The following is a 123579-nucleotide window of genomic DNA, read 5'->3' as shown; positions in this document are numbered from 1 at the left end:
GTGAGTGTGAGTGGTGGATGCTGGGATGCTAGAGATTAGGCCCAGTACCACATTTACATTAGGTATGACTCCTATTACTATGTGACTTTATCTGCTCCTCTCTCTATCTCTCTTTTTTTTTTTTTTTTATTAAGGCTGCTCCTCTCTGCTTGTTTTTTATTAAGGAGTACAAATTACAAAGAGTAGAGTTTTCTAGATAAAGGGCTAATACAATAAGAAAACACAAGGAATATTGGCAATAAGAGTTAAAAAACACAGGTAATTTTTCATAAACTTGTTAGAACTGAGTTATTCTCATTTCAAATGTTTTCTAGCCAATTATTATTTTAGATTTATCTAATATTCATGAATATGAGTTTTTGCTTGCATGTTTATCTGTATACTACATGTGTGCCTGCCTAGATCAAAAGAGGGTATTGGGTACCCTGGAACCAGAATTGTAGGTGGTTGGGAGCTGCTGTGTGGATGCTGGGAGTCGAACCCCTCAGTCTACAAAAAGTATTCTTAACCACTGAGTTAAGAACATCTCTCAGCCCTCTAGTCAATTAAAATTTTAAAAAGTTATCTAGGACTAAGTTGGTTGTTGTTGCTTTATTTTGTTTAGGGGCATGTTGTTGGGACAGGACCTCCTGTGTAGCCCAGACTGGCCTCTGTTTGCCATCCTCCTGCCTGATGAGCCTTTAGAATGAGGTGATTACAGACATTTGCCACATGTCTAGCTCAGAGTTCTTGGCATTGCCTTAGAAGTCACAAGCATGTGGTCATAAAGGTGAGCAAGTCTAGAGAGATAAAAAATTAGTAGTTTATAGTTGTAATCAAACTCCCTGCAAAGTTAACCAAACACATAACAGTGACACACATGTGGAGCTGTCTAGTTCGCACCACACTTTCCCACATTTTTTCATTGCCATTTAATGATACATATAATTTGTGCTACATGCTAATTAAGCTTAATTAGTAGGTCTTGTGAATGGCTGTAAAAAGTAGGAATGGTTTGCTGCCAAAGCAAATTTTCAGGTTTTAAAAAATTAGTTACCTGTTTGTTTTGGGTTTTTTTCCTGAGACTTGGTTCCTCTGTGTAGCCCTGGCTATCCTGGACCTTGCTCTGTAGACCAGGCTGGCCTCGAACTCAGAAATCTGCTTGCCATTGCCCCCAGAGTGCTGAAATTAAAAGTCTGTGCCAATGGCTGGGCACATCTTTAATCTCAACACTCAGGAGGTAGAGGCAGGAGGATCTCTGTGAGTTTGAGGCCAGCCTGGTCTACATAAGCAAGTCCAGGACAGCCAGGGTTACACAGAGAGACTTTGTCTCAAAAGCAAAAATAAAAAACAAAAAAATTGCCGGGCGTGGTAGCATATGCCTTTAATCCCAGCACTTGGGAGGCAGAGGCAGGTGGATCTTAGTGAGTTCGAGGCCAGCCTGGTCCACAGGTAAGTCCAGGACAGCCGAGGCTATACAGAGAAACCCTGTCTTGAAAAACCAAGGAAAATAGAAAAAGAAAAAACAAGAAGATTGCGTGTGCCACCACAGCCCAATTTAGTTACTTGATATTTATAGTATATGTTTTAATCATATGGTCTTACTATATACATGTTGACAGTTAAGTGATGTCAGAAATGAACTGCATGGCTGAGACTATGACTCAGTGGAGGAGCACTGCCCTAGACTGTTCACTCCCTGAGTTCAACCCCAAGTGCTGCCAAAAAAAAAAAAAAAAAAAAAAAAAAGACCTTGCACCTGGCAGCTAAGCCTCCCTCACTCCATTCCCTTCCTTGTTACCAACTCTTTCTCTTTTTTCTATTTTTTATTTGGTTTTTGAGACAGGGTTTCTCTGTGTACCCTTGGCTGTCCTGGATTCGCTTTGTAGACCAGGCTAGCCTCAAACTCACAGAGATCCACCTGCCTCTGCCTCCCAAGTGCTGGGATTAAAGGCGTGCACCACCACTGACCGGCCATGTGGGACTTTTGAGTTCCTCCTGGTCCCCTCTCTTCTTCTCATCTCTTCCAGTAGTACCAGTATTCACACCCTAGGAACTTGTGTATAGTATTCCACATTCATTCACCAACGCACATTATTTATTGAGCTCCGTGCGAGACATTGAACAAGGCACTGGGGATACAGTAGTAGGCAAGACCGCCCTGGTGCTTACACCTAGGGAACAGACAGCTTGTATTTGGTTGTGTGGAGGGGTATGAACAAGAAGTTGGCAGGCCTATTTTACCTCTAATAAAGATGATGCATGAAGCTCCATTTGCCTTTTTGTTTTGTACCCATTCAGGTTCAGCTGTTTGGGGTTGGGCTCTGCCTACCCTCCAGCAGAGGGTGATGCTATAGCAGAGTCCCTAGTGCTCATAGCCTGGGATTGGATACATAGAGGGGAGCGGAGGTCAGGCAGGAATTGGGAAGATGGTATAAACAGAAGAATGCTTCTTCTGTTAATGGCTTTATGGTTCACTCATGCTGTAGCATGCATCAGTTCTGCATTCCTTTTCACCACTGAATAATGCTCTATAATATGGATACTATTCTAGTTTGCTTTCCACTGCTGTGATAAATCCCATGAGCAAAAGCAACAGGAGAGGGAAAGCCATTATTTCACCCCACAAGTTATAGTCCTTCATGAAAGGAAGTCAGGGCAGGAACACAGTCAGGAGCCTGGAGGCAGGACCTGAAGCAGAGCCACAGGAGAATGCTGTTTCCTGGCCGGCGCTCTACGGCTTCTCGCTTTTTTCTTTTTCTTTTCTTTTTTTTTCTTTCTTTCTTTCTTTTCTTTTCTTTTTTTTTTTTTTTTTTTTCCGAGACAGGGTTTGCTGTGTAGCCTTGGCTGTCCTAGACCTGCTTTGTAGACCAGGCTGGCCTCAAACTCACAGAGATCCACCTTCAGCCTGCTTTCTTGTACCACCAGAACCACCTGCCAAGGGGTGGCACTGCAGACGGCAGGCAAGGCCCTCCCATGCCAGCCAGTACTGAGGGAAGGGCCCTACAGGCGTGCCTACAAGACAGTCTGCTGGAGGCCATTCTTCCCAGGTAACCCTAGCTTTGTGTCAAGTTGACAGCTCTGAGTGGCACATGTCATCTGTGTGGTGTCATACCACATGTTGTTGTCTGCGGGTTTCGACCTTCTCCAAACCTACTTTAGTGGGGTTCTTTAATGCTTCCACCTCCCTTCCAGCCCACCTGCCCTAGATAGGAGAGAAAAGAGGTTAGTGGGAACAGGAGATGTAGACCTTTTTAGACTCAGTTCCTGGGAGTGATTCCCCTGGCATAGTCGGCAGGATTTCAGCAGACCAGCAGTTCAACCAAAGTTGCTGCTGGAACCTGGAACAGCAGCTGGAACCTGGAGCCCCGAAGCATTCTCTGGAGCGGTTCTCTCTAGGAGCGTCTCAAAGTGCAGCGATGAACAGCCAAACAATACCAAGGCCCAAAAACCCCCTGCCTCTTGTTTTGGATATATATATATATCTCCTCTCAGAGTCTGTGCTAAGATGTGTTTCAGCTGGCAAAAACCAGGCACAAGGTGGTTCGTCTTCTAGTGAATAAACATCACCTGTTCTCTCACAAGTCTGTTCTCTATCCCACACTTGGGATCAAAACAAAAACATGTTTACATCCACTACAGTTATCCATTTATCAATTGATGAACTTTCAATGTTCTTCTACCTTTCATCTATTATAACTAGTTTTGGTAAGGATAGTCAAATGTAAATTTTTGTTTGAACATAATTTCTTTTAAAAATATTTAAAATTTTATTATTTTAAAAGTTACCAAAAACAAAACAAACCCACCAGACCCAAAGACTTAGTGATACCCATACAGTTAGAAAAACCATTCAGAATGAAAGCTGTGGAGCTTTACATTGGGTTTTATACTTTATCAGATATATTTTTATATACTGTAAACTACCAAAAATGAAAAAAATAGTTTTGGTGGCAGACATTTTTTTTTAAGGACTTTTAAAATATCTGTGGGTGTTTTGCCTGCAGATACATCTGTGCAGCCCTTACAGGCTGCTGCTCTTGAAGGCCAGAGGGGGCATGGGATGGATGGATCCCTTGGACCTGGAGTTCCAGATGGCTCTGAGCCGCCATGCGGTGCTGGGAGTCAAACCCAAGTGCCTGGGTCGGTGCTTCTGACCCGTGGGCTGTCTCCCACGTCTTGAGCGTGTGCTCATTTCTCTTTGTCGTAACCATGAGTAGAATGAGGAGGTGATATAACATTATTTTTAAATTTTTGAGAAACTTCCTGTTTTCAGACATGGTTTCACCATTTTACATTGCCACCTACAATGTATAAGGAACCCAGTTTCGCCATATCTTTGCCAGCACAATAACAGCCATCCTAGTTGTGGGCTTTAAATTAGTACCCCGTGGTGGTCCTGATTTACATCTCCCTGAATGACTAACGATGAACCAAGAGCCTTAAAATCTTCTTTGAAATAGTGCTGTATTACTTTGCCTTGCTTTTCGTTGCTGGAGTTTTTTGTTTTGTTTTTGTAATTGTTTATTTTGGTTTGATTTGGTCTTGGTTTTCCAAAACAGGGTTTCTCTGTGTAGTCCTGGTCGTCCTGGAACTCTGTCTGTAGACCAGGCTGGCCTCAAAGTCACAGAGCTCCTGTCTTTGCCCCCTTAGTGCTGGGATTAAAGGTGTGCCCACCACCATCAGGCTGATTGCTGGAGTTTTGTTTTGTTTTTGAGACAGGATCTCATATAGCCCAGGCTAGCCTTAGACTCACGTGTAGCTGAGGATATCTTAGAACTCCCAATCCTGCTTCTACCTTCCAAGATCTGGATTATACAAATGCATTACCTCATTTGCTTTGGGGCTGTGAATGCTGGGGGGCAGTCAAATGTCTCCTCAAGTGTGTCTCCACCTTAGTTTTTGAAATGGAGTCATGGCCAGGTGGGGTGGTGCACACCTGTAATCCCAACATTCGGGAAGCAGAGGCAGGCAGAGCTCTGAGTTCAAGGCCAGCCTGATCTGCAAAAGCCAGTCCGGGATATCAAGGGCTGCACATAGAAACCCTGTCTTAAAAAACCAAAATAAGGAAAAAAAGGGAAGAAAAAAAAAGGAAGAAAGAAAGAACCAAGAAAAAGGAACCAATCACTGTATCCAGAGCTCACTGGCTGGCCTCAAGCCTAAGGTTTCCATGTATGTCTACTCCTATGCGATGATTACAGGCATCTTGGGTCTAGAAATCCAAACCTTAGGCTATTTTTGACACATTTTAAAATCATTTTACATCTGTGTTTTTTATTTACATATACTATTTTGTTGAATATCTTTTTTTTTAATTCTATCTGAATGGGACTGGAGAGGTGGCTCAGCAGTTAGGAGCTGACATTATAAACATCTCTAACTCCAGTTCCAGGGATCCCACTCTCTCTTTCTGTCTCAGTGGGCACTGCATGCACATGGTGTACTACTATACATGCAGGCAACACACACACACACACACACACACACACACACACACTAAAAATAAATCCTTAAAAAATCTCACCTGAGTAACTGCATAACTGGTAACAAATTCAGCATTTATAATAAAGTCTAGTTTAAAAGTTAAAATGCGTTCCACAATGTATTCTATTAGGCTTTGGGGGCAGTGGCTGCTACCACCATCCTACACACTTTCTCCTATCTCTTTTCTACAGTACCTACCCCCCAGTTCCTACTAGTCCCTTCTCACAGTCAGGGTTTTCAGGTTTGGGTTTTGTTCTGTGACCTGTTTAGTTTAACCAGGGCCATCTGTGTGATCCATTGGGTTGGAATTATCCATTGCATTCGAGCGTTGTAATTTTAAGGTCTTAAACTAAGTTAGAAATATGTGGCTGGTGTTTAACTTACACTCTCAAACTTAACAAGTATGATAGTTTTATGAGCAGGCCATAGCCTGTATGCAGGCCCACATTTGGGGGGCTTACAGGCTGGGTCATGAGTTCATTTAAGGGGCTCTTCATACCGCTTGCCTAGCAGTTTTGTGCTAGGCACATTAACTTGTGCAATTCCCACTACAGCCCTGTGCCATGGACACTGTTGCCATGTTACTACTCCTTGTACAAACAAAAAATAAAATGGAGGCAGAGGGAGGGTGATGGAGCAAAGTTGGGCTTCACAGTCCATTGCTCTCAGCCCTGCTCACAAAGGAGGAATTGAACCACGTAGAATGCCTGCCCAAGCCTGCTTTCTTCTCACTGACCCAGAAACAAGCCATTGAACCTTCCCTCCCAAGTCTGGATCCCACTCGTTCTTTGAAGGTCTTTAAAGTAAACTGATAAATCGCCTAGGTCCCTCAGTTTTTTGTGCCCAATGAGCAGCCACAACTCAAAGCGAGCAGTGGGCGGGGCTGGCGGAGGGGCGGGGACACACCTGCTGTGCCTCTAGTTGCTGCTTGAAATAAGCGGTCCCATGAAGAACCATGAGCTGGACTTGTCCGCGTTGCCAGCAACCCGTTTACTTCGGTGAGGCTGGGACCAAGGAGGGGTAAAGATGAGTGTGAGCCCCCAGGGCCGCTGTATCATTGTGTGTTTGTGTGTGTGGTTGTGTGCCCCATGCCTGCCACACCTCTAAGAGCCCAAGGCAAGAGGCACTAGGGTGGGTGGCAATTCCTCCTGGAGACAGCATTCACTGTCTCTCAGGAGCGAGGCTGGCTGGTCTGGTTCTCCCCCAGAAGGCTGAAAGGGCAAAAGGAGGGCAGTGGGCTGGACTGCTTGCAGCCCGGATCCACCTTGTTCCCCACAGCTGAGAAAGTGAGCTCCTTAGGCAAGAACTGGCACCCTTTCTGCCTGAAATGCGAGCGCTGCCACAGCATCTTGTCCCCTGGCGGGCATGCAGAGGTGAGGCCTGACCAGTGTGATAGCCCTCTATCACACCCCCACACCTATAGACCCCAATTTCAGGCTTGGAAACCTGCCAAAGGCAACCGCGGCAGACAACCTTAGGGCTACCCACCTGATAGGCCTCAGCAGGCAGAATTTGGCAGCCTTAGTGATGCTGTTGACCCGTGGCTTTGAGGGAGGGGTAAGCAGCTGCTCTGTCTCCCACCCATACCCTCAACCCCTAGACCACAGTGGCAACTCTGACAAGCCTGCCTATCACCCACCCTTGCCAGACCCATCAGATTAGTTGCAGTGCACATGTGCATCTGACAGCCTGTATTGAGAAGGCCTGTACAGGCGTGCCCCCTTGGCCCTGAGTGATCCTTCCCTCTGCCTGTGCTCGTGCCCAGCACAACGGGAGGCCATACTGCCACAAGCCTTGCTATGGGGCTCTCTTTGGACCTAGAGGTAAGTTCCAGCCTAGAAGGGGCCAGAGGCCGCAGAACACTCCCTGTCGCTAGGGACTAAAAAGCCTGACCTCCGTTATTGGGTCTTCTCTCTGCAGGGGTCAACATTGGTGGTGTGGGCTGCTATCTCTACAATCTCCCAACTCCTCCCACTGCCAGGAGAATTTCCCTCAGCCCCAGCAACTTTAGCCCCCCCAGGCCAAGGACTGGCCTCCCCCAGGCTAAGAAAAGTAAGTAAAGGTGGGCTTCAGCTGTTCTGCTCTTGACCCTTCCTCGGGCTGCAGCAGACACTGTGACTGTTCTTGGCTATCCTGTTAGTGGCCCCGCTTTGCTGCTGTGATGGGAGTTAAGTTTAGAAGATAAATTGGACAGATAGTACGATTACCCTCATTTTGCAAGTGATATCAAGAAGACAGATGATCACTAATGAGAAGCAAGGCTGGCGTGGGATTTGGGCTCCTTCCCCCCAGCCAGGGCCATGGAAGGAAAGCCCTAAAGTGAGGGCTCTTTAGGGTGGGGCCAGCACTTTAGATTCTTCTGCAGTCCCTGCTCCTTCTCATCCTCCTGTAGTGGGCAGTGACACCACGCTCCCCAACACCTGACACCGCTGCCCTGGCCAGCTCCTCTATCAGCTCAGGTTTCCTGATGATTGGGTTACTACCAGCACTGCTGTTGAACTGGTGGGCTCCTGAGGTCCTGGGAGGATGCCAAGGAAGCCAGTGGTCCCTAATAAAGATGATGAGTAGAGTGGAAGGAGACAGAAGGGACTGTCCTGAGCTCACAGCTGCCTGGGGTGGGGATGCATGGGTTTGGGGAGAGGACAGGCATACACAGACAGGGGCTAGAGGGTCCTGCTTAGGGCCTGGCCCCTACCATAGCCCTATCTGGGGCCCTTTCCCATTAAAGGACCTCCCTACACCAAGACGTTCACTGGGGAGACCTCACTGTGCCCTGGATGTGGGGATCCTGTCTATTTTGGTAAGTGACCATGGGAAGCTTGGAGAGGAATGCTCAAAGGCAGCAGAGGGTAGGGAGGCGGTTGAAGGCAGGCAGCTGTCCCCGCCCCACCCCGCCCCTAGGATGGGAGGACTACCACTGCTCTCCACCAACAGCTGAGACGGTGATGTCTTTGGGCAGAAATTGGCACCGACCCTGTCTGAGGTGCCAGCGCTGCAGGAAGACCCTGGCTGCTGGAAGTCACGCGGAGGTGAGCGGGGAGGAATGGAGGTCATGCTAGAAGGAAGAAGTCTAGAAATAGGAAGAGAGACAGGCTGAGAAGACTCTTTTTCTGTGTTCCAGCATGATGGCACCCCTTACTGCCACATCCCCTGCTATGGATACCTGTTTGGCCCCAGAGGTGGGCAGCCTGACCCCAGACGCTGGGCTTAAAGTGCATAAATGTGTGGATAATTTCCCTTGTGGTCAAATATCCCAGGCCCCTACCCTCTCCCTCCAGTCCTCTCCACCAAAGGCCTTGGTGACAGGGCTTTCTCCTCTATAGGTGTGAACATTGGCAATGTGGGCTGCTACATCTATGACCCGGTGGACAGAAGATCCAAATGAGCCATCCTCGGGAGTGATCACCCTAGCTCAGGCTTCCCGCCATCTCTTCCATGGCCCTGGAAGCTCTGGAATTCTCTACTCCTTTGGGGAAGGAGAAGGTGAAATCCTGGGGGCTTGGGCTTCAGCTCTGCAGTAGACCTGAGTCTAGACTTTCTTTGCCAATTCTTTGCTTTCCCATTCCTATCTGGATGGCCTCCCCGCACCCTCCCACTGAGAATAGTGATTGCCTGGCTTCCAGTTCCTTCTCCAGGCAGTGCTGGAGCGTCAGCGTGGACTTGTAAAGGTCACTAAGTGTCAGCTCTCTGGCCTCCCTAATAAAATGTTGATTCCCATACCTTCAACTCCTTTTGTTGTTGCTTTTTTTTTTTTTTTTTAAGACAGGTTTCTCTGTGCAGTCTTGGCTGTCCTGGAATTCTCTCTGTAGACCAGGCTGGCCTCGAAATCACAGAGATCCACCTGCCTCTGCCTCAGTGCTGGGACTGAAGGCATGCACCACCACACCTGGCTCAATTCCTCCTTAGATATGAAGCCTAAACAGTGATTTGAGGGGCAGGAGTCTGCTGCTTCAGAGGAAGCCCTGGCAACAAGATGCTCTACTGGTCCCCTGACACTGGAATTGGGCAGATCCTGGCCTTGCAACACTAGGCAGCACACACCAGCCTTGTGGGTACTGGAGAGAATCAGAGAGATGGCCTTTAGCAACATTTCTAGAATCACCTCACTCCATATGAGCATGGCAATAAGCCCTGTATGCTAGGAGGCGTCATTAGCCACTTGGGAGATGAGCAGTGGCAAAGCTGGGTTCACAGCTGAGGGTCAAGTCAGTGGCTTCCCATCTGAGCATCTCCCCAAATCTCACTGCTGCCCGAACCCATAAGGATCTTTATTTACAGAATCCCCCAGCCATAAGAGGGGGTGCCCAGAACCCCCAATAGCCCAGTGCCCCAGGAGGCTGTCCTGTTGCTAGAGACTGGATAAACACAGGCAGAAAGTACCAGTGGCAGCTCCATTCTTAGGTAGAGTGATTTGATGTCCCAGTCACAAGAACCTGCCTTGTGTTCCCAGCTCCTGCGGAGGGCTGACCCTAGTCCCCCTCAGTCTCAGATCTGCACATCTTCTTCCTGACTACTGGACAGGACAATGAAGACGGTCAGGAACATGGTTGAGGGGGGTAGTCCTGGAGCCTACAACGGCTGGCTCAGGGCTGTTCCAGCTCCTCCAACACATACACACACACACACACACACACACACACACACACACACACACACACACTCCCACAAGTGAGTGACACATGTCTAGACGTATTCTTTGTGTATAGACATAGCTAAATGTGCACATGGGCATCTCGGGCATTTGTGTATACATAAAGGTATGGACTCATGTATGCTTTTATGTACATAATTGACACATACCAGGCCATCCCCTGGTGTCAAGTGTAGTTGTGCCACTGTCTTCCCCTTTGCATCCTAAGTGTTGGGGGCTTGGGCACCTGAACCCATGGATACCACACATGCACACATACCTCTTTCTTTCTACATCCTGGATGGTCTCTGGCAGCTGTGCCTTCTTTGTCTCAGGCAGCAGGAGTGCAGTGCAGGCAGCCAGCAGGGCAATCCCCCCATAAGCAAGTTTGAGCAGCAAGAGCCATACTCCATCCAGCAAGGCCGCCACGGGGGCCAAAGAGGCCCCTAGCCGGCCCATGAGTGCAGTGAGTCCCAATCCTGTCTGTCTGTTCAGGAAAGGATGAGGGGGGCCATGTATCTCAAGTCTCCCCTCCTGGGCTGGCAACCCTGAGACTGGCTCCCCAGCCCAGAAGATAAAATTCCCCGTGCTCTCCAAGACTTGAGCAAACAACCACTACATCTGGCTATAGCAAAAGAATGGGTGTGGCCCTAGATGCCTAGGTTAAGGTAGGCCAGGGACCGGGACCGTGACTCACCTGAGCACAGTAGGATACAATTCAGACGTGAACAGGTAGGCTGTAGTAAAGGCAGCTTCGGAGAAAGCTTTTCCCATCACCACCAGAGCAGTGATCCAGGACTTGGTGTCTGGAGGGAAAGGGCTTCCTGCAGTGAAGTGATGATGTCAGGAGCTCCCTGGATGCGAGGCAGAGCCCAACTGCCAGGCCCAGGCTTACCTGAGAACACCAGCAGGCTGAGGCCAAAGGTCAGAGCTGCACCCAGCAGCATCCCAGCCTCTGTGAGGCGGCGTCCCACACAGCGCACGAGAAAGTAGACGGTGATTTTGGAGGGCAGCTCGACTGCCCCAAACAGCAACTGAGTCTGGTACACGGTCAGCCCCAGCCCAGACACGTCCAGAGTCAGGCCATAGTAGGAAAAATTCACTCCAAACCTGGACAGAGTCACAGTGCCCCTCAAGAGCTCTCTCCCGCCCTGCCTCTCCTGCCTCTTGGCTCTTCGGTGTCTTCAGCCTAGGATCCCACTTTGCCACCAGCCACCCATAAACCGCAAGTAAGTTCCAGTGGCCAAAATGTCTTTACCCCAGTCTTAGTAGCAACCCATTCATTTCACAAAAAATAGATGCTAAGAATCAGAGTGGTTAGACAGTTGTCCAGGGTCACACAGGAAGGCATGGGGCCTAAAGTTGAGCCTCCAGGTCTCTGCTTTGTCCTCATTGGCCCTGCAGCAGCCAGATAACCCTACCTGCCCCCAAGGGCATAGATGCTCTTCCTACCCTCCCTGGTTACATTCTGGGCCCTTCTCACGCTCAGCCCCTCCCTCCTACCACCCTCGATCCACCAGACCCAACCCAGCCGCCTCGTACCACACCGCCATGCAGCACCATGAGATGTGACGGAGCTGCGGTGTTCGGAGCAGGTCTAGGTATGATGGTCTTTGCAGCACCCGTTCCATGGTGACCACTTTGGTCAGGGCCTGGTGGGAGAGAAAGCAAGGTTGTGACCTCAGAGCTTGTCTCAGAAAGCTCTCTGCTCCAATTCTCTTCTCAGCAGTACCGGAATGGGAGTATGCATGGAAGACCCACCCAGAGCCCGGCAGGAGGGCAAAGACTTCACAGGTCATATATGGTGGGCCCAGGAGAAGGGACACAGGCATTTCCCCCCACCACACCCCTGTGTACTCTCTCATACATGTTGCCACCCTCACCTCCTGGCTCAGGCTGTCCTCACCCACAGGCCGCCCATTGAGCTTGGCACAGCGCAACAAGTACATTTTTGCCTCCTCCAAGCGACCCTGGGTTAGAAGCCATCGCGCAGACTCAGGTACCCACCTAGGGGAGAAGCCAGAGGACTTCAGCCAGAAGCCAGCCTTGCAAACCACTTCTACCTCCTGAGATCCCAGGCTGTCAACTCCAGGTTTTCACTCATGCAGTCCCCTTAGCCTGAAAGGCAAGTCTCCTACTGCCCAGCACCCACGAACTCCTGCTCAGGCCTAGTCTAAAAGCTACTCCTTCCCTTGTTTCTTTATTCAGGCCTAGATCCCCCAGTCCTCCAAGGAGTCCCTTCCTTCCTCAGCTGAATTGGTCTTAGACTCAAAACCTTAGCTCCCAGCACCAGCCAACATGTCTAGGTTGCAGGACGAAGGCAGGACAGACAGACTGATGCACACTTCCCCATTAGGAGGCAGTGAGGCAACCACCTTGCCAGGCCCTCTGTTCTCCTGCCTTAGTTCCCAGCACCACACTGGCTGTGTCTCACCCCGTTCCTTGAAGGCCAACCCCAGCCTCCACTTGACACTGACTGACCCTCCATCGCTGCCTCTCCTGTCTGCACCTCCATCGGATCCTGGGAATTCTCCTTTCAGTTTTCATCCCTGTCACTCACTGCTCTCTCTGCTCTGTCTCTGTCTCTTCACATCTCTTCTCTGCTTGGGTGTCTTGTGCTATCTTCTTTCTACTGCGTTCTGGCTTCCTGACTTCTCTTGCTATCTTTTTGACTCTTGGTCCCTGACTCTGTTTCTGTATCTCTTAGTGACTTTTCCCTCTTTCCCTCTCTCTCGCCCCCCTCTGTCTCTGTCTCTCTGTCTATCTGTATCTCTCCCTCTCTCTCTCATTCTGTGTGTGTGTGTGGTGTGTGGTGTGTGTGTGTGTGTGTGTGTGTGTGTGTGTGTGTACATGTTTGTATGCATGTACACGTGTGCATAGAGGCTCAGGTGACATCAAGTGCCTTCCTCAATCTCTCTCCACCTTAGTTTTGTGAGAGGGGTCTCTCTCTCTGAACCTGGAACTTGCCGATCTGTGTAGACTGGCTGGCCCGCAAGCCCCGATCTTCCTGTCTCTGCCTTCCAAGGGATTATAAGTGCATAGCTCCGTGTCATGCTTTTTACAGGGGAGCTGGGGATCGAAACTGAAAATGTCTAACAAGACACCTATTTTTGAGCTGGGCGTGGTGGCGCACGCCTTTAATCCCAGCACTCGGGAGGCAGAGGCAGGCGGATCGCTGTGAGTTCGAGGCCAGCCTGGTCTACAAAGTGAGTCCAGGATGGCCAAGGCTACACAGAGAAACCCTGTCTCAAAAAAAACCAAAAAAAAAAAAGACACCTATTTTTTTTTCCTTTTATTTTCTTTCCTTTTTTTTTCCCCCATACAAAAATATAATGTGACCCAGGCTGGCCTTAAACTCCCTATGTAGCTGAGGATGACCTTGAACTTCTGATCTTCAACCTCTTAAGTATTAAGAATAGAGGTGTACACTATTACAACTGGTTTATTCAGTGCTGAGGAGAAACCCGGGCCTTTGTGCATGCAGGGCAAATTGAACCGAAAGGAACCAATTGAATCAATGCCAATTGAACCAATGCCAGGCCAGCTCTCAGTCTCCTTATTCTGTTTGGTTTTTTTTATTATTTTTAGTTGAGTGTGTGTGTGTGTGTGTGTGTGTGTCTGTCTGTCTGTCTGTCTGTCTGTGTTTGTCTATGTCTGTGTTTGTCTGTGTCTGTGTTTGTCTGTGTCTGTGTTTGTCTATGTCTGTGTTTGTCTGTGTCTGTGTTTGTCTGTGTCTATGAGTATGAATACATTATGTGTGTGCAGGTGCAGGTGCCCACAGAGGCCAGAGGTGTCTGATCTCCGGGAACTGGACTTACATTCTGCCTGATGTGGGTCCTGGGAATTGAACTTGGGTCCTTCAGAAGAGCCAGCCGTATGTGCTGTTAACAGCTGAGCCATCTCTGTGTCCCCTGTGTTTGATTCTTAGTCTCTGACTAATTGTGTCTCGGTTGGATGTACCTCCCACTCCCAGCTGCTTGCAGTTCTCACCAGATGCTGATAATGCCTGGAACACATGGCAGGGTGACAGCCAGCAGAAGCCACCGCCAGCTCCGTATCAGGTACCCAACCAGCGCCAGCAGCAGCACACCTCCTGTCCAGAATATGGTGCTGATGACCCCAGCCACCGTGCGGTGTTCCACGTCCAGCCACTCCAGCTCTAGACGGGGGAACCATCAGAGACAGGGAGACAGCTGGCGAGGGCCAGGTGGGTCCATCTCACCCCGGCAAACAGCCTCCCTCCGGGCCTGTCTGACTCACCTAGCGGCAACACAATGATGGTGAAACCAGCCAGGGCGGAGCCCGTGAGGGTGCGGGTGATGACAAACATGTTGTGGTTGACCGAGGCTGCAGACGCCAGGCCCAGCACCAGCGAGCTCACGTAGGCCACCAGCAGAAGCCGGCGCGCCGGCCAAGCCTGCCAAGGGCCATGCAAGGTCAGGTCCCCGTGGGGCTTCCCGGATACAGACGCTGAGGCCGGTGGGGGAGGGTCCCCTCAGCCTGGCTCCTTATTTCACCTGTCAGACAAGTAGCCGTACACCACAGCCCCCACCAGCACGCCGACGAAGAAGCAGGTGGATGTAATTTTGTTCAGTCCTCTCTGCTGACACACCAGATCCCACTGCAAAGACAGGCAATGAGAGCTTCCTATGTGACAAGGCCCTCTCCAGCCAGCACCAGTCCCTCCTCCCCAGGCTCCAGGGCAACTCTGATGTTCCAGAAGGTGCCCCATCCCTGGATATATACTGCAGCGTCAGAAAAGGGGGACTGCCTCTCCCCAGTTCCAAAGCTTGTCTTCTTCCCACGGAGGTCCGTCACTACCACCCGGGAATCCTTTACCTCTCTCTCCACTCCCATCCACCCTTCCTCTCTGGATGAATCATGTCAATTTCAGACCTGGCACAAGAGGGGAGAAAAGGAGGCCTCTGCAGTTTCTTCATCTCTTACTGCAGAGGCATCTTTCTGAGCTTTCTGTTCCAACCCCCTGGAGCCATCTTAGCCTTCCCCTGCCTTCATCATGTCTGCTGAATTATAGGGAATGAACCTCTCACTACAAACCAAGAACTGAGTCTAGGGCTTTAAAGCCATGGGCTTTCTACACACAGGAAACAAACCTCTCAGAGCACAGGGTTATCCCAGGCCCACACAACCCCCAAGGTAATGGCAGGCCCAACCCCCTCACACATCCCTCACCCTCTGGGCATGGGTACCTCAGTTGCAATGGTGGAGGAGAATTCTGAGCGGTCGTACTCCCAACCCTGAGAGCAGGGCACTGCGGTAGCTTCACCCTCAGGCTCCCCTGGGCTGTGTGCCTCTGTCCCCAAGGTGGTATTGGGGAGAGCCTGGGGATGAGCAAAGCGGAGGCAGGGGCAGGGGCTAAAGCTGCCGTCAGTCTCCCGGGGTAGATGGGTCTCCAGCCACGAGTCCTGGTGACTGAGGTTGGCAGGGGCATCAGGCAGGGCACAATGGTGGGCGGGCACAGCGGCCATGAAGATGGGAAGGAGGAAATGCATAGGTAGCAGCACTCGGGGCAGGGCCAGCAGGGCCAGATTCCTCAGTTGGAAAGGCCCAAAGCCACCCACCTTGTCCAGCAGTTCCTCAAAGCCCATGCTGCCCACCCACTAGATGTTGCTCTGTGGTGCCTAGGATGGCTCAACCTGCATGCCACATGGACCCTTGGACTCTGGAGGTGGGAATGTTGACCTGGTGAGTGAAGCATTTGTAGCCAGAATCCAGCCCCCTTGGGGGCCGGCCTGGGCCTGGGCCCTCCCCTGTCATCCACTTGGCTAGCCTAGTGCCTAAGGGGAAGGCCCCTATACCAGGTAGGGGAGCTAAGGGCTGGCCTAGGAGAGCATCCAGGTGTGCAGGAGGCAGTAAGACCCTAGCTACTTATTAGAGCTCCCAGGCTCTCTAAGAGGAGGTCCCCTGGTCACGGTGCCCGCTGTCCTGGATGACCTTTGTCCCAGGAAGCTTTAGGTCAGCCTTCTCTATTTGCAACCACAGCCCAATTTTGGCCGACAGCCCAGGGACGCAGGAGAAGGTATCAGACCCACCTTGTGAGGGATGGGAATCGAACCCAGGTCCTGGGAAAGAAGAACAACAAATGCTATTAAAAACAGACAGACGGGGGCTGGAGAGATGGCTCAGAGGTTAAGAGCACTGGCTGTTCTTACAAAGGTCCTGAGTTCAATTCCCAGCAAGCACATGGTGGCTCAAAACCATCTGCAATGAGATCTGGTGCCCTCTTCTGGCCTGCAGGTGCACATGCAGGCAGAACACTGTATATATGATAAATAAATAAATCTTTAAAAAAAAACCCAAAAAACAGACAGACAGACAACACTGAGCCCTAACCTAGCTTTTTATATAGGCTCTGAGAGTCACACTCAGGCTATTGTGCTTGAGCATGTGGTGGTGTGAGTGAACGTGGCCCCTTTAGGCTCCTGTGTTTGAATGCTTAGTCCCCATCTGGTGAAACTGTTTGGGATGGATTCGGAAGTGAAGATGTGTCATTGGGGGCAGACTTGGAGGTTTCAAAAGACTCTTGTCATTCCTAATGTCTCTCTCTGTCTCCTGCGATACATCAAGATGTGCGCTCTCAACCACTGTCCCAGCTCATGCCTGCCTGCCTACTGCGTGCCCACAGCCATGGTGGTCATGGACTCACCCTCTGAAACTTTAAGCCCCAATAAACTCTTCTATAAGTTGTTGTAGAGGAATTTTAATCCAGCAACATGGCTGCTCGGAAAGGGGATCACAGACAAAGACCTTCTAGCTTTGTGTGATCTGGCTGGAATGATACACCTTCAATCCCTCTGGCTGGAATACAGACACATCCTTAGTACACATCTTAACCCCAAACAGTTAAGGTAAAGTTAGTTTGTAGAAGGAAGCACTGATGTTTGAAAGTGACAACTAATTGAGGGGCAGACAAAGTGATGAATTAGAGAAAGTCTTGACAGAACATGAGATGCCCAAGTCTCATGAGAAGAGAGAGGAAAAGGAAGCTACTTGAGAGAACAGTGTAGAGAGAGGCGGGAGGGAGTTTTACAGAGACAGGTTGAAGAGAGAACAAGCTAGACACAGGTGAAGACAGAACGAACCGGAAAATGAGGAGGGAGACAGAAGATTAGAGCAGATTGTTGGAGCTAGTCTGAGGCCAAGCAGAGCAATTCAGTCAGAAGCTGAGAGAAGCCAATCTGAATCAATCAGCTTGGACAGGAGTTTGAGCCAGAACCAGCCAGCCAGAGTTCAGAAAGATCTAGAAAGGGTGAGCTTATTCAGCAGTAAGTCTCAAAGGCTAGAAGCATTCTAGGCCTAGGTTAGATTGTGTGGAATCTAGAAGCTTCTAGGACTAGGCCTAGGCTAGCAGATGGAGGTGATAAGCCTCCAAGATTACAATTACATAATGTGAATAAAAAAATACTTTTACACGTTGTCTTGTTCATCCAGTCTCTACAGCAATAGCACAGCGATAGATAGGCAGTGGGTCTGTCACTGAGTTACCCCCACAACCCCCACTGATTTCCAAGCATCCTACTATGCACCCCAACCTGGAAATGCAAACCACAGCTCAAACGCCAGCATAGAGACTTTCACACACAACAAATTAGGTGGGGTGAAATTTTTTTAAATGAAAAAAAAAAAAAAAAAGCAAAGCCCTTGTCTCTTGTGTTGTGGTGACCGTTTGAGAGAGTAGTGTGAGCTGAATGGTGGTGATGTGAGCCATGCTGGGGATCCAGAGCAGAGCAAGTGATGGAGAAGGTGGAAAATCACTGTGAGTTTAATGATACACAGGCGAGGAAGGGTGTGAGACAGAGATGCTAGCCGGAGCTGCTAAAATCCTAGTTCCTTCTCACTCATGGCTGAGTTCTTATCACCTCGTGCAATGTCTGGCCTCAAAACTGCCGAGAAAAGGGACACCCTGACTCTCCTTTAGCCAGGGTTGATTGCTCTCAGCTGAATTTTTCTCTTCTCTTCTCTTCTCCTCTCTCCTTCTTTCCTTCCTTCAAAATAGCACCTCATGGGACTGAAGAGATGGCTAAGCAGTTAAGAGCATTGATTGCTCTTCCAGAGGACCTGGGTTCAATTCCCAGCACCCATACAGCAGCTCACAACTCTCTGTGATTCCTGTTCCAGAGGATCCGACACCTTCACATGCAGTCAAACAGGAATGTACATAAAATAAGAATATACAACAACGACAAAAAGACAGCACCTCATTCAGTAGCCCAGGCTATCCTTGAACCCAGGGAGATTCTCCTTCGTCAGCTACCGAGCACTGGGGCTATAGCTGTGAAGGGCCTGGCTTCAGTGCTAGCTCTCGTTCTGGCCTTGACCATGAGAAGCCAATGGGGCAATATCAGCCCCATTGCATCGGATGATCAGAAACATCTCAGTTTCTTCTCTAGGGTGTCCCCTCCACTTCACAAGAGTGCGGCTGGAGAGATGGCTCAGGGACTAAGAGCACTTGCTGCTCTTGTAGAGGATGTAGGTTCAGTAGCTCACAACCACCTGTGACTCCAGTTCTAGGGGATCCAGCGCCCTCTTCTGGTCTACACGGGCACTACATGTACATCATGCATATATTTAGATGCAGGCATTAATATTCACACATGTAAAGTAAAAATAATTTTCACCCCCTGCCCCAAGTGCTCTTTGTCTCCATCTTCCATCTAGACCCTGACTAAATGACCTTGTTTAACCTTCTTCTTCTCTGGCCTCAGAACAGAAAAGAAAAAACTTTCTCTGGAAGAATTGGGAGGAATGTGCCAGGGGACGGACATTTTTCTTTTTCTTTCTTTCCTTCTTATTCTTTTTTGGTTTTTTATTTTGTTTTTTTAAGACATGGTTTCTCTGTGTAGCCTTGGCTGTCCTGGCCTCGAACTCACAGCGACTCACTTGCCTCTGCCTCCCAAGTGCTGGGATTAAAGGTGTGCGCCACCACACCCGGCTTTGTTTTGGTTTTTCAACACAGCACTTTTCTGTCAAGCCATGGTTGTCCTGGAACTCACTCTGTAGACAAGGCTGGCCTTGATCTCACAGAGATCTGCCTTCCCCTGCCTCCCGAGTTCGCCATGACAGCCTGGCCATAATGGACAGAATTGTATCTGTGAGCCTCAGTTAATCCCCACACTTGAGTTGGATTTAGGCAGGTGCCTTTGGCAGGTCTTGGGCTCCTAGGAAAGGGGCTGAACAGAGGATCTTTGCAATCCCCTGAGCTGTGTTACATTGCATGGTCCACCCTCCCAAGGCCTGTGACCGCTCCATCTCTACTCCTCATTTTGTGCTCCTTGCTTTCCACTTGAGGCCAACGAGCTACCCTCACCCCCACACTTTGCTCCTTTAGCTGGGAATGCCCTGTCCCATTCAGCTGCCCTCTCCTTCCTGGTTCAAGAGGCACACCCAGATGTGGGTGCTGCTGTGGGAAGGTAAGGCTGTGCAGGAAAACCCTCAGTGTGAGGCTTGGAGCTGAGATTTTGCTTTAGATATCCTGAAAGCTGCATATCCAGAGAAAGAGAGCACCCAGCATCACGGGGTGTCAGGATAAGGAGCAAGGCGGTCATCTGTGAGCTCATAGGAGGGTCAGGAGGAGCCAGCACACCTCAGGGGGAAGATATCTTCCGGCTGGCAGCTACCATCCCTGTGAGGCATGCATTTGATCCATGGATCTGGTTTCTGAGCCCCCCCCCCCCCCCAATCAGAAGAATTTGTCTAAATGGATTCATCTTGGCAGCAGAAGGTGTGTGAAGTCCGTCCCTCAGCTCTGAGGTCTTACTGACCTCCTCCCCTCCCCCCATTCAACTGCTCACGTGAGAACCCAGCCCCAGTGGATCCACTGACGGCTGGCATTTCCTCAGTATTTATCTTTGAGAGGCCAACTTTCCTCGTGAATGCCAAATGATGAACAGAGAAGAATGCAAGACAGAAACAGGGAGCCATGAAGACGGAAGCTGGACAGTTCAGCAGCCGCCTGTGTCTCTGAAGGACACAACGCAACACAGCAAAGGAAGACCAGGCAGCTGAGAGCCATGGACGTCAACCTCGGGGGTCCTCTCTGGTCTGAGGAGGCAGTGCTCCAGTGGAAGTCTTGTTTTTTTTAAACACTCAGTTATGGTATGTAAATATGCTTTTGTTTTAACCCCAAGTGTGGGATACTGGGCTGCTTTAGTTTGTCCACGCCTCATGTGGGATGTGGTCTTCGCCAGCTGGAGTTAGTGGAATTCTGAGGACTCTGGGGGAGTATAAATACCAGAGCCCAGAGAGAGGCTTTGAGGAGAGAGACAGGGGTACTTCGAGGAGGAAGAAGGCTGCTTGTTCATCCTGCTGCGTTTGCCATTTGCTGTTGCTGAGCTGCTGGATGGCCTGACGACTGAGATTGGTATTGCCCCAAAGAACCTGACAGCCCCAACCAGGCAGAACTAAGTCTAAAGACGTCAACATCCCCTGTCTATTCTTCTTTCTCTACTACCTAGGGTTGGGGGTGAGGGTGTGATTGAAAGGGAGGTAGAAGTGTTTAGAAACTAAAATAAAATAGTTTAAAAGCTGATGCCTATGGGCTGGAGAGATGGCTCAGAGGTTAAGAGTACTGTCTGCTCTCCCAAAGGCCCTGAGTTCAATTCCCAGTAACTACATGGTGGCTCACAACCATCTATAGTGAGATCTGGTGCCCTCTTCTGGCCTGCAGGCATAACTTTGTATATGTAAATAAATAAATGAATAAATAAATAAATAAATGTTGGGTTTAAAAAAAAAAAAAAACCTTGGGCATAGTGACGCACGCCTTTAATCCCAGCATTCAGGAGGCAAAGGGAGGCGGATCACTGTGAGTTCGAGGCCAGCCTGGTCTACAAAGTGAGTCCAGGACAGCCAGGGCTACACAGAGAAACCCTGTCTCGAAAAAAACAAAACAAAACTGATGCCTACAAGTGGCCCCCAGATGTGGTTAGGCATATGGGGAACTTGGTTTCTAATGCTGTAGAGAAGGTGGCAGATGTGAAGGGAAGAAAATACGGTTTCAGGAGGTCAGCAAAATGGTGGCTGTTGGCCCTGGGTTCTCTCCACCTTTGCTCCCAGAGGGGATTTTCTGGCTTTGCGTCATTATTTTCCTGCATTCCATTTTTTAAGAGGTTGGGAGAATGACTGAACAAGTTGAAAAGTTGCAAGTGGATATGGAGGGGTCTGAGAACCAGAAAGTGGATGAATTAAGACAGCCAGAAACGTCCCTCAATTCTAGAATTTCTGAAAAGATTGCAGAGTCGGCTGTGCAACTGACATTTTTTGTTTGTTTGGTAGAGATGGAACCACTTGAGACGTCAATAGTGAGGCTGGAAAAGGGAGTGAAAAGTGTGTGCACCTGGTGAGTGAGAGCCAGAGCCCCCTCTCCTGCTGCCCAGCCCTGCTCCACGCATTTTCCCTGCCAGGTGCCTGGACCCACCCCCCCCCCCACCCCACACCCCACCCCAACCCCACCCCCCACCCCACCCCAACCCCACCCCACACCCCACCCCAACCCACCCCCAACCCCACCCCCCACCCCACCCCAACCCACCACCCCCCACCCCACCCACCCCCTGCAAGGGGCTGGGAAGAGCAGGAGGCTGGACAGGACAAAAGGGTTAGTCTTGAGCCAAGTGCTGCTACCAGAGGAGTAGCCTGGGGTTACAAAGTCACCACCAGTTTCCCCAGGAATCGTGCAGCATGTTGTTGGTCACGAATATGATGATAAAACATGGCGTCCAATAGGAATGTTAGCGTTAAAGCATTTTTGGTTTGGGGGTTTTTTTTTGTTGTTGTTGTTTTTTGTTTTCAAGACACTTTCTCTGTGTAGCCTTGGCTGTCTTCGACTCCATTTGTATACCTTGAACTCACAGAGAGCTGCCTGCCTCTGCCTCCCTGAGCACTGGGACTAAAGTTGTGCGCCACCACACCTGGCTAGATTTACAGCATTTTAAAGAGTCTGTTGTGTGCATTTCCCCACTTGTTAAACAAATACTAAGTAACTGGGCTACGCAAAATAGAACTATTCCCCAAGACTGGAAGAGATTGGTGTCAGCTGTGCTAGAAGCTGGTCAGCAGTCACACTGGTTGCCGTGGTGGAGCGACAAAGCCACGAGAACAGAACCCTGAAATGCAGCAAGGAGGATAAACATTGAAGGCCAACTGCTTGGTGAAGGGTGCTATGCTGACCTACAAGGACAAATTGGATCTGATAATGTCATAATAGAACCATGTCACGTGGCAGCTTTAAGAGCTTTGGATACGTTTGAGGAGCCTGAGGAAAGGTCCATTTCCTAAGATAATACAAGCTCCCGGAGAAGCCTTCACAGACTTCTTACAGAGACTGATTTCAGCTGTAAACAAAGCCGTATCAAACCCTGACGCTAGACAGGTGGTAATGAGGCCTTGGCATTTGAGAACACAAATACTGAGTGTAGGAGAGTAATTAGGCCATTAAAGGGATGAGCAGCACCAATAAATGAATGTCTAAGAGACACCACTGCTATTGGCTCTCAGGAGCATCATGCCAATATCATAGGACAAACTGTAGCTAGAGGTCTCAGATAGCAAAACGCCTGGTGCTTTAATTGCAGTGAAATTGTAATGTGAAAAGCCTCAGAGTTCAAAATGGCAGGTGTGTTAACTCCAAGGAATACAGTACTTTCGTTTGTAGCCATGAAGAGTTTCCGGCTGCAATGGAACGTCCGGTCTTGCCGGAGTTTGCAGATGCTGTGGTAAGAGGGGTCATTTGACCAAGGACTGCAGGTCCAAGAGGGACATACAAGGTAACCTCTTGCCATTGGGAAATGAGCTGAGGGGCCTGTCAGCTTGCGGTCCCACAGCAGGAGCCATTTTCCTTTGGTCAGCCAGGAGGTAATAGACAGGCAGTGATACCGTAACTAAACATTGCTGATCTCCTGCATGCTCCTGATAGGAGAGTGGATTAGGATCTGGCCACAAAATAACATCTAACTCTATTCCCAAAAGTTGAATGTTACAGAGTAACCGCTAGTGTTTATGGTCCTTTGCCTTCAGGGACAGCAGGGGATGTTGAGAAGAAGTGGATTAATTCCCCAAGGATTTATTGTATTTATTGTACGTCCAGGTATTATAGATGGGGATTGCGAGGAAGAAATTAAAATCCTGGCCTATGTAAATAAGATGCAAATTAATGCAGGGAATAGAGTTGCTCAGCTGCTACTGTTTCCCTATATCAAGGGACCACTCTATCCATCTTAGCACCTGGAAAGCTTTTTATTTGTAAAACCCTTTTATGTGTACAGAGGGTTTGCCTGCATGTGTCTTTGTATCATGTGTGTGCCGGTGCCTACAGAGGCCACAGAGGAGCCCTGGGTCCACCTAGAATTGGAGTCACAGACAGCTGTGAGCTGCCATCTAGGTGCTGGGAGTCAAACCCAGGTCCCCTGGAAGAACAGCCAGTACTCTTAGCTGCTGAGCCTTCTCTCCAGCCCCTCAAAAACAAACAAACAAACAAGTTATCTCTTCATAGCCCTGGCTTTCCTGGAACTCTCCATTGTAGACTAGGCGATGCTTGAAGGTACAGAGAACCGCCTGCCTCTGCCTCCTACGACCTGGGATTTAAGGCATGTGCCACCATACCCTGATCCTATGAAAACTTTTAAACATAAATAATAGTCACTTAATTTTTTTTTAAAGAGTGGCACATCCAACAGAGGGTCTTTTTTAATGCTTCCAGCCTGAGCTTCATGTGTCAAGACACATGCCACATAGAAAATGAAGGCTTATTCCTAACCATGTCCTTGAGAGCACATGGTACCTGCTCATCTCTGAGTCTAAAAGGCTTGGTGTCTAATACGACCTCTGGGACGGTGCCACCCAGAAATGGCCCAAACCATTTATTGAAGAGATAGGATGAGGGAAACCAGCATGGCGGAGGCAGGAGGAACAGAACTTCAAAAGTTGCCCTTGGCTACATAGAGAATTTGAGAGCACCCTGGCCTGCACAGAAAAGAAATGGGTTTGGGGAATGATTCACGGACTGGATACCAATGTAATTAATATGTAATCTGCGGCGTTCATTCATTCATCCATCCTATCTCAATAATAAGCAATTTAAACTAGAACAAAAACCACATTTCATGTGTTCACTCATTGAGAACTCCTGGTAGAACATTTGCAGGGATATGGGGTGTCACAACCGTGATGGTCACTTTGGCATGATCTGCATCACTGGGCAGCGATGTGATGAGAAGGCCACAGGGAACTGGCTATAAGCAGACACAAATGTGTGTGGTATGATATTATGTAGCCATATAAAAAGCACAGGGGTCATTGTCAGCGCAAGTATAAATGGAAAAAAATGAAAATTGGGTGATTCCACAAAATGTTAAACATGGCATTGTCACATGACCTGGCATTTCAACAGAGAGAGAGAGAGAGAGAGAGAAGGGGGAACGGGGGCAGACAGACAAACAGACAGAGACAGAGAACGAAACACACTAAAACACTTCCACATAGTAGCATTATTTGTAATAATCAAAATAGCTTGGTAACTTATGAGTGGATAAGTAAAATGCTCTGTCCAACCATTGATCATTGTTTGTCAGTTATAAAGGGGAAGAAGCTGATGAACTAGAAGATCACAAAGCCGTCCTATGTGGTTTTGTTGTTGTGTGGAGATAAAGTTTCACGTAACCCAGTCTGGCCTGGAGCTCACTAGCTGCCCAAGGATTGCAGACATGTGCCAACATACCTGTTTACCCAGTGCCAGGATTCACACCCATGGCCTCGTGCATTTGGAGCAAACACTCCCCCTGAGTTACATGCCCAGGGCGCCAGCAAGTGGATCTATAGATGGGAAGTAGATTATCAGTTGTCTAAGGCTATGAGGGTAAGCAGAAGAGGTGAGGGAATGATAACTCAGGAGTTTCTCTACGGATGATGGCAGTGTTCTACAGAGGAGTTCATGTGCCTAGCATGACGAGAGCACGTGCCTAGCACGGGGAGAGCAGGTGCCTAGCACGGGGAGAGCAGGTGCCTAGCACGGGGAGAGCACGTGCCTAGCACGGGGAGAGCAGGTGCCTAGCACGGGGAGAGCACGTGCCTAGCACGGGGAGAGCACGTGCCTAGCACGGGGAGAGCACGTGCCTAGCACGGGGAGAGCACGTGCCTAGCACGGAGAGCAACGTGCCTAGCACGGGGAGAGCACGTGCCTAGCACGGGGAGAGCACGTGCCTAGCACGGGGAGAGCAGGTGCCTAGCACGTGCCTAGCACGGGGAGAGCAGGTGCCTAGCATGACGAGAACAGGTGCCTAGCACGGGGAGAGCACGTGCCTAGCACGGGGAGAGCACGTGCCTAGCACGGGGAGAGCAGGTGCCTAGCACGGGGAGAGCACGTGCCTAGCACGGGGAGAGCACGTGCCTAGCACGAGGAGAGTACGTGCCTAGCAAGACGAGGAGCACCTGCCTAGCATATACAAGACTCTGGATTTGATCCCCAGCACGGCGGGGTAGGAGGATCTGCATCTCAGTGCTTACTGTTGGGAAGAAAAGTCCTATTTCTGAGCTGGGCAATGGTGGGGGCATGTCTTTAATTCCAGCACTTGGGAGGCAGAGACAAGTGAATCTCTGTGAGTTCGAGGCCAGCCTGGTGGACAGAGCGAGTTCCAGGACATTGACAGCAAGGGCTACACAAAGAAACCCTGTTTCAGAAAACAAAACAAAAAGTCAAATTTCTGAACAGTAGGTATAATATGTTCCTCTTTTATTTATAAGAAATATATATGGACAGAGAGAGAGATAGACATTATTATAAACATAAAAAAGGTCTGTGATGATGCACACCAAGCCACTCACAAGTCACCTCTCGATGGTCAGAGTCATGCAGTCTTTCATCTGGTATGCTTTTAGCATTTACTACAGGTATGTCCTGCTCCGGACATGTTAAAGAAGAGGAAGTGAACGGCCCCACAGAAGGCCCAGAGGCCACTGGCATTCAAGTTAGAGGAAGGGGGTCCCAGCAGGCTGAGGTTCTGGATATCCAAGAACAGCACTCCCAGGAAGGGATGGACTTTCAAACCCGGGGGGCCTCCCTTCCCACCCCCGGTGTGGCCCAGAGCCAGGCCTGGGGGAGAAACTGGTTCTGTGTCCACTAAGTGAAAAGGTTCACTTCTGGTGAATTTAGGTTCAAAATACAAAGGGTGCTCCCTGTCCCTCTGCATGGTAGCCCCGCTTCACGCAGCCCACCCCTCATTGGCCACAGACACTCGGCACCCAACAGTCTTGCTGTTCCAAGAACCTCAGAGCCTCGCACGTTGCTTTTTCTTAGTTGTGAAGACTGGCCTATAAGAACACGAAAGGGCCACTTCCTTCATCAGGAGTCCCACGGTGCCCCATGGTGGTGTCCTTGTCATATACATGGACCATGCTCTGCTGACCAGCCCCAGCAACGGCCATTAAGATTGCTCCTGAGCCATTTCTTTTTCCGGTTCACAGTCTCTTACCAAAACCACTGACATCACAGAAGATAGATAGATGAAATACTCTTTTTAAAGGAAGAAAAGAAATCCCATGCATCGTCCATAGATTATAAATAGGGTCAAGAGCAGTGTCTCATAATCAAAGACATTAATATCTCTACTTAACTAAGCGTAGTGGCACACGCTTGTCATCCCAGCACTTGGGAGGTTGAGGCAGGAGGATGAAACATTGGAGGCCAGCCTAGGCTACCTGGCAAGACCTTGTCTCAAAAAAGTTTTCATTCTACTGAAAACATGTATAAGTGAAACTGCTAAGTAGAAAGAGCGTGCCATGGCTTTTATTTTTCTTTTTTGAGACAGTCTAACATTTAGCCTAGGCTGGCCTTGAACTCTCAAAAACCCCTCTGCTTTAGGACCTGCGGCTACTAGGATCGCAGGCACGAGGCCACCAAGCCTTCTGGCTTTGATACCCATCCAAGGAAAAGTCTGTTTTCAGAACTTCTTGTGTTTCAGATTTGTAGACAAGGCTCTACTTTGGACTCGCAAGTGTACCCGTGGGATGTACTTGCAGCAGTGCAGAGGCCTGTGCCACAGGCGGGTGGTTGCGCCGGGGTCTGCCATGGCGGTGCCTGTGAGCTGCTACGCTCTCTCCTTCTCCAGGCACTTTTTTTTTTGTTTGTTTTGTTTTTTGTTTTTGATTTTGGAGACAGGGTCTCTCTGTGTAGCCTTGGCTGTCCTGGACTCACCTAGTAGACCAGGCTGACCTCGAACTCACAGCAATCCACCTGCCTCTGCCTCCTGAGTGCTCTCCAGGCCCTCTTGCTTCTCTCTGCTTCCTTTAGGGCAACGATTAATTTTGTTTCTTTCCTCTCTCTGTGCACGAGGCCAAACAGAGTCTACAGCCATAAGCAAAGACGACCAAGGAGCCCACTACAACCTTTGCTAGGACAACCTTTCTTTGTGTGAGGCCCTGAACAAATCACCTCTGCCGGACCGAACTTCCTTTTCCTCCTCTGTGAAGGTGATGTCTCTGTCCACTTGGCACCGTCCTATATCTTCTCTCTCGCCCATCCCCACCCTCAGGGCCTGGGTTTTACCCTGCCCTCCCTAAAGGGAAAAAGAGTCCAGGCCAACAGAAAGGTCCACAGGCTTTTAATGGTGTGATGGCTACCTCCCTTCTGAGACCCCCCCACCTAGTTGTGACAGCGACTTGCAAGGTGTTGGTGTCAGGGGAGTGGGCAGGCACAGGGTGGGCAGAGGCCATGCAGTGACTGGGAGGGGTGGGCAAGGGCTGTTACATTCTGTTTGGCATGTAAACATTCTTCTGTTGCCTCCCAGAGAGGGGGAAGGCAACTCTCTGTCCCCAAACACCTGCCCAAGGGGCTCAGAAGACTGAGCAAAGCCAGGCCCCTCAGGAGGAACTGGGAAGCCAGAGAGCCATGTGCCTGAGGCGGGGGCCCTTCTCCTGCACCCCTCTGCACATGGTACGGCTGGGATGAGGGAAGGTGTATTAAGGTGACCACACCCCACATCTGAGCCAGTGACTCAGGCAGTCAGGATGGAGACATGAAAGATGGTGGTGGTCACATGACATTCTCATAGAGGAGGGCCTAAGGCTGGGGATGGATGGTCCTCAAGGCTGCAGCTTGAGGGTGGGGGCATTGGGGGGAAGTGGCTTCCTCTGCCCTCGTTCCTTCCTGGGGAGAGGAACTACTTAGTCCCCTGACCACCCACCTCTGCTGGTCCTCTGTCCCTCCCTCCTCCTAGCCTGATGATATTATTGACTCAGAGGCCTGGGGTCAGTTGGAGCCCTGTGGAGATCTGAGATCCCAAGAGTAGATTAGGCTTTGCATCTGTAAGCAGCTCAAGCATTGTGTGAAGCTGGGGGTGGGGTACGCCTAGGGCTTTCTCAGCCCTCGCCCCCCCCCCCCCCCATTTTCAAACCAGGCTGGTGCTAGTCCTTCCGGCAGAAGTGAGACTGAGAGAGCCTGTGTTCACAGTTCGGTTGGTGGCAAGGAGCAGGCCCAGGGCCTGGACACTGGGGTGATGCCCTGGTCCCCACCTGGCATGAGCTGATTGTCATTCATAAAAAGCTCTGGGTGGGAGGAAGTGGGTCCTCTACCTCTGTACTAGAGACTAGGGGGGCAATTAGAGGGCCTTGGGGTGACAAAGATAACTGTATGCAGAAAGGTTTCCTGAGTGTTCTGGGAGCCTCTGCGGTCAGCATGGGATAGATCTCAAAGGCTATCCACCCTGGTATCCTCCCCTGGCTGGTCTGTAGAGTTGCCTTCTTGGCATGGAAGCAACTGCCCAGACTCTCCTGTGGAGTTCGGCTGGCACTGAGCAGCTCCCAGCGAGTCATCCCGGGGTGTGGGTGTGGTCTGGCTGCTGGCAAACTGAGGTCTTCCTTCACCTGAATGCCTTGGCTTGTTCTCTGTGGTTCAGGGAAGGATATTGCCCTCCCCTCACCCCCCACAGGGGATGGAGGCTGCGAGTGTTTTCTAGGAGGCTTGCAAGGAATCCCTGGCCCCTTCCTGGGCCTAGGGAGTCTGTAGCCAGGGTGCTGCTCCCCCCAGATGTTAGCAGCTAAGGCTCCCGATGAGGTGGGGTGAGCGGTGTGGTGGGCAAGCTATGCAGAAGCCAAAGTGCAGGAGGAGGAGGGGAGAGAAGGAGGAGAGAGGGGAGGGGAGGGGAGGAAGAAGAGGAGAAGGAGGAAGAGGAGAGGGGGAAGGAAGGAGGAGGAAGAAGAGGAAGAAAAGGGGGAGGGGAGGAAGAAGAGGAAGGGGAGAAGGAGGAGGAAGAGGAGGAGGAAGAGACCCCATGCCAGGCACAGAGCAGCTCAGCCCTGTGGGCTGTCTCAGAGCAAGAGGGCCCAGGGTGAACTGGGATGGGTTGGGGTGGGCACCAGCTAGCATCACATACAACCTAGTGAAAAGAGCCTTCTGCCTCCAGGAGCCAGCTGTTTCGTCCTGCTCCCTCTGCCCACTTAGGGGGATGGTGCCGGGGCCAGGCCATTCCCACAGCAGAGACGGCAGGAAGAGTGAGGAGGGCCTCGTCAGAGTCCCTGAACCCCTAATGGCCAACACATAGAAGGTGATAACCAGCTACTCTCTCCCTGCGAGGAACTCCAGAGAGGAGAGCTGGCTGAAGCTGCAGTATGCAGGATTGAGGTTAGCTAGCAAGAAGGAATTCCTGATGGTAAGGGGTCCTGAGTACTAGGCCAGAGGACCAGAGAAGTGAGTAGCCTTTTTAAAGCCCCATTCCAAGCTCCCTCTGGGAACCGCTTGCCCAGGAAGGCAGCTGCTCCCTTCCAGAGGCCCAACTCATTCAGGAAATGGATTTCTCTTCCCCAGAGACACAAGAGAGCAGAGAATCCCATGCCCCGTGCCCCAAAGAGCTGACTTTAGCAAGGCCAGAGGTGTCCCCTTAAGTCTAAATAGACCAATGACCCCTGGGTCCCACTTCCCGGATCTCAGCCTTCTATAGCCACCATGGCTCCTAGGAGACTGAGCAGGCCAGAGCCTGAACACTTCTGGAATTTGAGGCTGTTTCTCCTGTTGGGTAGGTTTGGAGGGCTGATAGGGATGAGGACAAGGTGGGCCGCTGAGGTGTAAGCAGGTGTAAGCCCCTTGGGCGGGGCGGGGGCGGGGGTAGAGGGCTAGAGATCAGCCAAGGCCTGGTGGGTGAAGGGGACGGGCTCCAGAATCGGAGTCTTCGGTGGCGGTAAGTGGCTGAGCCTTCCCGGGGCAAAGGAGCTGCTGTGAGCCCGTCCCTGCAGAGGGGCGGCAGGAGGAAGGGAGGACGCAGAGAGAGAAACCGAGCCACGCACCCTCCTGGGTCAGTGCGCGGGCTGGGCTGCTGCTGGGCACATGTGCTCACGTGCGTCCTGGTGGGTGCAGGCGGGAAGCTGAGGCCGCGGTGGCTCGGGCGCGTAAGGCTGTGCTGGAAGCTGTTCCAGTGTGGCCGGCTGCGGGTGGGGACCAGGGTGAGGGTAGGGGGTGCCATGGGCGGGCGTCATTATCTGGTCCCAGGGCGGCCCTCTGAAACCGCCGCCCGGCCTTTGGCTGCTGCGCGCTGAGTCTGCAGTTGTTTCCCTCTGGGTCCTTTCTTGGAGGTCCCCGGGGAGGCCTCGGGTTGAGATTTAGCTTGGAGGACCCCCCGAGGTTGGGAGACCCCGGGCCGGGCTTGATGCGAGGGGGAGGAGCTCTCTTTGCGGGACAGGGACTGGCTCCGCGAGGACCCGTTGTGGTGCCGGGCGGTGGAGGCGGTGAGGCCGGGACTGCGGGGCGCTGTAGGCCTGGAGACTTGGGCGCGACCTGGGCCAGGACCCCGGCTCAAAGACTGTTTGGGACGGAGGTCAGCGGCAGTGGCTGACCCTGAGGGCTTCTGCAGCTGGAGCCTGTGGAGGGGCAGAGGGCAAGAGAAAAGGACAGGGGTGAGGGGTGGGGTGAAGAGGGGGGGGCATTTTCAGACATTTGAGCATTGAGCCTTAGAGATCTGTATTCTCAGAGCTGGGTGAAATGGAAGAGGCCAAGCACAGATGTGGAGACAGAGGCCGGGTGTCCCATCCTGCACGGTGGGGCCTTTGGGGCTAGGGCCCGAGGAACCTGCTACAGGTTTTCCATAAGGGCATGTGTCATCTTTAACATTCCCATGGGTTTTGCCTTTTAGTTTAGAATGGACTCATGTTAACACCAATACAAAAAATTACTTCTTGCCAGTTCCAGGATGCTCAAGGCTTTACACCCTTTGGTTTCAAATGTCTCCTAGGGGCTGTGTGTGGGCCCCGCTGGTCTCCTGCAGCCTCCCCTGGCCCACCTCACCAAATCCTCTCTAATCATGCTATTTCTGTTTTCTTGAGCCCAGTGATAGAGCTGACACTTGAGTCAAAGTGACACAGTGCCTAGCTGGGAGATGGTAGACCAGAGAGCCATCTGAGGGTATCATAGCCCCTAACGTTGGACCCTGGAAGTCCTCTGTGGTCACTGTGCTGGCAAGGGTTTCTCACCTGCTGGTGATGGCCGAGTCAGACGATGAGGCCGCACCATGGGGTCTGCCAGGAAGCTGCTGGCCTTCTGCAGATGTAGACACACTGATAGGACGGGGAATTCGGCTCCGGGTGGTTACTGCCCGCCCAGCCTTCCTAGGCAGGGCTGCTGTGGGCTCTGAGGCAGGTGTGTCTTCCTCAGAGCCTGTGCCTGAGAATGTCTCAGAGGCACGGCGATGCTCCTCGCTGGAGGAAGATGAGGCTCCGGAGGCCAGCCGCAGCAACAGACGACCCTGTCTCTTCTCCATCACCAGCCGTGCCAGGTCCTGCTGTGGCCTCGCCCTCTTGCTCCATCGCTCTTTGGCTGACAGTGAGCCCGAAGGCTCTGAACCTGTATCCTCTTCAGACAACAAGACAGGAATACGGCTCCTGGGGCGAGAACCTAGCATAGCATGGCGGCTAGGAGAGATGGCGGTCGCTTTCTTGGTGACAGGCTCCAGTGGGGATGCTGAGGCTGGCCCACCAGCAACGGCTGGGCCATTGGGCAAGAAGTCTGTGACCACTTCTGAGGGTGTTTCCCCTGGAGGGCCAGACAGGGCACTTTCTGTTTCAGTCCCATCCAGCCCTGACAAAACCATGCCATTCTCCAGAGGCACTGGGGCCCCCTCCTCCGCCATGCCCTGCTCAGAGAGCATCTCCAGGCCCAGCTCGCCCCCAGTGCTCAATTCCTCTGGCCTGGAGGCCTGTCCTCCGGAAGACATGACATTGAGGTGGGATTTCTCTGCAATGTGAACAAAGGTCCTCTCGACTTTGGTGAAGGGCGAGGAGGTGACTGCTATGACCCCAGCCCCAGGGGTCACCAGTCCAACCCCAAGCCCTGGTCCAGGTCCTGAGGGCTTGGGTTCAGACTTGAGGATGGAGGACAGGGTGCCAGGCTCTGAGACATCCAGCTGGCTCCCAGTAGGCTGGGGCCGCTCATGCTGAGGGGTGAGTGCAGCCAAGGTGCCCAGATCAGGGTCAGGGGCCAGTTCGGCAGTGACTGGCGACTTCTTCATGTCACCAGGGGAGATGAGCACCAGCGTTTTGGAGCCCTCCTCGGGCTCTAGGTCCCCATCAGCCATGGAGGCCCGGCCCCTGGCCTCCTTCTGATCATCAGCCAGCAGTGTGGACGGGGCGCCCTCCTGGCTCTGCTCAGTGCTCCTCTGAGTCCCCTCACTGCTAGAGCCACTGCGAGGCCCCAGCACCTCCCCAAGGGCCCCTGCTTCCTCCTCCTCCTCAACTTCCTCCTCCTCCTCTTCCTCTTCCTCCTCCTCTTCCTCCTCTTCTTCCTCTTCTTCTTCCTCCTCCTCCTCTTCACCCTCCTTCCCATTGGCCTGAGGCTGAAAGGGAGCCAGTGGGACCTGTGGGGTGGTGAGCAGCACATGCGAGAAGCCCACCCTCCGGACCCTGTTGAGCAGCCGGGCCCGTTCTCGGTAGTCAGAAAGGTCTCTCTTGAAATCCTGGTAGGGCAAGCCCAGAGGCACAGCTCGTGGGAGGCCATTCACCTCAAACGGGGGCGCCACAGAGAACACCTGTAAGGGGCACACACAGGGACCCGCTGAGGTCACCCACCTCCTGGGCCCCAGGAGGCCTCACTTGCACCCTAAGCTAGGGGATGCCCCACCTCCTCAGGGACATCTGCCAGTAAACAACTGCTGTGTCCCCGTGTCCTGTGCTCTGTGGCCTCTCTGCCCTTTCCCCCTCACCAGACAGGGCCAACTTGACAGTGTGACTGGTAGCCGGAAATAATGAAAAAGCGGCAGCATCTGAGAAACCCTCTCTTGCATAGGTGACCCGGCACGGGGAGCTGAGTCCCCTTCTGAGATGGGATATGTCCACAAATGGCCAGCCTGCTTTAACCTCATGAGCCAGCTGCAGGTCTTCTGTAGCTGCTGCCCAGGACCACAAAGACCCTGTTAGGGATGTCCCCTCACACTAGAGGGCAAGCTGGGTCACGGGAGCGCCAACCTTCTTCCCTGCGGTCCTTCACCTGGCCTGTCAGTGAGAACTTTATAGTCCTCTCTCTCTGACGAACTCAGTTAAGTTTTCCTCTTTGAAGCTGTGTGTGGAGCCCTTGGCAATCCTGTCATGGCTGAACCTCTTCCTGCCGTGAGCCTCCTGCTACATCCCCTCTGCTGCCCTCTTTCTGACTAGAAAGGCCTGCCCTCCTTGGCAGAACTGTCTCCTACAGGTAGTGGTCCTTTCTCTGTCGGTGTCCCAACGCACCCTACAGACGTCCTCAACAACACGACGTCAGGCCTGTCGGTTTGATGTGACCATGTGCCACAGCAGGGGGCACAGTGGTGCTCAGGGTTCACCACTTTCTTAGACTTTTTGAACACACTGGGTCTCTGTCTTCCTGAGCCAACAAGGCACAGTCCACCCAGACCAGAAGCCCGAAAGGGGAAATAATTCTGTGACCTCCAGCACCGCGGCCCTGGGTGACCATCTCAGTGTCTGCTCCCTGGGGCTTCTGTGGACTTTGTTCTGCCAGCCTAGTATTCCACACATCCCATCAGCCTGTCGTCTGGGTCCAGCACTGCCAGCCACCCTCCTTACAGCTGCCAGACTGAACGGCCTGAAACTCAGATCCACCCCTCCCCGTACCCCACCCCCTTCTTGGCTTGGCACCCCCACCCTACCTCCCATCTTCTCCCTCCCACCCTCAGCCCTGCCCCACTACGTGCTCTAGCCACCTGCCTGTGTGTGCTGTGCGTCACACCCTAGGGTCCTCCTGCCCCTCTACTCACAGGACAAATCCATGCTGCCTTTCAGCATCTCTCCTGCAAAGCCTTCCTGTTCACCAAACACGCCAACTTCACCAGCTTTCCTTTCTGCCTGCTCACTATCCGTCTATGTGTTGTTTATATGTCTCTGTCTCTCTCTCCCTTTCTCTCTCTCTCCTTCTTTCCCTCTCTCCCGCCCCCCTCTCCCATTCTCTCCCTCTCTCCTCTCTCTCTCTCTCTCTCATGAAGTCCCTGGAGGAATCTTTTGTTGTTGCTCATTCATTTATTCAAGAGGTCCTTAGTCACCTGTGCTGACAGGGTTTTGTAACCCTAGCTCTTGGGATGCAGAGTTATAAAGATGCCTTGGCTACAGAGTGAATTTGAGGCTAGCCTGGGCTATATGCAACTGTGTTTTTAAAAAGAGAGGGGATCAGCTGGGTGTAGTGGCGCACACCTTTAATCCCAGTACTCAGGAGGCAGAGGCAGGTGGATCTCTGTGAGTTCAAGGTCAGTTTGGTCTACAAAACAAGTCCAGGACAGCCAAGGCTACACAAAGAAACCCTGTCTCAAAAAACAAAACAAACAACCCCCCAAAAAAGAGGGGGTAATGGGGATACACCCCTAAACAAAGAACTAGAGACAACTAAGGATCACTGAAAGTCTTTCCCAGGTATTAGCCCCCTAATTGCCTGTCTAGGACAAAGCAGCCACTCCCCAAAATCATATACATAGAGGTAATGCTAAATGAACTCAGCAGGTTGTATTTACGTGTGTGTGTGCGTGCGTGTGCGCGCGTGTGCGTGTGTGTGTAACAATAATGATCAAAGAAACTAGGGCATTACTCTAAGAAAGTGAAGAGGGATGCAGAGAAATTGACAGGAGGAAAGGAAGGGAGAAATTATATAATATATTATATTTTATTTTTTTAGAGATCAGGGACTAGGGGCACTGTTCAGTTGGCAAAGTGTTTGTCGCCTAATTTGAGCCAGGTGCGTGGTGTGCACTTGTAATCCCTGTGATGGGGAGGGTGGGGACGGGGGGGGACGGGTGGGTATCTGAAGCTAACTGGTCTGCCAGCCTAGCCTAAGCTACAAGCCCCAGACCCAAAGCGCAAAAATAAAAACAAAAACAAAGTGGAGCCAGGTTTGGTGGCGCACACCTTTAATTGCAGCACTCAGGAGGCAGAGGCAGGCGGATCTCTGTGAGTTCGAGGCCGGCCTGGTCTACAGAGTGAGTTTCAGGACAGGCAAAGCTACACAGCGAAAAACCCTGTCCCAAAACAATATAACCAGAGTGAACTTGCTGTTCAGGAATGATGGCTCAGGTTGATCTCCAGTTTACACACACACACACACACACACACACACACACACACACACACACAATGTCCTGGTTGCTACTATGTTACACATTAAAAATCTGTGGGTCAGGTATTAAATAAGGCAGACATGCATTTATTTGAGTGGAGCAAGAGATGTCTACAGGAGGAAAAGAACTTGGCCTAATGCACACTCCACAGAGGTCCTAAGCATAGAAGGATGTCACACAAGCAACAGGCCTGCAGATAGCTCAAAGACATTTGCTTCCTCTCCCTGGCTCTGCTCATTGGTTTGGAGATCACTGCCCCCTCCAGCCTCAGTGGAGCCTGGATACCATGCCTTTTGGCGCAGGCAAACGAGATGCCCAGCCGGCAGCTTTTGTGCACATAGGCTCTGAGGCTGGTGGAAAATGACACAGGGATCTCCCAGGCTGAGCATCTGTCAAACTGGTGACCTCCTCGCTTCAACAGCCACCTTCCTCCTCATAACCCACTGTCTGAGAGACTCAGTGGAGCAGCACAAGTAACGGCAAGTAGAGCAGCCTAGAGCAGCCATGGTGGTTCAGGCCTGTAACCCTGACAGTGAGGAGGCTGAGGCAGGAAGATTGCTGAGTCTGCGGTCAACCTGGCCTACGGGGTGAATTCAAGGCAGCCAGGGCAATATAATGTCTCGGAAAGGGCGGCGGTGGTAGAGGCAGTGGGGAGATGGTTCAGTGGCAATGAACAAACAGGGGGGCCTAAGTTCAGCTCTCTAGCCCCCAAACAGCAATCCAGCACGCTGAGTACCGGCACATAGCTAGGGTGGAGACGGGGACATTTCCCTGGCTTGATGGCCAGCCAGCCTGACCAACCGATGACCTCTAGATTCAGAGAGAGACCTTGCCTCAAAAGATAAGGTGGAGGGTGTGGAGAGATGGCTCAGCAGTGAAAAGCACTTGCTGCTCTTGCAGGGGACCGAGGTGTGGGTCGTAGCACCCATGTAGTGGTTCACAGCCATCTATAACTCCAGTTCTAGGGGATTCGATGCCCTCTGCTGACCTCCGTGGGCCTCAGGCACACATGTAATATACGTACATATGTTCAAACAAATACTCATACTCAAAATAAATAAATTGGTGGGTTTTCTCTTTTAATTTGAAAAATGAGGTGAAGAGTGGTAGAGGAAGATGCCCGACACTGACCCCTGGCCTCCACATTCATGTGCACACTGTCATACAAACACATACGCCTTGGTCCCGTATGGGGAACTTCTGATGGTCTAGAAGCTTCCTTAGAACTTTGTCCACTTTCCATCCCTGCCGAAGTCCCTAGTAACTGTTTTTCTTTTTTTTTTCCACGCTATTTTTTCATTCTCAACTTCAGTAAACATTAAGGTACTGACTGTGCTGGGCCACCACTGGAGTGCCCAGCCAGTGGACAGCTACAGAAAACAGCTGGCTTAGTGGCAAAGGCCTCTTTAAGTGGTGATGGGGGTCATGGGCTGGGCGAATGCACTGACAACCAAGCACAGGAAGACACTAGGGAGCTTTTCTCATGCCTTTGCCCCCTGCACCAGACATGCCTGCTCAGCAGCAGATGCCCCTGGGCCTACCTCAGCACTTTTCTATCTCATTTTCCAAGTCTTGAACATTTCCGTCAGAATCACCTTTTCTCCCTATACCTGGCCAAGTCCTGGGCCTTTCTGCACAGAATCCCATTCAGAGGATGAGACCTGCCCCTCCAGCCAGCTGGGTAAACACAAACAAAGCCTCCCCCCTTTTCCATCTGAGGCCCTTTTCTCTAGGAGCCTGGGAAGAAGCAGAACTGAGAACCAAGCCGACCTATGATACTACAAGAAATGCTGAGCAAGCATTGGCCCAGATTGGGAAATGTGTTGACAAGGGCAACCAAGACTTAGAATTTGCTAGTACCTCCTGTCTCCCTTACGGAACAGAGGAGGAGCCTCTGCATTTGGGGGGGCCTGGGGGGGTCTGCACATCTCGGAGCTCTGCTAAGTGGATCAGCGCCACCCACAGCAACCTGGTGGGCCGGGGTATGCTGGGCAGTCTGTTTGAGTACTCCCCACCCCAGCTACTATTTGCTAGGGAAGAGTTTCCTTCCTCTCCCTGCCTCTCAGGGATACTCACTGAGCTATTTGCCCTCTTAATCTTCATTCGCAGTCTGATGGTGCCTCCAGGATACTCTGTATTTTTGGTCCAGGATACCCAGCAGAATGGACCAGATGACCAGCCCCCATGCCATCTGTGTTGGGTGCTAGCAAAGGGTAGCTGGCCAAGAGGAGACCACACCTCTCTCCAGGGCAGCGACTTTTATCAGCCTCACTTGTTTGTTTTAGGCCCCCAGGCTTGCCTTGTTAGGCTCATCCAAACGCTTTAGGAAAGACCAGCGCCAGTTCCTACCCTCCATTCTGCAAGGGAAGATGAGGCTGAGAAGTCCCTCAGATCTGAAGCTCCCTGCTTGCTCTAGTCCCAGCAGGGCTGGGAGACTCAGGAGGCAGAGGCCAGGAGTCTCTGTGAGTGAAAGGCCTGCCTGGTCTACAGAGTGGCTCCTATCAAAAGCAACCAGACAAAACCCCCACCTCCTTGTTGATTCAGAAGCTCGGCAGGAGGTGATTCTAGGCTGCTTCATGACCAGAGGGCAAGGCCATTCAAGCTGAGGCCATCCTCCGATCAAAGCCCCAGGCTCCTGCTTCCTCTAGGATCAACTTCCTCAGCACCAGACCTTGGTTTTGCCCTGCTACTCCTTGAACTGGTCTCTCACTAGCCCAGGAAGAACTTGTGCCAATGTTGCTCAAGACCTCTCACTCACCTCGTCCCAACTGCCCACACCGGGTGCACGAAGTGACTCTCTTGCCTGGACTTTGGCCAAGCCTAGTACCTGGAACTGCACTCCAGCTCAAAGTCCCAAGGGTATGGGGACATGGGAAGGCCCCAGTGACAAAAGCAAAGGGTTAGCTGGCACTCCTCCACACTGGCCCGCCTAATGTCCTACATCCCTTCTTCTGCTCCAGAAAGCTGAACACCTTGGATGACCTGCTCCTCCGCCCTGGCCCCCCAGCCCCGCAGCCACACCAGGCCTGAGAGGAAAGGACAGGCCATCCGTGGCTGTCTGGCCCTTTACCTCTCTCTTGCTTTTGGCCCCAAGGGAAAAGGTGGCTTCCTCTTCAGTACCTGGAGAAACTAGCCAGAACCTGCCCTAGTCGGTTCCTGAGGCACCAGAATAGTAGTAACTCCTGCCTTCTGCCCAGCCAGAGTGAGGGACAAAAGCAAGGCATGACACAAAAGAAGAGTCTCTCTGGCTTCCACAACCAGAGCCAATCGGCTTGGGCACTGTCCCTTCGCCGGCCACCTCCTCCCTCAGACAGTAGAGGAGTAAGGACAGGACGCGGGCAAGCTCCCCACAGAGCTCTGCCACTCTAGTTTCCCACCTCCAGTACACTTGGTCAACGAGCCTAACCCCCTACCTCCTCAGGCATTCCTCTCTGTACATTTGGCAACTGGAATTGGATCCCGGAGACAGGAGTTCATTGATCACCTTCCCACCCCGCTCCGAGAAAGGAAACAGCCGGCAGGGGGAGGATAATCGGTCCAGCCGACGCGACCCTCAATCAGCAGCCCCAGCTCCAGCCCTTGCCCCCCCCCCCTCGCCCAGCCCCGGAGCTGATGTCCTTGGGGACCGGGGCGGGGGGCGGGGTGAGGAGTGGGGAGACAGTGAAAGAAAGCAGGCCAAGGCAACGGTTCCTGGAAGGCGTCTTTAATCAGGATTTGGTAGTACACAAGCTCTCCGGATTGTCTGCATGAACATACAGGGACTTTAAAAGGCACAAGATCCCTCGCACAGCGACGCCTGACGGCGGGGGCCCCCACCCCCGCCCGTGCACGGCCGTGTGCGTGTGGGTGCGTGTCCGTGTCCCACCCCCGTGGCGGCGCCGCGCGTGTGCGTGTCGGTTTCAAGTGTTGGATTTGTACAGTACTCGCAGTCTGGGGTGGGGGTGGGGGGCTCAGTGCATGCTTTTCTACCCGGGTCCGGGGCCCCTGACGCCCACTATATATACACTAAGGAGGACGCAGCCTTGAGAGAAAAAGAGGAAGAAAATTGGGGGCGGGAAAAAGAAAAGAAAAAAGAAAAAGCGTCCCATCTTCGTGTGTGTGTGGTTTTGAGTTTCTCGTGCATGCTTAAGCTGGCCAGGAACGGGAATAGTGCAAGCGTATAATACAGTATTATTGCAATACAAAAAGGGGTCGAGGAAAAGACTTGAGATGAGGTGGCGGGGGGTGGGGGCGCTCAGGAATAAACCAGCTGGGACTGGAGACCTCCAGGAGGGTCTTCATGCCAACCACCCTCCCCTCCCTCGCTTCACCCCATCCCCGGGAGGGGGACAAGGAGTTTCGGTAGGGAGGCGGTTCAATTAGGTCCTGGGGCTGAGTTTCCCCACACCACCAGGCCCGCCTTTCAGGGGGCAAAGGCCAGCCCCTCTCTGCGTCAATACTGTCAACCCGCCCTTTCCCCCACGGAAGCCCCTCTACCTGGGGGAGGGGTCGACGGAGCAAGTGCAAAGGAAGCAGGTGTTGGTCCCTGAGTTTTATTTTCGGGGATGGGGGTGGGGGAAGAGTTGGAAGTGGGGGCATGTTTGGGGAGCCCCCCAGGGCCCTTAGTGGCGGTTGGGATGAAACAAGGGAAGTGGACTGGATGGGCAAAAGGGTTGGGTGGCTCTGAGAGACCTAGGCTCAAAGTTTGTCTCCCCCCTCAACTCTGGGCTCTTTGGCATCCAACTGCAAGGCCAAGGGTGGGGGCAGCCCTATGGGCGGTGAGGTAACCGGAATCGGGGCAGGGGGGATCGGCTATTGGAGCCAGCTCCTCCCACATCAACACCCCCCCCCCCCGCCCACATCCCTGGTCTGCACCCTAACCCTAGAAGCACTCAGGGATGAGTTCCCCGCTCGTCCCTACCTTGCCTCCAGGGCAGGGACCCAGAGGCCGCGAGCCGGCAGAAGGGAAAAACAAAATTGAGCGCGAAGGCGGGCGGCGGGGGAGCGCTAACCCAAAAGAACTTTAGCAGCAGGCAGTTTGGCGGGATGGGGACCTAGGCTGGGGTCCCAACCAGGACGGGCGCAGGGACGGGCGGGCGGGGCGGAAACTCCGAGGCCGGCGGTATCAGGGACCCGCCAAGTAGCAGCTGGTTGAAAAGACCGAACATACATTCGTGGTGTGACGGCTGCAAGGGGGGCGGGGCGGGGGGAGGGCAGGCCCCGGGGCGGGGACAGAGCTGGAGTGGGCAACAGAGGTCTCTTATAGTTAGAAACCTGCCACAGGGTCTCAGGCGCGTTCCGGGTCCGTCGGGGCTGCTAAGTTTGCTGTCTGGAGAGCAGATGAACTGTGCGCGAGGCTGCGAAGTGTGCGCGAGCTTGTGCGTGGGTGGTCATCCCGCCCCCCTCCCCCAACCTACAGCCTGTATAGGATTCAAGGGAAAGTGGTGGAGTGACAGGAAAACCCAGGGAAAGGAGAGGGCGAAGGAAGGTTTCCCCGTTCCTTCCTCACTTCTAGGGTGGGCTCAGGGGCCTCCCAGGCTGGGAAGTCCACCGAGTCTGTTGGGGGTTATCTGAGGGAGCTGGTCCTCAGCCTGGGGCCTCTCCCTTAGGGAGAAGGATGCCTTAAATGTCAGACACGATGGGGTGGGCATGGCTCCTGCCTCTCCGGTTAGAAGTGTCCCATATTTAAGTGGAGATTGGGGTACAGCAGGGACTACCCTTAGATGTCTAGACTTGCACTCGCCCCCAGTTGCCACATCAACTCAGGGACAGCAGTGAATACATCAACCTGTGTCCCCAGCCCCAATAGAGCACCCCAACCTCCAATGGGAACCACCCCTTCTCCAAGTGTGGTTCCTTCCTCAAGCGCCCATTACCAGGGACACAGCTCCCGCTATCCGCCCCCGCCCCCTGCAAGTGGCCCGGGGCCCCCCCACCCCTGCCTGAATGGACAGCACCACCCTGCCCCAGAAAAAGAGACCAAGGCAGGGCAGAGGACAGAGGTAGGAAGGAGGGTCCTGGGACTAGCCTGGCTCAGAGGTACCACCCTACAATCCACTGGGAGGGGCTGGGTCTATTTTCCCTCAAACTAGAAATACGGAGAGAGATTATTAGGCTCAGGGTTAGTGGTTGGGACGAATGCGGAGTGGTTATTGCTGTGACCCAAGCTGCCTTGAGTGGACGGGCTGTGTATTGTTATGAAGAATTTACTATAGCGTCTTTCACTGACCTAGAGTCCTCAGGATACACCCTCGCCCACTAAGAAAATACTGGCCCTATCAGGCAGTTCCACTCCACTCACAATGGGAAAGTCCAATGGCTCCACTCACCCAGACTCAACACAGAAACATGCATACTAGTGTGTGTGTGCACACACACAGACACACACACACACCACCAGCAGCACCACCAGCTCTCACTAGCAGCTAGCATTCTAAGGGCTGCTCCTGAAAACTGCCTTGCTTTGTGAGCTGCACGGGGGGGGGGCGGGGCGGGGCGGAGACACGCAGTGAGGATTCCTTAGGATTAGTTTGTCCCAGAAACTGCTGTGCCTGTGTGAGCATGACCAACAATTACAAATTCAGAGAGTTCACATAAAAACTGGAAGACAGTAGTAACAGCCAGTTGAGCTGTGGTGAGTGGCTGGAGTGGGGGTTTCCCTTACAGCAAATTTACTGTCAATTTGGCCTTCGGTGTGAGTTGTCCCTCTTACAAAGTCCCCTGTCAGTGCTCAGCAAGTGATGCCAACGTCCTGCCTGTGAGCCTGGCCCCTAGGATTCCTCCAGTGGGACTGTGTCAGGGGTCAAGGGCCTGCCATCCTACGGTGTCTTGGTCTGCTCCCCTAGTCTTCAGTGCTGCTGTAGCACACTTGGGGCCACTTGAGGTCAAGGGAGTGGTCAGTCATGGGAAGAAGACAGAGTCCAGTCAATTAGCTGACCCCAGTGCGCTGGGGCGCCTTGTATCTGGATGCAACCCAGGACGAGGTGGGGTTGAGAAGGAAGGAAAGGATGGTTCAGGGACAGCCCTCCTCTTTCAAGAGGACCAGCAGAAGAGTTATGCCCAGATCTAAAGCCTCCTATAGAACAAGACCTTGGGGGCTCAGCATCGGGTGGCTTTTCTATTGCTTTACGCTCTTGTAAAGGGAATAGCTGATTAATTCACTAGACGCAGTAGCATTGGGATCTATCTCATAGGTTAGGATGGGGTTCAAGTGAGTTAATTTTGTCAAGTGCTCAGATCATGGCTTTGCACATGGAAGCCCTGTGTGCCAATGACAAGCTAAACTACAGAGTACCTGAAGACGCCACTGTACACAGGGTGCAAGTATCAAGTACAAAAAACAAAAAACCAAAAACCCATGCTTCAAGCATGGCCAGGCGTGCTGCCCACTGGCAGAGCTGACTCTAGAGAAGCCTGTCCTTTCCCCCAGGCAGACACTCACTCCTCCACACACCCTGGTCTGCTCTCTGGTAAACTCTACAGTGGAAAAGGGTCCCACACCAGTGCAGACTCGGCCAGCTCTATCACACACGGGAACCAAAAGGTCCAGCCTCAAGCCGTGCCGACTTCCACTCAGTTCCACATGACCACGGTGGAAACTGGAGCAGTTTGCAAAAGCGGCCTCACCACAAAGACACAGTTCTGTCAAGATCACCTCCTGTCGCCTTTAATGGCTTACAGACCCCTCTACCACAGAGGCCAGTGCATTTTCTGGAGGGCCAGACATTTGGAACGGTGGCCTTGCTTTGAAAGGGCTTCTACCTTCCCCTGGATGTTGTCTTTTGTGCCTGAGAGGTGGGACTGCACCTCCCCCACCCCTAAAACCGCGGGAAACATCAATCTGTGTATAATGCTAAAACTAAGGCTCGAGCCAGTGCCATTATCTGTGATAAGTCTTAAGGCACTTGGGGAAGCTCAGAAGCTCAGGATCGTTCTGGCCACAAAGCTGGAACTCTGCTCAGCTCTGGTGGTGGAACTCTCTGGAAAGGAACGCCAGATAGCAGAGTACTTGGTTTCAAAGACCCCCCCTGTGCTGCTGACTTACCGAGCAGATGAACAAAGAGGAACCCTTGCCATCACACTGGGGAGGGGGTGGGGGGTGGCAGGGGCAGAAGGTAAGGTGAAAGGGCAGTGCTGGAAGCAGGAAGGGGCAGCTGTGTATCCCCCACCTCCCTAACCTTTGTGCTTTGTGTTTCAGTTCTTTCTCTGGGAGTCTCCCCCGGACCCCTCCCCCAACTCCTGCCTGGCCAGAAGGCAAAGAGCCCTGAGGTTGCGGACAGTCAGGAGGGAGCAGGCTTGAGAAGGACATAGGGTTAGAACATGGGTCTGGCTTTGCTTGCTATGTGGAAAAGATGCTCTTAGCCCAGGTGGTAGTGTCTAAAAAAACAAAGGTTTCAGAGAAGGAGTGACTGTGGGAACTGACTTGCTGAGCTGTTGGGCCATATTACAATGCTGGCCGTGTGCATATGTGAATAGCTTGGTTCCTGGGCACTGCCCACTAGATAAAAGCACCCCCATATTGGTCCAGGGGCCCTAAGATCTCTAATAAAATGAGGGGTATTGGGGGAAGTTGGTGGACCACAGGATTGGAGGAAACAGAGGGAAAATGCAAAAAGAGCGGAGCTAGGGACCTAGGAAACTACCAAGTGCACACACACTCATACACACACATGCATGTGTACACACACACACACACACACACACACACTCACACACGCTCACACACATGTATGCATGCACACATACACACATGCACACACGCACACCACACACACACAGCTGCAGCACCGTGTAGCTTCAGTAGGTGCTGGTCATACTGGGGTCTGTGTAAGTGGCATTCTCTGGAATTGTGCACACACAGCCTGAGCATCCACCCCTGACAACCCTGCTGTGTACACAGTCACAGATCAGCACGCTCACATGGATACATGTATGCCCGGAAACTCACCAAAACACACGGTTTGAACACTATCTCTTCTGGTCCCCAGTCAGGCACTACCGTTTCTAGTAGCCTCACCACCACTCTCCAAGCCTTGCTGGCTGGCCACAGGCAGGAATGAAGAGAGGAGAAAGTGGGGTCCCTGCAGTAACAGGTTGGGAAACTGAGGCGGGCACAAGAGGGAGGGGCAGTCAGGTATTGGAGCACTAATCTCTGATCCTCTTTTGACCTGCCTGCCTCATGTTCTGCTTGCGCCATACCCAGGGCACCTACAGGAGGACCCCCCCCCCCCACGAGAGTGGCAGATCTGAGCTGCCTGTTTGGAACTTGCTCTGAGACAAGATGTCCCTGTGCCCAGGGTCTGCCCCTCCCTTCACCACACTCTCCATAGTGCCTGCAGGCTGGATGGCTGGATCCTGGGGAAACCCCTCTATCCATCCCCAGCCCCTCAAGGCCAGGCCAGGAAGTCAAACCTCCTAGTGAGTGACACATAGGGGTGCTGGGGATGATGTGAGTGACTTGGACAGTGCCTATGCCTGTGCCTGTGTCTGTTGCGGGGTTGGAGGGGAGGGGAGATGTGGAAGGCAGGGGACTCTGACTTCCTGGTGGTGGCATGGGACATGTTCAGTAGGTCACAGGGTTGCCCACTCCTCATCACCGATATTCTCCCATCCCTCCTGAGTTTGACCAGCCTCCTTTCCATTCCTACCCAGACCACAGACAGACAGACACACACCTGCTGGTAGATCAGACCCAGACCCACCAAGACATCACAGAGTAAACAGAACCTGACCCCACAGCCAGACTACCCACAACACCTCAGCTCCCTGACGCCTTGGCTTCCCCTGGATCCTGGAGCCTCCCGTAGCTCTACAACAGGGCCCTGTCTGTCCAACTGCACCAGCATACCACCCCTCCCTGCACCAATTTGGCTGGCCCCTAACAAAAGAGCCCCACCCAAGACAGAGACCCTGAGGACAGAGCCTCTGGTGGGGTGGGAGTTTTACAGTATCTCGGGCCAACCTTCTAGGGGGCATATTGCACGTGGGTGGGATGGGCTGTGTGGCCTGTGATTATTGCGTCCTGGGAAGGAACCATGGTCTCTGTCTGCTCCCCAGCGCCCCCCCCACCTGCCCCCTCCAGGAGGGGGGGGAGCCCAGCCTAGGTCTTGTGGGTGAACCGTGCCCACACCTGCTGCAGCTGGGACCGCGAGATGCGGAGCACCGAGGGCACGAGTCTGTGGTTGCCGGCAGCCAGTGGCGCGTGGCGCCTGTGGGGCGCACGCACGGGGCTGCTCTCGGCCGAGCGGCTGCGCTGAATGAGGGAACCGGAGGAGCCCGAGGAGCCGCCGCCGCTGGGGTGAGGGTAGTGCTCCGTCTCCAGCGTGGAGGAGGAGAACACGGAGGACGCCAGTCGTCGCAGGGGGCTGTACCGCGGGAGGGAGTGCCCCGAGAGTCTGTCCTCCTCCAACTGAAAGAGACGAAGAGAGTGGAGGAAAAAGAGGCGTCAGGCACAGACTGGACAGCTCTTCTCGGGGGCCACCCACCGCTCACAGCCCCTGCGGCTCCGGCGTCCCTGGCAAGGGGCAGAAGGCGCGGGAGGAGGGGGCTGCAGGCTGCCCACCTGAGGGTCCAGCCTCAGAATTTCCAGCGCCCTGCCTGCCTCCTCCTCTCACAGCGCGGTCTCTGGGCGAGAGACCTTGGTCACTCACCTCCTCCAGGGAAGCCTTCTAGGCTTAGACCCATCTAACACAGGGCTCCCTCTGGGCTGGGACCTTCCTGTCAGGAAGGTCCCTCTGTCCCTGCTCCTGGCTAACTGCCGCCCCTTACTAACCCAGCCGCACTCCATGGTCCCCAGAACATTTTTAACATATTTGCGGTGGGGAGGGTGTCAAGTGCTTTGTTGATGAGCTGTGACCCCAACCCTCCCGTGAGATCTAAGGCAGCGTGCTTCTCCCTCCTTGGCACCCTTAGCCTCCTTACTGTAGGTGTCAGGGTATCAGGGCCAGTAGTTGCAGTCTGTTTTATCTGCAATTAGTCAAAAGAGTGTTGTTTATTTTGCTTTGCAGTTCTGAGGACAGAGCCCAGGGCAGAGTGCTGCCAGGCAAGCCTTCTACCAGGAGAGCTTTTTGGTTTGGTTTGGTTGAGATAAGGTCTCACGCTGTATAGCCCACACTGGCTTAAAACTCACTCTGTGTAGCCCAGGCTGGCCTCTAACTCCTGGCAATCCTCCTGTTTGCCTTGCCAGCGCTGGCATTACATACACGAGGCGTCAGTCACTCCCAACCTCAGCCCAAAGATGCTTTCATCCCAACTCTGCCCTTTACTGCCCTTGATCCCGGTTCTCTGCGCCTCAAATTCGTCCCCTATAAAATGGGGTGAAAGTGGCTCCCACCTCCTAGGGTTGGAGGACTAGATTAGCAGGGCCCTTTTAACAGCTACTCCTCAGAATGAGGGCAGGCCCAGAGGGCTGCAGGGTGGGGAGGAGGAGGGTAGCTACACAGCCAGTAGAATCCTGTCTTTGTGCCCTCCTGTCCTCAGTCACATGGGGATGGATTTTGCCTATCCGTATCCCTGGCTTTCCCTGGCATGGAGGCCAGTTTAGTTCAGAGTGTGGCACTGGGGCCTGGCTGGGCCAGCTCTAGGGGCCACCCAGCTCCAGCATGCCTTGCCTGTGTCAGATGGGGCGGGGTCACAAGAGACCTCCTATGGGGGTGGGCTGGGGCAGGGAGAACATCCTAGCATTTCTGTCTGCCCCACCCCACACCTGTTTGCATCCTCTGTCAGTTTCTCTTGGGGCCAGGTTTGGGCTCTTTATTCTCAGCTGGCTCTGCTTGCACTGGGGGTTGGGAGACTACGGCACACCTGGAGGGGACAAGGTGCCCAAAGGCCCCTCTCATAGCACCCGTGGGGCCTTGAGTTCACCCAAACAGTTTGTTCTCCATCAAAGAGGTCTTAGAGGCTGACACTGGATCCCAGTGTGTCCCCCCCTTCTAGGCCAGGTAGCACTTAGGACCCACTTGTCCTCATACCCAGTGTGAAGCCACCTTTGTGAGGACACCCCAGCTTCCCCTAGAGTCCTCATTCTCACGCCCACCTTCCATCCCCTGTGACTCTCAGCCCACTCCTCCTGACCTGAGGACCAGAATGAGGCCTTGACCATCTCTGTCACCCAGGCCCAGCACACTGCCCAGCTTGTAACGAGGCAGTGTTTGGTGCCTTTCCCACAAATGTCTATGTGCTTAAGGAATGCTAACCCGTTTTGCTATTGGCCTCAGCCTGCCAGCAAGGACTGCAGCCATCACCGACTCGCATACCCTGCCTGCATTCCCTCTGCCCAAGCTGAGCTGTCACCATGGCTCCTGCTAATTTGCACCTGAACCAACCCCTGGGAAGGGAGCCCAGAATTCACATATCCACACTACACACCAAGGCACAACCCAATGCCCAGCCCCACACCTCCTGCTCCCACAGCTGTTCGCACATAAGACTCAGCTTGCAACACCAGGTCTAGGAGGGATTCCTCAAAGAAAGGGGGTAAAGAATGGGCGGGGGGGGGGTGTCCTTTCTAGTCATCCAGGGGTGGGGAAGAGTCTCACAGGTTTATTGCCAGGTGCCACAAAGCATGTAACCCCTGCTCAGCCCCAACAGTGAAATGACTACAAGCCAGCCCACTTTGTTCCTTTCGTCTTGGGAAAAATAAAAGGTCTTGCCTCATGCTGATGTCCTGAGATACACACAGAACCTGTCCTGTCCCATCTGTTTCACCCATAGGCACCCAAAGGCCACTATGCACACTGACATGCTGGCAGGCACATCTGCCACTTAGGGCCAGCCAGCTGGTGTGCCAGGCATGTGCACACGTACACACACACACTGGAATGCTGTGGGCACTCTGACCTGCCTTTGCTATGCTGTGTCTTCGACACACATGCTTCAGATGCCAGCAAAGACCCTGGCCCAGCTCCCTGGTTTGCTTACTTATTTTAGGTTACGACTTTGAGGTTGACTCCCCCGCCCCCACCTTGGAAGTCAGGGTTGCCTGCATATAGCGTTGCTATGAGGACCGTTCTCATGAAAGGGGAGGTTTATATTCTGGCGTCCCATGTTGATAGCCACCACTGTTAGTTCTCTCGTTATCTGCCTTGTTCTGGTTTCCCTACAAGTTCCCTGACCTGTTCTACACCCTACATATGTGCACATATGTCCACATCCACACATCAAGATCAGTGGGCTCAGGAAGGCACACTGCTTAAAATTGTAGAATTTTAGCTGGGCATGGTGGCCCACGCCTTTAATCCCAGCACTCGGGAGGCAGAGGCAGGTGGATTGATGTGAGTTCGAGGCCAGCCTGGTCTACAAAGTGAGTCTAGGACGGCCAGAGCTAAACAGAGAAACCCTGTCTTGAAAAAAAAACCACCAAAAAATTGTAGTATTTTAAGAAACCTCAATTCTGCACAGTGTGGGGAAACTGAGGCTGGCAAACACCTTTTTTTTTTTTTATCCCCCTGACACAACTCACTTTCCTGTCCATGTCATACCCCAAGACTGCACAGTAGGCTTGGCCCTGGCCCTGAAGGATTTCCCGAGGGTTAGCATGACACATAGGAGGCACACATGAATCTGCAAAGAGTGACCTCAGAGGGAGCTTGGTTCTCTTGTTCTGACACCCAGAAGGAGACAGTGGCTGGCTCACGGTGGCCAGGAAGGAACAACAGAAGGGAGGGGCAACCCTCATCTGTGTTTCTCTCCACCTCAGCGCCACTGTCCCTGTCCTTCCCCCACTCTGCACTTCCTAGGGTCCCACCCATCGTGCCTGTCCCTCAGGTATCACTGCCGCCTGGCAGGTAACAAATGCTCTGGCCCTCGTGAGGGAACAGGGAGTGAGAAGCCTGAGAGCATCTTGTTTGCACCCACTTTCCCCAGAGCCATTTGTGGGAACAGTGACCGGGTTAGAGCCTAATTACATCAGCCCGCAGCCCGCCAGAGTCAAACCTCCACATCAGGCCAACTATGACCTCTCTGGGGAGGGACGCATGGTCTCCAGTTTTTCACTATTTCCAAGGTACAAGGCAAGAGCAGATGAATATTCTCCAGGACTATGGATCGCAGCAGCACTTCTAGAAAAGGCTCCTTGACATGAACAAGGCCTACTGCACCCCCTCCCCTTAACACCCATGCCATTCTAGGCCAGGCCTCTCAACCTGCGCAAGAGCTGGCTCCTAGACCCATACCTGGCCACCACACAGAGCTCCAGCATAAGATCACCAAGCGGAACAAGCCGCAGACCCTGAGCCCCTCCCAGACTCAATTCAGCACACAGTGCAAGTGCTGGTGTTCACTTGCCAATTAGAGGTCAGCTGGCGTTCCATATAGAGAAGCCTGGCCAGGGCAGTGGCTCACAAAACTATGCTGACAGGGCTGTCCTCAACAGGACACACACACACCACCACCGCCACCACCACCACCACCACCACCGCTACCACCGCCACCGCCACCATGTGACATGACATGCTTTGCATCCTCAGAGCAACGTTTCTACAGCGCCTTTTACCTCCCGCTCCCTGCTTTTGCAATCTGTTCCTGGATTTTTTTTTTTTTTTTTTACTTATTTTTATTGTTATGTGCATTGGTGTTTTGCTTGCACGTATGTCTGTGAGGGTGTCAGATCTTGAAGTTACAGGCAGTGAGCTGCCATGTGGGTGCTGGGAATTGAACCCAGGTCCTTTGGAAGAGCAGTCAGTGCTCTTAACCGCTCAAACCATCTCTCCAGCCCCCTGTTCCTGGGTCTTGATACAAACGTCTGTTTTTCTAAACTAGGTAGAGTGGCGCGAGCCTGAAATCTCACATGCCTTGATGGCTGAGTCAAAAGGATTAGAAACCAGCCTCGGCTACACAGTGGAACCCTGTCTCAGAACACCAAGAGGAGGAAGAGGAGGAGGAGGCAGAGGAGGAGGAGGCGACACCACTGAAGCTGGACAGGCCTCCCAACAATATGCCTCTTCTTGTGAACCCACTATGCAGCTGAGGACGACCTTATCTTCCAACTGTCCTGCCCCTCTGTCCCAAGTATTAGACTTACAGGCATGTGCACCAGCATGTCCAGTTTTATGTGGAACTGAGAATTGAAGCCAGAGCTTTGCGCTTTCCTTTTCAGAGCCTTCCCTGACTAGGAGTGGTGGGCTACCCTCAGTCCTGCCCCTCCCTGGTTCTGCTCAGCTCTGCCCCAGGGCTTCTCCTGAGGTCTGACCCCCCCTCAACCCCCCGGGTCATGAGTCAGGGCTCCTTTTTCTCGCCCTCTCTATGCCAGTACGTCCTAGCTTCGCCGCCCTGCATGGCTCTCTTGCTGGATATCACTCTCTCCCATGGTTCCTATGAGTCCAAGTGAGTGCTCCCTCCTGAGCAGTGGGTAACACAGCACAGTCATACTTCAGGGTCAAGGGTCATTGTGTCCAGCCTGAATTCATGCACAAACCTGCAAAGTCACTCAGCTCTGACATCACACTGCATCCAGAGCCCCAGGCATCTGGTGAGACACTGCCATCCCCAACCTGCCCGCCATCCACCTCACCCCATGTCACAGTCTGCTCCCTGGCCCAGGCCACCAGGGTCCTCCTGCTACTGCCTGATATGTGGCCTTCGTCTTTTCTAAATTTTGACCCTTTCATTTGCTACAAAGCAGCCCAAGGGGTCGCTCAAAAGTCTCAAAGCCACCACAGTGCCGTACTCCTACGTAAAAGCCTTCAGTGGGTTACCAAGCCTTCCGGATCAAGTCCCAAGCCTTCAGTGTAATTCCAGGGCTTCTATGACAGCCCCAGGATCTGCCCCACGGGTTCGTCATCATAAATCAATACTGTGCTGAAGACTGCCACCACAGGCCTTTGTAGACACCATCCCCGGGGCCCACAAGGCCTTTCTCCTGCTTTGCCGCCTAGCTGTACTACCCACAATACAAGACTTAACCTGAAACTTAGACCTCATCTGTCTCCACATACGGTGTGGGGGCCTTTGCACCTGTCTCCACTGTGGCCCTGTCACAGCTGGGTTCTTAGGCCACAGGGGCTCAATGGCCTCCTGGCCTCCTGGCCTCCTGGCAGAACTCTAGGGAGCTCAGGATAGAGAAGTATACAAGCCCAGTCTTACCTGTCTCTGAGGGCCCGTGGGGTCCGACTCTCTCCGTCGAGGGCGGGGTCCCGAGTGCAGGGGTGAGTGGGAAGGGCTGCCAGGCGTGGGTGGCTGTGATGTCTCTGATCGGCCATCAGCCTGGCTCAACTGAGGTGGTGGAGGCTGGGGCAGCATCTGCCGCAGGTCCTCCTCTGCCAGCGTCTGCATGCCACGTCCGCGGGGCCTGACAGTGGGCTCTGTCCCCAGACGCCTCCTTTCCTCACCCTCCTCAGGCAAAGGCCGCAACTCCTCAGGCTCCTCATCCGTGGTGCCTGACGTGCTAGGCTCAGCCCCAGGAGGGAAGTCCTTGAGCTCTGTCTCCTTGTCGATGATGACCCATTCCTTACTGTCAAAGTCTTCCTCCTCAGCCAGCGGCACCGAGCGGAAGGCGTTGCTCAAGGCCTCCTGCTCCACTGAGGCAGATACGTCCATGCGGCCGCTGGCCTGCCTGTCAGCATGGCCTGTGTCCACTGACAGCATCTGGGCTGGCTGTGAGGAGCAGGCCTGGCGTGAGGGTGAGCCAGGTAGATCCATCCTCGACCTGCAAGAGCCACCCACATGGAGCTCAGTGCCAGCCTCTGAAGCCCCAAGGACATCAAGGCAGTGGCAAAGTAGAGCGTGACTCCAACATCACCTTCTAGAAACACTCCACTTAGCTATCCACCTATCCCGCATCGTTCAACAAATGTTCCTTAATGCTTACCATATTTCAGGAACATGAACACGCAGAACACGGCCCTCCCCTCTGGGCTACCCCAGGAAATCTAGTCTTTTTCCTACTCACCAGGTACTCACAATCCATCTGTGGCTCCCTCCTGCTGCATCCAGGGCAAAGGCACCAGCTGGCTCTCGGGTTTACAGATGGCTTCTAGCTCCACTACTGACATCTGCCCAGCTGGTGCTTTAGAACCCCAGGCAGGCAGGGCCTTGTCAGTTCCCTGCAGCAAGCTGAAGTCTGCACTCCTTAGCCTGTACTGGGGCGGGGGCGGGGGGGGGGGGGCTCAACCCGACTGTTGTGCCTTTCCCTAAGCAGGCCCGTTTCAGAACCATTCACTTTTCTTGAACTGGCCACCCCGTCTCCCACAGCCTGTGTGCCTCTGCTCTCTGACTTCTATTCTGATGTACTTCCTGTGGTGAGCCCACCCCTACCGGCATGGACAGTTACTTGCACCTCCTCAAGGCACCCTGAGCCCCAACAACTCCATGGATCTCAGAACTGATGGTGTATCTGCCTCCCTTACAGAAAGACTTCGACCTCTGCCAAGCAGAGCCTGGGTTCTTCTAACCTTTGACCTCAGGGCACAGAACCTGCCTTGGACAACTCATCTCCTGTTATTACCTGGAACTGTACCTGTGACTCTCACATGATACCCAGAACATCTGTTTGTTACGGCACCAGACCCAAAGTGAGCATGCTTCTTGTACAGTGTGGTTGCGTGTATATGTGGTAAAGGAAGATGCTACCTATGGAAGACGTGTCGGATGCTACCTATGGAAGGAATATTGGCCCCTGAACCCCAGAATATGAGGAAAAACCACCAGGCCCAACTCGTCTGGGTCTGTAACCCATCTTACGTCAGGATATGGGCCCACTGGTGTTCTGTGATAGATTCAATAGGGCAGAACTTCCTGTTAGCCTTTCTCAAAAGACCCCACCCAGCCTGCATTGGAACTGTCTAATGCCGTTCTATACCATCTTTGTATCGATTTGTTAGTAAGGCTTAAAATAAAACACCATTGACAGAGACCGCCCTGGGACTTCCTTTAAATGGCTGGTCACTTTCTTTTCTGAGAGCAGTTTGTTACGAGGGACAGAAAGGCCAGAAGGTACCAGAACAGGAGGTGAATGTGCACACACCTGTCCTGTGTGTGGAGATGACGGAGCAGGAGAGCAGGGCCACCCCAGCCTTGTCTGCTCCATACTTTCTTGTGCCCCAAGTGCCATCAAGTGCCATCCATCCCTGCGACATCCTGAGCCTTCTGTAGAGGAAGCTCTCTTTAGCCTGCCACTCCTGAAGTGGCGTTTCCTGCTCAGTGTTCCTTCTAAGTGGGCAGCTCTTCAAAACTGTCTTACTCGGGACACTCGCCCCTCTTGTCTCCAATCATATCCCTTCCTTACTCTCTGTGTCCAGAGCCCTCTGGACACAGGGACTCCATGCCGCCATGGGTGGAGATGAGGTATCTGGTGCCTGGCAGGACAGTCCAGTACTCTCACTCACTCACTCAGGGACCCAGACCTGTCTCAGGTTTGTCTACACCCCAGATGGGTACCATGTTCCATCTGGGATTGGTTAGGGCAGAGTCCAGGGGTGGGACCGTGGCTACGTAGGTCTTTAGGAAAGATACTGAGTGGGTATGGGGACTGGTGCCCTCTTCCTGCAGGGCCAAGAAAAAGTCTCTTCTCTCTTTCCTAGTGCAGAGAAGGCACTGATCTACTATGGAGCAAGGATCCTCAGAGGCTAGGGGAAAGCATGGGCATTTCGTCTTCCAGATGCCTCCCCTACACCCTCCATACCTGGTGTCCCCCCCACAACTAATGTGACTTAGCCTACCCCTGCCAGCCACACCCCACCATAGCCAACTTTACCCTTTTCCCACCTCCCAAAGGCCAAGTCCCTCAGGCCTCCATCTCTAACCCATGCCCTCACTAGGCAGGTCCCTGCTGGGTCCTTTCTGTTCTCAATTCATAGCCCTCAGACCACCAACACTTGGCCTATCCTGCCACCAGCAGTTCAGTGAACCCCTCCCTTGGGTTTTCTGCCCACCTCTGCTGCAGGCATCTGTGAATTGTTAGCTAGGAAAAAGTTAGCTAGGACTAAGTCCTGGGCCCAGAAACTGGCCTGTCCCTTTCTTTCTTCCCGAGATGCCCCACCATGGGCCACCAACTGACTCCAATCTGTGGAGCCCGACCCTCACGTTTGTGCCTCACATATGATCTCTCAGAGAGCAGCCGTGCTGATGGAGGCAGGTGGGACGAGAGGGGCTCTGACATATCACCCCGAACCCCTGTCTACAAACTCACCTCCTTTCATGCAGTTCTACCCGCCCATCAGCCGCTGTGGATAGCCTCTCTGACTCTGGGCTGTTGACCCTCCGGTAGCGTAGAGACCGTACTGGAGTTGTTGGGGAGTCTGGGGGGGCACGCACTGGGGAGCTGGGGACCCCTACTCCTCGACTCTGCTCTTCCTCCACACAAGGTGTCTGTAGAAGAGGGGACGCTGTGAGTTAAGGTTGAAGAGCTGGCTATGGGTGAGAGGTTTTCTCAGGGTGAGGGAGACACAGGGCAGGGCGCTGGTAGTTAGGGTGGATGGGGCCAAGGGCCGGGAACCCACGTGGGGAAGGCTGCCCACACCCTTTTGCCTGGGTGCCATTACTTTGCCGATGTTGATGCGCAGTTTGTTGCGGTTGACATCTGTCTCCTCCCACACTTCAGCCTCAGGACCCCCAGGGTGGGGGACAAGGTGGGGAGTAGGGCCCAACCCCTCCGGAGGCCTTCCAGGCAGGATCGGGGGTGCATTCTCCTGGTCACTCAGGTGCTCTCCCTGCAGCACGTCCTCAGTGTTCTCACGAAGCAGGTCCCCGGGCACCGGTGTCACATTGACCACTCTGGGGAGGCCAGGGAGAGTCACAGGTAAGGCTTGCAGGAATTCCCTTTTCCCCTTTACACTGTGCCAGCACAGGCCCTGGGAACCATATCCAGAGTGGACACAGAGAAGCCCTTTTCCGTCCCTGGCCTCTGAGCCCAGACTATCCTCAAGGTGGCAGGGGCTACAGGGAGACATGGCCAGCAGGGTCTGGCACATCTCCGCTGAGCTCCACTTTTTCAAGGGATCTGTGGGTTCCCAAGCCTTCCCTGTAGCCCGCTGGCTTCCTTCAAACCACGTCTGAAAAGGCTCCTTTGTACTCCTTTTCCATAAACCTTTTTTTTTTTTTTTAAGATTTATTTATTATGTATACAGTGTTCGGCCTGCATGTAACACCCGCAAGTCAGAAAGAGCACCAGATCTCATTATAGATGGTTGTGAGCCACCATGTGGTTGCTGGGAATTGAACTCAGGACCTTTGGAAGAGCAGCCAGTGCTCTTAACCTCTGAGCCATCTCTCCAGCCCCCATAAACCCTTTAAAAAGAGATTTATTTGTTTACTTTTATATGTCGAGTGCTTTGCCTGCATGTATGTAGGTGTACCATGTGCGTGCCTGGTGCCTGAAAACGCCAGAAGAGGCCATCAAATCCCCTAGGTCTGGAGTTACAGACAACCCTGAGCCACCACATCCTCCATAAGAGCAGCCAGTGTTCTTACTGCTGAGTCATCGTTCCAGCCCCACCTTTTAGCTCCTTAATTAATTTCTTTTCTTTCTGTTTTTGTTTGTCTATGTTCATCTCTGTGAGTGTGTATGCACAAGTGTATATGACACAGTGTACACGTGGAGGTTGGATGACAACCTCAGCTGTTGCCTCTCCTTCCAACCTGAGACATAGCTCGTGTGTGTGTGTGTGTGTGTGTGTGTGTGTGTGTGTGTGTGTACACACCTGTGTGCATGCATGTGGAGGCTAGAGGTTCATGTGGGGTCTCTTCCTCAATGATTCTTCACCTTGGGTTTTTGGTTTTGTTCACTCGCTTGTTTTTGTTTTTTGACACAGGATTTCACTATGTCGTCCAGCTGGGCTGGAACTTCCTATGTAGCCCAGGCTGGCCTTGAACTCCCAGAGATCTGCCTGCCTCTGCCTCCCCAAGTGCTGGGATTACAGGCGTGCGCCACCACGCCTAACCTCCTCACTGTGTTTTTTGAGGCAAGGTCTCTCAGTGAATCTGGAACTTGCCATTTCAGCCAGACTGGCTGGCCAGCAAGCCCCCGGGACCCACTAAGGGAAGGCTCTCTTGTGCATCAGGCCAACTGATCTGCAAGCTTCCATGGAGTTTTCTGTGTACCTCCCATCTCACCAGAGGAACTCAGAGATTAGAGACACTACTGTGTCCCCCTTTACGTGGGCTCTGGGAACCCACACTCAGGTCCTCATGTTTGGATAGCAAGTGCTTATCCACTGAGCCATCTCCACAGCTCCTTTCTGTTTTTGTTGTTGTTGTTGTTTTGCTTTGTTTATTTATCCATTTATTTATTTAGGTTTTTTCGAGACAAGATTTCTCTGTGGAGCTTTGGCTGACCTGAAACTCACTCTTTAGACCAGTTTGGCCTCAAACTCAGAGATCTGCCTGCCTCTGCCTCCCAAGTACTGGGACCAAAGACATGTGCCACCACTGCTCGACTCCTTCTGTTTTTAAAACAAGGTCTTCCTATGTGGCCCAGGCTAGTCTCAAATGCATGATCCACCTGCCTCATCTTTCCAAATGCTGGAACTACAGATATGTGCCATCATGCCTGGCTTCCCTGAGCAATCGCATCACAAAACTGCCCCCACCATGTAGGAACGTAGGAGACACACAACCAGGTGTGTGTCCATGTAGGAGGAGAGGGCTGTGTTTTCGGGTAACAGCCCAGGTAAGGGTCACTGGCCGCCCCACCCACCACGATGCTTCCCCCCCACCCAGACTCACCCAAACATGGCTGCTGTCTGGCGGGTGTTCTGCTGGGGTGGGGTGGAGGTGCTCGTGGACAGGAGGGCATCGGTGCCTGCCCTCTCCCAGTCAAAGGCTTCATTCTCAGCAATGCCACGCTCCTTCATGCTGTTCTCAAACACCGACATGATCAACTGCAGGGGATGGGGATGGCAGAAGGACAGAGAGGTGACCCCAGGGCTGGCCAGGTGGGAGGGGAAACAGCTAGGACCACAGTGGGGGGAAGATGGGGACTTCTGGGTCAGGATCGGGCCTAGAAGGGGCATTGGAAGAAGAAGTTCACATTGATTTCAAATGAAAACATGACACCAAGAAGTATGCAAAGTATCACCTTGGATTATTAAGTCCTGCCAGATGGCTACTGGTCCCCTGAGATCTGTCCCTCTGCCACTTCTGTCATCTTGACAGGCACACCAGTGGCTCTGTACCTCTGGGGTTCCCTCATGATCTCATGACTCTCCTCAGACTACTGCTTCTTCTGGTGGGGTGCCTCTCCCACTGTCCTCTCCTCACACCCGATTCACTCTCCCACAGGGCTTCCCAGCTCTCTCGTCACTCGGCACGGAGCGTCCACTTTTGCATTGCTCTCCGCCAATCCTACACCTCCAGCAGTCACCACATGACTCTCACACAGGGGGCTCCATGAGGCTGAGCCAGGACAAGGAGTGGGGTGTCAGCTCCACCAGCTACTGTAATGGGCTCAAGAGGTAGCAGGTGGCTACAAAACCTCTGAACAGCCTGGGCCATAAGGAATGGGCTGGCTCTCTTTAGAGGCCAGGGCAGGCACTCTGCTGACAGGAGGAGCCTCTTGCTCCAGGGTCTGCTGTGTGATTGACACTGTTGGATTCCCTCGAGTGTGCAGCATTGTGCTCCCTGAGTGGCTTCCTGGCAAACGCTGATGACATGTCTCTCTGTTCTCCAATCAGCGTCAGTGGGTCCCATGAGGTGTGCTGAGGGAGCCACAGGGAGACCCTTAGGCCTGGAGTCAGCTAAGTGGTCCTTGATCAGAGGGATGTTATATGAGGGTGGTCCCATGAGGTAGTTGAGGAGCTGGAAAATTCCTACCACCTGGCAATGTCACAGCCACTGCAACACTGTAATACATTACTCTAGTGCGTGCTGAGGCATCATCGGTCACATACAGAATGTGGCACATGATACTGTGCAGTACATAATACTGTGTTGGATTTTGCATGTTTGTGTGTGCTTGTTTTACTTTCTAAAAAGTGTGCATTTAGCAGGGCATAGTGGTGCATGCCTCTAATCCCAGCACTCAAGGTGGCAGAGGCAGGTGGATCTCTGTGAGTTCGAGGCCAGCCTGGTCTACCAGTCAAGTCCAGGAAAGCCAAGGCTACACAGAGAAACCATGTATGGGGGTGGGGGGGGGGAGTGTGTGTTGTGGGGAGGGACTAAACACATGAGTGCAGGTGCTTGTGGGTGCCAGAAGATGGTGTCAGGTCCCCTGGAGCTTGAGTTGCATGTGGTTGTGAAACTTCTGACGTGGGTGCTGGGGCTTGAACTCAGGTCCTCTGCCACAGCAGCATCTGCTGTTGGTCGCTGAAGCATTTCTGTTGCCTTGATTTGTTGTTGTTGCTGTTGCTGTTGCTGTTGTTGAGACAAGGTCTCCCTATGTTACGCAGGCTGACCTTAATCAAATTCAAGATCCTCCTGCCTCTGCCCCATGAGTTCTAGGATTGAGCCGTGCATTGGGGCAATACTATTTCATTAAATCACCATTTTAGAACACACACCCTCTACCTACGCAAACCAAGTTTTTATAATTTTTATGTAAGTTTTGTAACGTGTTTATAATTCCAGTTGGGAGGGGGAGGCAGGAGGATCAGAAGTTCAAGGTCAGCACCAGCTACACAGTGAGTCTGAGGAACAGCCAGTGCACATGAGACGCTGCCTCAAAAACAACAGAAATTGTAATTTGTCACAGCATGCTGGGTTAGGCTGGGAGAAGTTTGGGGGTGTCATGTCTACTGCAACACTTCTTTTGAGTCATTTTCTCTTGAGTTCGACTTCATCGCTGCTTGTCTGCCACACTTCAGGATAGGGTACAGGAAGGGGAGGTCCTTTTCAGGTTAGGGTCACACGGTGACATAGTAAGGCGCACTCTTCTCAGTCTGAACCCTGTCACTAAGTGACGTGTGACTGTCCCTGCTCTCAACCGTGACATCTAACCTCAGTTTCCCATCTACAAAGCAAAGCCAGTCACCCCAGTCAGCTCCCTGCAGAGTGCTGCTGTCAAATACACACGGTCATCTGGGCCTGTTTGTTTTGTTTTGCTTTTCAAGACAGGGTTTCTCTGTGTCGCCCTGGCTGACCCGGAACTCACTCTATAGACCAGGCTGTCCTGGAACTCAGAGATCCACCTGCCTCTGCCTCCCGTGTACTGGGATTAAAGATGTGCACCAACCACTCTCACCCCAGCCCCACTCCAGCTATATCATGGTCCTTAAAGGCTTTTTTTTTTGACAGGGTCTCCCTGTGTAACAACAGCTGTTATGAAACTCTATGTAGAACAGAGACATCTGCCTGCCTCCCACCCAAGTGCCAGAGTCAAAAGTGTAGGTGACCATGCGCTGCCTCAGAGCCTTCTTTCAATAACACAAGAAAGGCCCCGACACCAGGAAGGGTCGGCTCTTGAAAAAATCTTAGCAGTGACTGCTGTTTGCAACGGCAAGAACAGTTTAGTACAGTTAAAAGACTTGGGGGCAACCCTGAAGTAGGCCAGGCTGCAGGGGGACAGCCACTGCCGGAGGGCCGGCAGGCTTTCAGTGGTGGCCCAGGCTGGGGCGCGGGGGTCCCACCTGGTAATCAGGCTTGGTGAAGTAGTCAAGGCTGGCGATGTGGTCCAGGAAGAGGTGGAACTCGGACGGCATGTGCTTCAGCAGCATGCGGTGCTCGTATTTCTCCTTAATCGTCCCCACCTGCTCCTGGAAGGCAGAGGGTACGGGAGATGGCGCGCTCGCTGCTCCACCCTCTGCCCTCTCCACCCAGCTGTGGCGGCCTCACCTTATCCTTAATCTTCCTCCAGGGCAGCTGGCCCACTGCAAACTCTACCAGCATGTAGAAGAGGGACCACAGGTCATCATGGCGGCCCATCTCCTGGGAGGTAAGGACAGAAGAGTCACCGGGAGCTCTCAAGTCCTCCCCTGAGGATGGATGGTGAACCGTTTGCTGGGGGACATCTGTCAGAGAGCCCTGACCCTCAGACCCAGATACACGATGCTGGGGTCTCCCTGAGCCTGTAGCCCTGTCCTATGCCTCTGCACACACAGAACGCAGTAAAAAGTTCTATGTTTTTTCCCTTCACTGGGGATTTTCAGTGGGAAGAGAGATGGGGACCCAGAAGAGAAAGACATCAGGTATGGCCACCGGTAAACCTGCCTCCACCCCAGGCTTCCTCGGTGACTGGCTGCAGCTGATGCCCCATTCTTTTCTCCCCACCTTGACATCCAGAGCCTGCTTCATGCCAAACTCTGTCTTTCTGCCCTCGGCCCTTAGCCTGAGCTACAGCACTCACTCACCCGGTTCTTGTGAGCATTGACTGAGGCGTAGCGGACAGTCCCCCGGAACCCGGCCACATTCCGAGGCTGCAGAGAAGAGACCGCACCTCAGCCACACGTCAACCCTACCACCACCGGGACTAACTACCCACCCCATGCTGACACCCAGGAGCCCAGGCAGGCGAGTGGGCCAGGCAGTTCCCTCCCAGGGATGGATGCACTGATAATGAGGAGCAGACCAAGCCTGCTTAGGTAACTACACAGAAAGCAGTGCCGTGTTCCCATACCAGAAAGAGGTGAAAGCCTCCCCCACCAGCCTGATGCCTAGTGGTACTCACAGGCCGGACGTCCCCTGTGGTGTTAGTGTACTGCCGGGCCAGCCCAAAGTCCAACATGTAGCACTTTCTGTAGGTGGAGGGCAGCCGGCCCATGGCAAAGTTGGACTGTGGGAAGAAAGCAGCTGTGAGCCGGGTCCAGCATCTTAAGACCCCCTAAGGAACTGCTACGCCCGTGCTGAAGGACCCCTTGCCCGTAGACTATTATTACAGCCACCCACAGTCACACGAGTATGACTGAGTGGCACCTTGGCAACAGAGCAGGTGCGACTATCCTCAATTTAGAGATACAGAAAGGGAAGGTGTCAAAGGTTGAGGGAGTGACAGGCATGGTGGCCCACACCTTTAATCCCAAGCACTAGGGAGGCAGAAGCAGGCAGATCTCTGTGAGTTTGAGGCCAGCCTGATGTAACAAAGCAAGTTTGAGACAGCCAGGGCTACACAGAGAACCACTATCTCAAAAAACAAAACAAACAAAAAGGTTGAGGGGGCATCTCTGAATTACAGAACTGGTCAGAACGAGCTTTGATCTCTGGTCCATCCTGCTCTAAATCCTCAGCTCCCCAGTGGGCCATGGGTTACAGCTGCCCTGAATCCTTCCTGCTGTGTTCCCTTGGCCATTCACTCAGCCTCCCAGGTGTCTCCTTTCTCCCTCTTCTTCCTTCCTTTCATTTGTTTTTGGTTTTTCTTTTCTTTCTTTTCAAGACAGGGTTTCTCTGTGTAGCCCTCGCTGTCCTAGACTCACTTTGTAGACCAGGCTGGCCTCAAACTCACAGCGATCCACCTGCCTCTGCCTCCTGAGTGCTGGGATTAAAGGTGTGCGCCATCACACTCGACCTTTCTTTCTTTCTTTCTTTTTTTTTTTTTCCAAGACAGGGTTTCTCTGTGTAACCCTGGCTGTCCTGGACTCTGTGTAGACCAGGCTGGCCTGGAATTTACAGAGATCCGCCTGCCTCTTCCTCTGCCTCTGGACTGCTGGGATTAAAGTCATATGCCACCACCACCTGGCTTCTTTTCACCCTTTTAAATTAGAGAATTTTACTTTCTTTTTCTAGCACCAAGATCCAAGATGCCACAGAAAGTTGGGTGTCCTCCCCTGACCTCTGCACCTCTAGATTGAAGGACTACACAGCATCATGGCTGAGAGATGAAGACAAATGGGGAACAGAGTTGAGAGCTGGGCAGTCAGCCTGGCATGGCCAAGGGATGTGGCCTGGTGCAGATCAGGAAGTGTTGAGTGGCAAAGGGAGGACCCACAGAAGGGGAGTACTTGGTGGAAAAGGGAGGACCTGAAAACAGGGAGAACTTAGGGGAGAAGGGAGGATCCACAGATGGGGAGCACTCAGTAAAGAAGGGAGGACCTGAAGATGGGGAGTACTGCAGTGGCAAAGGGAGGACCCACAGATGAGGAGCACTCAGCAGAGAAGGGAGGACCCACAGATAGGGAGCACTCAGCAGAGAAGGGAGGACCCACAGATGGGGAGCACTCAGGCACATTGCTCACCGGCTTGATGTCACGGTGCAGGAAGCCCACAGAATGAATGGCTTCAATGGACTCCAGGATCTGCTTGCCCAGCCGCAGTGTGGTGCTCAGTGTGAAAGTGCCCCTCGGCTGGCTGCGGCGCAAGTCAGCCAGGTTCCGTCCCTGGGAGAGGTGAGATAGGACAGGATCGGGTGGGAAAGGGAAGGGGAGGCTCATCTCAGCCACATCACCCCTTACCCTATATTGCAGGATCCCATCAGGAACCGGCGCCTCCCTTTCTCACGCCCCGCCCACGTCACACTCCAGCTCTTGGGGTCCCAGGGACGCACCTGGAGCTGCATCACCACGTAGTTGAACTTCTCGTTCCTGCCACAGCCAATGAACCTGCACACGTGGTCCTTCCCTGAAGGGCACAAAACAGGGGCCTCCCAGTCCCACTCCTTCCTCCTTGGTGCAAGTGCTCCCCCCCACACCCCACCCCCGTCCCATGGAGTGTACACATGCCACGCCCACCGAGCTCTTATGTAGGTTCTGAGAATCAGAACCTCAGAACTCCAGTCTTTAGGTTTGCAAGACAAGTGTTTAACCTTGGAGCCATTAGCCAGCCCTCTGGTGCACTTGAGCCATGTTCCCCAGCCCTGGCTCCAGGAATGCCTGTTATAGCCTCCCAATGCCCAGCCTTAGCCCCACCTCCTTCCTAACACTCAGCTCCACCATTTTCTGAATGCCATGATCCACCTCACTCTGTCATCACTAACTTTGTGTCTCCCTAGTCACTCTCCATCGCTCTCCTAGATTCTGGTCCCATCTCTCTTAGGTCCTGGTTCCTTCCCACGCCCTGGCCCCAGGGAGGTACCTTGGAGTTTTTTGAGCACAGCCACCTCCATCTTGAGGACCTGCTTAGGCTGTTGGGCTGACTCCACCTTGAGGGCCACATTCTCCCTGGTCAGCAGGTCCATGGCCTCGTAGATCTCACCAAAGCCCCCGCCCCCGATCTTTTTCAGCTGTGGACAAGAGGAAGAACTGTGCTCAGGGTTCAAGACCGGAAACGTCCTCAACCCACCTCCACTGACCATATCCTCCCGCAATGGGCGGGTGACCCACGCGCCTGACCCTGTCAGTGCCCACTTCTCCTCTCCACTGAGATAGCTCGTCCCATGAGCATAGGTCCCCTCCAACACACACACAGCTCCAGACAGATATCTGACCAGCAGCAGATAAAAGACACCTGGCTTCAGTGGAACATGGCGACAGCCCTGACGACACAGGGGGCTGGAGATCGTGGGTCATCCTTAATCCTTTCTTCTCTAAGAACAGAGCAAGGCCAGGCGTGTAGCTTGGTCAGTGCAGTGCAGCATGTCTGAAGCCTCAGGCTCAATCCCTAGCACCCCACCCACCATTCCCAGCACCGGGGAAGGAGGTAGAGACCAGAAGCTCAGAAGTTCAATACCAGCCTGGACTGCATAGCAAGCGCTAACCGGGGATATTTGAGACCCTGTCTCCCAAGAAAGGAAGGGAAGGAAAAAAGTGAGGGACATGTGAGTAAGAGTGTAGCAGGTTGGGCTAGAGAGATGGCTCAGAGGTTAAGAGCACTGCCTGCTTCTCCAAAGGTCCTGAGTTCAATTTCCAGCAACCACATGATGGCTCACAACCATCTACAATGAGATCTGGTGCCCTCTTCTGGCCTGCAGGTGTTACATGCAGGCAGAACACTATATACTAAATAAATAAATCTTAAACAACAAAAAAAGAACGTAGCATGTAAAGGCGCTTGCTGTCAAGGCAGACGTCCTGAGTTCAATCCCGAAGACCACCATGGTTGGAGAGAGTTGTCTTCCTAAGTTGTCCTCTGACATCCACACACACGTCATGACACAAAGCCACACCACACCTCAGTAAGTGTTAAACTAGTAACAATGAAGGACAGAGGGAAGCCAGGGCTCTGAGGAAAGATGGAGGTATTTTTGGGGACCAGGGAAGGAAACAAGGAAGGAGGAGGAGGAAAGAGCAGCGAGGAGCCAGGGCACCTTCCTGCTCTGGTTGGAAGCTAGTCAGATGGCAGAAACCTTACAACCAGGTGGGAGTGGACCCAACTCCGGGGACTGCGGCCTATCTTCCTGGGGGAGACAATCACCTCACCCATATCCTTTTACAGCTTGCTGTGTGTGAGCACAGATGACAGGCTGGGCAAGGGAGGAGCTCACAGACAGCACCAGTTTCCCAGGCTCCACAGCACAGGTGTGGAAGATCACCTGACTCCCCGTGGTGTGAGGGAAAGTCACAAGGCCTGAAGTGCCTTGGCCACAGCTGGTAAATGCCAGGCTCCACTTCCTCTAAGCTGAATCAACTGGGGACAGAACCTACTGATATGGAACCCACGGGGTTACAGGACATGGACCGCTTGTCACTGAAACTGTGAGTGCTGACATTCAAGCCATCAGTAAGGTGGGACCATTCCTAACACCTATGCCCCAACACCCTAGGGCCCCAACTTCCCTATTGGTCTTTTCCCCAAACTGAGCCTATCTCTCCCCATTTACCACCTCCCCCTAGAGCTGGGGCTTTAGCTGCCCATGTCCTCCTAGCTCCCTTAGCTGCCCATGTCCTCCTAGCTCCCGTAGCTGCCCATGTCCTCCTAGCTCCCTTAGCTGCCCATGTCCTCCTAGCTCCCTTTCCTTCCGCCCTGGGATGGAAGGCTTACTTTTACATGGGCCACAATGACTAGGCCCCTCACAGTCTGTGGGATCCATGAAAAAAAATTTTTTTTAGGTTTCTCAAGACAGGGTTTCTCTGTATAACCACCCTGGCTGTTCCAGACTCTCTTTATAGACCAGGCTAGCCTTATACCACAGAGATCCACCTGCCTCTGCCTCCCTGAGTGCTGGGATTAAGACCACCATCATACCCAGCTCCATGAAATTTTTTTAGGTTTTGTTTGTTTGTTGGTTTTGGTTTTGGTTTTGGTTTTTTGGTTTTTCGAGACAGGGTCTTTCTGTGTAGCCTTGGCTGTCCTGGACTCACTTTGTAAGACCAGGCTGGTCTTGAACTCACAGCGATCTGCCTGCCTCTGCTTCCCAAGTACTGGGATTAAAGGTGTGCACCACCACGCCCAGCCCATGAAAATGTTTTAACATCTTCAAATCAAAAGACAAACTAGCCAGGCAGTGGTGGCACACTTGGGGGTGGGGGATGGGGGGGGAGGAGGCAGAGGCAGGCAGATCGCTGTGAGTTCGACACCAGCCTGGTCTACAAAGTGAGTCCAGGACAGCCAGGGCTATACAGAGAAACCCTGTCTCGAAAAAAACAAGAGACAAACTGATGAACTTTTAGGTCAAAGAGGAAAACTCAGTATAATATGAATAGATTACTCCCCATTGCAATGCACTTATAAAACACAACCTTTAATATTCTATTACAGAGGGAGGTGCCATGGGGCAAAAGTGCCCAGGCCCATGAATGTCACAAAGCAGCTCTGCTGAAAGTCCCTTCAAAGCCTTCCCAGGCCCTGTTCCTCTTCTTTGTGCGTTTTAGTGACCCCAGCCCTTGCCAAAAACACCCCTAAACCAGGGAGGAAAATCATAATAGAGACACAGTCTATTTGGGATGAACATCCTGTTTTTTTGGCCCCACTTTGGACAACCTAGAATAAGCTATGTTTTTTATTTTGTTTGGTTTTTTTGTTTTGTTTTGGTTTTGGTTGGTTGGTTTGTTGGTTTGGTTTTTGAGACAGGGTTTCTCTGTGTGGTCCTGGCTGTCCTGTTGGAGCTCGCTTTGTAGATCAGGCTGGCCTCGAACTAGAGATCTGCCGGCCTCTGTCTCCCTGAGTGCTGAGATTAAAGGCATGTGCCACTACCGACGGGCTATAATCTAAGAAAGCTTCTTAAACTTTTTGAGCCTCTGCTTTTTCTCCTCAATAAGAGAGAGCCAGTTTGGAATGAGTCCCTAAGGTCCCAATACTCGGATGGGCTGGTTTTTGCTGACCGAGTTGATGCCACTGACAGACCTGCTCCTGTCCTCTGATCATGAAAATCTGGCAAGTTAGCTAGTCACACCTGTGAACCAGGCACGTGCTAGTAATTGCTGTATCGACTCCATCAGCTCCTAAGACAACACACAGAAGGCACTTTCACATCCTCAAGACAAGAAAGGCATACAACGAACACTGAGATGTTGTTACTGTCATTTGCTATGCTGGTTGCAAGGACCACCCCTCAAGAACAATGTACTATTTTTAACTTTTAAAAAATTTTACAGCAAAGCATTTTGTTTACAAGTTACTATTTTTAAATGTTGCTCCCAGTTCTCTGACCCCGCTTCTCCTGGCTGCAGCACATCGCTGGTCCCTCATTTTTGCTTCCTACACTCCCATACCATTCCCACCCCTCCCTGAAAATGGCTGCATCTGGCACCTAGTCTCTCCAGGCCTTCAGGGGAACGAAGAGGAGGCAGCCGTAAGGAGAGTCCAAGTGGGACTCCCCCGGCGATCTCTCTCCTTCACAAAGCACAAGGTCTTAAGTCTAAACTCAGTGTGTGTGAACAGTCTTTTTCTTGCCTTTCGGAACAAATGTTATCCAGCCTCCCATCTGCCAGACGCGAAGCTCGTGTGCCAGCAGGGACCTGGGGGTCTTGAGGGAGCGCTTCTCACTTTGTCAAACATTGCTTCCTGTATTTCTGTCCAGTTACTCTCGCTCTCAGGAAGCCCCCTTCGGAGGGCCCTAAGAATCTCCTCTTTAACACCCCACTCCCAATTCCCGAAAACGCTACCACTTTGCCTCTCTCCGGGACCTCTAGGAGACCTGCGCAGCCGGGTGACTGTTGCCATGGAGATCCGCCTGCACCCAGGCCCCACCTTCCTCTCCAACCCAGCATCCTTAGTAAACTGAGCCTCACCACACATGAACACCACGACTACACAGTGAAAATATGACCTCTGTGGTTCTTTCTTCCCTTCTGGATCCCTGTTTTCATGCAGACCCACAAACTTTTCCCACACTGTACCATCCAATGTCACCCCACCCTATAATTAAAAAGGACAGTAGGGTGCTCTAAAGAGATGAGGCGGGGGATAGATTTGGACGGAGGCTGACTGACAGTAAGTCGGGTTCCCTAGACACAATCACTGCTCCAAACCTTATGTAGCCCCTTCCCACCCAGAATATCTTCCTCCCCCACCCCCAACGAAGACACTTGGACTACAATTCCCAACAGGCTAAAGAGCCTGAAGTCCTGGGTCAAAGAAACAAAGCACGCTGGGAGATGGAGTCTCGGCGTGTTGCACCTGCCGCAGGAACCCGGGAAGGGAGGCGGGTGGATAGAGAAGATGGAGTGCGGATGCGGTGGGAACAGCCTGCACTGCTTCTTTCCCCAGCCCCAAGCCTTTCCGTCCTCTGCGGAAGCGGAGGAACACATGCTCACTCAATGTCCTTCCCCAAGGTGCGGCAAGGAAAGAGCCCCCTCCCCCACCGCCCTCCTCCGCAGCCCGGGCTCTGCAGCTCGTGCCCAGATGTCCAACTAGGAGTTGTTCAGGCTGCACTGGACCAGCACGACCTAGCTCGGGAAGGAGTGAAAAGGAACCGGGTTGGAAAGAGGGTACTAGGAGAATGTGTGTGCAAACAAACAAACAAAACAAAAACAAAAACAAAAACAAAAACAAAAAACCAAACCTTTAAGCAGTATGCAAATAAGCTCGGGGACACCTCCCACTTAGGGTAAGGGCTCCAAGGGCACCAGTCTCAGGGAGTCACCAGATCTCTTTTTCTCCCTTCCCACACCCCTCCCTCTGCCCAGCTAGGCCACTCACTCACCACCTTCCAGCGATCTTTGACCACGTAGTTGGCCGGCAGGATGTCGGCCTGCTCCCCTCCCCCACTCATGTTGGTTTCGTCCTTAAGAGCAGCCGCTAGGCACTGCATCCGCCAGCCGGAGGGAGGGGTGTCCGCAGGGCCTGCCCTTGAGGGGCCATCTACCTGGGGGAGTGAGGAGGGGCAGTGAGCAGCCTGGCTGCCACCCTGGACCACCTGACAGCTGTGGAACGAACCCCGTCCTGCTGGCAGACAGACATCCTTCCCAAGCCCACTGGGCAGATGCTTCAGGAGTTACTGGGGGAAACACTCCTGGTGATGGAGGGTAGTGGGAGGGAGATATAAAAATCACAAACAAGAGGTGTGAAAAATCCGCAACAGGACACACACGATGAAAACAGGGGAGAGCTCTAACGTGTGAATAAGCCGTGGGGGACATTCCCAAACTAAGGAGGGAAAGATGTGCTAGCCAGGGGGCATCCTAGACTGAGACCCAACAATCACAAGCCGGAGTCACTCTACCTGTGGTCCCAGGCATCCACACTTTCCCTGTGTCACAGAATGCCTGTGGAGCCGTGCTTTGCAGGCCACTGGAGACGGCAGACCTGCCGAGCAAGGGCAAGCCATGGTATACCCACATCCGAATGGCTCGCCAGCCAACCAGAGAGATGTCACCATCAAAAAAATGACGACGATGACATGCGGGGCAAACCCTCGAGGGTGGCATGGATGCAGATGGACTGTTGAGAGGTACACACCACTCTCAGTGGGGGCTGACCCCGCTGGCAGCCCGTAAGACCGGGAAGCCAGGATATGTGCCAATGACAAACACAAGACCATGAACTCAAGCTGTGCATAGCAGAGGCATGGTGTGCCAGTGGCTACTCCACAAGGTAGACTGCACGCACCGGGGGAGAGCAGAGTAACAGGTCCTGTCTAAGAGAAGGCAGAGCGTGATGGAGACCCACAGGTCTGGGTAGGCAGGGCTGAGCAAGCCCCTGAGCACCCCTTTCTACGTCTATCAGGAGTCGGCCAGAGTAATGCAGCTTCTATTGTATATAGGTGGATTAAAGTTGAGCACTAGAGATAGTATCCCAAGGTACTAAACACAAACCATCCAAAGAATCTCTCTCTCTCTCTCTCTCTCTCTCTCTCTCTCTCTCTCTCTGTGTGTGTGTGTGTGTGTGTGTGTGCATCAGTATGTGCCTGTGTTTCTGTACTCCTCTGTGTGACTATATGTCTGTCTTTGTGTGCACGTGTGTAGGCAAAGGATCAGAAACGGGGACTTTTCTGGTATTTCTGCCAACCCAGCACACGATCTGGAACCTGCATCCTTTCTTTCTCATCTTTCCCCTACAGATGCTTTGTGTGCTGGCTGCCGCAGTCTAACCCTCACCTGGAGAGCCACACACAGGAGTGAAGGAAGTCATACAAGCTGGAGACTGGGCATAGGGGGAAGTTACATGAGCCCAACTCTCCTTGGGATAGCTCACTTCCCAGATCCTGTGTCTAGGCATCCTGATAAGGGCAGGGTGGGTTGTGAGGGCATTGAGACATCCTTCACCAAGTCACAGTGTATCACAGGAGATAGGAAAAGAAAGCATCTCCATGAGGAAAGACGTTGTTACTCTTTCTAGTGTTTTCTGACATTCCAACCCATACAATGTCTGGGCTGTGGGGTACCAGGAATTTGGAAGGCAGTGAGGACAATGCTAAGGTGAAAGGAGATGGAGTGGGGCTCGGGAATAGAAGTTGAGGACGAGACTGAGGCCGCTGGGCATGGTACCACACACCTGTGACCCCCCGCACTCTGGAAGTGGAGGCAGCAGGATGAGGGATTCAAGACTAGTCTTGGCTATGTCACAAGTTCAAGACCAACCTGGGCTACAAGATACCCTGGCTGAAAACAATTAAAAAAAAAATACTGGAGAAGCATTGGAACTTGTGTGGAGACCACCTTAGCTGGAACTGAGTGTAACTCAGTCCCTAGTGTGCAGGACACCATGTGTCTTAGTCTCAGTACAGAGGAAAAGGGGAGATAAAGCTAAATTCAGGCTGGGGAGGACGCTCGATGGCTGAGTACACATCACATCTAGTATACTTAAGACCCCAAGTTCACCTCCCAACACCACCCAATAATTTTTAATAAAAAGCGGGCTGAGGGCCAAGACAATTCTCTGGAAAAAGGCCCCTGCTATCCATACTGAAAACCAGACTTCAATTCCCAAGACTCATGTGGTGTAAAGAGAAAAGCATCTCCTGCAGTTGTCCTCTGACCTCCATGTATACACCAAGGCATGCATACGCCCTCCATGCACAAAATAAATAAATAAAATGTAATCAAAAGGGGGGTCGAGATATATAGCTCAGTGATAGAGCACTTGCTAACAAGAAGTATAAGGCCTGACATGGAGGAGGAGGAGGAGGAAGAGGAGGAGGAGGAGGAGGAAAAGTTGAATAACTGGGTGGGCCTCTCTGTCCTATACAGTGGGCTTTGCAGGTGGGTGAGAAAAAAAATGCACACTGCTCACACTTTGTACATGGGGAAATCTAAAAGAAATGGGTGAGGAGAGAAAAGAAGAGCCTAGCCATCACACTTGCCAGAGGATGCCTCTGTTGGACCCCACTTAGCCCACCCAGATTGGGCTGATAAGCCTGGCTGACCAGTTACGCTCTCAGGTCCCTTTGTGTGTGAGTGTAGGCATGGCTGTGTGCATGCGGGAGAATGTAGGCTAAGTGGAGAGAGAGAGAGAGAGCGAGCGCTGCTAAGTGCCTGGGCGCAGAAGTGTTGCTGTGTGGCTGTGTAAGGTGTGAGGCAGGCATGTGTGGGAATCTCAGAGGCCAGGTAAGGGGAGGTGAAGCAGTGAGGAGCGATGGGAACAGGAGAAAAGAGGTCTGGAGAGAGTGCAGGGAACTGGGCACGTTCAAGTGACTTGATGAGGGGAGGAGGGGGTAGATAAGACAAGAGATAGGAGGAGATCATGGTGGCAGGGACGACCGAGTGACAGGACCAGGAGGGGCTTCTGGGCACAGCTGGGAAGTAAAAAGGAGGCTGGTGGGAAGAAAGGAGGGACTGAGGATGGGAGCCGGTCTGGAGACAGCCGAATGACCTGTCAGAGGTGACAGGGGGGAAATCACAGGGACGAGGGAGGAGGCAAGAAGGACGGGCTGCCGAGGGTGGGTCTGTGCGGGGGCAGGGAGCAGCTCCAGGCCTCAGGCTGCGGCCCAGGCTGTGTAGGCCAGTGTCCCGGCTCCTAGCGGCGGCGGCGACAACCGCTGCGGAACGGTAGTCGCCGGGAGCCCTGGGTGATGAGCCAGGCGGGAGGCCCGATGTACCCCAAAAGGGACCCCAGGCCCGCCCGGCCCCGCCCCGCCTCACCTGCTCGGTGTCCGCTGCGGCTGCGGCTGCGGCTGCGGCGGCGGCGGCGGTGAAGGCAGCGGCGCGGGGCGGCGCATCCCCCGGGGCCGGGGCGGGGCGGGGGCGGCTCAGTGCGGCGCTGGGCTGCCCGCTCCCTCCTGCAGCGGCGGCGGCCTCCCGACCCCGACCATCCCGGCCCGGCCCGGCCCGGCCCCGATCCTCCTCGGGCGACGGCGGCGGCAGCGGCGGCGGCAGCAGCAGCGGAGTGGGGAGCTGCCCACAATGCACTGCGCCGGCAGCATCAGCACCAGCCCTGACATCACCGTCCCACCGCCCCACAGCACCCGCCTTTACATCACTGCCGTTTTTTCTGACATCACGTTCTACTCTGCCCCCCTAGACCCTGCCCGAGAACTCTTATATGGTCCGGTTACGGCTACCAGGTCCGCTGATCTATTCTGTGCCGTTCACTTGACCACAGGCTCCTTACCTGTTCCCAGAAACCTCAGTTGTCTCCATCACCTTTTATTTCTGCTCACTTCCCAGACTTTACTCCTCTCCTAACCTCTTTAGCCTCACCTGACCCCCGATTTCATCCTCCACGTAACCATGGTACTTCCTCTCAACCACCTCTCCTCTGCCTGTACCTATCCTTTCCGTATCCTTCTATCCTCGTCTCTTCTAACAGCATCCTACGTCTGGAATGCTACCCCTCACCTGTATGACCCTCTCCTTCTCAAGTACTTGCCTTCCCTCCTGGTTTAACCTCTGTTTTTTGTTTTGTTTTTTTTTGTTTTGTTTTTGTTTTGTTTTGTTTTGTTTTTTGTTTTGTTTTGGCCCTTTCTCCCAACTCTTTACAAACTCTGTCATTGTTTCTTATTGCTTACCAAATAAGATACACACTCTTTATTGTGGCATTAAAGACTCTTTCCAACGTGTGCCCATAAGGCTATTACTCTCCTGACAGATGGGATTACTCAATATTCTCTGAATATACTCTGCACCCTGCCTCTCTCAGTTCCTTCCCTCGTTGCTTATACCCTCAACAAACGCAGGGGAGCATCTTCAACAACAGCGCTAACAGCAGTAGCTACACCTGCCAGACACATTAGCTTATTTAAACTCCATAAGTTCCCTGTGAGATAAGAGCACTTGTTGCACAAGCATAAAGACCCGGGTTTGGCTCCTAGCGCCCATGTAAAAGGTCTGTTGGCCAAGCTAGCTCCCGGGTCAGTGAGAGAAGAGGCGTGAGCTGGGTGTAGTGGTCCATACCTTTAACCCCAGCACTCGGGAGGCAGAGACAGGAGAATCTCTGAGTTCGAGCCAGCCTGGTGTACAAAACGAGCCCAGGACAGGTAGGGCTACACAGAGAGACTCTGTCTCAAAAAACAAAAACAACAACAACAAAAAAAAAAAGAAAGAAAGAAAGAAAGAAAAGAAAGAAAGAAGAGGCACTATCACAAAGCAATAAAGAGGGGAATCCTCTGGCACACATGAGCACACACACACACACTCACACAGCTGGTAAGGTGACTTGGTGGGTGAAGGTGTTTGCCCCCCAGAGGCCTGACAACCTAATTCTGTTCTTAGAACTCATGGTGGAAGAGAAGAACTAACTCCCAAAATACTGTCTTCTGACCCTCACGTATGCACTACAGCATGTACATAACCTGGCACACACATGTGCGCGCCGCACACACACACACACACACACACACACATCATGCACACTCATACTAATAATATAACAATAATGGTTAATTTAAAAAGAAAAATGAAATCAACTGTGTTTTCAGGAAAGGGGATGCCATGGAAATCATTATGCTAAGTGAACAAACAGACTTAGAAAGACAAATGCTTCATGTTTCCTGTCAAATGCAGGACCTCCTCTGGCAGTGTATAAAGGACCCTGGAGCTGAACATGATGGCTTGAGGTCAATCCCAGGAACCCACATAGTGGAAAAAGAGAAGCAAGCCCCAAAAGTTGTCTTCTGCCCTCCACACATGTTCTATGGCATGCAAGCACGCGCGTACACACACACACACACACACACACACACACTGTTATATATGAAAATATTTCAAAAAACTGTGTGTGTCATGAAACTAGAAAACAGCCCATGAAAGAAGTGGGAAGGTTCCTAAGGGAGGTGGGAAACAAGGCAGTGGAATGGTCCATGTGATACGAAAGCATAGGGCTGGAGGGAAGAAAGGGACCCAGCTAGCTGGGGGCGGGGGGCGTGCGTGAGAAGAGGGCAGTGGAGCAGGAATATTGAACAAGAACAAAATACAGCCACACACATGTACAAAAACAGCTTCATGAAATCTCTTACTTTGTATGCTAACTTTTAATAAGAAAAAAAGGGTGAGGCGATGACACAGTGGTAAAACACCTGCTACCCAAGCACCGGAACCAGGGCTTCATCACCTTCAACACTTGTGTGAAAAACAAAACAAACAAACAAAACCTGGGTCTGAAGTGGGGTGGTGGCAAGAGATTCCCCTGGGGTTGACTGGCCAGCCAGTCTAACCAATTCGGGGACTCCAGGTTCGATAAGAGACTCTTTCTTTCTTTCTTTCTTTTCTTTTTAATTGGGAGGGGTTTTCCGACAAAGTCAGAAAAAACCTGCTAGACAAATTCAAAAAGAGCTGTAACACTTTAGACTCTTTCAAGAAATAAGATGAAGAGCAATAGAGGAACATTCCTGACATCAGCCTATGGCCTCTACAAGAGCATACATGAAGCTGGGGTGGGGGGCAGGAGGGCATGCACACACACACACAGAGACAGAGACAGAAATACAGACGAAGAAAGACAGAGAGACAAAGACAGAGATAGAGAGAATGAGAATGAAATTAAAAAAAAAAAAAAAAGTCTAGGCCAATGTGCCTTGGCTGCACACACCTTTAATCCCAGCACTCGGGAGGCAGAGGCAGAGGCAGGTGGATCTCTGTGAGTTTGAGGCCAGCCTGGTCTACAGAGTGAGTTCCAGGCTAACCAAAGCTACACAGAGGAAACTCTATCCCCTCCCCACCTCATTCCTCTCGCCAAAAAAAGTCTTCTCTGTCTCTCGGAGGTGGGATGTAGCTCAGGTGTCGGAGTGCCTGCTCTGGATGCTCAAGGCTCTGGGTGAAATCCCGCTCCTCTCCTTCTCAGACTGATTACACATTTCTACTTAATGTGTTAAATTATAACAACTGCTTTAACATGCTTACCTATTAACTTCATTGAGTAATTTCTGGGTAATTTAATTTTAATTTATCTTCTGACCGTGGGTCATTCGTGTTTCTGTTTATTTCCATTCTTAGCATTTTTAAAAAAGATTTATTTATTATTTGTACAGTATTCTGCCCAAGTGTGTGCCTGTGTGCCTGTGTGCCAGAGCAGGCCACCAGATCTCATTATAGGTAGTTGTGGTTTCTGGGAATTGAACTCAGGACCTTTGGAAGAGCAGACAGTGCTCTTAACCACTGAGCCATCTCTCTACTCCCATACTTATTTTAAACATTAAAATAAAAGTTTTAAATACAAAACAAAAACCAGGGTCTTGGGGCTGGAGAGGTGGGCTCGCTCTTGTTTTTGTTATTGCTGTTGAAGGTTTTGGTTTGGTTTGGTTTGGTTTGGTTTTGGTTTTTTCGAGACAGGGTCTCTGTGTAATAGCCCTGGCTGTCCTGGATTCACTCTGTAGACCAGGCTGACCTTGAACTCACAGAGATCCACCTGCCTCTGCCTTCCAATTGCTGGGATTAAAGGCGTGTGCCACCACACCCAGCTGGTTTTGCTTTCTTGTTTGCTCTTTTGTTGCTGTTATAATTTGCTTTTATTTGAGACATTCTTTTATCCACACGTCTCTCATTGGGTGCTTGGGTTGCTTCTGTAGCTTATACACTGTGCACAACACTGAAAAGTATGAGATGTGCACAGCTTGCTTAGAGATTCTGATTTAAATGCCCTTTTAAATAAGTTTTAAAATTTATTTTATGTGTAAAGGTGTTTTGTCTGAATGTAAATCTGGGCAAACTCCTGGTACCTGAGGGAAACAGGATCCAATCCCATGGAATTGGAGTCACAGGCAGTTGTGAGCCTCCATGTGGGTTCTGGGAATCGAATCCTGGCCCTCTGGAAGAGCAGCCAGTGTGCTTAACTGTTGAGCCGTCTCTCCAGCCTTTTGGTTTAAATTCCTCAGTACACACATCTACGGCTTGACTCCCTGGACCATCTGGAGTCCCTTTTCAGTCCTCTGAGAAATGTCATACTTTCTTCATAAATCTGAATCCTAAATGCTCAAAAAATCTGACCCTCATGACCCAGCCGGCACTTATCTGGTTGGTTTTTAGGTTGTTGTTGTTGTTTGGTTATTGTCATTGTTTGAGACAGGGTCTCCTGTAGCCCAGGCTGGCTTCAAGTTTTCTAGATAGCTGAGGCTGGCGTTTAACTCCTGATCCTCCTGCCCCCATATCTCAAGTGCTGTAGGCATGTGTCCCCACACCTGGCTAATATTTTTCTTTTAATAAAATCCATTTTTGTTTTAAATTTATTTTAAATTTTTACTTATTTATTATGTGTACGGATGTTTTGTCTGCCTGTATGTCAGTGTACCGTGTGCCTGCCTGGTGCTGGGAGAGACCAAAAGAAGGTCTTGGACTCCCTGGAAGTGCAACTGCTATGTGGCTGCTGGGAACCAAACGCATGTCCCATGCGAGAATAGCCAGGTCTCTCAAATGCTAAGCCATCTCTCTCTCTCCCAAACCTAGTGACATTTTATTGGGCATCAAGCACTGTGCACCAGCTCCACGGACTTCCCACTCTGTCTTCTCAGCTCCAGGACACAGCCAGGCTCAGTCTGCGCTGTTCCACTGTTGCCTCAAACCATACAGGCGACAAGCTGGGGCCAATGTCAGGTCCACTGTGCGTGCTTGCTTTCCCCCACATCCGGCCCTACACTGCCAGACACAGGTTGCTCAAACATAGTGCAGTTGTTTTGTTTTCTGTTTTTGTTTTTGTTTTTCTACCTAGCTACTTCTTGTATAGGGACACATCTGGTCTGGGTGTCAAATAGCAAAAAAAAGTGAAGATAAACTGGCAGGAGCCTCCCAGGTGCCTTATTTCTGTCTTCTCTGAAGTATGAATGCTTTGACACATCACTGTACGGTGTTAGGCCCGCTCTTCCCATTCTCAGCTTCGGCTCCCTCTTTCCAAAGCCAAATAGAGCCCAACGGTTTCACAGTCCTCACTGCTCCTTTTAATAATTCCTTCAATGCCCACAGAGTATTGTACACAAAATAAGCACATTATAAGTGTGTCACAAATTATACATGAAAGGAGACTTAAAAGACATAATACGGGGCCCAGTAAGGTGGCCCAGCAGGTCAAGTCTTAGCAACCTGACCTGGAACCTCAGGACTCACATAGTTGAAAAAGAACGCAAAGCTCCCCAAATTGTCCCCTAATCTACACACACACACACACACACACACACCGGAGACAGAGAGACTGGAGAGATGGCTCAGCAGTGACAAGCATCGCTGCCCCTCAGAGGATGCAGGCTCAGTCCCCAGCACTTGCTTCAGACTGTTTACAGCTGCCTGAATTCCAGGTCCACAGGACCCACTACCGGTTTCCGGTCTCCTCGGGCACTGCATGTATGTGGTACACATAAGTACACGCAGGCAAAACTCATAAAATAAAAGGGAATCTTATAAACAAGACAGGGTCTCACTCTGTAGCAATGGCTGACCTGAAACTCAGAGATCTGGCCCACCTGTGTCTCCTGAGTGCCAGGATTAAAGGGTGTGACTCTCATGGCTAGAAAGAACAGAAGGAAGTGGGGGGGGGGTGATAGTGCTACAGAGGGCTCTGCAGCTAAAGAGCACTGGCTGTCCTTGCAGAAGACCCAGGTGTGTTCCCAGCACCTACCGGGTACCTCACAACCATCTTTAACTCCAGTTCCAGAGGATCCAGCATTCTCTTCTGGCCTTGGGCTCCAGGCACCCACATGATGCACAGACTTACATGCAGACCAAACACCCACACACATCAAATTTTTAAAATAAGTAAAAAAAAATTTTTTTTTCAGGGCCTGGAGAGATGGCTCAGGGGTTAAGAGCACTGGCTGCTCTTCCAAAGGTCCTGAGTTCAATGCCCAGCAACCACATGGTGTTTCATAACCATCTAGAATGAGATCTGGTGTCCTCTTCTGGCCCGTTGGCTCATATGCAGGTAGAACGCAATAGATAAATGAATAATTAAAAAAAACACACACACAGTATGAACAAAGTTTAAAGCATGGTGTGTGAGGTGAGAGGTTGTGAGAAAGCTTCTAGTTATGTTGAGTTTGGGTCCTTATTATGAACATAAAGGCAGTGCTTATTTTTGTAGAGATTAGAAGGTGTGAGGGGTTGCCAGTTGGATGAGGCATATACAAACTTCTGGAGAACTGGCACTGTTTCCCAGCCCACCTTTCTACTCCCTTCCCTTCCCTTCCCTTCCCTTCCCTTCCCTTCCCTTCCCTTCCCCTCCCCTCCCCTCCCCTCCCCTCCCCTCCCCTCCCCTCCCCTCCCCTCCTTTTCTGCTTATTGTGGATATAGCTTGGAGCCTGCGCTACTACACTTCAAACCGGAAGACCTGTGCTTGTCGCGAGCAGTGGCGATGGGAGCATTTGTACTTTACTTATTATTTATTTGAAGTAATTTTTGTAGGTGAGTTATTTTATAGTTAAAACAAAAGTTCACACAGGGTCTGGGACTGGGGTTCTGGTGAAGTTGGTAGAGAGCCTAGGATGTATGAAACGCTGACTCTTCTGAGCAGCTGTGGGCACGTTCTGAAGGGTTTTGTCTGGCAGGCACAAGCACGTTAGACCAGACGCAGATGCCAGGCTATAAGGGAATTAGATAGGCCAAGGTAATTTGGCTGCCAATCTGCAACATTCCAACTCTCGGAAGTCCTAATCACCCTAGGAGAACCCTTAACACAAGTACAGCTTTTTCTACAGACCTCACACACCTTAACAAAGTTTTCCTTCGCACCTGAATACATTGCACCCTGGTTACTCCTCCCCTTAGGCTCTTATCTCCTTCCCAGCTCTCCCCCTTCCCTACCAGTTGGTAGGTTTTGTGACCCATTTAGTTTAACCAGGGCCATCTGTGTGACCAGTGGATTAGAACTAATGAGAGGAGCTCGGTGGGGTCACCAGGGGGTACCAACTGAAAGCACTGACTCCCCTTTTCTTTAACCTAGTAGCAGGAAATGGTTCAGCGGAGGGGGCGGGGCGGGCGGGAGCGGGGGGGGGGGGGCCCTCCTTCCTTCCCTCCCTCCCTCCTTCCCTCCCTCCCTCCCTCCAGGTATGGTCATTGATAGTTTCTCTCTTCTGCAGACCCAGGGCACTCATCTGCAGGTCAGAGCTGGTGGCCGCAATGGCTGTGTCTTACCTAGACAGTGGCGTTCCACAGCTCTACTCCAACTTGTGGGCCACTGGGTTGTTTTTGTTTTCTCTTCTGGTTTTATCCCAACTGAGATGGAGGTCAATGACAGTGTTCCCGTGTCCTAAGTGTGCTCTGCACAGCCACACAGACCATGGTAAGAAGAGCCAGAGCAGGAGATGTGAAGGGGAGGGCTAGGACCAGGGTGCTGGCTGTGGAACGTGTGACAGGGCTGCCCAACTTCGTATCTCTGTGCCCATAAACGAGAGCATCCCTTGGCCCTCGTCAGAAGTGCCTCTTTTTTGCAGTAGACCCAGATTAATAGAGGCCCACAACTGGGCACAGAGACTGCAGAGTGTTTGACTATAAAGGCACCATCATTTCCACGTGCCGTCCCCTCTCCCTGCGCGGTTCAGGGATCATCCAGGAAGAGTGGGTGGAAAGACTGTAAGCGACTGCAGTGAAACAGTATCCCCGGACATGGCACATGAATTCATAGCAGCTGTGACATCTACACAGGACTAAGGTGGTCCAAATGCCAGTTTGTGTGGAGAAGGGGCCCATGGCAATTGCAGTAGCTGAAGAGCTGCCAAGAGTTAGTGGCTGCTCGGGCAGACAGAGAGAGCCAATTTTCTTCAGAGATGCATGCCCTGAGAGGCTGCCTGTTCTTCAGCAAATGGTTCCACACCGGTGCATGCGTAGGAAGCACTAATGGACTCGGTGGGTATTAAATAAGAGGGGTGCGGGGCTGGAGAGATGGCTCAGTAGTTAAGAACGCTGGTGCCTCTACCAGAGAATCTGGGTCTGGTTCTCAGCACCAGAATGGGGGCTCTCTTTTGGTACTCTTTTGGTCTCTTGGGGCTCCAGGTATGCACATGGTGCACAGACATACATGCAGGCAAAACACTTATACACATAAAATAATAATAAAACAGCACATGAATTGGTGTAGGGGGGAGGAGAGGGATTGGAGGGGGGAGAGTGAGGTAGGTTTGATTAAAACATACATACATGTATGTATGATTAAAATATTTTAAATAAATTAACAAAATGTTAAATTCTGGAAAGATTTGTGAGAACCAATCAGAGTTGCCCCCGGATCCGACACAAAGCTGGAGAGCCCTGGGGAGATAAGAGTCCTGAACAGCTTGAGCAGCCGGGAGCTGGGGAGGAGTCAGAGCTGAGGGGCGGGTCTGCTCAGGAAGAGCCAATACGGGAGGAGTGAGCTTGCAAAAGTTCTCCTTTTCCGCCTGGAGTCGCGTTCCCAGCTCACGTGGTGGCGGCAGCGCCTCCTAGCATTGGCGGGCGCGCGAGGCCATGGCGGCGGCCGGGGAGCCCCCTCCATGCTCCGTGTACTTCTGCGGGAGCATCCGCGGCGGACGCGAGGACCAAGCACTGTATGCGCGGATCGTATCGCGGCTGCGGCGCTTTGGGAAGGTGCTCACTGAGCACGTGGCTGATGCCGAATTGGACCCGCATGGTGAGGGGGCGCAGTCTGGAGCCTGCAGGCTGGAGGGTCTGTAGGCCAAGGGACTGACTAGGGACTTCCAGGCTAGGGGACCTGCAGACCAGGGGACCTGCAAGTTAGAGGGCTTACAGGCTAGGACCTGTTAAGTTAGGGGACCGGAAGGCTGAGGAAGAGCCTGGTTTATGCCTCTTCTGCAACTGCACGCCTATGCTCAGGTCAGGTGCCCCCATCCAGCATCCTGACAGGGAGCTGGCCGTGCCAGTCCCAGCGCATCGACAGCTAGCGAGAGTCTAGACCCAGCCTTCTGCTAGCAAGGCTTTGATGAACTGATCTGGACTCCTACCACTCTTCCAGTTTGTAAGTGGTACCTAGAACTCTTCCACTTAGGCTAAAAACAAACAAACAAACAAACCCTTTAAGTAGCGCTCCCTTGCCTCTAGCAAGAACAGATTCATCAGCTGTTGGCTGCAATGCAGTTCTGGGAGAATCTTTTAAAAGGCAAAGAATCACTAGGGAAAATGCTAAGGGGTCGGACAGGCTAGTCCTCCACCCTCAGTGTGAATCCCAGCACTCTGGAGGTTGAGACTGGATGAGTTCCAGGCCAACCTGAGCTACACGTAGTTAGACTGGCCCCTGGCTCAAAGAAAAATGAGAGAAAACAAAGACCAGAGTGGGAAACAACCTTTGAATCTGTTGCACACATATACACACTGTTCCTTTTCCTTCTTTTCTCGAACAGGGTCTCTCATGTAACCCACAGTGACCTCAGACTTGCTGCGTTGCAGCCGGTGCCCTTGAACTCCCATCCTCCTGCCTCTGCATTACAGGCATGTGCCACCACAATCAGCTTGCTTGCCTTTATTTTGTTTTTGTTTTGAGACAGGATCTTTGCGTGTCCCTGGCTGTCGGGGGGAGCGTACTGTGTAGACCGGGCTGTCCTGGAACTCAGAGATTCCCCCAGCCTCTGCCTCTGAGGCTGGGATTATAGGTATGTGCCAATGTCCTTAGCTCACAACTTGCTTTGTAGACCAGGCTGGCCTCAAACTCCAGAGTGCTGGGCTTAAAGGCGTGTGCTACCACGCCCGGCCCAAATGAACTTTTCTGCCACCAGCATAGCCTTTCCATCCTGAACTTTATTCATATTGGAAGCTCTGGCCCCAGCTATGTCTCGAGCCGTTGGCCAAGTGCCCGAGCTCCTTTCCCCACTCGCTTGCATTCCTAGTGAGCCGATCCTTTTCACACCCTCATCCAGCCCCAACTATACATCGCCACCTTGCAGGGAATTGCATTTTTCTTGTGGCTATTCCATTCCTCACGCCCCTTTTGACAGACTCCTCTCCTGGACTGACCTTTGGGGGTGCTGGAACTTGGGTTTCCTCCTTCTGTCCCTCCATGAGCAGGGTAGATAAGAGCAGAAGAGCAGAGGCGTTACTGGGTACTGAATTGGGGTGGGAAACAACCTTGACCAGCTTTCCCTTGCCCACAGGGGAAGAGGCTGCTAGGGGCGACCAGCTCATCCATGAGCGGGACCTGGCCTGGCTGCGGCAGGCAGATGGTGAGTAGCCCTTCCTCCTACATGCAGGCTCCTCTGTGATGCTACTTCCTGAGATATCCCTGTCCTCAGTACCTAGAAGGGACACCCTCCCCACCACAGACACACTGTCTGTCACTCCAGCCTTACAAGCCCCGGGTAGGAAGTCTTATTTTTTATCTTTCTTTGCAGTGGTCGTAGCCGAAGTGACACAGCCATCTCTGGGTGTTGGCTATGAACTGGGCCGGGCAGTGGCTCTTGGTAAACAAATTCTATGCCTGTTCCGACCACAGTCTGGCCGAGGTGAGTATTCCAGTCTGGGGTGGCTTACCCCTTCATGGCTTTCTAGGAACCCCATGCCTGTTTCCTCTTTACCCAGTGGGCTGGGGTGGGAGCATGGAAGGAGTCCAGCTTCACTTCTTCCCTCTTCCCAGTGCTTTCCGCCATGATCCGGGGAGCAGCAGATGGCTTGAGGTTCCAGGTATGGGACTACATGGAGGAGGAGGAGCTGGAGAGCAGGCTTGACCAGTACTTTGAGGCGTATCTCCCTCAGGGGACAGCTACCTTCAGTAACTCAAGTGCCTGACTTAACTCTACTTTATTAAAAAAAATTTTTTTTAAGATTTATTTTATGTATGTTTTCGCTGCTTATAAGTGACCACAGGCAAACCTGGTGCCCACAGAGGTCAGAAGAAGTCATCAGATTCTCTGGAACTGGTATTAGAGATGGCTATGAGCCACCATGTAAGTCCTGCTTTGAGCTTTTTCTAAGGACAGAGAAGTCTGGAAGTCTAAAGAAAAGAGTAAAGATGGGGAGGTCTGGTGAGCGGGCTCAGCAGGTATGGGTGCTTCACACCAAGCCCAAAGACCTGAGCTCTGTCCCGAGCACCCACATGGAAAAGAGGCCTGACTACCAAAAGGCCTTCCCTGACCTGCATTCATACCACCATAGCATGTGCACACATACTCAAAAAAAATGCAATCTGAAAAAGCAGTTTTAAAGAGTGAGAGTGGGGGTGCTCAGTCTGTGACGTATGTGAAAAAAAGAAGTTTATTCAGTAAACAGAAGGTGCTGCAGACACTGGGAATCCCCTCTCACATGACTCCCCACCCCGGGTTTCCTGCCCCCCTCCTCAGTCATAAGACTCATCATCGTCATCCTCGTCCCCAAAGAAGAAGGTCTCTCCGTCCAGGTTCTCAGATCCCTCATCATAGGAGAAGCTGTCATTGTCCAGTTCCTCCTCAAACTCATGCTGCCACTCAGGCACCTCCTCCTCCTCTTCCTCATCATCGTCCTCCTCATCCTCCGCTGCCAGCCCTGGGGAGCCCTGGGGGCTAGGGAGAGCCAGCACCCTCAGCCAGAGACGCCTTCTTCCCGGCTGCCCTCTCCCAGGCTCTGCCCCACTCTACTCACTGATTGCTGGGCACGTTGGATCCTTTCACACCTCCCGGGTCTCTACAGATGGACTCTGCAGTCCAACCCGGAAGTCCTGACAAGGAGATGGGAGGGTGTAAGCAGGAAAGGACAGGCTCCTGGGCCTCTAGCCTGGCATCCCCTCCACTGATGATCCCTGAGAGCCAGACTCCCATGAGCACTTGGACCTTTGTGCAGTTTTACCCCCTGTGAATCCCCAGAGGAGAGCCAGTGGCACCCGGCCTGCACTGCACAGGACGCAGCATGCCCAGTTAGCAAATGACCCAAGAACAGGGTTCCTAGTTTGGGCTCCACACCTGTGCGCCAGGGCTGGGAAGACCTTTGCAGATCCCACTCCCCAGACTCCCCACAGCCCTGATTCCCACATGTTGGAGTATGGTCTGAGAGTGTTCTGACGGGCTCTGAGGAGCACATGGCCCAGTACCCCTGATTTGAGAAACCCACTCCTTTATAAGAAACCTCAGGAGGTTAAGTGACACAGCAGACTGGCCTAAGCCTCCTGACACACACATCCACCCTTCATTTTTTTATTTTTCTTTCAACACAGGGTTTCCCTGTGAAGCCCTGGCTCTCCTGGAACTCAATCTGTAGACCAGGCTGGCCTCAAACTCAAAGATCCACCTGCCTCTGCCTCCTGAGTGTTGGGATTAAAGGCGTGTGCCACCACTGCCCGGTTTCCTAACACCCCTTTGTCCCTTGGTGGCATTTCCCTCAGGACTCCCCACAAGCAGGACCGTGCAGGTTAGTACCTGGGTGGAGTGCTGTAGGATGGCCAGCAGCCTCTCCTGGATCCTCCGAAGCAGTTCGGTGCCTGTGCTGAGGCAGTCAGCCCGCAGGAGGCGCAGGGAGGAGGCCAGGTCCTGACAGCGCAGCAGGGTCTCCTCTGCAGGGACAAGCACAGGACCTGCTCTCCACCCACCCATCCTTCCCCCACGAACATCTGTGGAGCATCTACAGAGTGCCACTGGGCACGCTGTCAAAACTCCTGGAGCTCACCCACCAAGGGCAGGGAGACTGTGTCGGGAGCATGTTCCAGGTCCTTACTTCATGGGCTTTAGACCCAAGAGAGGGGAGGCTAGGGAGAATGAAGGGGAGAGGTTGTCTGCCTGGGCGTGGGATGCTTAGCGCAAGGGGAGGGGCCTGGGAGGCACTGCAGGCCAGGCTCACCGAGGAGGATCTGAAGGGCATTTGTGTGCAGCTCCAGGTTCTCAGTCTGCTGTTCTACCACATCCATGTACTCTGTGTCCTGGCTGTAGAAACTGTAGACACAGGCATAGGCCAGCACCTAGGGGAGCCCGCGTCAGTGCATCCGGCCTGAGTGCTGCCGCCTCCACCCCCACGTCCCCTCTTCTTGGTTCCTCAATCCAAGCCCCACTCAGCTTTCTTGGCAGACCCCCTCGCCTGCTTGCCTCCCCCACGGCTACAACCTTTCGAGCCTGCTCAAGGGCCCGGCAGGCATCGTGCAGGAAGGTGAAGGATTTGGCCGGGGGCACCTCATGGATGGCAGAGGCCTGGTTGCGCAGGTTCACAGCAAACTCCTGTATGAGACAAGCACAGTCAAGGCCGTGAGAACTGCACTCCATGCAGCTCCCCACTGGGGCTCCCAGTGCCGCCAGCCAACCCTCTGATGACCCCCCTGCCCGTGGCTCACCCGGGCCTGGTGGTGAAAAGTGCATCTCTCATTGTAGTCCTGAAACCGCTTCTCCTGGCGAGCAGCTTTGCTCACCTGGTGAGGATGCATGAAAGGGGTGCCGGGAGCTTGTTCCGACAGGCTGGCGTTCCCGGAAGGGCCACTGTCCACAGTGCCCCTCTATGCTTCACCCAGAATGTTCATGCAGTCCCGGCTGCACCCTATTATCAGCCTGCCTTTGCAGGGAAATGCTGAGGCTCCAGCCACCGTGTCAGGGTGGGCCCGCTCCACACCCATTGCTTCCCCCGGATGCCCCTTGCCTGCCATGCGTTTTGTAGGTTTTCTCTGGCCACCTAGGTGGGGGCAGTATTCCAAGGACTGAGTTCCCAGAACTTCAAGGCTCAGCAGCTGCTGTCTGTCGCCACTGGACCTTGTCCTGCTATACCCCTGCTCTGGGGACACAGCTCTGTCCCAGAGCCAAAAGCAGCCAGCTGGTCCTGACTGACATGCCCAGCCCCTTACCATGGCAGAACAGTTGTAGTAGTCCTTGTGGCTCGGCTTCCAGGACTTGAGGCAGCGCCAGCAGAAGCCATGGTTACATCTGGCGCAGGTCATGCTATGGAGGATTCGAGCTGGTCAGAGGGCACCTGCCTCTGGGTAAGGGTGGCCAGGCTACCTAGGGGCTAGATACCCAAGTGACAAGGTCTCTGGCTTTTCCAGCTGCCCCCAGGCTCCATCTTCCCAAGCCCTGCTAAGGTCACTCTTCCCTTGGGCTTCCCAACACAGTAGACTTAGAACCTGGGTGGAAGAATCCGGAAGGTGACCCTGGGGGTGCAGAGTGAGGGCAGTGATTTGCTGAGCTTCACAGTCAGCTCAAGTTTCTTCCTTACTGCCAGGCCTCCCCCACACCATGCTCGCAGAGCCCCCTGTACCCCCTTCTTACTGCAGACACCCCTCGTTCTTCTCGATAGGTGCTTGGCAGCTGGGACAGCGTTTGGAGATGAGCTTGGCCAGGTGCTTGCTCTGGGCCTCCACACTCATGCCGTCATAGTAGCCGCCGTCATCAACCCACTGGGACATGTGGCCACAGCTAGCCGGATAGTGTGCCTAGGTGTGGGGGGAGGGGCGAGGGCGCAGCGTGAGGACACAGCCAACTCAGCCACCTCACATCTCTGTGTGTGAGGAGAGGCTTGCAGGGACCAAAGCGGGCTGCCCACCTCAGGGAAACTGCAGCTGAAGCAGGAGGCCCAGCCGCACTTGGAGCAGGTGGTCCCACTGCCCAGGCCCTGGCGGCACAGGATGCGATCGCAGCCCTGTGGGTTGGTGCACCACGTCAGATTGGAGCAGCTCTCCACGTAGCCTCGCAGGAGGGCCTTCTCATACTGTGGGAAGAGGCGTGTGCGGTGGTTAGGAACGATGCGAGCCTCTTAGCATCTGAAGGCCAGCTTGGCCTCTGGGGCCCTGGAGCGGGCGAGTGAGTACCTTGGAAATGACCTCTGGGGAGGAGACAATGTTACGGATGAAGGCTCCAGTGGGCTGGGCAGGACAGTCAGCGATGGGGCAGGTGCAGTTTAGCACGAAGTTCTGCTCGATGCGAGTTGTCAGGTACTCATTCCAGCAAGACTGCCAGCATGAAAGGAGGGGCTGGTCAGAGGCAGGCGCTCTGGCCACCAATGGCACACTTACCATTCACGGCTTTGAGCAAGGCCAGAGAGGGCTGGCTCCTAGGCCTACCTCACAGCCTACCTGCCTTCCAGACTCCTTGGTTTCCTGGGATGAGGCCAGACTGTAGTTGTCCTTGAGGGTGTCTGCTGCTCAGGCTTTGGCCTAACTACTGTCAGATGGCCATAGGGGAAGCAGAAACTCAACTGAAGAGGATGTGAGCTACGGGAGGGGCGGCGTGGGACGGCTTAGATAAAGGTCCTAATGAGAGGCTGCTAGGCTGCAGGCTCGGTCCCCATGGAAGCAGTGTTCAGTGCTGAGGCCTCTGTGGGGTGCTGGGTCATGGGGTTCTTCCTTCATCAGTGGCTCATTCCACTGCCAGCAGATGGCTGACAGATCATTGGGGATGTGCCTTTGAAGGCTACCTTGTCCTCTGTCCCTTCCTGCCTGGTTGGTTTCCTGACCCCCTCAAGGTCTGACGTTCTGCCTTGTTACAGGCCTAAAAGCAGTGGAGACAAGCAACTGCAGACCGAAAGCTCTTAAACTGTGAGCCAAGACAGCTTCCTCCCTGAAGCTATTTCTCTCAGGCGAGAATGGAGCTGGAGAGTGGATCAGTGACTCAGAGCACTCGCTGCTCCTATAGAGAACACATGTTCAGTTCTCAGCCCTCCACTTCCCAGGGGCTCTGATGCTCTCTTCTGGCCTCTGCAGGACCAGGCATATACACAATGCACAAACATGCAGGTGGAACACTCAAACACATGAATTGAAGACATTTTTTTCTTAAAGGTGAGAGAGAAGGCAGCCTGGGGAGACACAGCCTTTCCCTACTGGGCTCTGGGCTCCGGCCTCCTGCATGCCAGTTCCCCTGGCTCCAGCTTTCCCAGCCTGAGCATCCACCTCCAAGAGCTCTGCCATCAAACAGACTCAGTCTCTTCCCCACAAAGCAGACTAGCTTGTGGTGTCCCCACATTCTCATTGACAGCATAGCCATCCTGACCCTAGTCACCAGCAGCATGGTTTCCCAAATTCTGCAGTTCCAACGTGCTACTCTACAGCAGCTCATTACGTCTTCCTGAGAAACAGCCCTTTCGCCCTCCCCTCTCCAAAGTCCACAAGCCTCTTAAACTGCTCCACTAAGCACCCCTGTTCCTCGACTGTGACCAAGTGTTCCAAAATAATCAATCAAAGCCCCAGGAGACTATGTGCACCAAGGACACCAGTCAACAGGGTCCATGTGCAGAATCTGGACCATTTGTCACCAAACCAAACCCTTTACATTTTGAAACAAATCAAGACAAACCAAGAAGCAGACGAAAAGGACATCTGCTTTAGGTAAAGCAAGGGGCACCAATTGTAGACGTCGTACTTGCAGATACACAGTGCCTTAGGGTTCCCCACAGTCCTGAGTGACAGACTCCTGCAGTCTGAGTCCTTGTGGCCTCTTGGCTTCTGCCATAGCCACTGTCTAGCCCTTGGTGACCAGTGCTATTGCCTGTCCTTTGCCCATTCTGCCTGCCAACAAGGCTCATGCTGGTGGCTGCCCACCACAGCTCCATGACTTTGCCATTTCTGTCTTATTCACAAGATGGAACTGTTTTGTTTGTTTCTCAAGACAGAGTTTCTCAGTATAGCTCTGGCTGTCCTGGAACTTGCTCTGTAGACCAAGCTGGCCTCGAACTCACAGAGATCTACCTGGCTCTGCCTTCAGCTAGGAATTTTGAATCAGCTTGTTTTTTTCTTAGTTACACTTTGCAAGCTCCCTGTCTCTGCATCTCTACAGGAGGATCTCCTAGGCCCATCTCCACTCTTTGCCTGTAGTGTTACCAGCCATGCCCTTCCACTTAACTCCAAATTCAAATCCCACTGGCTAGCTGCTCTTGCCATATCATGTCCAGGGAGCAGCTGGAACTTCACACAGCATGACAGACTGCTGCTTCCTCCCAAAGCCCCACCCTTCATCCCTATTCCTTGCCCCCAAAGTTCCTCTCCAACATAGCAAAGCAGCACATTCCATCTGCTCAGCCGCTCAGCCCAGAAACAAAGGCTCCGTCCTTGATCCTCTCCTCTGGAGCGTGGACATCTAACCTGCCAAGTCTTGTGGGTTCTACCTCCAAACTCATCAAACCCATCACTTCCCTTGTCACTACCGCACAAGCCCAAACAGCAGCTTTCAGCCTTGCACAACATTCTCCCCACAGCAGCCAAAGGTGGGTGGGTGCCGTGTCTGTGTGGATGCTTGTGCATCTGTCTGGGTGGAGAAGGCCAGAGTTGACAGCTGGCATCTTCTTTGACCACTCTTTACTTTATTCACTGAGGCAAGGTCTGTCTGTCACTGCATCTGAGCTCACCCATCCTGACTGTGGCCGGGCTGCCCCAGGGAGCCTGTCTCTGCCTCTGGATGCTGGCTAACAGGCAGCCGAGCATGCCTACCCTTGCTTTACCTGTACTGGCTCGTACGCGGGTTCTGGGGATTTGAACTCAGGTCCTCATGCTTGCATGATGAGCACTTTATCTACTGAGCCATCTCCCTAGCTCCCAAGGACGTTTTCAAACTTTAAATCAGCTCTTGCCACTTTGCTTAAAACCCACCATGGTTTCCCACAAATCACTATCTTTTCTCAGGCCCCCTCCCCTAAATGCACAGCCTCAGCCATCATGCTCTCCTAGTTCTCTGCTACAGCTCTCCCTCACAAGCTGTCACCTCTGGAACGCCTCTCCTGATCTTCCCAGTGTTAAGCAGAGGTCCTAATCCCTATCCAGTCACTTCCTGTGACACCAGCCAAGTGTATCTTCCTCCCAGAATTCATCATCAAGGTCTGAAGGAAGGTAAGTTTGGGGTAAGGCTGCTAAAAATCAAATCTTGATCTCAGATAAATGGCATCGCCTCCAAGTGTCTCCATCTGTCATCTGTAAATTGGAGACAGGCTGGAGAGGTGACTCAGTGGTTAAGAGCACCTGCTGCTCTTCCAGAGGACCTGGGCTCAGTCCCATATGGTGGCACACAACCATCTGTAACCCCAGTTCTAGAAAATCTGATATTCTTTCTGGCCTCCATGGGCACCAGGCACACATGTGGCACACCTCCATACATGCAGGCAAAATGCTTATAGGCATAAGAATAAATAAATAAATAAAGCTTTTTTTAAAAAAGAGACAGTAAAAAGCGCTACTCCACCATTACAGAGTAAGTAGGAGATTTGAGCAGTGTGGCACTGGCCAGCAAGCCCCTGATGTGTTAGCTGCCACTGTCGGCAGCAATCAGGCCATTCCCTAGGCTTTCCCCCACACCCTCACACAGCAATCTGCACACTACACATAGTAGGTCCACAACTGTCTTGACGAAATGAAAATCTAAAAGAAACACCTAGGGCTGGAGAAATGGCTCAGAGGTTAAGGGCACTGACTGCTCTTCCAGAGGCTCCCAGTTCAATTCCCAGCACCCACATGGTGGCTCATGACCATCTATAATGAGATCTGGTGCCCTCTTCTGGCATGTAGGTATACATGGGGGCAGAACACTGTATACATAATAAATATAAAAAAGAGAGAGAGAGAGAGAGAGAGAGAGAGAGAAAGAAAGAAAAGAAAAAAGAAACACCAAGGAAGAGGAGAATGCTGGCAACCGAGTCAGAAGAGTCTAGAAGCTGAGCAGAAGGGACAGAGAAGAAGCACCACAGAGCCACATGTCGCCCGCCACTGGGAGACACTGCTGCTCTGGAGCACTCCTGCTGCTTACATGATGTTAGCTCAGTGGTGAGCTCAACAACAAGCTGGGAGGCGGGTTCCTAGCGCCTCCACCTTCTGTTTCCGCTCACCTGCTCTGCTGTGTTCAGCTCCAACAACAGCCTCGTCCCACACTGCTTTGTTCTTTTTCTGGTCTACCCCATTTGTTGTTCATGTATTAAATGAGAATACATGATAAAAGATTTGCTGTTCTGAGACAAGTACTTAAATGTTCATAAAAAAAAAAAAGCATGGATTAGCCGGGCATGGTAGTGTATGCCTGTAATCCCAGCACTCGGGAGGCAGAGGCAGGTGGATCTCTGTGAGTTCGAGGCCGGCCTGGTCTACAGAGCTAGCTCCAGGACAGCCAGGGCTGTTACACAGAGAAAGCCTGTTTCAAAAAACAAAACAAAACAAAAAGCATGAGTTATAGATAGCACTAAAGACATTTTCTCATAGTCTGACTGTCTCTGTGAGGAGTGTGGCAGGTGACACCACTTACAGAGGGCAGAAGGAGACATACCTGGGTTTAGAGTTTAGTTCAGTGGTGATACCAGGCCCGAGGCTCCACCCTCAGGAGGGAGGAAGAGAGAAGGAAGGGGAAAGAGTGCAGAGAGCCCCAAGATTACCCAGGTTAGGATATAGTGTTTCCAAGGCACGAGACAGGGAAAGGAGTGGCTGGACGCTCACCTTACAGCAGCAGTGCAGGCAGCAGAGGGAGGGCGGGTCATCACTGGGTCCTAGGGGGCTGACACAGACAGGGCAGTGGTCAGGGCGGGTGGGGACGGCCTGGGCCTGGGGCACTCGCAGCCCGGCCGCAAGAAGCAGTGGTTCTGGATCTTCACTGTAGCTCTGCAGCAGCTGCTCGGTGCCCCAGTGGGAGTGAGCCAGAAGGTGCTGCGCCACATCTGGTTCTAAGTTCAGCGTCTCCTGCACCTGCCGCACCGTCTGCTCCATCAATGCTTCTACCTCCTGGGGGCTCATGGTACGGCCTGCAGGCAGCTGTAGAGATGCCAGGGCCACCACAGCTTCTGGGCTTAGTGAGAGAGAAGAGACCGTGTTTAGCATCTCTGTCCTGCTTGCCTATCTGCAGGTACCCCCCCTCCCGGCCCCAGCTCCCCATGTGTGACCCCGTGCTTCCACCTGCCTTGGCAGCCTATGTATAACCACCTGAACCAACTGTGGGAGCGGAGCCTGTCATAGAAGCCATGAGTGACTGTGGGGCTGAGGCTGGCTAAGATAACAACTGGGGCACGGTAGGCCAGTGGGTAGGTCACAGTGCTAAGTGACTTATAATGAAGGGGACAGTCTACGGTTCAAAACAGCAGCAGCATGTCTAAGGCCTTCCTATTGCAAAGTGTAACCTGTGGGCCAGCAGCATGGGCATCACAAAAGGAGCAATTGAGTCAAATCTGCCCTCGGCTGCCACATACACACAAATGATGTGTATGCACCCTGAGGTTTCAGAGAAGTCAGAGAACTCATCCATGCATCCTGCAGCCAACAGGGACAAACAGACTGGGGGTGCACTTGAGGTTGAAAGTTCTGGGGCATGCCAGGCATAGTGGCACATGGCCTTTAATCCCAGCACTCAGGAGGCAGAGGCAGGCGGATCGCTATGAGTTCGAGGCCAGCCTGGTCTACAAAGCAAGTCCAAGACAGCCAAGGCTACAAAGAGAAACCCTGTCTTGAAAAACCAAAAATAAAAAAATAATAAAATAAATAAATAAATAAAATAAAATAAAGTTTTGGGGTGCTGGTGACTTAGAACAGCCCCTGTAATCCCCCAGTAGCACAAACTTCCTCATAATTGGCCTATTCCCAAGGCAAGTGCACAGCAAATACTCCGTACATATTTATAGCACAGACCAAATTTGCTCAGACAAAGTGAAATCCACGCATCTGGGTCTCCTGCCTAAGGGCTGGCCCAAAGAGAGTCTTACTATGTAGCCCTGGCTGGCCTCAGACTCAGAGTTCTGTCTGCTTCTGCCTCTCTAGCACTGGGATTAACCGGAAGTGCTTTTACAAAAGTGAGTTTTGCAGGGCTTTGGCCCTACAGTCCTTCTCATGCACTGATAGTGGACAGAGGCAGGGGTGGCTACCTAGGTTTGGAGGTCTCAGTGCTCAGCTTGCCACACAAGGGGACATCTGCTTGACCCCGGCAAGGCCCCATGGGCTCTGGGGTGGCATATATCAGGACCTGAGGCCGGTCATCACGCCGCTCCACATATCCCTGGCCCAGGAGATGCAGGATGCAAGAGAGAACATCCGTGCTGGAACAGGCCACACCCCCTGCAATGGTGCAGCCCAGGCGCCCAGGTGGATTCGGACCCTTCTGCCAGGCCTCTAGCACCTGTGCAGGGAAGAAAGAAAGAAGAAGGAGTCCAGCCTGCAGGGTTCAGTACCTGGCTCCACTGTCACTTGCTGGCCACGAGACCAGGATGTCACCGTCTCATCTAGCCAATGGCAAAAGTTAATGTTTATGTAAGTTAATATATTAATTTTAGGGGCTGGAGAGATGGCTCAGAGTTTAAGAGCACTGATTGCTCTTCCAAAGGTCCTGAGTTCAATTCCCAGCAACTACATGGTGCCTCACAACCATCTGTAATGTGATCTAATGCCCTCTTCTGGTGTGCAGGTGCACATGCAGGCAGAACATTGTACATAATAAATAATTTTTTAAAAAGACATCTACTTAGTATTGATATATATATATTTTAATTTGTACTATTGTTGAATTGCTCAGTCACACACATGGAAAGCAGCCGTGTGTCAGCAACAGGAAACCCAGAAGGAGGGCTGCAGAGATGGCTGAATACAGCCCTTGCTCCTCACAGGTGTGGCCTGAGTTCAAATCCCTGGAATCCATACAAAGTCTGGTAGAATACATGTGTCTGAAACCCGTCTGAAACTCGGATGGAGAGAAGGGAGGCAGAGACAGGAGAATTCCCAGGAGCTCATGAGCCAGGGAGCAACCAACAAGAGACCTCGTGTCATGCAGGGTTGGAAGGAGAGGATGGGCACCCAAGGTTGTCCGCTGACCTGCACTACACACACACTTAAATGAAGACACACACACACACACGCACCATACACACATGACAGGGTGGAACTGTCATCTGAAGGATGCTTCCTATAGGAAGGCATTAATGCCTCTCATGACGACCCCAAGCATGGCCCCTTCTTCCCCGAGCATTGTCCTTTCTGCCCTACCAGACAAACCAGCTGGTCGATGTGGAGGCCCTTCTCCCCATGGGCTTTGAGAATCCGGACAAGAAGGCAGCTCAGGAGGTTCCTCTTCTGTTCCAAGGTCCGTCCCTCATCTTTTTCTACGCTGAGATACATCTGGGGAGGTATCAGCCACAGGACCTCTTCATGGGTCTGGGACTTAGACTCTCGGAGCCGCAGCACGCCTGGAATCCCGTTCCGGTCAGGTACCCAAGGACAGGGAGGGACACATGAGTGAGGATCCTACTAACACTCCCCTTCCCTAGCATAGTCTCTCCCACCCTCTGGGCCTCCCACCATGCCGCAGAGGCTCAGCCCAGGCCCCGATGACCTACCCCCTTCTGGAAAGTTCTGAGCCTCCTCCAGTGTCAAAAGACCATTGTCAGAGGTGAGGGGCAGAAGTGCCTGGTGCAGCAGCTCTGGGGAGAGGTCAGAATTCTTCAACAAGATCTCTACTGACACCTCCTGGTGAGGAGAAACAGTGCTGTCTGTCAGAGGTGAAGAGGAGAGGAAAAGAGGGAGCAGAGAGCCAAGCAGAAGAGGAGCTTGGGGAGCCCAGGGGCTAAGCAGCTGCGCACCTCTGTCTGGTTGAAATTCAGCAGCAGCCACATCTGCACAGTGGACACATGCAGGGTCAGGTCTCCAAACTGCAGCTCAGCCCGGCCCAGCCACGTCCACTGAAGTCGCCGATGTGGTCCCATGTCCAAGCCGGGGTAGCTCTGACCTAGGGAAGTGTCAAGGAGACAGGCAGAGTCAAAGGGGCGAGTAAGGGGGGCGCTAGCATAGTAAACACACACACACGATAGGTTTACATTCGTGAGGTGTGAAGATATTGCTGCGCGTTTACAAATCTCAGCTTTAAACCATCTTTACAAATCATCCTTGGTTTGAAAACCAGCAAACAAACATAGCTGTCAGGTATGCTGGCTCATGCCTTTAATCCCAGCACTTAGGAGACAGAGACATGAGGGTCTCTGTGAGTTCAAAGCCAGCCTGGTCTACATGGAGCTACCTAAACTAGCCAGGGCTACACAGTAAGACCCTGCATCATAACAAAAACAAAAGAAACCCAAAACAAAAAGGGAAGAGGGAAGATTCAGCCTTTCCTGCTGAGCGGCTAGTGAGAAGCCTCTCTATGGAGAAAGCATCCTGCTCACACATGAAGAAACAATGACAAATTAGAGTCACACTATTTCCTAAGTGTTAACGAAGCAGCCAGCAGGAGGAGCTCGGGATGGCGCCTGATGGGTCGAGTGCTGGCCCTCGTATACACAGGGCCCTGGGTCCCATGCATGGACCATGTACACCAGGCATGGTGCACATGCCTGCAATCCCACACTCAAACGGGTCAGAAGGTGAAGGTCAGCCTTGGTGACTTAGGGAGACTGAGCAGGCAGTAAAAGAGTCCCTATCTATCTCGAGAACCAAACCCCCAAACAACACACAAAGATGGACTGTGCCGAAGGGATCGGTGACATGGAAATCCACGGGTCCCTCTACCACCACAAAGGACAAACTGGAGTCCAAGCAAACCTGCAGCCCTACTTCCTCCACAAACAACTGTTAAGGGAGAAGGGACAGCAGGAGCCAGACTGGAGACTGGAGACGGTCGAGCTAACCACCACATACAATGTGTGGACCTTGTTTGGGTCTGCATTAAACAAAGCAAGCAAGAGTAAGACAGAAAACCAGGAGGACCAGGGAAGTAGGCCTGGCGCGCAGCTGACGATGCTGAGAAAGCGGTGACGCCGTCATCTTCAGGAAGCCCTCCTCCTTTAGGTACAAACGTAGGAGACTGTGGCACTGGGTATTGTGGAGTTCATGCTATCTGCGTATGTTTGAAATTTACCACCATAAAATATTTTGAATTCATTATTTTATGTGCATGAGTATATGTCTGCACACCACCGAAGAGAGCATCAGATCCTGTGGAACTGAAGTTACAGATAGTTTTGAGCAGCCTTGTGTGCGCTGGGAATTGAACACAGGTGCTCTGTAAGAGCAGCCAGTGCTCTTAACTGCTGAGCCATCTTTGCAGCCCTATTATTAAAAATGTTTTTAAAAGTAGAGCTAGGGGTATAGCTCAGCTGGTTGAATGCTTGCCTACCTCCCATGCACAAAGCCCAGGCTTCAATCCCCAACACAGCCTGAAACTGAGCATGACAGCATTTGCCTACAATCCCAGGCGACAGGCCGGGAGGCAAAGGCTAGAGGATAAAAGGCTCAGGGTCATCCTCAGCTACATGCAGAGCTTGAGGCCAGCCTGGCTCACATGAAACCTTGTCTCCAAAATAAAATAAAATGCTTCAGGAATTACTAGCCTCAATTTGAAGTATCGCCTCTCCCTCCTGCTTGTTAATAGTGTAATTGACCAGGTTGTCAGAATTAACATGACAGGGCACGGGAAATGTAGTTTAGTGTTTGAGCATGCACTTAGCAACTGAAAGTCCCAGTGTAAACCCCAGAACTGGGGCAGTGAGGGGGGCAGGAGGAGGGGGAGCCCGGGGGGGGGAGAACGCCAGGAAGAGGGGCAGAAGGTAAATATTTTGACAGTTATCACTTAGTGTCCTGTGAACACAGAATCTGAGTCTAAACCCAAACAACTACTTGAAATTTTTAAAGACTAGATTCTCCAAAAAATGTCAATGTTCACAGACAAAGATGACTGCTAAAGCATTCCAGATTAAAGGAGAATGAGAGCTGGGTGTGGTGGCGCACGCCTTTAATCCCAGCACTCGGGAGGCAGAGGCAGGTGAATCTCTGTGAGTTCTAGGCCAGCCTGGTCTACAAAACGAGTCCAGGACAGTCAGGGCTACACAGAGAAACCCTGTCTTGAAAAACCAAAAAAAAAAAAAAAAAAAAAAGAAAGAAAAGAAAGAAAGAAAGAAAGAAAAGAAAAGAAAAGAAAAAATTTTAATTAAAAAATGAAAAATAAAGGAGATTGAAAACACCTGCTACCTAAACATGCTTAAATCCTCTCCCAGACAGAAAGCAAAGTCACAGAAGACTTTATGGTCCGTTGACAAAACTGTAATATGGAAGGTAAGTTCAGGTATTGACTGAACTTCTCTGTATTAGAGTAGCTTCATGCGTAGGAAATATGCACTAAAGGATTAGGAACAAAGAATCAAATACACAACTTCCTCTCAATGGTTCTGGAAAAGTGTGTGTGTGTGTGTGTGTGTGTGTGTGTTCACGCAGATATATACACACATGTGCATACAAAGAGCAAATAAGTATGGCGGCACATGCCTGTAATCCCAGCCCCTGAGAGTAAAGGCAAAATGTCTGGGAGTTGAAGCCCAGTCCAGGCTATTGAGAGAAGTCTTGCTTAAAAAGAAAAAGAGAACCAGGTGTGGTGGCGCAGGCCTTTAATCCCAGCACTCAGGAGGCAGAGGCAGGCAGATCGCTGTGAGTTTGAGGCCAGCCTAGTCTATAAAGTGAGTCCAGGACAGCCAAGGCTACACAGAGAGACCTTGTCTCAAAAGACCAAAAAAGAAAAAAGAAATAAGCTAATGCTAACAATAAAGCGCCTAGCCTAGCCCAGTGGCCCATGCCTCTCAGTGGCCCACCCCTGTACGTTCCAAGCCAACCTACTCCACACAAGGAGGGTCTGGCCAGCTCCACAGTGAGACCTTTTTTCAAAGAAAAAGAAAAGCAAAATATTCACAAAAGGTAAACTTAGATAAAGGTTGCATGAGTGTTCTTTGCACATTATTGTAATTTTTTGTCAATTTGAAATTATTTCTAAATTTAAAAAAAAATTAAGGGAGGGTTACTGAAACTGTAGCCTTAAAGCTGTTAAAATGGGGGCTGGAGAGATGGCTCAGAGGTTAAGAGCACTGGCTGTTCTTCCAGAGGTCCTGAGTTGAATTCCCAGCAACTACATGGTGGCTCACAACCATCTATGAAATCTGGTGTCCTCTTCTGGCATGCAGACGTACCTGCAGAGAGAACACTGTATATACAATAAATAACTCTTTAAGAGCACTGACTGCTCTTCCAGAGGTCCTGAGTTCAATTCCCAGCAACCACATGGTGGTTCACAACCATCTATAACGTGATCTGATGCCCTCTTCTGGCCTGCGGGTGCACATACAGACAGAACACTGTATACATATTAATAAATAAATAAATCTTTAAAAAAAGAGAGCTGTTAAAATGACAGATGTTATATTAGACATATTTTACCACAATAAACATGTAAGAAAGACAGAAAGAAACTTTCTTTCTGGGTGCAGAGAGAAGGCTCAGTAAGTAAAGTGTGTGCTCTGCAAGCACAATGACGTGGATCTAGGTCCCCAGCACCCACATAAAAGCCAGGGGCTGAAGGGCCCGCCTGTAAGCCCAGTACTTGGGAGGCTGTAGCAGGAGGGATCCCTGGGGCTTTCTGGCCAGCCAGGTGAACTCCAGACTCAGTGAAAGATGCTGTCTCAAAAAATAAAATGGAGAGTGACTGAGGAAGACGCCTGATGTTGACCTCTGCCCTCCATATGCACCTACACACACACGCACACACAGAGACAGAGATAGAGACAGAGACAGACAGACAGAGACAGACAAAGACAGACAGAGAGACAGACAGAGAGAGAGGAAGGGGGGCGGGGAGGGATAATGAAAAGGCAGAAGAGAAAAAAGAAACCTAAGGACTGCAGGTGTAATGCACTTGGCAGTTGGATGCCCAGGCCTGGGGAAGCCCTGGCTTGAGCCCAACACCACCAGGCAAGCCAGGCCCTATGGTACCACTAGTAATCCCAGCACACAAACGGTGAGAAGGACAAAAGTTCAAGGTCCTCCTCTGCTACCTAGAGAGCTTGAGGCCAGCCTGGACGGCACGAGACCTGTCTCAAACACAAAGAAACCCAAATAATTAAGGAGGTCTTTCAGTGTGAAAATAAAAGTAAGAGGATAGGAAACTATTCCCTAAAATATGCTGGATATGACTGCTGTCAAAGGAAAACAGACTCTAAGACAAAACGAAACAAAAACACTTAATAGAAACAAAGTCAGTTCCTAATAACATTTAATTTACCATAAAACTCTGTAAGTTTACACAGTCCATGCTGGCAATCGCAAGCCACATGTAGTTGAATTTTTGTCTTGTTTTGTTTTTCGAGACAAGGTTCTGTGTAGCCTTGGCTGCCCTGGACTCACTTTGTAGACACTAGGCTGGCCTCAAACTCACAGCAATCCACCTGCCTCTGCCTCCCAAGTGCTGGAATTAAAGATGTGCGCCACCACACCCAGCCTGAAACCATATTCTTTAGTGAAGGCAGAAATTTAAAATTACTAAACCAAAAGAAAATGTTATTTGAGATAGATATTTTTCAGACAGAGTCTCCAGCCCAGGATAGCTCAAACTCCCAATGTAGCTAAAGCTATCTTTGAATTGCTCACCCTACTGCTCCACCTCCCAAGGACTAAATAAATAAACAAATAAAGACCAAACAAACAAACAACAAAAACCCAACCATACAAGTGACAATTCTCATAGATACCAGGCTCTGTGAAGAAAGTAGATACAGTACCATACGTAGGCCACTGTCCCATCTATAATGAGCAAGTGTAGGCAAAAGTTTCTGGTGACAGAAGGAAAGATAAAAGGAAGATATTGCCTAGAAAGACTACATGAAGGAGAAGACTTCTGGGTGCTGAATGTTCTGGATCTCGGGCATGGGTGCATGGCTGCATAGAGCTATACAAACTCATTAAGCCTCCAACTGAATACTATTTACCTACCAATAAAAATGTTAAAAAAAAAAAAAAAAGCATAGGGTATAATTTAAATGATGGGGGATAAATAGCCTTAATTATTTTTATTTGAAAAGAAGTTCCCACAACTGAAAATAAAGCGAGCAGACAACCTGGAGATGGAAAATGTAAAGAGAACCAGTCTCCAGGAAGTTGAAGAAGAGAGCAAGCATTAGTGGGGCTAGTCCCACTCTTCTGCCCCCTCCCTCAAGAAACTGCCAAACCTAGAAAGACTCTGTTCCTATGTATACACTCCTGCCTGGTGGCCTCTCCTTCTCCTCTGTTGCCACCCAGAACACATCTCACTCTCCAGCTTCCTGTCCCTAGCTCCTCACTGTGCCTGTAGAAGCTGGAGAAGCGGTCCAGGGCATCGCAGAACTCTGTGGGAAGGCACTTTCTGGGGTGGTGCAGGTAGCAGAGTGGGGAGACGGGCCAGCATCGAGGTGACAGGACCAGGACAGAAACTGCTGCAGCTGGGTCTTCTAGAAAGAGTTCTTTTTCAGCCTCCTTCCCCTTATCTTCTTCCTAAAGAGCGGAGAGATGGGCCTGTGAGCTCTCCCAGTGGGCCTGTGAGCTCTCCCAGTGGGCCTGTGCTCTCGGCCGCTGCTCTCCCCGCTTGCCCTCACCTCCACTTCCTCTAGCCTCCAATCCTCCTGGTCCTCCTGCTCCAAGAGTTGCCGGTCAAGCTGCTGGAGCTGGAAGAGGTGGAACTGATGCTGCAGCTCCTCCGAGATGCTCAGGCTGTGCAGCATCAGCTGGGGGAGGCGGTTGGGGAAGCAGAGGCCAATCTGCTCCAGCACGGCCCCCTCCAGCCAGCTGGAGCCCAAGCTCAGGAGCCGGTCAGCCATGTAGTGCCTGCAGCGAACAGCGGGGCCAGGTCTCAGTGTGGGTGCCAGCATGGCGCAGGCCCAGCCTTCTCCTCCAGAAGGTAAGTCTCTGAGTTACTCAGCGCACGGGCACCACCCCATCCTCACTCACACCCCCACTGCTCTTGCCTCACCTCCCCTTCTCTGGCCACTAGGCCTCCTGTCCCCCGACCTCTCCAGGATGTGACTTACTGATAGAAGTGCTCAAAAGTGGTGGCCAGCTCTAGGCCGGAGAGGACCATGATGGGCTCCAGGTGCCGCTGAAGCCGCCCCAGCATTTCCACTCCAGGGGCTCCACCAAGCAAACCACCCTGGATTTGCTGGTCAATGTGCCTAGCGAACTGCTCACTTATCTGGGGACAATAGAACGGACATCAGGCAGACATGAAGATGGGGTAGAGCGGGAAGGTGGGGTGATGGAGGTAAGAAAGCCCAGTAGGAGGAGCCAGGGCAGGGAGATGGCCCATGCCTGGTGTGTGGCTGGACTCACGTGAGCAGCTGTGAGGAAGGACTGCTGCAGCAGAGCTCCAGAGAAGCCATTGCGCAGAGCCAGGGTGAAGGCCGCCCGAGGCCCCAAACAGCTCTGAGCCTGCTCTTTGCAAGTGCTCATAGAGATTACAGTAACGAGGCACGAAGTCTGAGGCCCTCCAGGCTGCAGCTAGGAATCTGCTGACCTGTAGTGACAGTGTAAGACGTGACAGTAAGGAGTGACCACTTGTGTCGCACCCTGCCTGCTGGGCTTGCCTCTGCCTACCTGTCCCTGCACCACACTCAGCCAGCACTGCGTGATGTTCCTAAGGCTGCTGCTGGGAAGGGCTAAGGCCGGCGCTGGCCTTCCCCCCTGACTCTTACTGTTCTTACAGACTGTGGAAACAGAGGGCAAAGGAGTGAGCTTCGTGGCAGCCTCTGAGTGGCCTGGCAGCCTCTGAGTGGCCCAGGGTCTTGGGTGTTTATCTCCTGAAAAGGTCACAAAGTTCCAGAGGCCCAGGGAAGCAGAAGAAGGAGAAACCAGACCGCCCCGCAGTGCAGATTCTCAGCCCAGCAGCCACACTGAACTCACGGGGCTGTGGCTGCACGGGCTCAGGAGAAGGCCCAGGACGGGGCTCCACGTGCACCAACAGGTGGCACAGGCGGCGAACTTGGGAAGCAAAGGATGCCATTGGGCTTTGGGAGCTCCGTGTGCTCTCCCTCTGCTCTAAGTACTGGTCCAGCAGCCATCCCAGGGAACTCACACCCCCTGCATCTGAAAGAAGACCGGACAGGGATCCGGGTCTGTGCTTCAGCTGGAGCCTGGGGATACGGTAAGGGGGCAGGGATGGTTTAGAGGGGAGTTTCAGGGAGCAGTCCTTGGGGTGGGGAGGAGGAGGGAAGGTGAGGAGACAGGCCTTGGGGGACAAATATAGGAACCAAAAGAACCGAGACTATCATCAACACAAGGAACCCCGAGAATCATGAGGAGCTGGGTGAGGGCCAGGTGTGGGCGGTTACCCGCAGAGGTGATGTTCTGCACCAGGGGGCTGACCAGCGCCTCCCAGCAGGTCTTGCCCAGTGCTTGGGCGGCCTCGTCATCAGGGAGAAAGCGATCAGCAAAATTCTGTTCGTGGCGCAGAACTCTGTTCAGTCTGGAAACAAAAAGTATGTGGCCAGCTTAAAGGCAGACTCCTCCACCTCCCCCAGGCCTGTGCCCAAACGCTGATCAACTCCCAGTCATGCTTGGGGCCCTTCCCCCAGCTCCCAGCCAGCACAGTGCGGCTGCTTCGCGACTCAGACTCCAACAGCACCTCTCCTGCCCTCTACTTCCTTCAGTGTCAATCCTTGACTGTTTTTCCTCCTGTGCCACACCCACCTAGGGTAGAGCTGCAGGAGGCACCATCGGTCCTCTGCTATGTCCCGGCTCCATGCTTGTGCCCGAATTGTGTAGAAGAGACAAGTACGGCGACATAGTTGCTCCCGGAACAGTGGCCAGAAAGTGGGCTTGGGGCCCAGTACCTCCACACCCCGAACCCGAGTGTCGATGCCACCCTGCAACATACATACACAGACTTGTCACCTCAGCTACCTCACCAGAGCTGCTATATACTTCAAGGGCAAGCTCCACACCCCGAATTCCCAAGAGTTTCCTGGGGTTCAACAGGTCTCCAGACTGTCTCCAACCTGGCCAAGGAAGAACCCTTGCCACTGTCCTGGCTTGACGCAGTGGGAGAACCTGCCCACTCTGGAGACCCTGTACTTCCTCCCTGCCCCACCTGCTGGCAACGCTTTATTCGGATCTGGATGACGGGCCAGAAGCGGCTCAGGTTCTCCAGCAGGATCACTCGGCTGGCGGAGGGCATCACGTTCACCTGACAGGGCAGGAGAGAGGAAGCAGAGAGCCACTAAAGAGATGAAGCTGCGGCTGGTGGGGGGGCCTCAGCAATTACAAACACAGACGGGTCTTGCAGGGGACTTGAGCTTAGTTTCCAGCAGCCATGTTGCATGTTGTGTGGCTTATGACCACCCGTAACTTTAGTTCTCAGGAGCCGACGCCCTCTTTTGGTCTCTAAGAGTACATGTGCTCACACACACACAGACGTACAAATAAAGTAGAAGAGAAAGAAGCAGAGTTGCAAGAGCTGCTGACAGCAGGCAAGACCCACGAGGCCCGTGTTCTTACTTGCACACTGAGCCCAGGCACACTCCAAGTGAGGGGAGCCCTTCCCAGAGGAACTGGGAGAGTCAGTCCCCAGAGACGGGGTCTTCCCCACAGGCTTTGTGAAAAATGGAAGGACACAGTACAGGGGAGGTACAAGGGTCCCCACCGTGTTGAGTTCAGTGTTGATGCAGCTGACACTGTCACCCCCGAACACCACCACCCTGGCCGGCATGTAGCTTGAATCCTCGCTGGCCACAAGCAGGGTCAGCTGCCTGAGAGAAGAGAGAGAAGTCAGTGTAACCGAAGGCCACGTCATCTCACCACTTCCTCCTCTGGCTCCTGTTACCTGCCTTCCCTAGACCCTCAGCATTCCCCCGTTATATGTCTTCAAAGTGGTTTTATTTAACCCTAAGATTCAACAACAAATCGATGCCATGCTGCGCATGTAACAGACATCGCTATGTCATGACCAGCAGGTTCTCAAGGCAAACACGACAACATGGGACAATCATCCATCCACAGAAGCCCACCCCTTTCTATTTGTCCCCACGTTAGAAATGGGCCACATCCCTGGTTTCCTCACCAACCAATAGCAAATCCTGTGGACTCTACATCTTAGGATCTCAATCTATTCTGCCCTTTCAGCCCCTCTTCTTCTTCCTCCTCTTCTTTTTCCTCTTCCTCCTTCTTCTTTTCCTCCTCCTCCATCTCCTTTTTTTTTTTTTTTTAAATACAGGGCTTCTCTGTGTCGCCTTGGCTGTCCTGGACTCACTTTGTAGACCAGGCTGGCCTTGAACTCACAACGATCCGCCTGCTTCTGCCTCCCGAGTGCTGGGATTACAGGCATGCGTCACCGCGCCCGGCCAGCCTGTCATCTTAACTGAACACACTGAGCACTTCTCAGCTATTCCACACATAGCCTCTAACTTCTGTTATGCTGGCCTCCAACCCAAATCTTCATCATCACCTAAGTACCAACTAAAAAACCAAAAAAACTGGTTTCTTCATTTCTTAAAATCCTTGGATGACTCCCCAAGTTTCAGAACAAAATTCAAAGTTCCTGGCTCACAAAACCCTACGACCTGCACCTGCCTGCTCTTCCTGCTTCACCCCTGTCACTGTGATGCACCCTGCATTCCACCTAACCAATATCTAAACCATCCAACACAGCACCACGCCTCGCCCGGTCTGCACACTGCGTCTCCGCCTGAAATGTCATTGAGTTCTCTTTAGCTAATTTCATTCCAACTCCAGCTCAGTCAACACCTGGAAGAACGCCTTCTCTGACCCTCATTGGTCCCAGAATCCTTTCTTGTGGCCCTCAAAACAGGCTCTTCCTCTTCATGTTGACCTGAATAGCTTTGGCTGGGTTAAAGAGAGCCTTCTACCTCAGCTTCCCAAGGTGTGGGCCAACAGCCATGTCACTGGCCCTGGACCATGATGCTTTCTCTTTATGTTGTTTTATTTCTCTGCTTCCTGTTTTATTTCCCTCTGAAGACAGGGTATCAGTATGGAGCCCAGGCTTGAACTCTTGATCCTCCTGCCTCAGCTTCCTGATTCTCCTGATTGACTTGCTGGCCTGGCTCCCCAACTAGACTGCAGATTCCTGGGCCTTGCAGTGTGCTTGGCATTCCTGACACTGAGCAAACACCCATGGGAAGAGTGGGTAAGTGAGCTGCAATCTCTGAGCACAAGACGGAGATCTGCGTGTGTATTAGGGTACCAGTGATGGGGTTCAGACAGTGAGAGGCCTACATGGCACAGCGAAGACAAGCCAGCGCTTTCACTGCACAAAACAAGCTTGAAATGTCCAAGGGCAGAGTTGACTAACGGCATTGTGGAATGGTGCTTTGGGGACATATATTGGCGCACAGTAGAATATCTGTGTGTGCACACATGCAAACAATTGGGTTCACACCTAATAAGAACACCACGGTGCATGTGCAGGGTGATAGAGTGGGACCCAGTGCTGCCGTTGGACTCCCAGTAGGTCTTGGGGTTGCGGTCCGTGAGCTTGCTGGCCCGGTGTGGGTTGGAGGACACCTCCACCTTCTCCCAGCACTTGTCCTCCTTCACTTCCACACTGGAGCCTGGGGACAAGAGGGATGGGGTGGGTGACAACACGGTCAGAGACAAGGAAAGGGCCTGGGGAGTGGGAGGGGGAGCAGAAGAGGGCACTAACCCTGGCAGAGATGCCTGAGGAGCACATCAAAGAAGGGGATATTGATGGGTTGGTGGGTTCGTCTGTGGTCTTCAATCTGGCCCAGCACCATCTGCAGCAGCCGGAACACGGGCAGGGAGAGCGTGCAGGGGAACCGGTGGAGACATGCACAGAGAAAAGGAGGTCAAGAGGGCACTCAACCCTTTCTCACCGAATTCTGACAGGACCACGTGGGAGAAAGGCTCTGCCACACAGGGATCCCCAAGACGGACACCAGAAGGCCCCATCCCTTGCTTCTGGTTTTCTTTTCTCAGCTCTACACCCACCAGCCCCTCCTCACCTGAATGCAGCCAGCCAGGATGCTTGAGGTGAGCTTGCTGTAGAGCTGCGCGTACTTCTCACACTCCGTCACCAGGTGGCGAAGCTCGGAGGCCAGCAGGAGCTGAGCAGAAGGCTTGTCCAGGACCTTGGAGAGGGCCTCTTTGGCTCCCAGGCAGCAAAGCAGCACTGCGTAGTCTTTATGCATCAGAGCCAGGCGGTGCAGGAAGCACGTCAGCTCCTGAACAGTCTGAGCCCACAGCCGCATGGAGGAGTTTCCAAGAAGGAAAAGACAGAGCATGTAAGGCCAAGGGCTAGGTCCGCTGAAGAAGGAGTGGCAAGACGGAGAGCGTCTGCAAGGCCAGGGGAAGGATCAGGGAGAACAGCATACTGAGGCGCTGGGACTACAGAGCTTGGGTCGGTTCACAGGCTTCTCTCTTCCCGCCAGTACCAAACTATGCCAAGAGCTGGCCTTTGTCTGATGTCACCCCATAGTGTACAAACCCTGGCTGGTAGACAGTAAAGCCTGTCTGGGTTGGCCTTTCTCTCCTTCCTCTCTACACCACAGTGCCCTCAGACCTGCAGACCTATAAGGAGCTGCTGAGCCCAGAGTCTCACCAAGCAGGTGGTGCCCCAACTGCTGCCTTCCCTCCTCCAAGCCCTGTCAGGGATCTGGTACCTCAGAGTCACTGCTGGGACCACTCAGGCAGTTGAGGCAGGGCTCCAAGACCTCATGCCAGGGGAGGACCATCGCCTCAGGAGAGTCCAGCAGTCGGGTCATGACTCTGGGGAGGAGGGGAGGGAAGCAAATAAAGCTCCCGCAGTCTCTTAGCCCCTCTGCTCCATGCCTGGGCCAACCCTACCTTACCTGAGTACCATGAGCAGCAGAGTTCTGTTGGGCCCAGGGGCATCTAGAGTCCGCAGCAAGAGGAGGAAAGGCTGGCTTTCCTGCTGGAGGCGCTTGAGGAGGGGCCTCATGGCATCCCGAGGGCTGCCTTCATGGCACAGCACACGCTCCAAGTCCAAGAAGAGTTCTGCTGATGGGTCCCCCACCAGGGACCGGATGAGTGACTCGGGAGACCCATCCTGGCTCTGGGTGCTTGAGGTCTCCAGGGCTGCAGGCCAGACACACCAGAGGAAAATGTACACAAGAAGCACCTTACAAGTTAGTCAAACCAAGACATGGGGCATCCCAGAAAGCTACCCCCAAACTTCCTTCCCACACTGAGGATGCCTATGCCATAGTTTATCAAAGGATAAGACTTTTTTTTTTCTGGTCCCCAATGTAGACCTGACTATACTTGAAAAAAGCTCAGTATAAGGAACATTGCTGAGTTAAACAGAATACGTTTCAAAGCTCAGCTATGTTTTGCTACCAGATGCTAGCTATATAAACAGCACTGTTATGGCATCTCCAACCCGCTTCATCTGGAGGCTTTAGATGCACAGTCACATGTTGCTTATTCCAGCATCCATATGTCTGGGTTTTCACCTATTTTTTAAAACACAAAGGCTTCCTTATGGCATCAACAGTCCTCTTGACCAAGAAGTTCTGCTCAAGATCTAAGCCAGCTTGGTGATGCACACTGAAGCAAGAAGATCTTGAGTTCAAGGTCAGCCTGGGCTACATGACCTCATTCGCGTTACTTCCCTGAAAAACACTCTAGCTTGAGCACTGAGGTTCCGTTCACTTCCTGAGGATCTCTGTGTTCTTCAGGTGGGGACCAGACTGTAACCCTTGACCTCTGCTCCTGGCGTGGCACACACCGCGCCCCCCCCCCCCCATGGTACCTGCTCGCTCAGGGCTTCCCCGAGGCTCTGAGTAGCGATTGAGGAGCATCATGAGGACGGTGCGTGTGGTGGGCATCGGCTCTGTGCCCGGTGCCACCCCCGAGTGCCTAAACAAGGTGTCTCTCAACTCCTGGGTTATAATCTGGTCTCCCAGAGTGTGGTGGTTGCACAAAAGCAGGTTGAGTAGAAGCAGGCCGTTTCTGACTGCAGAGGAGCACCTAGGAGGAAGGTGGTGACCCAAGAAGGGGACAGTGAATGTGACAGAGGCAGGGAAACAGGTGCAGCTGGGTTGGGAGGGGTGCTTCCATGGCCCCTCTGAGGAAGAATTCCCGGCCATCTGACCTCGGGCCACTCCTCCCAATCCCATGAAGGAAAATCAGTTTTTCTGCCTTCCCTGGGAACCCCCTATGTCAGCCACTTGGTCTCTCTTCCAGTGATACTCCGAGAGGGCCACTAGTGTTTACTCAAAGGGACAAGAAAAGTACAATTTCTGCTGAGCACATGAGCCTGAGTGGGGAGTGACTGGGGCACAGCAAGGACCTAGAGTCTGGTGGGTAGCGGCTGACCCCTCAGTGTTGAGCATCAGGGTCACAGCAGCAGACACGCTGAGGAGCAAGCTCTCGGCGCCTGGGCGGGTAGCAGAGTCAATGCTGGCAAAGATCTCTCTGGTCATCTGGGTATCAAACAAAGGTTGGATGGGATCTCGGCTGGTAACAAAAATGGGGATCTCTGAGGAATTGACAATGGCTAGCATCTTTAGTGCCTGAAAGAAGAATGCAAAAGCAGAGTTACGGGTGGACGGAGCCAACACAAGGACTGTAGCAGAGTACTTGTCCATCGTGGGCAAGGCCCAAGATTCAGTCCCCAGCGCTGCCCCAAAGGGCAGTAGGAAGCCACTGCCATCATCTAGACCTCAAACTCTGGAGCAACTGTTGGCCAACAGGCAGCATGAAAAATGGAAATGGAGCAGATGGTGAAGGCACATGAGGGGAGGGGAAGAGATGGATAGGAGGGGAAGGGAGGGAAGAGAAGGGGATGAGGTAAGACAAGAGGGAAAGTGAAGAGGAAAAAGAAAGGAAGCAAAGGGGCTGGAGAGATGGCTCAGAGGTTGAGAGCACTGACTGCTCTTCCAGAGGTCCTGAGTTCAATTCCCAGCAACCACATGGTGGCTCACAACCATCTATAATGAGATCTGGTGCCCTCTTCTGGCACACATGTGGGCAGATTACTGTATAAATAAATAATAAATAAATAAATTAAAAAAAAAAAAAAAAAAGAAAGGAAGCAAAGAGGAGGACGCACAGACAATAACTGCGAAGAGGGCAGGCCCTACAGGCTGCTTCTCTCTCCCTGCCCCTACGCTCCCAACACCAAGGCTCCCGAGTGAGCATGCCACCCTTTCCGCATCTTGATGAAGGCTACTGCCCTCTCACACCCTGCAGCTATTTTCTGAGGCCTTCCTTGAAGTCACCCCCACCTTACTTGACCACTCCTTCCTTTGCACAGCCGCCGCTCCTGAGCCCTAGTGCACTAGCATCCTGGCACTCCTCCCACTTCCCATATTTCTCTGCCTGGTCCTCAAGTACAGTCCTTTGGCTCCTGTCTCACCTCCCTTCCTAGGCAACCTCATCTCCTCCCGTGGACACCAATACTTCCAAACTACATCCCTACATCCCCTAGCCTTGGCCAGTGTCTATGTAGCCCTTCTGTTAAACTGTCTCAGTAGCACAGCAGTCAGAATTACAGGAAATGTACTTATAATTGGAATTTTATTTTTAGGGATTTTCAAGACTGGGTATCTCTGTGTAGCGTTGGCTGGACTCCCTCTGTAGACCAGGCTGGCCTCAAACTCAGAGCAATCCGCCTGCCTCTGCCTCCTAAGTGCTGGAATTAAAGGCATGCGCCATTGTGCCTGGCTGTGATGTGGAGTCTTATTTGCTGGTATTACAGAGGCAAAAAATGAACAACAAACATTACACCTTGGAGGTGGGTGTCTCTACTGTAAGGGCTATCTCTCTGAAAGAAAAGCCCAGGGAACAGACTGTTCTACAAGCAACATTTGGGACAGTTCAGGAGACCCAGACCCTCCAAGCACGGCTTTCTCCTTTGATTACCCCAGTCTACCCCAAGTAGCTGCATTCTATAGACTTCAAGCTAGAAATAAGACACAGTGAAGTCTGTTCTGAGCAAGATTGCAATTTTAGGATAGATGCTGTATTTTCTGGTCACGCAATTTGAGAGCATCGGAAAATATTTTTGCATATTGGTGGCCTAGACAACGTCTAGCTACTCCTGAAAGGAGCAGAGCCCAAGTGACCCCATAAAGGACCGTGCCCTGGCCCTCCTGGGTTTGTCCACTCTGGATGAGGCTTACTTGTCCCCTTCAGGGACACGGGGCTATATACAGCCAAATGCCCACCCCACGCTGGCAGAAAGCACTCTGTCATGAGTGCTTAGGAGACCAGTCTTTGGCATGCTCTCCTTCCCTGCTGTCTCACCAAAGTGGCAGAGCAATGGCAGTGTTGACTTTGCTGTACTCAGATCCAGTGAGGGATTATTGCTGAGCATGGGGATCACTCAGTGTAAAAAAAAAAAAAAAAAAAAAAAAAAACAAGTCTGCCACATCTAGGGTGTTAGTCTTTGGCCTATACCTACCTGTGCTTTCAAGTGAGGGACGCTCAACAGACCTAAAAACTAAACTCCTGCCTTCTCCTCAAGCTGCCTGTTCATGTAATATGCTCCCAGTTAGCAGCCGCCTTATGCACCCTGCCATTTCATTTTAACCCAGTATCCGTGGCGGTTTGAATCTGAACAGCCCCCACAGGCTAATGAATGTGAGTGGCATGATTAGGAGGCGTGGCCCTGTTGGAGTGGGTGTGGCCCTGTTAGAGGAAGTGTGTCACTGTTGGGGCAGGCTTTGAGGTCTTATGTTCAAGCTCCGCCCACTGTCGCACACAGTCTCCTGTGCCTGCGCTCCAGCACCACAGCCCGCTTGTGCACTGCCATGCTTCCCGCCATGATGATAATGTACTAAATCTTTGAAACGGTAAGCCAGGCCCAATTCAGTGTTTTCAAAGGAAAATATTGAGAGTTATTGTGCTCACGGTGTCCCTTCACATCAACAGAACCCTAACTAAGATAGTAACTCCCTTTCTTTCTAACTTATTTGTTTGTGGAGAGGGGTGTGGAGATAAAAGGACAACTTTCAAGGGTCAAACCTCTCCTTTCACCATGTGGATTCCAGGCTTGGAAGCAAGCACCTTTACCCACTGAACTGCTCACTAGCTCCTGAGTACCATTCTATTTTCCTCCAGCCGTGCACTCAAGTTCCAACACCACCCACATCACTTTTTTTTTTTTTTTTTGAGACAGGGCCCTGGCTGTCCTGGACTCTCTTTGTAGACCAGGCTGGCCTCAAACTCACAGAGATCCACCTACTCTGCCCCCAAAGTGCTGGGACTAAAGGTGTGTGTGCCACCCTGCTGCCCCCGCGCCCCAGATCACATTCTTAAAGCTATCTGTGTCTTTCCACATCAATATCCACAACTTGGTCTGAATACATATAGTAGCTCTTCAAGGTCAGAGGTCATCCTACTTACCTGTTACTCATCACTATGCCCCACCCACCTGGTACACTCACCGCCAGTCCCGCCTGCTGCACCAAAACAGATGTCTTATATTCCTGCATGCAAATCAGCACAGCGTAGATGCCACCCTCCCTGGCAAAGAGTGGACCCCACTTATGCTTGGTCGTGAGCAGATACAGGAGACGCAGGGCCAGCACCACCACCATCTTCTCTCCCACCTGGTTAGTGAGCAATTCCACCAGCGTCTTCACTAGCTTCTCTCTGAGAAGAGAAAAAACACTGGGACGCCACAGCCCAAGGAAGCTTGCCTAACCTTCCAGACATGATGCCAACTAACTCCCTGACTGCCTCCATCCATCAAGATCCAGGGTGCTCTCCTTCCCCAGCCTGTGCTCCTGGCTTTAGTCTCACTCCTGACCCCTCCCTTTCACAGTCTAACTGCCTCATGCTTCCTGTAATATGGAAGAGAAAACAGCAGGCAGATTCAGGAAGAGGGGTCAGTATGTAAGAACAGTCAAGCAATGTCTAGAAAAGATAATGCTAGCTTTGCTCCTAGTTAGCCAAATATCACCAAAAGTGTATAGCTGAAAGTCTGAGACAAATACAGGGGAGCCTAAGAGACGAGGAAAGGACAAAAGAAGTCAGGGTGGATCTCATGCAGTGAGCAAGGGTGGACCACTGAAAACGGATAGTGGATCTGGGAATGGTGGCTCATGCTGTAAGCCCCGCATTTGGGAGGGGGAGACAGGAGAACTGCCAAGAATTCAAAGGCATCCTTAAACCCTGTGTGGCACCCTGCCTCCAAAAGTTAAAAAGCCAAAAAGTGACATAAAATAAAATCCTCCAAACAAACAGCGAGCCCATCCTCTGAGCGCTGTAGCTCAGAGAGAGCACGTGCTTGGCGTGTGTGAAGCCTTGGTTCAGCCCCCAACATCAAAGAGAGACATCTTGCTGTCCACTTGAAAAACAGTAGAGGTTACATTTACAAAAATAAATTTCCAGTCAAATTTGAATATGTGTGTGTGTGTGTGTGTGTGTGTGTGTGTGTGTGTGTGTGTGTGTGTATATATATATATATATATATATATATATATATATATATATATATATATATGGTGTTTTCAGAAAAAACAACAGTTTTCCAGGAGCAGGGTGGCTCAGTGGTGAAGCGCCTGCTCTACAGACATCAAGACTTGACTCTAGGTCTCCAGAGCCCTCATGAGAAAGCTGGGAACCTGGGAGGCAGAGGCGGGAGGGCCCTGGGGCTGGGGGCTGCTCAGCAGGCCTAGCCAGATCGGAGAGCTCTGGATTCAGTGAGAGGCTCTGTCTCAAAAGATAAGACAAAAAGAGGTTGAGGAAGACGGCCAACATTCGCCCAGTGCACAGCCTCCTTGCGCACAACCCCACACACAAGTGTACAAACACGCCAAAAAGCTATACATTTTCTAACCCTGCAATAGATGGACTCTTTTTTTTAAAGATTTTATTTTTATTTTTGTGTCTGTGTACAAAGGCCAGGAGAGGGCATTAAATGCCCTGGAGCTGGAGTTTACAGGACGGTGTGAGCATCCTGCTGTGGGTGCTGTGGATTAAATGGCGTCCCCACTAGAGCAGTGTATATTAAACTGCTGAGCCACCTCGCCAGCCCAAGAATGGACTTTCTTAATAGGACAGACAGAAAATTTTAGAAGCTATAAGAAGTTGAAAACTATAGAAACCTAAAAACTTTGCCTCCAGTGCTGAGAGTAATGGCGTCTCCACTGCCTCTATTTACACCAAGTGTTTATTCTCTTGTGATCACAAAAATGAACACAAAAAGTGAATGTGATTTTTAAAAAATACACAGACAATGGGCTGGAGAGATGGCTCAGAGGTTAAGAGCACTGGCTGTTCTTCCAAAGGTCCTGAGTTTAATTCCCAGCAACCACATGGTGGCTCACAACCATCTGTGGGAAGATCTGCTGACCTCTTCTGGTGTGCAGGCACCACATGCGGGCAGAGTACTGAATATATAATAAATAAATAAATAAATAAATAAAAAATACACAAACAAAATGTTTTGAACACAGATATCAAAATAATGTAATAATGCCTTTAAATCTATAAGAAAAAAAGGAAATAGCTCAATGAAAGTGGGAAAAAAAGATATTTATGAAAGCAGAAACATGACAAATACATACAAATGTGCGTAACATCATCAGGACTAAGAAATTAACACAGACAGGCCCTGTGTATAAAGAACCTGCTACCGCTGGGCGTCGTGGCACATGCCTTTAATCCCAGCACTCAGGAGGCAGAAGCAGGCAGATCACTGTGAGTTTGAGGCCAGGCTGGTCTACATAAGTGAGTCTACGACAGCCAAGGATGCACAGAGAAACCCTGTCTCTTGAAACAACTCCAAAAAGACACCTGCTACCAAGCCCAATGACCTACATTTGATACCCAGAAGACACATGGTGGAAAACGAAGAACCAGCTTGCTCAAGTCTTCCTTTGGCCTCCACATACATGCCACAACACATGTGCACCCACACGCACGCGCACACACACACACACACACACACACACACACACACACCTTTATCAATGTGTCAATCTGATCCATTAAAAAGCAGTGCTGTGCTGGTCAAGGTAAGGGAAATGGAGACAAGAGAGCAGTGTACTTGAACTGGGCCGCAGCATATAACAGTTCCACACATCGGTGAAAATAGTACACAGCTCTGTGAAGACTGACATCGAAAAGTCCCCTAAGAGACACTGAGTGGGAACACAGAAACGCCACAAAAGAGTGTGACCCTAGATGCTAAAACACATATTACATGCCATTTCCACCCAAATAATAACACTTTAAAAATTTTTTTGAAAATAGGGTTTCTCAGCATAATAGCACTGGCTGTGCTAGAGTTTACTCAATAGACCAGGCTGGCCTCAAATTCACAGAGATCCTCCTGCCTCTGCCTCCTCAGTGCTGGGATTAAAGGTGTGTGACACCATGCCAGGCCTGCATCAGGTTTTTTGTTTGTTTGTTTGGTTGGTTTTGTTTTGTTTTTCAAGACAGGGTTTCTCTGTGTAGCCTTGGCTGTCCTGGACTCACTTTGTAGACCAGGCTGGCCTCAAATTCACAGCGATCTGCCTGCCTCTGTCTCCCAAGTGCTGGGATTAAAGGCGTGCGCCACCACCCCCGGCTCAGGTTTCTATAATACTATAAATGTTATAATGTGTCTCTTGTCTGTAGATAGATACATGTAAGGTGCAAGCAACTTTGGAGGCCAGAAAAGGGCACCAGATCCTCTGACACCGTAGTGACCGGTGTTGGTGAGCTGCCTCACATGGGTGCTGGGAATGAAACTCAGGTTCTCTGCAACTACAGCCAAGGGCTCCTAACCACTGAGCCATCTCTCTCGTCCCTCCACATCAATTACGCATTCAGTCCATCAGTGCTCTGAGTGTTACATCCAACAGCAGCAATAGAAAGGGTCTCAGATTTTTTTTCCTTTTTTTTTTTGTTGTTGTTGTTTGTTTGTTTTTCCAAGACAGGATTTCTCTATGTAGCCTTGACTATCCTGAACTCGCTTTGTAGACCAGAGACCAGGCTGGACTTGAACTCACAGCGATCCGCCTGCCTCTGCCTCCCAAGCTTTGATCCAGGATTGTAGGCCCTTTTAGAGCGTATAGGGCTGCCTCCCTCTGCTCCTTTCTCTTTCTAGCTAACCCACTCTAATTTATTTTCTTTCTTTCCAGACTGACCTCAAATTTGCTTCAGACTTCTGCATTATGCGATTATAGACACGTATGAACCACCCCAGTGAGGCTTTTACTTTTTATTTATTTATTTTTTATTTATTTTTATTTTTGGTTTTTCGAGACAGGGTTTCTCTGTGTAGCCCTGGCTGGCCTGGACTCACTTTGTAGACCTGGCTGGCCTCGAACTCACAGCGATCTGCCTGCCTCTGCCTCCCAAGTGCTGGGATTAAAGGCCACCACCTGGCTCATCCAATATTCTTTATAAAAGCAGCTGTTTTAAAAATGATATCATGCATGTATAATAAAGAAAACATAAACGTTTAAAAATAGAAAGAAGTAAGGACAGAAGAAAAAGAGGTGAAAAAAATTTAGACAAGGTCTGTGCAGCCCATGATCCTCCTGAGGGCTAGGATTAGGCATGCACCGCCACACTGGCTTTAAAAAATATTTTAAAGAAAAAGCACTAGAGCCAAAAGGAACTAGATTTGGGTCCTGGCTCTGCTATCTGTAGAGCTCTGAGCAAATTACTAAAATCCTCAGTTTTCTCATGCAAGCTATAATGCTAACATTACTAATAATACTGGATTAATGGCATCATTGTTTCTGTGGCGGTAGACAGACTTAGTGAAGCCATGCACGAGAATTCTCAGGAGTGCTCAAAGAGCACTGCATCAGCCAGCCTCCTGCCCCCCTGCTCCTCTGCCCGCCTCCCTCTTCCCTCCACCCGCAACCTTTCTAGTTCTTGATCCCATTGCTCTTTCCCTCCTTTCGCCATCCTTACTGGTTGCAGTTTCAACCCAAACTCTTCCCTCTGCAATATGCTAACCTCAACGGTCTGTCAGGACGGACCAGAGGGTGGTCCCGCTCAGTGACTTCCTCCACAGCCTGGGAGAGGGCGCTGAGGCCCGAGAGCTGCAGGCTTGTGTCCAGGCTGGAGATCTGCACAGTGGCCAGGACCGCTGCCACATGCTGATCCAGGGAGCTGCGTGGACCAGGACCCCGCAAGGCTCTGGCCATTTCTGTAATTAGTGAGGGAAAGGCAGTGGCTATAACAGCTGTTCCTTTAAGCTGCAAGTTTGTAAAAGTCAAGCCCAGTCATGTTATCTAGCAACGGTATTCACTACTGTAGCTCAGCATTTACACACTCAAGACGGAAATATCTGTGAAACAGACTCTTCCATAAGGCTGAAGAAAGTGTGGCTATCAGTCAGATACAGTCAAGCTCACAGGGAGAGACACTCGGGTGCTTTCAAGGCTTTCTCCTACGAAGGGCCCTTCCTCCATGGTTTCCCCTTCACTCTGCCCACTCCTACTGGGCCCTGCAGCCAATCTCCTAGGCCTGGCCACACATGACCAGGGCTCCCCTGGCCTGACCACTGCCATCTCGCACAGGGAGCCCTGGGTAGTCATTTTGGTATCAGGGTGACCCATCTCCTTCCTCCTAGACACCGAGGCTACTTACTCAGTCCTGATGGGAGTTTTGGGGGCCTACCTCTCCTTTCTGTTCCCTATTGTCGAGGTAGGGAGACAGCCTTACCAACCTCACCAGACCTCACCACTCAATGCAACTTCAGGGGTGTTCCTCTCACCCGTGCTTTTTTAGTGGTGCCAACCTGCCCGGTCCCTTGTTGGGACGAGATCTTCTGGGCAGTCTGGGAGCCTCTAGTTCCTTTGCTCCCCCCATTCATTTGGCCCTAAGCTCGGCAGCAGCACCCCCCCACACACACTCCTCCTAGCCATCCGACCTACTGGTTCCAAAACATCACTTCCCTCCCAGAACCCAACTTACCAGAAGCTGCCTCCTGTGTTTCAGGGGGCAGGGCCATCCCCTCTGTCACCAGAAGCTGATTAAACAGCTGGGAATCACTCTGTGCTTTGGGGGACTCCGCCTTTGCACCACCAGGCTCTGCCTCTGCCTTTGGAGGTACAGCCTTTGCCTTGTAGGGCTCTTCTTCCTCTGAGAAGCTGGCAGCTGACTTTAGCTCCTCCTCTGCCTCTGGGGTACTGGAGTGACTTCGTGATGAGGGCAAGCTGCAAAGTTCCTCAGGTAGGAGGCCATACTTGGTGTAGATGTGGGAGCTGAGCAGGTCACAGAGGTTGCTGCCCTCCAAGCGGTTACTGAGGACCTGCAGGACACCCTCAGCCATCTCTGTAGGCACAGAGATCTCACCCAGGGCCTTCTCACCCGCGGCCTGTCAATACAAAGAGTATCCTTTTCAGGGACAGACACAAAGCTCCTAGAAACAGTCATGGAAGAGTCACCCCTGCCTTCTGCTCCTATCTTCTTCCTACTAGACCCTCAAAGCATGCCTCCTCCAAAGACTTCAGCCACTAGCTCCTCCTTCTAAGTGACATCCCACAGTTAGACCTTCCCCTGGAGCACGCATGCTCAGCCCAGACAGCGCAGGCCTCTGCTACCTTATCCAGTTTCTCACGTAGATTCTGCAAAATTGGCTGCTGCTCACACAAGTCCAACTTCTTGATGAAGAAAAGCAGCTCCCACCACTCTGCCTGCGTCAGGTGCCCTGCCTCCTCATTCTTCAGGGGCTCAGGCTGGAGGTACGGCAGCGAGTAGAGGCCATACGCGGGCTTCCAGTCCCAGGAGGGAACCGCTGCTGAGGATGTAGCGATATGTCAGTTTCTGAACCCTCGGGAGCAGCCTCCACTCGGAAACATGCTATCCACGGCCTCGCTCGGGCTCACCTGTGTCTAGGACGGTTGGCCCTGCTCTCTTCTCAGCAGCTACTGAAGCTGAATCCCCAGGCCCCAGGATCTCCAGCATGTGCCAGTGTACCCAGTAGGTGCGGCCAGTTGACTGCCAGAAGACCTGGTGGCCAGAAGAGGAGAGAGGACGCAGCCCCCTGAGCTCTAGGCCTGACCACAACTGGCTAGGCCTTGACAGATCTCAATAGAGCTAAAGGCTTCCTGCCAATACGGGGAGTGAGAGGCCGTGCCTTCCTTCCCACCTGCATGGTCTCTACTCGCACACAACACAGCATCTTCTGCTGACAGCAATGGAGGGATCTCGGTGCATCACTCGTGCCTCCTGGGTACCAGTCCTCATGACCTCACAGCCCACCTACCCCACCAAATTTTCTCTGACGTCTAAATTTGAACCTTCTCATGTATTGATTCTTTTTAATAACCACTCCACAACTGAGGTTTTTTTTTTTCTTTTTGGTTTTTTGAGACAGGGTTTCTCTTGTAGTCCTGGCTGTCCTGGACTCACTTTGTAGAACAGGCTGGCCTGGAACTCACACAGATCTGCCTGTCTCTGCCTTCCGAGTGCTGGGGTTAAAGGTGTGCGCCACCACAGCCAGCTTCTTTCTTTCTTCATCATCATCATCATCATCATCACTATACTGGAAGATGATGATGATGATGATTGTGCATCTCTGGCTGGACATCCCATGTAGACCAGATTGGCCTCAGAGCCACAGAGATCCGCCAGCTTCTCCCTCTTGAGTGCTAGGCTTAAAGCTATGCCACTATGTCTGGCTCTCCTTTCTTTCTTTCTGTTAATGAAACAAAGTCTCATGTATCCAAGGCTAGACTCAAGCTTGCTATGTAGCCAAGGATGACTGTGAACTTCCAATCCTCCTGCCTCTACCTGTCCAGTGCTGAGACTGCAAACTTGTAACAGCTTTCTGTACCCAGTTTTCTGTGATGCTGCAGGTCAAACCCAGGCCATCATATATGCTAGGCAAGCTTTCTATCACCCGAGTTACATCCTCAGGGCACCCCTGGGGGGTTTTCTCCTTGGGTGGCATATCAGAACCTCCTAGCTACCCCACCGCCACCACAGAATGAATCTTTAGTGTTCCCCCACTGGCTGACCCCACCTGCACAGGGGGCACGCCACTGTTGCTCTGCTGGAACTCGCCCTCGTCCCCAGCACTGATCTCCTCGTAATCATCCAGGAGCCGAACTCGCATGCCGGGCTGCACTGTCTGCTGAACATATTCACCATAACCACTCCGGCTGGAAAATTCTGAGCGGTGGCGGAAAGCCCGCCCTGGCTTCTTGGGAAGAGTGACGATGGTGGGCGGTAACAGGGGAGGGCCTGAAATGCAGGGCTGAAAGATGGACCGGGCTGGCCGAGGCGGTAAAGAGCCCTGTTCACTGAGGTTCCGGACCCAGCCCATGCTCCGCACTAGCTCTGAAATGAGGTTGCCCACTGCCATGCTGAACTCCAGCTCCCGGTGTCCCCGGCTCTTTTCCTTCGTGAGACTTGGAGAGCTTTGCTCCTCAGGCCCCGGCTCTGGACTGTTGTCCAGCTGGTCCAGCAGAGAAGTGACACAAAGGTAGCGCTTCACCAGGGAGAACAGCAGCTTGCCGGGGATCTGGAAGATACAAGCCTTAGGTTAAGTCCCTCTCCGCCTGGCTCTGTCCTCTGCCCCTCAGTGTCTTCCTCTATAGACAAATGTGAGGACCTCGCTCCTAGGCCTGTATTTATCAGAGCTGTCTAAGAAACAGAAAGGATTTTTTTTTTTTTTTTAAATATGAGCCATGTGTGGTGGCTCACACCTTTATCCCAGCACTCAGGGAGGCAGAGGCAGGTGGATCGCTGTGAGTTTGAGACCAGCCTGGTCTACAAAGGGAGTCCAGGACAGCCAAGGCTAACACAGAGAAACCCTGTCTCAAAAAAAAAAAAAAAAAAAAAAAAAAAAAAAACCAAAAAGGAAAAAGAAAGAAAAAAAAAAAAAAAAGAAAAAGAAAAAAGAAACTCTAAATGGAAGATGTTGAGATGGGGTCATGAAGTATAGTGAGAATTTTGTAATTTTGGTTTCTTTAAAAAACACACAGAAATATTATGGAAATATATTTTTGTTTTAATCCCAGATGTGGGAATAAGAGGCTGAGCAGGTGACTATGATTTTGCCAGCTGTAGACTGTTTCTGCAAGTTTGTAACTTTTGGAATTCTGAGAACTTTTCAGAGGGTATATAAATGCTAGGGGTCCCAAGAAGTGGAGTTGCTGTTGTTGTTGTTGCTGTTGTTGTTGCTGTTGGTTGGTTGATGATTGGATGCTGTGTGTCAAGTAGTTGCATCAGGTGAGGGGAACAAAAAAACAAAAAACAAGACCCCCAAGGGGTCTGGAGAGATGGCTCAGAGGTTAAGAGCACAGGCTGCTCTTCCAGAGGACCCAGGTTCAATTCCCAGCAACCACATGGCAGCTCACACCTGTCTGTGACTCCAGTTCCAGGGGATCTGACATGCTCACACAGATATACATGCAGGCAAAACACCAATGCACATTAAAAAAAAAAAAAAATGAGGGGTCATCAAGGGGCTGGAGAGATAGATGGCTCAGCTGCTCTTCCAGAGGTCCTGAGTTCAATTCCCAACAACCAAATGGTGGCTTACAACCATCCGTAATGTGATCTAATGCCCTCTTGTGACATGCAGGTGTATATGCAGATAGAACACTCATATACATAAAATAAATAAATAAAAAGATCATCAGAGAGAGAGAGAGAGAGAGAGAGAAAGAGAGAAGAAGAAGAAGAAGAAGAAGAAGAAGAAGAAGAAGAAGAAGAAGAAGAAGAAGAAGAAGAAATTAGACGTCCTGAGATTAAAGATCAAACCTGCCCGAGGAACTCGATGCCCCAAATCAGAAGGAAGTCGTCTAATGATAACTGTTCCCCCTTTCCCTTCTGTCCTTGTGTCCCTCCTCTCTAGCTCAGGGAGAAGAGAAGAAAAAGGAACCCACAAGGTAGCAAAAAATCGGCTACAATGAGCCTTTACTTTGGGTCTCCAGGCTGCTCAGGTGCTTCCCCACAGCCCTGAATTCTAGCTTGAGACATTGTGCTACGTAGCCAGCAGTGCTCCTGTACAGCTGCTGCTGTGGTACCTGAGGAAGATGGGCGCCCTCAAAGGCCATGCAGTGCTCCTCCGTGGACGTGGTCTCTGCGAACAGCTCCAGTAAGGTGCATCGACCATCAAAGTCCATGTGCTGCTCGATGCCGTCTTGCTGGCTCAGCGACAGGAGGACGTGAGCCCGACTCCCTGAAAGCCATATCCAGGTCCCATCTTTTCCTCAGTTCCCAGAACCTTCTCTAGGCTTCTCAGCTGCTAACCCACAGTCCTGAGTCACACACAGCTTTTAATCTTCTCTGGGACTGAGACCCAAAGCAAGAAATAAACTTTACATGTAGCCTAGCACAAATACATACACACCCAGAGCTGAAACATAACATCGTGTGGCCATAGTTACAATTACTAAGTTCTATGCACTGAGATATATATAGTATTTGTTTGTTTTGTTTGCTTTCTCAAGACAGGGTCTCACTGTATGGCTCTGGTTGTCCTAGATCTCATGTAGACCAGGCTGGCCTTGAACTCACAGAGCTCTACCTGTCTCTGCCTCCTGAGGGCTGGGATTACAAGCATACACTGCTATGCCCAACTGTGTACGGATATTTTAATTTGCTTTTAAAGTTGGCTGTAACCCTCTGCATACTAATTTCACAACCAACAGATATACATCTCAAATATTTGACAGATGCAAATATGCCTGCTTTATTCTCTGAGGGATAAACCCTGTGCTCTTTTGTCCTGTGTGTACCATTAATCACTCAGCATCTCTGGTTCTTTTACCATGAGTTGTTCCTGTTAAGTAATGGTTGGCAATTCTCTGCTCTTTTCTTATTCCTTGTGGCCCCATTCTCTCTAGTGCTTCCCCCCAACCCACCACCCCCGATCTCTTACCAGCATCATGGGCTGCCAGCGCCTGCAGCATCTTGCCTGCACTCCTGCGGATCTGAGGCTCAGGGTTGCACAGCATTTGCATAAGCAAATCAAGGGCTCCCGTCTCCCTGAAGACTCCGGTGAGAGGCCCGATGCTGGCGTAGGCACTGAGCACATGGATGGTGTGAAGCACGGCAGCCGTCAGGCTTGACGTCCCACCTTCTGCCAGCTGCCTGGCAGCCCTGCACACCAGTGCCCGCACATCGGCCTCCATCTCTGCCATCGCCAATTCATCCAGGCCGCCTGGGTCTCGAGGGAAGCTTCCCAACTCTCCAGCAGGTTCATACTGAGGCCCTTTAGCTAGTGTTCGCTCCCGTAATAGCATGGGGCAGTTGGCATAGACCTCTGGAGCTGACAGCCACATGAGGAGGTGCTCCGTCTTGTCTTCCTCTATGCCCACTTTGCTCTCTTCCCCACACTTGTGGACACTCCATCGGATCAGGTATTCAGGATGTCCATCATGCCCAGGCCTCTGCCGAATGAGTTCCTCAGGGTATGCCTGCAGCCGGGGCCCCAAGGGCACCACAAGGTCCCCTGCACATCGCTCTCCTACCATCCTGCTCTTCTAGGATACACAAGGAGAAAGGCAGGCAGTTTGTGAAAGAGGAAATGACTACACAGAATGTGATAGTATCTTGCAGCATAAATGAGGTAGGTGGTGATGGGTGGGCTGTGTGATACAATTTAGAGCATAAGCAGAAAAGACAGAGAGTAGGCCAGAATAAACAAGTAGTTATGGTTATATAAGGTATGTACTATAGGAGAGAAGAATGGAGTGAAAAGAGCAAGGAGACAACATAAAAACATTTCCGGTAGGGCTAGAACTCAAAAGCAATGTACTTCTCTAGTGTGTGAGAGGCCCTGAGTTTAGCCCCTAGCACTGGGGTGGGGGTGGAGGACTGCTAATGAGATGGCTCGGGAGTTAGGAGCATTTGCTGCTCAACAAGAGGACCCAGGGTCAGTACCCAGCACCCACATGGCAGCTCAAGACCATCTATAACTCCAATTCCAAGGTTCCGACGCCCTCTTCTGGCCTCCAAGGGTTTTGCATATACATACACGCAGGGAAAACACTCATGCATATAAAAATAAATCTTTTATACATATATATATATAGACACACACACATACATACACACATATACATAAAAGCTGGGCAAGGAGGCATACACCTGTAATCCTAGAACTTGGAGGGGCAGAGGCAGGCAAATCTCTGGGAGTTCGAGGCCAGCCTGGTCTACAAAGCAAGTCCAGGCCAGCCAAGGCTACACAGCGAAACCCTATCTGGAAAAACCAAAATTATATTTGTTGCCTGTGCGCTTGTCTGTGAACCGCTCGCATGCCTGATGCCCTTGGAGCCATAAGAAGGCCTTAGATGTCGTGGAACTGGAGTTCCAGATGGATGGACGCCTGCACTATGTGGGTGGCGGGGAGGGAATCCAAGGCTTCGTGGATGCTAGGCGAGCACTGGGCCTACATCCCCAGTCCCACAAATATCTTTCTTTTTTCTTTACTTTTCTTTTTTTCTTTCTCTCTCTCTCTCTCTCTTTTTTTTTTGGGGGGGGGGCGGGTTTGTTTGTTTGTTTGTTTGGTTGGTTGGTTGGTTTCTTTCCTGAGACAGGGTTTCTCTGTGCAGCCTTGGCTGTCTTGGACTCCCTTAGTAGAATTCACAGCGATCCACCTGCCTCTACCTCCCGAGTGCTGGGATTAAAGATGTGTGCCACCACACCCGGTTCATAAATCTCTTTCATAAAGGCTATGAATTTAAGCCTGGTGTGCTGGCACTTGCCTGTCTATAATCTTGATATTCAGGAATCTGAGGTAAAAAGAATCACAAATTCCAAGGCTAGGCTGTGCTACACAGGAAGTTCCAGGCCAACCTCAACTACACAGAGAGACTGTCTTAAGAAAAAAAAAACAAAACAAAAAGAAAGAAAGAGAAACCAAAACTGAACATCCTCAAGCAAATAAACTGCTCAGTAAACAATGTATTACAACATAACCTAATACTATTCTTGGATGGGGACAGTTGCTTGCAGGCATCAATAAGAAAGACTATT

The 123579-nt window shown here is 51.8% G+C and overlaps 5 protein-coding genes and 1 non-coding gene across 6 annotated transcripts; 2 read left to right on the top strand and 4 right to left on the bottom strand.

Annotated features, from left to right (window-relative positions):
- The first annotated feature begins 5954 nt into the window (after positions 1-5954).
- Positions 5955-9060, top strand: Crip3 (cysteine rich protein 3). Its single transcript, XM_051152883.1, has 8 exons — positions 5955-6461; positions 6742-6836; positions 7229-7286; positions 7384-7515; positions 8192-8263; positions 8398-8492; positions 8585-8642; positions 8787-9060. Exons 1-8 carry the CDS (start codon positions 6419-6421, stop codon positions 8846-8848), a joined length of 615 nt encoding a protein of 204 aa, XP_051008840.1. The 5' UTR covers positions 5955-6418; the 3' UTR covers positions 8849-9060.
- A 647-nt stretch (positions 9061-9707) lies between these two features.
- On the bottom strand, positions 9708-15772 carry Slc22a7 (solute carrier family 22 member 7). The gene is given in 11 exon segments (XM_051152884.1): positions 9708-9976; positions 10374-10580; positions 10791-10899; positions 10989-11203; positions 11636-11745; positions 11977-12100; positions 14084-14252; positions 14354-14498; positions 14501-14510; positions 14611-14714; positions 15304-15772. Coding segments are annotated over 11 exon segments (1620 nt in total). The 5' UTR covers positions 15703-15772; the 3' UTR covers positions 9708-9948.
- Positions 15773-30195: 14423 nt separating this feature from the next.
- On the bottom strand, positions 30196-71906 carry Ttbk1 (tau tubulin kinase 1). The gene is made up of 15 exons (XM_051152880.1): positions 71844-71906; positions 68468-68629; positions 63520-63667; positions 62993-63066; positions 62685-62825; positions 61184-61288; positions 60867-60932; positions 60352-60444; positions 60147-60272; positions 57310-57464; positions 55128-55359; positions 54776-54954; positions 51733-52294; positions 31562-33111; positions 30196-30952 (listed from the first exon to the last, which is right to left on the bottom strand). Exons 2-15 carry the CDS (start codon positions 68573-68575, stop codon positions 30571-30573), a joined length of 3921 nt encoding a protein of 1306 aa, XP_051008837.1. The 5' UTR covers positions 68576-68629; positions 71844-71906; the 3' UTR covers positions 30196-30570.
- A 2513-nt stretch (positions 71907-74419) lies between these two features.
- On the bottom strand, positions 74420-74482 carry LOC127196026 (U7 small nuclear RNA). Its single transcript, XR_007831429.1, has one exon. It is a non-coding gene; the product is annotated as a U7 small nuclear RNA (small nuclear RNA).
- Positions 74483-80488: 6006 nt separating this feature from the next.
- On the top strand, positions 80489-82841 carry Dnph1 (2'-deoxynucleoside 5'-phosphate N-hydrolase 1). Its single transcript, XM_051152878.1, has 4 exons — positions 80489-80721; positions 82196-82264; positions 82433-82543; positions 82675-82841. Exons 1-4 carry the CDS (start codon positions 80559-80561, stop codon positions 82824-82826), a joined length of 495 nt encoding a protein of 164 aa, XP_051008835.1. The 5' UTR covers positions 80489-80558; the 3' UTR covers positions 82827-82841.
- Positions 82842-83155: 314 nt separating this feature from the next.
- Positions 83156-122214, bottom strand: Cul9 (cullin 9). The gene is given in 42 exon segments (XM_051152879.1): positions 83156-83575; positions 83655-83683; positions 83686-83730; positions 84425-84558; positions 84843-84960; positions 85103-85213; positions 85327-85401; positions 85828-85921; positions 86249-86412; positions 86523-86687; positions 86788-86928; positions 91384-91729; positions 92796-93046; positions 93907-94106; positions 94257-94386; positions 94500-94645; positions 100008-100197; positions 100299-100527; positions 100731-100891; positions 101029-101112; positions 101114-101212; positions 101293-101402; positions 101599-101781; positions 102027-102160; positions 102385-102560; positions 102785-102880; positions 103337-103442; positions 105089-105260; positions 105353-105443; positions 105672-105899; positions 106329-106434; positions 106518-106764; positions 107441-107658; positions 108007-108203; positions 111081-111288; positions 115597-115789; positions 116560-116962; positions 117189-117382; positions 117474-117597; positions 118613-119113; positions 120624-120778; positions 121481-122214. Coding segments are annotated over 42 exon segments (7551 nt in total). The 5' UTR covers positions 122076-122214; the 3' UTR covers positions 83156-83373.
- Positions 122215-123579: the final 1365 nt, after the last annotated feature.

Source organism: Acomys russatus, chromosome 11 (genome assembly GCF_903995435.1).
Source record: "Acomys russatus chromosome 11, mAcoRus1.1, whole genome shotgun sequence".
Lineage (NCBI taxonomy): Eukaryota > Metazoa > Chordata > Mammalia > Rodentia > Muridae > Acomys > Acomys russatus.
The sequence above is the reverse complement of the archived record's forward strand: the minus strand, read 5'-3'. Positions and strand labels throughout refer to the sequence as shown.

Excerpts from the sequence above, each read along its gene's own strand:
- Crip3 (XM_051152883.1), top strand. The coding sequence starts at position 6,419 with ATGAGCTGGACTTGTCCGCGTTGCCAGCAACCCGTTTACTTCG. Across the intron at positions 7,287-7,383 it reads GGCTCTCTTTGGACCTAGAG|GGGTCAACATTGGTGGTGTG; the intron begins GTAAGTTCCAGC and ends TTCTCTCTGCAG. Across the intron at positions 8,643-8,786 it reads ATACCTGTTTGGCCCCAGAG|GTGTGAACATTGGCAATGTG; the intron begins GTGGGCAGCCTG and ends TCTCCTCTATAG.
- Ttbk1 (XM_051152880.1), bottom strand. The coding sequence starts at position 68,575 with ATGCAGTGCCTAGCGGCTGCTCTTAAGGACGAAACCAACATGAGTGGG. Across the intron at positions 60,445-60,866 it reads TCAATGCTCACAAGAACCGG|GAGATGGGCCGCCATGATGA; the intron begins GTGAGTGAGTGC and ends CTTACCTCCCAG. Across the intron at positions 30,953-31,561 it reads GACTCGGCCATCACCAGCAG|GCTCCAGCTGCAGAAGCCCT; the intron begins GTGAGAAACCCT and ends GCCCCTCCACAG.
- Dnph1 (XM_051152878.1), top strand. The coding sequence starts at position 80,559 with ATGGCGGCGGCCGGGGAGCCCCCTCCATGCTCCGTGTACTTCTGCGGG. Across the intron at positions 82,265-82,432 it reads CTGGCTGCGGCAGGCAGATG|TGGTCGTAGCCGAAGTGACA; the intron begins GTGAGTAGCCCT and ends CTTTCTTTGCAG. Across the intron at positions 82,544-82,674 it reads CCGACCACAGTCTGGCCGAG|TGCTTTCCGCCATGATCCGG; the intron begins GTGAGTATTCCA and ends CCCTCTTCCCAG.